This window comes from Meles meles, chromosome X (genome assembly GCF_922984935.1).
Source record: "Meles meles chromosome X, mMelMel3.1 paternal haplotype, whole genome shotgun sequence".
Classification (NCBI taxonomy): domain Eukaryota; kingdom Metazoa; phylum Chordata; class Mammalia; order Carnivora; family Mustelidae; genus Meles; species Meles meles.
The window spans coordinates 19,357,449-19,501,627 of NC_060087.1; the positions used below are offsets into that span (position 1 = coordinate 19,357,449).

Genomic DNA, 144,179 nt, shown 5'->3' on the forward strand with positions numbered 1-144,179 from the left:
CATCTCTGAACAGGACTGAGCCAAGAGACTTATTTCAAATGTAACAGATGATAAGAATCCTCTCCCAAGTGAGAATATTTCATTAATTTTATCAACAAATTTAATCCTGGTGAAGTAATGCCCTTGTCCCTTCCAATTTAACAATAATTATAAAGTCATCTGTAAGGAGCAGTCTACTTAAAAAGTGGTGGTGGATATTTGACCTTAAGAAAATAGAGATGTAGTCAGAGATTTATGTAAAGGATGTTCATCTCAGCCTTATTTATAACAGCAAAAATTTGTTTTTAGAGGGGCAGAGGGAGAAAGAGAATCTTAGGCAGGTTCCTCGTCCAGCACACAAGCCAGATGCAGGGCTAGAACTCAAAACCCTGCAATCATGACCTGAGCCAAAATCAAGAGTCAGACGCTTCACTAGCCGAGCTACCCAGGCCCCCCGGCAGTAAAAAAATTTTTAAATGCCCAAAAATAGAATATAACTTAAATAAATCCAGTTTTAGCCATTTGGTGGAATTCTATACAGCCATTAAAATGTTTTATAGCAATATTAATCAACATGAGAAAAAGCTTATGATCTATTTAACAGGAAAAAATGCTTACAAAACAGAACATTTACTATGATTTTCAGTTTCAGGAAAAGTGTATAAATATTTAATATACATTGCCTAAGCCCTCCTGCCAAAGACCACCAGGAACACACCAGTAGTTGAATGAGCTGGGTTTATCTTTCCTTGTAGCCAAGGAGAACATGCACCCTGGGGAACTGAAGCGCATCTCAGTAAGAAGGGGTTGGGTTTGTGCTAAGTAATTTGGGGGAAAGTTTAAGGCAGTGGGGCCTGCTGTGGACTGGATGCTGTCAGGAAGCAGGGGTAGTTTTGTGATTGGGTGTTTTAGCAAATCTGTATCTAAGAGAGAAGACTAGACCAAAGCTAAAGCTGAAATTAAAAAAAAAATTTTTTTAAGACAATAATCACTCCTATTAGCCAAGATAGGGGCTTGCTTGGTCATTTTTGAGATTTGGACAACGCTCATGCTTTATCCGTGTCCAGACATGATTATGGAGTGGTCCAAATTTTGTCTGGATCCATCACAGTCACTGAATGATCTTATCTGACATCAGTGTTTAGGAGGATAGTTTTTATTCAAAAGGAGAACACTGAAGCTTAGTTGTGAGTACCAGGACAGCTCCTAGCCACACCAAGTCCCAAGTGATAATACCAGGCCAACTTCGGAAGGGCAGGGAATGATTTTCTTTTCCACACACATATTCAAGAAAGACTAGAATTATGACAGATGTCATTAACTAGGTGCTTGTGATATTCCAGACACTGTTTGAAGTGCCTTACATTTTTTAACCAATTTACTCCCCACAGCAGCTCTACGAGATAGGTACTATGAATTATTCCCATTTTCCAGAACAGGGAAGTATGGCATAAGAAGTTACTACTTACCCAACCTATCACACTATCACACTAAGTAATGGAGCCTAGATTCCACTTAGTGGCTATGGAACCAAAAGCCCGAACCTCTGCGTCAGACTGTCTCTGTGTACCATAAATTATCACGGAGGCTACCTTTGGGAGGGCAGGACAGGGCTACGGAGTCGTTTTGATTCTTTCTGTTTCTAGCTCTTATTTTCTAAATTGTCTACAATTAAAATGTATTAATTCTTAATGAGAAAAAAGAATTAATTAACGAATGTACTAACGGAAGCTCTAGTCCCAAGGTCATTGTCCCAAATGCACCCAGGTCTTTGGTGGTGGCCACGCTCCCCTGAACTTCTGAATGGAGAGAAGAAAAATCATTTCGGGAGGAGGCGACGCCCCCACCCTCTGGCTCCAGCTCAAGTTAGGTAATACTAACTGAATTTCCCGCAATAAAAAGTGGCAGCAAGATCCACTCTGAGGCCGTTCGGTGTCTGTGAATTAAAGCAGGCGGGGTGGAAGTTGCCCCACATATACATCAAGAGGATTAGGAACAGAGTAAGAAAGACTAGAAGCAAACGCCTGGGTCTCAAAGGAAAGGCCTCTCGGTGCGGGAGAACAACATACCCGCCCTCCTTCGCCCTCCCAGGCCAGCTGAGCAACGCTGGGCTTCCCCCGCTCTAAGATTCAGCCCAGGCGCTGAGAAAGGGGATGCCTACTCTTCAGCCTGCGTGAGCGCTCACATTAAAAGGCCGGAAATTCTAGGGACCGGAGAGAACCAAGCTTAGGAGGGAACCATTTGGAGGGACAAAGACTTCAGAACCAAAAGAGCTTCGCCAAAATGTTAAAGGCTCCCAAGGAGACCTGTCGGTTGGTTTCCCTTCTCTTACTTTCGTCGCTGCGCTGGCATCAGGGCATATGAAACATCCCTGTTCGCTCCCCGCGCCAAGACCGACTTCAGGCCTCCAGAGAGGTGCCCACCCACCAGCTGCCGCCAGCTCAGCGGCAAAGAACTGGGCTCGCAGTATTTCCCACTGCTGCCGCACCCCCCACCCCCCGCGCCCTTTCCGCCTTTCCGCCTTTCCTTCTGCCCCAGCTGAGAGCCACGCAGGGCATTCACCCTGCCATTTAGCACCTCGGCTGCGCAGTGGTGGGTGGTTTCCCAAAGCGTGTGCCCTCGCAGCCACTTGCTCTTGCCTCGGCAGCTGCAGGGGCACAAGTCAAAGAGGCTTTTCCCTCCGCGATCATCGTGAATCAGCAAAGCGCTGCAGAGCAGCGGCGTCTCCTCAAGCAGAAATTACGGTGCCGGGGGAAGGGCACAAGGGTAGTGTTGCAGGGGGATTTCTAGCCCCTCCCAACGTGTCCCTCCCCGGGACGACGGTACTGGGGCGGGGGTGGGGGAGGTGTTGACTGGAAGCTGCTGTTTAAACCTAGGCGCCCGGGGGAGCCTCTGGAAACGGAGATCGGTGTGGGGAATACAAGGGTGAGCAGAGAAAGTGGACTAGAGTACAGATGGGTAGAAGGACCTAGGGAGCAGACAGAGCAGAGCGGGTGCGCCCCCGGGATGGGCAGCGCAGCAGTTGCAGGTGCTGATGAGGGAATGTAGGAAGGAGGGTCTGGTGTGGGGGAAGGGAGGAGAGAAACCAAAAACGGCGGCTTTCCCAGCCCAAGACTTCCTGTTTCTAACAGGCAAGTTCCCAAGTTCAGTTTGAGAAGTGAAGGGCCGTTTGGCATTGGGGAGTCTGGAATGGGAACGTTAGGGGAATACCTCCCTGAATCGCATTCTCCCACCCATTTCTCTCTCCCTCTCCTCTTCTCTCCTCCTCCTTCCAGTCCTCCTCCTCCTCTCCCTATTCCGTCTTCCTTCTTCTTCAGTATGCTTGTCCACGCTCCGTAGTGCGGACTACACTCCAGGGACCGCGCTTCCAGTCGCCACCGCCTCTTCTTTGACCCTTGGCACTGGAAAGCCAGGCGGGAGCGACTGGAGGCGTGGAGCGGAAAAACCGAGCGTTACGAGCGCAAACCTTGGGACCCCCCTCACCGCGCACCGGTCCCCACCCCCCTTAGCCGGACCGAGCGCCTCAGTGGCCCAGACTCCGAGATCCGGCTCGGTTTGAGTTGCAATGGATGCACCCCGGGGCTTAGAGCGCACAACGAAACGCGCTAAATTGTACCTGTGCGTGGCCGTTCCCGCCGCCGCCGCAGGTCTATCCCGGGCCCGAAGCTGGCGCCCGCCTTCCCGGGAAATTCTCTGGAGGGGGAGTGCGAGGAGAACCATAGTGGCTGCCTGGTAGCTCAAGGCTGGCGCGCACATGCACACGCCCAACTTTGCCGAGACGTCGGCGCCCCCCGGGGTCCCCCGCACCCCCTGCGGCTCGGCATGCTCGGAGACCAGTATCTCTCCAGGTCTGAGATAAGGTGTCCCCCACTCCCACGCTTGCGTCTTTGAGAATGAGAGGGCGGGGTGTTGGAGAGAAGGGGAGTAACGCTACGGATTCCCGGTTCACAAACACTCTACGCCCGCCCGCAGGGGCGCCTGCTCCAGCCCCGCCGCCACCAGGTCCCCCAGACCCGCCTGTGACGACAGAGGGAAGGAGGAGGAGGCAGGGCGGAGAGCCGGGAGTCCGGGAGCTCCGCCGACTGACCATAAGGACCCGCACTTTTGCTATTGGGGGACGGGGTGGACGCGCAGGTTGAGGGGCGCACAGCAGAACTGCCCAGCCCCAATACACTCTGGAGCGACCCTAAATAAGGGCGAGAAGAAAGAGTCTCCCCAGACGCCTTTTGGGTGGACGTGCCCCAGACGCACACTCGGACCCCGTGGTCCCGCGGCAGCTGCAGTGTTGGGGATAATTTAAATGGCTCTTACTTGAGAGGAGGCGTGATTTCCACGTTCGAGCGTCTTCGCTCCCCACCCCCTCTCCGCACCAGCCAGTGCGCGCCACCACCTGAGTCTGGCGAGAGCCCGGGCGCACGCAGTCTTCAGCCTCCTCCTTTCCGCCTCTGGGGGTACTTGGCTCTGAGCGGGTCCACCCGACGCCCCCGGGGAGAACTCTTTACTTTTTGTTTGGAAAATCGGGGCCATTTCTTTATTCATCTCTGGGTCTCCCCGGAGGAGGACAGGGGAGGGGAGGGCGTGCGAGGCGGGCCGGGCCGGGCCGGGGGAGGGGAGCGCGGGCAGGGGAGGGGACTGGGTGTAGCCTGGAATTCTCCGTCCTCGTGTTCCTAGGCTGGCGCGCAGAGTCTCCCCGAGATAGCGCCGCCGCCGCTCCCCGCGCCACCCCGTCGTTGGCCTTGGGGGTCGGGTGAGTGGGGTCATGACTCGCCGCGGGGGCTGCTCCGGGCCCCTCCCGCACTAAGCCGGGACGCGGCCCCGCCGCGCGGAGCCCCTCGGGCTGGGAGGCGGCGGGGGGTGGGGAGGGCGCACGGGGTAGGGCGGGGTGGGGGCGGCGCGGAGGCCGCCAGGCTGGGGGGCTCTCTGGGCCGGCGCGGCCGCGGGCAGGAGGGCGTGTCTCCGGCCCGAGGGGACCCTCCCGAGGCGCGGCGCGGGACTCCCCGATGGTGGTGCCGCTGCTCCGGGAGAGCTCCGGGTCTCGCCTCCGCCGCCGCCGCCGCCGCCGCCGTCGCCGCCGCGGGCGCCACCACCGCCGCCGCCGCCGCCGCCGCCGCCCGAGCCCGCGCCGAGCGTGCGCCTCGCCCTCCTCCCGCGCCCGCTCTGCTCTAGGATGCTGCGGCAGGTTCTGCACAGGGGCTTGAGGACGTGTTTCTCCCGGCTGGGCCACTTCATTGCCAGTCACCCGGTTTTCTTCGCCTCGGCGCCCGTGCTCATCTCCATCCTGCTCGGCGCCAGCTTCAGCCGCTACCAGGTCGAGGAGAGCGTGGAGCACCTGCTGGCGCCCCAGCACAGCCTCGCCAAGATCGAGCGCAACCTCGTCAACAGCCTCTTCCCGGTCAACCGCTCCAAGCACCGACTCTACTCGGACCTGCAGACCCCCGGGCGCTACGGCCGGGTCATCGTCACCTCCTTCCAGAAAGCCAACATGCTGGACCAGCATCACACCGACTTGATCTTAAAGGTGAGAGGGGGGCGGGCGCGGGCAGCCTCCGCTGCCGCGGCTGGGCTAGCTCTGCGCGGGGGTCCGGTCTGAGAGCGCCGCCTCTCCCATCCCAGGCGGCTGCCGCAGGGGCTCCCCTGCACCGCGCGCCCCTCGGAGGCCGCCCAGAGCATCCTAGCCTCCTGGGCGGGGAGCGTCCGGGTCGGGGCCCTGCCCTGCCCTCGCCGCTGTCGCCGCCACCCCGGCAGCTGCTGCAACAGTTGGGGCGGCGGCAGCCACGGTACTGTGGTCGGTGCGCTTGTTTTGGTCGCAGTGGTCTTGGGGGTAGGGAGGCTTGGGGGTAACCGGGCCAAGAAGGAGCAGAACAACAGAAGACATTCTAGAAAGTCCCGGTACTTGAAAACAAAATATTACGCTTGGGGGGGGGGGGCGGTATTCAGAGACCCCTCTCCCCTGTCCCCATTCTTTACTCTCTTCCTCTGACCTTTGGAGTGATTTCAGAAAGGCTGCCCGGAGGGGCCGGGAGGGGGCAAAGAAATGAGAGGCGGGATGGTGAGGAAAATTCCTCCTACCCACCCAGGAATAAGTGTGGTCCCTGGCGAGGACGCGGGGCTGCCCTGCTGCCCTCTCCCCAGAGCGAGGTGGCCATCTCTGTCTTCCTGGGTAGAAAATGATGTCTATCGTTCGCAGTTATTTTGTCTTGCACAGTAGCTCCCCTCTTCCGAAATGCAAAAACTTCTTTGAGAAAACAGGGATTCGATTAATCTACTTTTGTTTGGGTGCATTTGGGTGTGAGGGTGAGGGGCAGAGCCAAAAGGGTGAGGACAGAAGCCAGGTTGTGTGGCCCTGAGAAGAGCACAGGAAATCTAGCAGCTGGTTAGAGGGTGACACTTGTGGAAACAGGTTGTGCCGTCAACCCGAGGTGGAAATTTGATGTGAAAAGTGAGGTTAATAGTGGTAACTTTCAGGAAGTTCCTAAGAAAAGCAGAGGAGTGAGGACTAGAGATGGAAAAGTGGAGACCTTCAGAGAGAAAAGCAAAAATAGGTGAGAATGTTCCATCCAAGTCCCTGGTGGGAATGGTGGGGCTTGTTTACTTAAGGTGCCCCTGTGCGGAGGGTGACGACAACCAGTCCCAGCTGGAGCCCTGGGGCAGAGGCACCAAAGGGGCTGGTTTTGTGACTGTCTCTGGTCCAGAAGAGGGATTAGAAGAAGCCAGTTAGATTTCTAGTCCTATTATGCCACTGGTAGTCAGCCAGTGAACCTGGGGAACTCTCTCTTCTTTCTTTCTACAGGTAACCCTCTATATCCCTGGAGACCCACTAATTTTCCTATGTTATTTCCCTCCCTCTCTCTGTTGATGTGTTACCTATCGGCAATTAGTACTGAGGGGAATCCGACCAGGGACCCAGTAGAATTAGGACCTTCCCACGTTGGATGGCTTGTGATATTTTAAATGGCACACACATCATCACAGAACCTTAGTAACAGTGATCTGGAAATATTTTATTTTCTCACGATTGTGCTTCCAATATCAAAGTGAGGTTGTTTTGTTTTGTTTTGTTTTGTTTTTTTGGTCCCGATACTTCAGTGAACATATTCTGACACACAGAAAAATACTGCCCCAAATGCTTTCCCAAGAAAACACGTAGTAGTTTCATCGCTGGCTTAAGGAAACTATAATTTCACAATGAACACTGTTACGCTGAAAACAAACAAATAAAAAAAAAAGGAAACTATAATTTAGCCAGTCCTGACAGCTGGAAAGCTGCCCTATATTTTGATAGATGATCTACTAAATGATGTTTCTCTTTGTATTTTTTCCTCCAAGGTGATGTTTCCACTGGCTTTCCCCTCCCCCCTCAACAAACCCTCACGCCACTGTGACAGGCAGTCACCAGTTACATTCATTCTCAAGGTTAATGAGACATCAACAGGCACATCAGACCTCTTTTCAACAGGATTGTTTCTCTCCTATTTGATTTTGATCTGTTGAGGACACAAAACCGTATTATCAGAGAAAGTTGGTACTGGAGAGAAAGAGGGAGGCTGTCTTTGCCTCCATGGCTAAAGGGCAACTTTAAAGGACAGCGGTCTTGTCAGTAAATTGTTTTCAGATTTGAGATGGTTTTTCATGTGCTAGGTGTCTGGGGAAAATCAGAACCAAGTCAAATAGTGGTCAGAAGCCATTTCAAGCTGATGGCTCTCTGGTCAAATGAATTTATACAGTTTATAAAAACTGAAACCTAGAAAACTGAGGGAATTGCCTCAATTTTATATATCCATTTTTTTTCTTTCTACATCTAACTCCTATATCTGGACAGTTCGGAGGTGGGGGACAGAAAAATGGACCTCCAGTACTCATGGTATTATGAAGTGGGGAACAATCACTTCTTGTCATTTGTCTTTCTTTCCATGAGATGAAGATGTGTCCTTTACAAAAGGTGTTAAGAGTCAAAGAGTCACTGTTTCTGACCTTTCTTGTGTTATTCTGATACTTCGCTGCTGGCATGAAGGGTAGCCCTGACAGCTAACATCGCAAATAGCACCATCCAGCTCCTGCCTATTCGATGGCATCGCATTTGAAAGGAAGTGAACAAAACATATGCACGGTTTTATGAAGGCTTTCTCAGGCCCCATTATGAAACCAGAGGAAACCTTGCAGGGCTGTGTCCTTTGCTCCTCATGGTTCTCTGTGGTTGGACCCATTTTATGAAGGAGATCATTCTTGGGATATTAGTCCAGCTACTTTCTGAGCGAAAATAGAATGGCAAAGGATGAGGACAAAAAGTACAAGTCCAGGTTGATTTTTTTGAAATACAACTGAGAGTATCAGCAAGAAAAAAATCTACACTGAAAAAAAAAATCTACACTGATCTTATTTGGAGAAGCTTTCTTAAATTTGTGCAGGTGACATGATTGCCAGGCTCAGACTGTGCAGCATAGATTTCCACCCCAAACTATGAGAGGGGTGACTGTCCCTAGCTATGGTTTCCTCAGAGGTCTGTGCGGCAAAGAGGTAATGTGGGGTGAAGGGGGGTGGGACCTGATATTACTAGTAAAGGATTAACCATTAATTTCTGGACATTTCTAAAAGTCTTCATGTCACTAGAAGATTAAATTTAGCTCACTATTATATTTTAACAGAAAATCCAGGATGTTCATCTCAGAGCAAATTTCAGAGTAGCGCCTCATGAGCTTTTATAAATCTGTTTGTTCTTGATCACCGAAAATGGAGTGTAAGAAGGTCTTGTTGGTAACTGATCTAGGCTGTGACCAAGACACCTCTTGATTTATCCCAGAGTCATCTGGTAGAATGAAGAACGAGTTTAGCCCAGTCCTAACAATAATAATACCACCTTTATATCACTCTCTAGGTTAGAAACACACAGGACATTTAAATAGAGCAAAAGCCTCAGGGTAAAAGTGCTGTGATCCCATTTTACAGAGGAGAAATCTGCTCCTTACAAATTCACTGAATTGTCCACAGAAAGAAGACAAGGACAGAAACAGGACAGGACAGGGTTTTGACTCCCAATCTAGTACTCTAAACGACAATTTACTGCCTCCCACATGATAAACTACTTGAATGATTAAAATGTACATTTTTAAAATCCAAATGAAGTATACTTGACTAAAATCTCCTTCCCATCTCCCAGTGTCATCTTAGCAGTGGTAACTGGATGGTGAGGACATTTTCTTGACTGATTCTGTCTGGTGTCAGTGAAAATCCCCATAGAGAAACTCTGAATGCCCAAAGCAAAGCACAAGATACTTGGAAGTAACAATACACAAAGATAGAAAGATAAAATGTTTTACTGGCATAATCTCTGGATGACTGGATGAAGCTATTTCCTATCTGAGCACAGTTCACTGTCCTCACACAGTCCCTGGCACACTGGAAACCTTCAGTACTTGTCAAATGCACCTGCCTTAGTTTATTCAGACATTTATGTGACGGGTAAGAAGACTCCATAGAAATTACCTTGAAATGTATCTTCAAAATGACATGTTTTTATTTTTGCAGTTTCTAGGCTTTTCTTTTTCCATAATACCCTTCTTCTTTCCTCGATAACCTCTGTAGTCCTATTAAAACGTATGTTTTAATTGTGTGGGGGCATTTCCTTTGTACAACTTCTTCTTCGAAGGAACCTCCTAGGATAGTTAATTCCAAACCAATGGAAAGACACATCCTCACTATGCAGACATTCTTCCGCTTCCGGAGGAATTTTATTTAATTCAAATATTGAGTTTCAATTAAAAAAAAACCTTTTTACATTTAAATACATTAAATAGAACTAAGTCGCAAAATGAGATTAACAGCATTTAACTTGGAATTAATTAATTCAGGCTTTCTAAGAAGGGCAACAGAACTGCTTGTCGGGGTCATGAAGACCTGGAAGCTGGACCCAGATTCCAGTTTTCTTCAATACTGTCTCAGCACTAGTAGTCACTACGGGAAGAGTCATTGTTCCTCTCTCTATAGTCTAAGGATGGGCCAATTCCAGCTGACTTTTGAGTTCAGAAGGAGGGTTTTTTTTTTTTTAATTTAATTTTTTTTCAGTGTTCCAAAATTCATTGTTTATGCACCACACCCAGTGCTCTATGCAGTCCGTGCCCTCCTTAATACCCACCAGGCTCACCCAACACCCCCACCCCTCTCCCCTCCGAAACCCTCAGCTTGTTTCTCAGAGTCCACAGTCTCTAATGGTTCGTCTCCCCATCCAATTTCCCCAAACTCACTTCTCCTCCCTTTCTCCTATGCCCTCCGTGTTATTCCTTATGCTCCACAAGAAGGCGTTTTATATTTTTAAAGTATTGTAACAAAACAAAACAAAAACAAAGAATATGAGGCAGAGATGGCATATGGCTCTCAAAGCCTTAAACTATTTACTCTGTGGTTCTTTACATCGAGAAGTTCCTGTACTGTCTTCCAAACCCCTTTACTGGAGCAATTTCCAGAAGTGAATACTGTTAAGTCACGTGGAAGGCAGCGGTTCTCGCTCAGGGGTAGTTTTGCTCCCCAGGGAACACTTAACAACGGTTGGACACATTTTTCACTGTCACGATTGGTGGGGGGGCTGCTGTGGGCATCCGGTGGGTGGAAGTCAGGGATGCCGTTAAACATCCCGCACACACAAGGCTGCACCCCATAGCAGAGAATTATCCAGCCCCAAGCACTGCTTGAAGGGGTTCCTCCGTGTTTCTCTGGCTTTGTTAGGGTTTAAATTTTTTCTGCTGCACGGATTACGTCAAAGGAAAAAACTGCCAAAGAGAAGTTCACGTCTTACAAAACTTTGGCTGGAGACAAATACTAGGACCTCTTGAGAAGATGATTTCAGGGGCGGTTGGGCAGAGATTAGATTCTCCAGTGTTATCTTCCCCAGGATGCTATTTTCTTGCTCTCCCTCACACCTCTGTTCTTTATAGTCTAAAGCCAAGAGCCACCCGAATGGCAAAGCTGCTCCATTGACACTGGCCTTGAGACCTGTCTGAGTGGCCCTGGCTGGCAGGCCGGATGGGTGAGCTGTAGCAGGGCTACAGCTAGGCGGGGCTCCTCCTGACAGCGTGTAAGGCCCCCCCACCCGCCGGAGCAGTGACCTCCTAACGAGGCAGGAAGCAGTGCTTGGCTTTTCGGAACACAAAACGAGAAAAGAGCGAGCTTGCATCCAAGGAACAGTGGACCAAAGGCCCCTGGGTTTGGAGGCCACCTCAAAGGTCACCTCTGCCAATGCTGACACTGGAATCTGCTCTTAGCATCTCAAGGTGCTTTATCTGGTGACGGGTGCCATGGCCACTGGAGAACTCGGTGAGCTTTGTGAGTGGCAGGTGCTCTGAAAAAGGATGGAGTCCGAGCCTGAAGGGGCAGCGTGTGTGGAGCTCCTGGGCCAGCCACATGCCTTTGCCCTTTATTTGGGCACTAGGGGAAAATTAAGGAGAGACTGAAATGACTCTTCACTCTCCTTTCCTCTCACAGGAGGTGCATCCCAGTGATCCAAGCACTGTATCCTTCTAGGGCTGTCTGCCTTCTGAACACATTTCCATGGTGTGAGTAGTAGCCTTGAATGCTCGCCCGGCTTGTCTCCTTAGATTTGGGGAGCAATCTCTTACCTCCCCAGGCAGATGAGCACTGGGCGCAAATTTGGGTAAACCGTTCATTCACACTGAAATGTACAAATAAAGCCGTAGTGGGAGAGGAAGCCCACCTTTTTGATGCCACATAATATCTTGATATATGCCTATTAGAGTGAGAGAAGCGTGATCCTAAAAAATTCACACAAAAACAAACTCTCAGGAGTCACCAGACTTACAAACCTCACAGAAAGAACAGCTGAGCCTTTAAGGGGTGACTCCTTCCTTCCGCTAAGAGAAGGAAGAGGAAGAAGGAAGCTAAAAGAAGCTGGCCGTTTCCTGCCCGAGAGGGCACAGCATCCCCTCCTCTCCCTGCACGGGAGCCAGGAAGGCACAAGGGACCAGGGAATGTGATCAACTCTGACTTTCTGAGATGCGCCATCTGGTACCTGACTTTGGGGCTCAGTGTGAGCCCCAAGTGATACTTGAGATAGGCTCAAAGCAGCCCTTTGAAGTCAGCTGCTCGGTGGCATACCTCAGCAAGCAGGCCTGTCTGCTGTGCTGCCTGTGCGGCCACAGGCCCAGAAGGCCGCAGAACTTCCGAGGACTCCTGCCAGACTGATTTAATGACCAGCAGGGGAGGTGAGTAATCTCTAACCTTTAGAAGAGGAAAAAAAAAGAGGGGGGGAATCAACACCAGTTGTTATTTCATACGGGAAGGCCTGAATAATAGGTTGTGCCTTCAACTTCAGAATTCATATTTTGAACAAAAGGATGCAATGAGGGATGAGGGAAGCTATTTTTCTTCTTGCTCTCTAAGAAATCCTCCTGAGAATATTGTTTCTGGTATTTTGAAAGATACCCATTGTTAGGTCTTACACTTTAAGTTTGACTTGTGGGTTCCAAGTATAGTCGAGAGGAGGATTTCCATGCAAGCAGATAGCTTGGGAGGTGATACCCAAAAATCCCAGTAAGAAAGTGGGGACATGACACAAGGGAGTGGCGGGCAGCCAGTCAGGGGAGCCAGGGGTCCACTGTGGGCACCTGGGGCTCGGTGTGTCTGGGGATGCATGAGAGACACTGTAGAACACATGTCCAAGATACCCCACTGGTGGGTGAAGACGCCAGATATTTATTCCCCAATTCTCCAGCCATCATCATTTGGTCCAGCTGCATCTGGGGGCACTAAATGAGTCCGACAGTTCCAGATGCTATATGTGCCCCCTAGAATCAGAATTCTCCTTGTTGCTTTATGAAAGCCTCAGGCAAAGAGCTGCAGGTGTTTACAGTAAGAGGACTTGGCATGCAGAGGGAAGGGGCAGCTGAGAGCGTGCAAGCAGGGCCCTGACAGTGGCTGTCTGCCCCAGGGGTCTTAGCCCATCTAGGGTTACACGTCTCAGAGCTCAGGGCTCCCATTCCTAGGCCAGGTTCATCCTTTCACTCAACAAAATGGCCATGACCGCATCTCCATGAAGCTACAGGCAAGAATGATCCAGCAGGGCTGTTTCATTATTCTCGAATCTGAAAACCCATTTTCATTTCGGTTCTGCCACTGGATGGTGGTAAAGATGATTCCCAACAGGGCTTGGACACCACCAGGACTGGGGGGTTTCTATGCCAAACGAGTTGCTCTCCTCCCTAGAAACGCATTCACTCCTTACTTTGGGTCCAACTCGCATGCTTCCTACTTTGTGAGGCCTTCCCACATTCATGGCTCCTTCCCTCCCTTAAATCTATCTGGCTTTTAGTCATGTCCATATTCCTTAACGCTTAACTATACCGTTATTACATAATCTCTGTATTGTCACCTGATACTCTCTCTTAAATAAGATCATAAACTCGACGAGGGCAGGAACGATGTCTCCTATTCCCAAATTTCTCCTAGAACCTAGCATAATGTGGAGTATGCCACAGGTAGTTAATAAAATATTGTTGATGCTTTATAGGATGGAAAATGTGCTCTCCCTTCCATGTTGATTTATTTTGGTCACACTAGAACTGCTAATTTCTCAGCATTGAAAGTGAAATTCCTTTGCCCATTTTTCCATGGGCACCACAACTTTGCCAAATACCACAGCTGCCCCAAATCCTAATTGTCTCAAGGGAAAAAATGCATCTCTGCTATAGTATCATTATTATAAGTACTCAAAAAAAAATCTTTGTGACATTCAATACCTTACTTTTGTGAGGTTCGCATCATTGTCTCTTGTCTTTGTTCTTGTTTTGGTTTGGCATCTAGGCCAGTGGTCATTTTAAGTAAAAGATGAATTGCTCTTGGACCCTTTAAGAGGCCAGTCACCTGGATACCTTGGGAAAACACAGACTCCGCTTCAGCCCAGGGTGGGACCCGCAACTCTGGATTTCTAACAAGCTCTCAGGCAATGCTGCTGGGCGGTAGAGCATAGGCTGAGTAGCAAGGCTCAGGCTTAGTCCTTGTGAACAGAACACTGGATTTACAGTCAGGGAAACCAAGCTCAAGTACCAATTTCCCCAACTTTGTGACTTTGAATAAGCTGCTGACCCTCCCTGAAAAGCAGGTTCCTCATCCACAATAGCGTCCTCTGCACCCACTCACGGTAAGGACACACTGAGATAAGGTATATGACTGCACTGTGTAACCATAGCCTTCTGGAGGCTATGTTACCATTATGACTCTTGGCCTTGAAAATGTCTGTTATTCCTTCCTAAGTGCCAACTCCTCCAGAGCCATCGTCATCCACTGAGTAAATAACACACGTAAGCATTTTTTTCCCTTTGATCCAGCAGGCCATAATGGGTGCGCGGTCTCCTTTCTTAATACTCAGATTGGCAATTTGTTGGTTTTTAATGACTCCGTCTGAGTTGTAACAGAAGACTGGATTCATCCTACGCTGAACATGCAGCTCCTAAGTTCTTGGGCAGGCAGAGCTGTCAGTGGGGATGGGTGGATTGCATTTTGCCCCCTCGAGGTGCTTCCTTGGGGTTCAGAACCTCATCTTCATGCTTGACAGGGCTTCACACGCAAAGGAAGCCTTCACTTCCCGTCCAGGGAAACGTCTTTGGAATTAAAAGCTCTGGGAGGCTGTGGGCTCCCTCTTCAATGTTCCCTTCAGCACTCCTCACAGCATGCCAGACAGGGATTCTCCAGCTCTCTAGGTGAGACAGTTGATAACTCTCCTCTCTCACTTAATTTACATGACTACAGTGTTTCCCTGCGAAATCTTGCCCACATAAGTAGATCTGCAAGCACTTCAAAGGGAAAGGTGTCCTCAGAATTGCCAGAGATCAGGAGAACCAGGCAAAGTGATAATTGTAAAGCCCTTTGAAACTGTGAAATGTAAAATTTTGCTGACTGGGGTTTTTAATCATTTAGGTCAGGGTGTTTCCCTACCTTCCCCTTTCTAAAATTTCTTTTATGGGATTATAAAAGAAATCTATAATTATTTAGGATCAAAATCAAATCCACCAAAGAAAATTCCCTTGCCTACCTGGTTCTGTACAGCCTGAACTCTTCAAATGGAACTAACCTCAGTGTAAGTGAGGATTAGTACTTCTCAAATTTGAATATGCTTTATAATTCCCTGGGAATTTTATTAACATGTATATTCTGATGCAGTGTCTGTCTGAGACAGTAGGCCTAAGATCCTACACTTCTGACAAGCTCCCAGGGCTGCTGCTGCTGGTTTGAGAACTATGAGTCGTGGACCCAAGGAATCTTTGTGTATCCTGACTTATTACTCAGGGCCATTTGTGGGTTTTTTTTAGATTTTATTTATTTATGACAGAGCGAAAAAGGGAACACAAGCAGGGGAAGCAGCAGGCAGAGGGAGAAGCAGGCTTCCCGCTAAGCAGGGAGCCTGATAATGGGGTTTGATCCCAGGATGCTGGGATCATGACTTGAGCTGAAGGCAGATGCTTGATGGCTGAGCCACCCAGACTCTCCACTCAGTGCCATTTAACTGCCTCCATATTTATTTATTTATTTGACAGAGATCACAAGTAGGCAGAGAAGCAAGCAGAAGGGGAGGACGAAGCAGGCTCCCTGCTGAGGGAACTGATCAAGCCCGATGTGGGGCTCGATCCCAGGACCCTGGGATCATGACCTGAGCTGAATGCAGAAGCTTAACCCACTGAGCCGTCCAGACACCCCAACTGCCTCCTTATTCTAAGGGAGGGGCTCTCCAGCTTGAGCAGGGTATCCCCCTGGAGGGTCTGTCCCAACACAGATTCTGGGTCTCACCTGAGTTTCTGATTCTCTAGGTCTGAGCTAGGGACTGATAATTTGCATTCCTAACAGGTTCCCAAGGTGATGCTGTTCCCGCTGGTTCAGGGAACATACTCCAAGAGCTACTTCTATAAAGTTGCTTAGTAATTAGCTGCCAGGTCTAATTCCAAAAATACAGTCTCCCTGTCTGTAGAACCCAGCCCACAGGTATAAGCAGGTGCAAGCTGTATATGCTCAGCAGTTAATTTTGAATGATGCTGCAACAGCTATTGTGTAAAGGCTACTTCATAAGTGGGAACATGTTTTTGCAAATTAAGGCAAGTGTATTGGACAGAGAGGCTTGCTCTGTTGCCTGTCTGCAGGGGCTGGAGTCTGGGGGAAAAGGGCTGAGAATAAGAAAAGACAGTCTGAGATGGAGTGGGGGGGGGACACAAAAGCCCCCTACCTACGCATACACTGTAGATTGTATTGCTACCATCACTGTGTGATTGCCCAAGTTTTCTTTTTCCAGAGACTTCCCACACAGGGTCACCTGCCATTCGCTTTTGCAGAAACTTTCTTTTACATCAAACCAGAAGGCACAGTGGGTACAAATAGGAGCTGCATGTTGCGTTTCTGAGGCAAGGACCCAGCTCTGTGGTTGCCAGAGGCGAGGTATCCGCCGGGAGGGCCCTGACAGCTACTGTTCAGTTTCAGCTACTGTCTGATGTCAGTGCTGTTAAAGAGAGTTAAAGTAGAGCTGGAGTAACGTTCAGTAAGTACTGGTTTGGGCATAGTAGAATAACAACTTCAGAGCCCTCAAGTTCCACGTTTGAGGCTGGAACCGTTAACATGTCCTTGATCAAAGTCACTTAACCTCTCTTCAGTTTCTGCTTCAACATGTTAAGAGTTTGGAAGTTGTCACTCCCATCTTTACACTAAGAAAAACAGACAACCCGAAAATCAGTGACTTCTCTTGGACACAACAGAGAACAGGGAAACTGTCTTCCCAAAATCTGTAGAGGCAGGCACATCCATACAGACATAGTCACAATCTGCTTACCTGAAGCAGAAAGCTCCAGTATAAACACTTAAATGGTATTTTGATAAATTGATGGAGCCTGAGTATGAACTAGCTAGCATGAGAGTGAGAGACTCCTGGGAGCTGCAGCCACTGTCTTTATAGGGGCAGGAATCAGGAGGCTCATATTTTTGGGGGCCTCATCAGATTCCCAAGGTGAAGATCTGGCAGGGAGAGGTGGAAGAGTAATCACTGTGAAATCCACCTGATCTTCCCCATAACAAAGGCCTGCTCTGTAAAGAAGAGGATTTTGCTAGAGCACAATTCTGAAATTTTGTCCTAAGTTCCTTCCCACTGAAGCCCCCTTCAGCCTTTCTGTCTCACCTAAGTGGGGGAAAAAAGAGTCCATATGTGTCAAGACTGCAAGGAAATAGACTAGAAGTGCTACATCCAGGGAAGGAAACAGAGGACGATGTTGGGGGGTGGGTACTATACCACTGAAGAAATATTTGTGAAAGTCATGCCCAAAACACAGGCCCATTAAAGACTGAGAGTGCATCAGGAGATTATTATATAGCATTTCCCCTCCTGAAATCTTACCACCATATCAACAAGTTTCTAGTATAATAATAGTAGATTTCAGCTGCAAGACATAAACTCTCTCGAGAGGGAGTACTTAGGGAAGTCCAAAGTCAATAGTATAAACAAAAACAGTGACAACTGAGAAATTTGAAACTTCTGGTACATATATCCACAATAAACACTAAATACATCCTGACTCCTAGAGTAACGTAAGTCCTCACTGTAAAGGCCCGTTTACCTCCGTTAGTATTAATTGATAAAACATGAACAGCTTTGGAAAAAGAAAACTACAAGGATGCCAAAAGAAAAATATATAGTCTAAAGAGACAAAGGAAACACTGGTACCATACTCAGATATGACACAAATGTTAGAATTCTCAGATAGGAAATTTAAAATAACTATGATTAATACGTTATGGGCTTTAATGGAAAAAGTAGACATTAAGAACAACTAAGATGACATAAGTAGACAGATGGAAACTCTCAGGATGAATCAAAAGGAAATGCTAGAAATTGAAACTGTAGCAGGAATAAAGAATGGTTCTGATAGACACATCAGTAGACTCAACACAGCCAAGCAAGGAATCAGTGAGCCTGAGTACAAGGTAACAGAGACTTCACAAACTGAAGGACAGAGATACAAGAGTGAAAACGCCCCAGAACATAAAAGAATTGTAGGATAATATCAAAAGTTATACGTGAACAATTAGAATGTCAATAGGAGAAGAGAGAACACAGCCAAAAAAAGTATTTGAAGTAATAATGGCAAAGAACTCTCCAAAATTAATGGATACAAAATTATAGGTCCAGGTAGCTCAGAGAACCCTAAGGATAAATACCTATAAAGCCACACTTAAGCATATCATATTCAGGCTAGAAAAAAACAGAAACAAGGAGGAGATCTTGAAAGAAGCCTGGTGTGGGGGGCAAGGGAGGGAACACTGTGCATATAGTGTAACAAGGATAAAGATTATAGCAGACATCTCATCAGAAACCACACAAGTAGGAAGACAGTGGAGTGAAATATTTATAAAGAGCTGAAAGAAAAAAAATCTCACCAACCTAAAATTCTATATCCAGAAAAACTATTCTTCAAAGAGCAGGAGATATAAAAAATTTCTCAAACAAAAGCTGAAAGAACTCACTGCCTGCAGACCTGTCCTGCAGGCAGACCTGTCCTGCCTGTTCTTCAGGCAGAAGAAAAATTATATGGGTCAAAAACTCATATCTAGAGACACCTGGGTGGCTCAATGGGTTAAAGCCTCTGCCTTTGGCTCAGGTCATGATCTCACGGTCCTGGGATGGAGCCCCACATTGGGCTCTCTGCTCAGCGGGGAGTCTGCTACCTCCCCCCGATCCCGCCTGCCTCTCTGCCTACTTGTGATTTCTTTCAAATAAATAAATAAAATCTAAAAACTCATATCTACAAAAGAAGAGTGTTAGAGAAGGAATAAAAGGTGAAATAAGGTCTTTTAATCTTTTTCTTAATCTAAAGGGTAACTGTCTAAAGCAATAATAGTAACAATGTATTATGTGATTATAACATATAGGTTAAGTGGAATGAATGTCAGCCATGTCACCATGGACAGGAGGGAGGAATTGAAAATATTCTATTATAACACAACTGTACTACACATAAAGCATTACAGTATTATTTGAAGATGAACTTAGATATATATTGTAAGTACTAGAGCAACCATTAAATTTTTTTAAAAGAAGTAAAATTGATATACCAAGGGAAGAGATAATGTGGAATAACTTAAAATTCTCAATTAAAACCAGATGAGGCAGAAAAAGAAGGAGGAAAAAGAAACAAAGAACAAATGCAACAAATAGAGAATAGCTACAACTATGGTAGATATTAACCCAAGTGTATCAGTAGTTACTGTAAATGTGAATGGTGTCAAATATGCCAATTAAAAGACAGTGACTCAGAGGAGACCAAGAAAAAACAAGACCCAACTCTATCTTGTCTATAAGAAACCCACTTTAAATATAAAGACTGAGATGGGTTAAGAATAAATGGATAGAGGAAACTATACCATGTTAACACCATCAAAACAAAGCTGGAATAACTATATTAATTACAGATGTGGCTGACTTTGGAACAAGGAAAATTATTAGGAATAAAGAGGGCATTACATTAAAGATAAAGGGATCAATTCTCCAAGACATTAAATCCTAAACATGTATGCATCTAACAACAGGGCATTAAAATACATGAGGCAAGAAAATGATAGAATTGAAAGGAGAAAGAGACCCACTGTTATAGTTCGAGCCTTCAACATTCCTCTGTCAGTAACTGACAGGGCAAGCAGACAAAAAATCAGTAAGTATACAGATGACTTGGACAGAAGGAAGTGGCAGGATGTTTAATAATCTGGGGAGAGTCATGACTAATTTTTATAAGGACAGCTCTTATAGAAGTATAACGGTTAAGTTGGAAAAGCAAGATACTGGAGATAGGGAGATCCCCTCCTCCATCCAGAGAACTTTTGCTTCAAGTCTGTAAGCAAGAGGTTTTGAATAGGATCACTATAGGAGAAAAAAAGACCTAAACTAGACCACCATTTTCCAAAATGTGTTCCAGGAAATTTTCCTTTGATGTTGCAAAAACAACAACAACAACTGGATTCTGTGACAAAATAACATTGGGAAACAATGTTTATGGTATCTCCATATCAGATCCTCCATACTGAATGCAAATTAGCATATCAAATGCTTTCAGAGGAAATCTATTTAACTCTGTCCAGCTCAGCATTTCTCAAGTTTATTTGGTCATGGGTACTTTTTACTTTTTTGGTGACCATTACTAACATCCCAAGGAACTAATATGCTTCAAAACATGCTGAAAACACTGTCCCTAAAACAGGGAGATGGAATTAATAGGACTTGATGTTCATTGGATGTGTGAGTAAACAAAGGGGAAAAGGTGACATTGGCCTAGAGGTTTCCCACCTGGGTAAGTAGAAAGAGGATGCTGTTAACCATAACAGGAAGTAGGTGGGAGAAAAATCTGGAGGAAAAGATTCTGCTGTTGGATATATACCAGTTGAAATACTGCCATAATGTGGATTTGCAAATCTTTAGGAGGCAGCTGGAAATTCAGATCTGGAGTCTAGAAGAGAGGTGAGGTATTGATGTGAACCTGTGATTGGACAGCATAAAGGTGACACACCAAACCATGGCTGTGGAATTCATTGCCTAAGAAGAGTGCATTTGAATGAAAAAAAATCAGAAGTGCCAGAGACAGTGTCTTGAATAATACCAGATCTAAAAAGTAGGCAAAGGTAGAGAAGTCAGACAGACAGTGGAAACCCAGGTTAAGAGGTAGGAGGAGAGGGGCGCCTGGGTGGCTCAGTGGGTTAAAGCCTCTGCCTTCGGCTCAGGTCATGATCCCAAGGTCTTGGGATCGAGCCCCGCATCAGGCTCTCTGCTCAGCAGGGAGCCTGCTTCCCTTCCTCTCTCTCTGGCTGCCTCTCTGCCTATCTGTGATCTCTGTCTGGTCAAATAAACAAATTTAAAAAAAAAAGAGGTAGGAGGAGAGAAGAAAGTCATGTCACGAAATTCCTCATGGCAGAGAGGTAGGGTTCAGGTCAAACCACACGTATTTACTGAGCACCTTTGTTTGCCAGGCATATGGTAGAGGATGCAGCAGTGAAGAAAGCACACCCACGCTTTAATTCAAAGGATTCTCTTTGAAAAGGTGAAGATGCTTAATCATCTTAGATATTTTTAAAGTATTACTTTGACCCCATATTATTGCCTTAACTGTAAGTATCTGCTAGGAGTTAAGAAAGGGAGGACTGAAAAGTAGCCATTGGATGTACATGCTTAGAAGTCATTGTTGAGTTTTGGTTGGGTTCTGGGATAGAGTCTAGTCTGGAGTGGTTTGAGAAGTGAGTGGGAGGTGAGGAAATGAAGTTAGCAAGCATGAATCACTCTCTGAAGTGTAGTTGGAGACAGAAAATGTAAAGAGCTCCTTACAGAAGGGGAGATGTGGCAGAAGGTAGAAGTGATGTGGGGTCACTGAGACCTTTTTTTCTTTCTTAACATGAGAGAGACATGAGTGCATTTCAAAGCTCATGGAAAGGAACTATTAGAAACAGAGGATGTATTAGAGGAGATTAACAAGACTAGGAAGAGGAAAGGAAAGCCAGAATCCAGTGGAAGAAATAGATCTTAGAGGGAGGGTCATGGCCTTGATTTCCACAGGACAAGAGAACAGAAATGGATGTGGTGTCAGCAAGTTGAAGGTAATATCTAAGTGATGGCTTGGGTTTTCCCTGCAAGACAGAAAATAAGGTTGGTAGTGGAAAATGGATCTTGTCAAGCGCTAAGGAAAGTGAGTATTTGTCTAATATCTAGGTGCTTGGAAGCCAGTTGACAAGGCAATGAGGTAGTAACAGGTAGTAAATTGGAAGCCATCTCTTGAGCAGAATTTGGGTTTGAAAACCAAGAGTTTTACCTTCCCTTTTGTCTCAAGACGGGCAAAAAGTATAGAGAAGAAACTGAAGTGCAAGGCAAGTTAAGAAAATTCACATTGGATAGCTCTAAATTTCAGAAACACAACGCAGGTTATGTAGAAAGAAGGATTTCTTTTCTTTTTTTTAAGATTTTTATTTATTTGTTTGAGAGAGAGAGAGAGATTGAGAGAATGAGTGGGAGGAGGAGCAGAGGGAGAAGCAGACTCCCTGCAGAGCAGGGAGCCCAATGTGAGACTCCATCCCAGGACCCTGAGATCACGACCTGAGCGGAAGGCAGAAGCTTAACCGACCGAGCCACCCAGGTGCCTCAAAGAAGGATTTCTTAACTCTAAAAGTTGGTTGGTATTTGGATGACTCATCAGAGGAGACTGACAGGACCTGGACTGGTTCAAACAGAGGTTGGAGCTGTGACCTTCAAGGGTGACAGAGTCTTCAAATTCCATCACATACCTAAGTGGTTCTCAGCCCTGACTACATGGTAGAATCACTGGAGGGTTTCATATATACCAGGCCTCGGACTCACTCCCATAGATTCTCATTCTGTGTGTCTGGGAAGAGGGTGGCCTCCTCCACATCCAGACTGGCAGCAACAGCAGCGGCATCCCCAGCACGGTGTGAGAATGGCAGAATCCCAGGTTCCACCCAGACCTATTAGATCAGGGTCTGCATTTTTGCAGGATCCCCAGCTGATTTGTGTACACATGAAAATCTAATACATGCCAGACTAAAGCATAGTCTAGAGTGGGCCCAGACATGGGTACTTTATTAAAGGTCCCCGGGGAACTTCGGTGCAATCACAGTTGAGAACCACTGCTACACAGAAAAAGAGATACTTTTAAAGCTATATTTAGCCCATGTGATAAAATGTCAGCACATTCAATGAGCAAGCCCACCCATGCAAACCTAAAGAAATCCAAATAAGACCCATAGTTAATAGCATTCTAGCAAAGTCAGTTTCATGGTTTCGATCATGTGCTTTCATTACATAAGAAGTTATCATTGGGGGAAGCTGGGTGATGGATACATGGGAACTCTGATGTATAATGACATCTTCGTGTGAGCCTTAAATTATTTTAAAATAAAAAGTTAAGAAGAAAGCATTTTAAGCAAAGAGAGAGCCTGCTTGGGATAAGGAACAGCTGTTCTCCATCATCATCTAAGAAATAAACAGGCTCCGTCATTCATTCGGAAGGGAGCCATTGGAGGATTTAAAGCAGAGGGATGACAGGTTTGAAATTGTGTTTTGGAAAAATAAATCTGGTGGCAGTTTGGAGGACTGACTAAAAGAAAAAAAAAAGTGAGTTAGGAAGCGGTGTCTGTCGTCCAGATAGATTATCAGGGCCAGAACCAAATCAGGAGGAAAGGAAATGGAACACAAGAGGATGGATTTGTGAGATTTGGGAGGTGAAATCGATTTGTTGAGTGACTCAAAGACTGTCAATGCTGGCTGTGTGTATAGGCCCCCAGGAAGCTTTTTACAATACAGATGCCCAAGCCCTCGCCAAGAGATTCGGATTCCAAGGGGTGAGGCTGGGCCCAGGCAGCTGAGTTTGTAGCGTTCCACAGGTGGTCCAAATGAGCAGGGTTGAGAGCAGCTGGCTCCGGCTGAGGAGGCGGGAAGTGCAGGGTAAACCTCACAGGTTTTCAATCCAGTCCTGCCTCTAACCAGCAGAGGAGGAGGAGGAGGCAGCAAAGAGACAGCCAGGATAAATTAGGGAGGTAGCCCTTCCTCTTCCACTTGTTTTATGTTGAGTAAAATGTAAAACTTAGGAGTTAAAATGTATAAATCCATAATCCTTGCAATCTAGTTCTCTTCTTGTGCCTTACCTAAACAAATCTATTTTTACTGAAAATAAAACCTTAGTTCAATTGTGTCATCTAAATGTCACCTCAGCTTATTAAAAACAACTTTCTGTTAACCTGTTTTCTGTTCATTGTGAAACACTTATACAAAGAAATCTTCAGGAGGCTGGGCTAAATGCTTTGGGAAAGAGGTGAAATTCCTTGTTTTTTACTGCTCCTGGTCCCCCTGCAGACTCTGGAAAGCCCCTCCCGACCTCTCTCCTAAATCCACCCAGATACTCTTTCCATCTTCCTCCACCCAAGTCTTTCATGTCGGATGGGTTGGTTTTGCTCCTGCGAGGCTGTGTTTTGGAATCCATCCAAACTCTGCAACAGGTGCGGAGTGTGGGGTTGGTCCCATTCTCTTGGGGACTGCAGGCCCACAGAGCCTCTGAAGTCAGCACTCTGGGCTACTAAACCCCCAGAATGCACGGAAGGTGTTCTGCGAGCATGCACCAAACTTTCAGAGCCGCGAGTGGGAAGCAGCCGATGGCTAACGGACTGTCTTTTACAGGGTGACCTGCCAAAGCCACCAGTCTCTGCTCATTATAACAATCTGGGGTTTCCCTACTGAGAGTTGCTTGCTGCCTATTGGGAGCTGTCTTTATAAAGTTGTGTGCAAAGTGCCGTGAAATGCTTCCATTTCAAACTGGTCTGCTCTTTAGCATCTCAGTTTTCCCCTTTAAGAGCTTTTTTTGGCCCATTTTTTAACTTGAAAAGAGAAGTTGCAGAACCCACTCGTAACCATTATAAAAGCACAGAAGCACATCGCAGAGTTTAACTATTCTTTTAAATGGTTAATGTGAAAAAAAATGTTAAGGTACAGGGACACTTCTGTGTCCTTCTAGTCCATCTCAGCTTTCTACTAGCTTTGTTATTTACAAGGTAACAGAGTAACACCTAAGCTCATCCATTTCTTAAATGAATCTAAACCTAGTTTGCAATCTGCAGGCTTGTTTATATTGATTCTGATAAAGCTACTAAAGCTTGGGAAAAGAGTGGAAATGATAGACTGAGAGTTTAAAAAGCTCTTTATTCCTAACTCTAATGTCTTGTTCTTTCAGGAGCTGCATATATTAATATCTGCCTGTGTATTCCCCTGAGGGCTGGGCTGGAAAAGCACTGCTATGCTATTTAGTTTTCTGTGTAAATTGCCGCATCTTTACCATTCCACATACAAGGACATATGCTCATTGTACCTGGCATCTTTTTCAACCTGTTCCGTTTCCCCTTGTGTGTTTGCCTTTTTGTTTTGCTTCCTCCCCACCCCACCCCCAAGTCTTGGCGAACTAGCTAGTACTTCTGCTCAGTCCAGTCAGTCACAGTATTTAAGCAGGTTTCAGGACACAGACATGGCACCTGTTTAATGCATGCTGGTGACGGCAAGGCGACTGAACGAGAGTTCGTTGGCTTGTCCAAAATGTCTCTGCCTTGGGTACGGTGTGCCTGCACGGTGCTGGGAGGAGGAACGTAACAAAGAATAAGGCTCAAAGAGCTGAAAGACGTGGCAAGTGATGACCGATGTGTCCCCATGCAGAGGACTAGGGAGGACCTCATCTGCTTTTCCAGGGCAGACTTCCTGGAGGAGGTAATGCGTGAGTCAGGCCCATCACTCCTCCCAGTCCTAACAACTGGAAGGGAGAACTGGGGGTGGGGACTTGACTGCTCACTTGGCAGCCCTTTCCAACGCAGCCCTCTTCTTACAGCTGCTGGGCTGCAGCCGCTTCTCCCTCAAATAGAGGATGGGGCTCTGAAAGGTGCACTGCAGATCCTCCCTGCCTCACGTCAAATAAGGCACGGCAGAACATCATGACAACAAACCTTGCTGTCACGCCCCCCCCCCCAAAAAGACACATGCTGCTTCTCACAAAGAACAAAACCCTCACGTCAAGAAATAGGCAGTTGCTGTATGATGAGAACACCACTAGTCAGGCAGGAAGAATATGGGATTTCCAGACATTAAATGAAAACTATCACGTGTTTCATGAATAGTAACCCAGGGGCGAAAGTGCCAGCTGCTCTTTCTGACTGAGACGGGGAGAGGTTCCACCATTTACCAAGAACCCGTGATGTGCTCTTCTGCCAGGCACTCTCTCTCCACTGTCTCACTCAGAACTCACCAACTCTTCTAGATAGTAATGCCATTTTGATGATGAAGAAACGAGCTCAAGAAGGGGACTCTGCTCAGGGTTATCAGGTGGTCACTAACTTAGTTCGCTATGAACACAAGTCTGTAGGACCCCAGTGTCAGGTTCTTTCCAGCATACCGGGCTGCCTCTGGAGCTCTTCTTTCTGGAAGTCTTTCCTATCAGTCTTAATTGTCTTGATTTAGATCTTCTCCTGCAAATCAACAAGGAAAAACCAAAACAACCTGCTCTCTGAAGGGGCAAAAGGCTGGAACAGGCCCTTTGCAAAAGAGGACAGCCACGGGGCTCATGTGATTGTGCAAAGAGGCTTCGGTTCAGGCATTGTGGAAAGCAAATCAAAACTGAAATGACAAACCAGCACACACTCACCAGAACAGAAAACATTTCAAAGGCTGATATACAAAGCGTTGCTGAACATATGGGACAACTAGGACTTCCACCCATTGCTGGTGGGAATGTAAAATGGTACGATCCCTTTGGAAAACTTTAAATACAGGCTTTCTCTGATCCCTAAATTCCACTCCTGGGTCTATCTACCCACCCTGTGCTAGCCTGAGACTGTCAACCCCTACTGGCTCCTGAGAGCGGGGCTGGTGTTTCTCTTCCTTTTATTAAAAAAAAAGTATTTATTTATTTGATAGACAGAGATCACAAGTAGGGAGAGAGGCAGGCAGGGAGCAGGGTGCGGGGGGCAGGCTCCCCGCTGAGCAGAGAGCCGGATGTGGGGCTTGATCCAGGACCCTGAGCCCATGACCTGAGCTGAAGGCAGAGGTTCAACCCACTGAGCCACCCAGGTGCTCCTGGCATTTCTCTTCCTAATTCACTTCCCCTAGGGAGCTTGAAATTGGGCCCTCGGAGCTGTTTTTATGAGAGAATTCACTGTTCAACGTGTACAACGTGCCACTGTATATACCTGAAAGAAATGTCTGTGCATGTCCACCAAAGGATGTGCACAAGAATGTTCACAGCACTTTTATTTATAAAAACCCCAACCTGGAAACAACGCAAAAGGTCCTCGAACAGGAAAGAACAATAGCCTCTGGGATCCTTCAGGCAATGAAATACCAGATGGCAAAAAGTAACAAACTACTGATGAACACAACATGGATGAATCTCACAAGCTGTGGGTTGAGTCAAAGGCGGCAGACGCAAACAGCCCCGACGGCATGGCTGCACAGATCCGAAGCTCCAGAAAAAGCAAAGCGAATCGAAGTGGCTAGAACTCAGAACAATTGTGCCCTGGGGGGGTGGGAGTATTGACTGGGAAGGGAGCTGCAGCTGTCCCATCCTGATCTGAGTGATACTTATATAGGCATGCACATCTAAAATTCACTGAGCTGTACTCTTCCGATGTGTATACTCTGAGTGTACACACACACATTCTACTCAGTGATCCTGTGAATGAGGTCGAAGAGTTAGACTACCAGCCCAGCAGTGCAAAGCATCTAGCCATGGTGAGGAACGACAAAGAAGAGGGCCTGAATCTTGGTGGGCGGGTCAGCCCAGTTTTCCTGACAGGGGACACACTGCCATCATGAAGCCTGTCTGCACCTGTCCCACAGCAGGGCCGACGCGTGAAAAGCCGGCCGCCAGCAGCACGCACTCCCCAGGCACATCACTGCCTGGGAAGGAATCCAGTGAGCACATCAGATGTCTCTCCCACACAGACACCACCATAACAGCAGAAATCCAGAAATGTAAAGAGAGGGACTCTCATTCAACTTGGGCAACATTCCAGCATTTGCCGTCAACAGAGAACACTGAAGCCTGGGACCTTACCTGCTGACATACCCCAGAAGGATGCAGAGAGCCTGCTGTGTCGCAGAGTGGGGTTTTTTTTCCCAAATAAAGTAAAAGTCAAAGCAATGCCTACTTCTTTTCTCATCAGCAAGAAGAAAGAGGAGAGATCATGTCATCTCACACTTCCCTGCTCCCGGCAGGATGCAGGCCTAAGCCCTTCTTGAGGAGTTATGGTGCCTTCTTGTCATCAGTATACCCTGGACCCAACATGTGATTGGCTTCACCCTTGAATGAAAAGACTGGACTATATCCCAAAGGAGGGGGAAGTGCATCTACATTCATGAACTTTTCAGAGCCACCTGAGAAATACTTGTTGCGTACCTACTGGATCATCCCCCAAAATGTGTCCACCATCAGAGGAGCTCGAAAAAATCCTAACTTTACTCCCCATGGGTTGTTTTATTTTGACATAACCATATTTGGGTTTTGAGAAGTTTTTTGGGTGGGGGGCTCTAAACATTTTTTTAAATTTAGCTTCCTGTTAGTTATTAGCATACAGTGTACTGTTCACTTCAGGTGGACAATATAGCGATGCAACACTTCCGAACATCACCCAGCACTCACCAGGACCAGTGCCCTCCTTCATCCACCTCATCTTTCTCACACAGCCCGCCCACCCACCACCCCTCCGGCAACCATCAGTTTATTCTCTAGAGTTAAGAGTCTGTTTCTTTTGACATAACCTTATTTGAATACACAGGAAATTAGCAGTTGGTTTTAGAATGCTTTAGTGTTTTGAGAACAGTAGGAAACTCTAATTCTAGAGGCTTTAATCATTGTTAGACATTATCTTAGCTTGGGTTCCTGCAGAAGCTGACCTTGAAACAAGAAATCAGATAAAGGTAGTGTCTTGTGGAAGTGAAGGGCAACCAGAAGTGCGGGGAGTGTGAAACAGGGTAGCAAGACAGAAAGGGGAAGGAACCTAAAAGAGTATGTGATCAGGCAGGCCATGGCTGGAAGTAAATGGAGCATACCCCCACTGGGGAAGCTCTGGGAACCAATTTAAAACACACTCACCCATGAATTGTCCCACCCATAGGGAGGGAAACTGGGTATTTCCATGCCAATTCCCATCTGTCATTGGTTGAAGTCTGTTCCCAGGGGGTGTTAATGCCCCAGAACTTCTGGTCTGCCAAGCAGATGGCAAAGTGGGCTCTCTGACAAAGAAGCATGGGTGCTGGCATTTGCAGGCAGGCAGGTGTGCTCTCAAGAGGTAAGCGCTAGAGGATATGAGCACGATGTCAAGTGCATCTGCTCCAGAGGAACTTGAAGCAACTGGCCAAGAACTTCTGTACCTGTGTGGTCTATGACTGCATTTTAGAAGTGTATATACAGAAAAGTACAAGGCCACACATCAGCTGGCTCTGCACATTAATAAATCCACAGTTGACAGATGATACATTAATACCCAAACCTAGGAAATGGGAATCAAATGTTGAATCAGTATCATGGATCTAAACTCTGTCGTCAAATTTGAGTATGCTGGCTTATTCCCTGGGCTAAGGTGTCCAGATCTCTAAAAAGGCAGAGACATCAGTGTTCTGCCACTTCATGCCAATATGTACACTGTGGTTCAGACCTTTTTTTTTTTTTTTTTTTTTACATCTCCCTGCCTCTGCTTTCCAGCTTTCCCACTGGCTGTCTACCACACCGCAGAGAGAGTAATCTGCCCACAGTTCCGATCGTCTCATCCCCTGCTTGAAACACTTCATTGGTTCCCAGTTGCCTGTAGGACAAAATCTGTCTCTCAAGTTTAGCAGACAAGGCCCTGTGTGATTTGGACTTGATTTGCCTCCAGCTGTCCTGTGTTCTCCCACCAGCCTGAACCACTTCTCTTTCCCCTGACATCCATTATGTGCCTTTCAGACTTTGCCCAAACTGTCACTACTGGTACCATATCCCCATGCCAAGCCTCTGCCTGTAGTTAATTTCTCCTCATTCTTCAGGTGCTAATTTATAAGTCAGTTCCTCCAAGAAGTCTTCCCTGGTGCCAGCAAGGTTGCCATAGATGCCCTTTCCCACTTCTCCTGTCTTAGAATTCCATGCAAATCTTATAAATGTCTTGCTGGTGTCTGTATCTCTCAGAGTTTGAATGCTCTGTGAAGGCAGAGCCCTATCTGTCTTGTTCACACAGCTTGATAGAAGATTTACTAATAGCTACTAAGAAATATTCCTTGAATGGGTGAATGGGAAGATCTTCCCCCATCTGGCCCCATTTCCTCTCCAACTTTGTATTTCACCGCGCCCCTCCCACTGCTATACACATGCTGTGCGCATGCACTTGTACACACACACGCCAACATACTGGTCTCCCTAGAGCCCCGGCACACCCTTTAAAAGCTTCTATCATGGAACTGTAACATTTTACTTCATTTTGTGGTTTGTATGTGCTAATCAATTCTGAGACTCTGCCTGCAGTCCTTCCGCTACATTCTTAAGTTTCTTGAGGATAAAACTGTCTTGATGTTCTTAATCTTCCTAGGGCTTATATTAATATCCAACATAGTGCAGACACTTAATACATGTTGAGTAAATGGTTCGTTGCTATAATTGGTGATGAAATGGAAAAGACTTTCTCCCCACAAAACAAAAATGTTCCGGCCTCCCGCCTGCTGCCTAGCACGGACTTTACATGTGCAAGCCTTGAAAAATTTAATCAGCCAATCTGTGAGCCATTGCCAGCATTAAAGCCAGACAGAATCACCCAGAGTGACATCTTTGGACATGAAAGCAGTCTTCGCTCCTGGCTGGGTGAAACCATGTCACCGAGACAACTGAGTGGAAGCCATCTGTCAATTCCAGTACGGCTGGTGTGCTTAGGGCAGGTAGATGGGATGTTCTGAAGATGCTATAGATGCATTCCACCTCTGCATTAGAGAGCAGAACTGGGCTACATGAGAGCTGAATTCAGCAAAACATCAGAGCCTCACCATGGGAGGAAGTTGCAATGGTGGGAGGGTAGGAAGTAGTTAGAGGCGGAAGTAGTTTTCCCAGATTCCTTTCCTGGAAGACTGATGATAGGTTAGTGTTACCTGTAGTAAAGGTCCAGGTTCCATTAGCAGGGATGAATCTGCAAACCAAAGGACGGCCATCTCTGTGCACTGTGAGGCATCAGTGGATGACATCACATCAGAGCTCACATCCTCTGAGACACTCATAGATAAGGAGAGTATCCTGCTTTGCTTGTGGTGGTCCCACACTATGCCCAGTGTTTCTGTGAAATTAACAGTGGCCTCCTGCACTCTTAAAAGTGTTCCAGTCTGGATGATAAATTATATGATCACCCTACCCACCGAGAGCATTAACATCGGGGGGTAGGGGGTTGCAGAATCTTCAAATAGACATGACATTAGATGTAGGTACATGAGAGTTTTTATATTAGTCTCTAAAATTTCTTGTATTTAAAAAGAATGCCCGGGGTGCCTGGGTGGCTCAGTGGTTTAAGCCGCTGCCTTCGGCTCAGGTCATGATCTCAGGGTCCTGGGATCGAGTCCCGCATCGGGCTCTCTGCTCAGCAAGGAGCCTGCTTCCCTCTCACTCTCTCTGCCTGCCTCTCTGCCTACTTGTGATCTCTGTCTGTCAAATAAATAAAAAAAAAATCTTTAAAAAAAAATAAAAAAATAAAAAGAATGCCCTCCAAAAACAGAAATCCAACAACTATACAATAAAAATTCAAATTACTCTAGAATGAGGTATAATACATAATTATTTCAGTACCCAATCTCTTACCTAAAGTGATTCTCTGCTCTTATATTTTTTAGATTATAGTCTAACCATATCCACTTATCTAATGAGATCAGCCATTTGTCTGCAGTGTGTAAGCGACAGGGCTGAATTCAATGTCATCTGTTTATTTAAGATGGAAATGATATGCATGTAGCACAGTAGCCTTTGGGCTACAAATGAGGTATCATTCAGTGTCACCAGAGAAAATATAAATCAGCAAGAAGGAACAAACACAGAAAGTTCAGTCAGTACATCTTTGTTGGACTTCCCCTCTGTGCCAGGGCCATGGCATGGAGTGAAAGAGAGTCTGCCCTCATGGAACATATATATTCTGGTGTTAAACAGCCTTGGGGGAGGGGTGATTACTGCATCCTGTAGTTATCCACAACTTTAGTCTAGTGTTTTACAATAAATTCCCAAATTGCCAGCACTTTTCACTAGTATGTTCTGTAAAGTACTTTTTTCTCTTTTTCCTTCTGTGTGTGTGGGGCAGGAGGCAGGCAGTCACACAGGAAACATGCAAGACAGAAAGGATGCTTATTTGGACTGATGAAAGTCTCATCTCCTTAGACATCTGTCTTCATCTCCAGCCGGTCGTACATGCCTGTCATTGGTAATGGGGTTGTGGCTTCTCGCTGAGGTTTCTGTTGTACATATCCGGCATTGGCTGGGCCTCAGTGTTCAGTACTTGAGTCTCGCTGCTTCTGCTATGCTGCTTTGTCTTGTCTGACCCCTTGACTTTGCTACATCAGCACCCCTTTCAACTCATAACTGCTGCTAAACATCTACCACTGTGGCTGGACTGTGCCGAAGCCCAATACCCAAACACAGGTTCATCGCTATCCAAATGGCCAAGGCACAGAGATCAGGGTGTGAAGTCTTTACTCTGCCAAAGGAATGCTCATGAGGGAACAATGTTCCAAGCCCAAGATTTAAATGTGGGCTGATCCACATCCTACACCTTTGACCAGGAGCAAGTTATTTAAGCTCCTCATGGCTCAGTTTCCCCACCTGCGAATGTGGATGTACCATCTACCCCCCTGAGCGGCCACGAGGATTAAATGAAGTCATAGATGCAGCATTCTCTGCATAAAACCCAGCATGTAGTGGGCACTTCACACCTTTTAGTTTCCTCCTTCCCCACTCCCTCTGCCATAGTCCCCTGCCTGATCTGATGGGCATGGTGATCGAAGTAGGCAGCTCACCTGGAAAAGGTGGGATGGTGTCAGGCTGGAGCAGATGCTGGATTTGGGTGTGCCAGCTTTTAGACACATACAACCCAGCTGTTCTCTTCAAATCTGTGTATTGCGTGCATCTATCCCTTAGTCTCTCAGTGACGATGTGAGCAAAATACGTCTTTACATCCCACTGAATATGCTTTTCAAGAACAACTGAGAAACAGTTGTTCGGTAGTTGTTCAGTTAAAGAAAAAAGAAACATTGCGGGGGGGGGCGAAAAGGCAAAACGGGGGATAGAAATGGGGCATTTTGATTTTGCTAACAAACCTATACAGGGTGCCACTCGTGGGTCAGGGATGATATCAAGCAGTTCGCGTTCAGTTTTCCATTTATCCTCCAGCAATCCTACTAGACAGGTACTCATCGTAGTCCCTGTAGGCCCCACTTCCCAGATGAGGAAGGGGAGGCACAGAGAGCTGCTACAGCTTAGTGTCCAGGATGACACAATTACCAAGTGCTCAGGCCAGCATTTGAGCCCACGCAGATTATGTCCACCAACCCAAATTAGGCCACCAATGTTAGCACTTCCCAGAAGGGTCAAGGCCCAGGGAGACTGAATCACAGACACCATCACAGCCTTGACTCTTGGCTCCAAAAGGCCTCTTTGCAGATCCAGAAAAGGTGGGCAGTGGAATCACTCCTGTGATTCTTAAGGGCAGTAGTTTTGTTAGAGAAGCTTGATAACAACAACAATTTTATATATATATGCATATATATATAATTATATATATATATTATTTTTATTTATATTATATATATATGCATATATGCATATATGCATATATATATTATATATATGCATATATGCATATATAAATATATATATATTATATATATATATATTATATATATATATATAATAATTCGCAGTAAAAAAAAATGCAGTATCAGGTAATAGACTCGTTGATGAACTATCTCGCGTGATCAGTCTCAGAAAGCTCACAGTCCTTCATTCAGGAGTGCCATCACCATGACATCGGGTGGAACTTTTCTTCTTGTGTCTTCTTTTATAAGCCATAATTTACACTGTTCTCAAACTCCGTGCTCATGATAAACTTAGTAAATCGTTGGAAGGGGAAAAAAATCGCCAAAGAATTCATCCAACAGAGACATTTTTTCATAATTTTGTGGATTTAACATCATTTTTAATTATTTATAGGTTCAAATATTTCAGGGATGTAGGTTAAATGGTGTTTCACTTTTTTTTTTCTTAAGCCGAAACTGCTCTAAGTGTGACTTCTGGCTGCATGCGGGGACTCGTCATGCAGTCTTGTTTGTGGATGTGTGAGACCTTTCCCAGCCCAGAACTCCTGTCTTCTTCCTAAAAGCGTGTCCTGGTACCATGAAACTGTACCTTGGAATCTAAATAAGATTGTCTAGTGCGCCAATGAGGGGAGCCCTGGTTCCTTCAGGATTCTTGGAAAGGAAGAGGGGCCAAAGGGCCGGGAAGAACAGCCCCTCACTGAAGGTCAATTAGGCGAACTACATAAAATTGCCAACACACAACCACTTTGTTTCCTACACAAATGGCAATTCCATATGGCTTAATCCAATAATAAATGCCAGCGCAGTCACCTTTTCTATCCTCCCACACTTGATCCTCCTAATGACCCTATGACCCCACTTTACATATAATGAAATGGAATTAAATGCATAAAGTCATTGTCTGAGTTTGGGTTCCTCCAAAAGTTGACCCAGAGTCAAGGACTCGATACGAGGAATCTATCTGGAAGACGATCCCAGAAAGCACCAGTCAGAGAATGGCAACATACAACAGGGAAGGCAAGCAGTCAGTTATCATGCCCTTGTCAAGCTGGTTACCCTCTAGGCAATGGCAGCCTAATCCTGCTGGGAAACTCTGTGAACCGGTGAGGAACACATGCCACAGAGTCACTCCACCTTGGGGATCGGGAACTGGGGTATTTATACACAAATTGTTTTTAGTCATATCTCCAGGCTGCTTAGGACTAAGACAGTATGTTACTGCCCCAGTATTCCCGCATTGGCCTGGAAGGCGGGCCAGAAGGCGGGCCAGTGTGCACTGAAGTCATGAGAAGACAGGGGCAGGGCCCAGCCATGTCTGCTATGGTCCCAGAGGTAGCACCAACAGAGGCAGGATTTGTACCTGTGGCATTCTGACCTCATAACCCATGCCCTTCCCACGAATGCACAAGATATTGTCAAAACCCAGGAACGATCAGGGCCTGCAGGATGATCAGGAATCAGCTGTAGGTCAGATGTGGACAGCTGTAAGACGCTCACCAGCAGAAATACCACCCCGGGCTTCCCCTGCTGCGTAATCACTGCAGTCCCCTTTGCAGGGCCCTCTAAGAGTTTACAAAATGCATGGACTCTATGACTTCGTTTGGCTCGCCTCTTGCCCATGACAGACGAAAATCCAGTCACTCACAAGATTATTATATGCATATCCACTCCAGAGCTACTGAGCACCTGTGATAGGAACTGTTTTAGGTAGTGGAAATGATGTAGAAGTAGACCCAATATGCAGACATGCTCGTGTGGTTTAACTCGTTTTCTAGTGGGGACAGCAGACTAAAGGGACAAAAAGAGATGTGTAATGCAATGTCATGTCACAGTTAGTGCTGTGAAAAACTGTGAGAAAAAATGATGGTGATGATGAGGCATACTGGTTTTTAAAATGGGGGTGGGGTCAGGGAAGCCAATAACATCTGAGCAGGGAAGGGAAGGAAGTGAGGCCGTGTGGAGACAGGACAGAATTAAGAGAGAGACAGGCCATGTGACTAGCACATGGCAAGACACGTGAGTCCCAAGATGTCAGCAAAGACAGCGTACCATCTTGTTGGCTACAGTCAGGACTTAGGTGTTGGCTCTCACTGCCGGGAGGGACCACTGGAGGATTTAGAGCAGGGAAATGGCATGATGTATGTTCTTAAAGGCTCATTTTATAAAAATTTCTCTCTAACTCATGTGATCGGCAAGACATAAAACCAGGATTTAGATTCAAGTCTTCCGACTCCTGATCCTGGGCTCTTCCCACTCAGGTTCATGGTCATTTTCCAGACCTGGATGTCCTTGGTACATTGTTTTTCCTGTCCCTTGAAAAGTTATTTGTGCTCTCCTGACCAAATCTTAACACTGCTGTTACACATTCCCCAGGCATATGGCTCTTTGGGACTTCCCTTTATCTCTTGGCCAATCACCTTTAACGTTCTCCCATTTCTGAGAGCATCCTGTCCTCTTAGAGATATTCACCAAAACTCATGACACACAAATTTGTTCTACCAGAGCTTAATCCTGACCATGAAAGTCAAGTGAGAACATTGGGATTAAAAGATAACCACTCTAGGGAGGCCTGGGTGGCTCAGTTGGTTAAGCGGCTGCCTTCGGCTCAGGTCATGATCCCAGCGTCCTGGGATCGAGTCCCACATCGGGCTCCTTGTTCGGCAGGGAACCTGCTTCTCTCTCTGTCTCTGCCTGCCACTCTGTCTGCCTATGCTTGCTCTCACTCTCTCTCTCTCTGACAAATAAATAAATAAAATCTTAAAAAAAAAAAAAGATAACCACTCTAATCAGAAAGCTTAACACAACACATTTCCAGGGGTCTGCATGATACCAAGGAATTTTTTAAATTAAGACTGCCTGAAAATTTCCCCCAGACTCCGGAAATAGAGGGTACCAGACCTCTGCCTCACCACATTGTCTTTCTCCTCCAGACCAACATGGAATTGGGCCAAAGCTGCAAGGAGATATTATACTTGACTTTTCCTTCATCATTACTGGTTTTTGTTTCTAAAATCTCAGATTTATTTGCTGCAGATCAAAAGCTGCATTGCTTTTTCAGCCAAGGCTGCAAAGACAAACAGCCTGTTTGGGCAATTACAATGTGGGGCTCTCTTGGCTGCTTTAGTGTGAACACCAGCAACAAGAGTGTTTACCCCCTGGTGTTAGAGCAAGAAGAACAACAGACACATCCCACTCTCCCAGAGTTCCACTGGCACGATGGTATCCATAGAGGTACCCGTTTCTCTTTTGACACTAGAGCAGAGCAGGCCAGGCCAACAGCGGGCACACATGTATAGAAGAAGCGTGTAGACAGATAGTCACTTGTTTGGCTATATCCACAGCTTAAATTTGGTGTCCTCCAAACATGTAATGTTTCAAAGGCAGAATGATATTTCTGTTCACTTATTAAGGGATGACTAACTTGCTTTTGGCTGCACTACAAATGAATCACGGTAACAACCCCAACTTGCGACTTCTGGTGTTCTGATGTAATGCATTTCTATTAAAAGAAGAGGAAAGAGAGTGGGTGAGGGTGAGATCATGCAAAGACAGAACATAACACCAAGGGAGCTAGCGTAATTGATGAACTGCTGAGACCAAGTCCATCCACTCTGAGGTGCTTTCTCGTGTCCTGGGTGAGGATCCCTTGCCAGTCACTTCCTACCCATTTACAATTGCAGAATATAGACCCAGATTAAGACATGGAATTTGGAGGGATTCAACGAAGTAAAGATTTCATTGGGGGGTGAAAAGCAGATATTCCTTGAAAGCATTTTTAAAGCAATTTTGATTTAGTGTCACTTCGAAGGTAAGTACTTGGAGGCAAGTGATGTAAGTTAGAAAAGCTAACGACCTCCCTTTTTAAAGTGTTTTAATGGGGGTGCCCAGCTGGCTGGCTCAGCTGGCAGAGCAGGCGACTCTTGATCTCAGGGTTCTAAGTTCAAGCTCCAAGTTAGGTGTAGGGATTACTTAAAAATAAAATCTTTTAAAAAATTGTTTTAATGAGCACAGCTCATTTGTAACCATCAAAAGGGGGGGTAGGAAGGTGAGGCAAGGAAAGGAAGATGGCTGATAAAGGTGGACCATCAGACTGACTCCCCCTAGGGAGCTGGAGACCCTCACCACCTGCCAGTCTCTCCTTACAGGCAAGGATGCTGGGAACAGCTTGACCCAGCTCCTAGAGCCCGTTAATTGCCTTGTCTGGCAGAGTGGCTTTCTGGCCTTGATCCTCCCCCTTCTCAATAAAAAACAAATACAAAGGAGCTGAAAGGTATTGTAGAAGATCCTCTGAACCCACAGGTATTTTTCCTATGTTAATCACCACTCAGGACCAGACGCTTCCTTCCTCCCAGATCCCTTCTGTACTCTCTACAAGGTGCCCCTGCTGGCTTCTGAGGAAGATCTCAGTGTGCCAAGGAGAGGCAGAGAGGAAATTAGACTCTGGCCTGTGGTAACCGGTAGCCCACACTGGCTTTGTCCCAGTGTGGCTCAGTCCCCAGGCTCTGGCAGAAGGGGATTAGAAGAGCCAGTGCCTCCCCAGAACGGGAAATCACTCAGAGAAGGGAGGCTTGTTTTGCCTTTTTTTTTTTCCAGTAAACCTATTTTCCCTACCTTGTGGTTTTTTTTTTTTTTTCCCCTGGGTTTCATTTACTATGAGATCTGTCATTGACCTAAAAAGAATTTCGGTGTGTTGAAAAAACATACTTTGAGCAGCTACAATAAATCTCAAATTGATATTTATGAAGTTAACTTTCTCTCACCCCACATCTGATCGTATAGTATGTGGATGTCACTCATCCTAGAATTATGTCGTGTTGGAACCAAAAGGGTCTGTCCATAAAGATTAGCTAAACCAGCCTCCTGTTTTTTACTGATAAATCTGAGACCTGAAGGAATGACATTCCTAGGGTCCCTGGCACTCCCACAGAAGCAGCGGAAGCCAGACTTGAAGCCAAAACTTATTACTGGATTCCACTGTGTCCCTCAGCCTTTTTTCTTGTGAAAAGTTTTATCTGGCAACTACAGAATCTGGAAGGAAAATAAGAAAAGGCAGTAAGCTCCAAGCCCATCCCTTTCACTACCTGTTAATATTGCCACGTAATGCTGCCATCTACAGATGAGATTTGGCTGTTAGGATTATGTCTGGTCTCTCTTAATAGGCTTCAGATCCTCAAGCATGGCCATCCCACAGCTCAGTCACAGCCATGGCCAGTCATGTGAACCGGGTGAGCTCGCAGTGCTTCACCCCTCCCCAAATCCTCTTAGCTCTCATTCAAAGTTGTGCTGGGCTAAGGCCACGCATCTCGTTGCCCCCAAGATCCTACCTCTGCTCTTGACTCACTGGGTCAGCGTAGGTGACCTATTGACATCCTTGAGGCCTCAGCTGTTCCAGCTGTAAGATGAGGATAATCATTTAATTATTCCCATCCAGTCTTATATTGAATAAATTTTTTAAAACTGTAAAGAGGGGCGCCTGGGTGGCTCAGTGGGTTAAGCCGCTGCCTTCGGCTCAGGTCATGATCTAAGGGTCCTGGGATCGAGTCCCGCATCGGGCTTTCTGCTCAGCAGGGAGTCTGCTTCCCTCTCTCTCTCTGTCTGTCTCTGCCTATTTGTGGTCTCTGTTTGTCAAATAAATAAATAAAATCTTTTAAAAAAAACTATAAAGAAAGTACTTAGCAGACTAGTTATAATTACTGTTATCATTCTTAACCTGAGGGGTGATGAGAGCAAAGAAGCTAACAATTGAAATGGTATGGTCAGAGTCTGGGAATGAATCTCAATCTAACATTCAGTTCTGGCCTCTTTGGCAGCAAATACAGAATAGAAAATACTGTGATCAGGATTGACATTGGATTGGGCTTTACTAGCACAAAGTGTTTGGCATTGTCTACTGTTAGAATATTCCCTTTGTTTCAAAGGTTGTATCTCTTCAGTGATTTTCCATGTGTGAGCATGAGCACACTAAATTCAGGGAAATTATCCTATTATTGGCAACATGGCAGATTTGATGAGTATTTATTGAATGTGTGTTGAGTGAATAATCTAGAATCTATACATAGTTACGGAAACATGGATTATGTGTTGATTCACATGACAGATTCAGACTATATTAAGGTCAGGACTATTACTTTGTGTCACTTTCCCTTGTTTTTTGTTTTTTGTTTTCCCCTGAGGGTCTCCTACCGAACTAAATAATAATCTTGCATGGCTGGAGTTGTCCATTTCATGGACGGAGGTGTCTTAGTCCCCTTAGTCACCTAACGTTTTCCTGGCTCGCTTTCCCCTTTCTGGTCCCAAGAGAAAACATTAATTTAAAGGCAAAGATGAAGTCACTATAAACTAACCTGTCATCATTTTCACCTTCCTTTCCCAGTGCAGAAATTTAAAGTAAGTATACAGGGGACAAAAAAGAACATAGCTTCAATCTCTGGCTTCCTTTTTGCCCTGGGAATATATCTAAGGACACCTATTAATGTGTATGCTGTCCTCAGTGGGGCTCCCTTCGGAAAGTAAATCAGGGCATTCTAGAACCCTAACAGGGTGCTACCCAGGTAGCATGTGCAATGTGCCTGCGGACAGCTATGCACACGGCCAAGCACACACACATGGGTGTGCTTGATACGCAGTCATAAGAACCAGAGATCAGAACTGAGGAGTTTGGGTTCTTCTCCTTCCCTATTATCTTCTCACCTCTTATCTCAAAGTAGAATCCTACAGATGCCTCCAGCCAGGTGGGTGGCCTCAGCCAACACCCTCTCTCTGGCTGCTTTGTCATTCAGCAGCTCCCTGCCACTCAGAAGCAAGAGTGACACATACTCTACCCACCTCTCCATTGGAAATTCAAAGCAGCTGCATCTCACGGCAGCTCTGGTGCCTAGAATTCAGAAACGTTCCTTCTCAAAAACTTCATTAAGGTCTCCTTTCCCAAGTCTCCCTCCTACGATCTGGTGGTACAGGAGTTAAGAGTGTCTGCTTTCTTCAGTCTGTGGTCCCAGGGATCGGAGCAGCAGATCTGCCGAGTTGGCAGGTCACTAAATAGTTTCTAACTCCCCACCCAGCAGGGCACGGTTGCCTTAGAGAATAGATGGAAAATATCCCCCTTGCTATAACTGGGTCCAGCCCTGTGGCTTAACACCATCTTATTTGGCAATCTTTTCCTCTTGACATATTTAGTAATCACTCTAAGGGAGATTTATTAGACTGTTCGTAGGAACAAACAAAGCACTAAATATCACACATATGCATGCTTTCAATACCACTCCTTTTCTAGCCTATTCTGAATCTTTCCCCAAAGTCTTTCTTCAACACTTATCAAAACCCTCTTGTCTTTAAATTCCCCTTGGTTCTTCTCTCCCCTAAAATAACTTTGTATTTGGGATTTTTTTTTTTTTGTAGTTAGAAGTTCTTGTAATCAAAATTCAGTGAGCCATACTTAGAGAAGAATGGATAAGAAGACACATTCAAAGTTTAAAAATCACTGAAAACATTTTACTCATCATTAATTCCAAAACACCAAAGTAAAAATTTAGCAGATGGTAAGAGTTTTGTCTTAGGTATCTCTGGGAGATTGTGTGTGTGTGTGTGTGTGTGTGTGTGTGTGTGTATGAGGGAAAGAACTCAGAATTATTTCAGCCAAACATAATATGGTGAAGTGTTTCCTGAATGGGAGGGTTGGTGCCCATGAGGAGATGTGGGGGAGGGCACACCGAGAATTAGGATTAACAACTCTTTCTCTGTGCTAACTAAAAGACTTTGACAGCTGGTACCCCTCCGACATTTTCAAAAAGCATAATAAATATCCCACTCACCCTGGCACATACACAGCAAAATATCTTCACAAATAATCCATCTGGGCAGATTTAAGAGAAAATATATCAGAGTCATGGAGACTCTCAGAAGGTTATGACTTCCAATGCCATAGTCGCGGTGTGGCAACTAGGTGTTAAACTTTATTCCCTTTACATAAGAAATGTTTTTCTTTGTTCATTAGATACAGAGTGACTATCTCTGCTCCTGCAAGATCCCACTCAGTGCTAGGCACAGGCACACTCATTACTTAATACTCAATCACATGTCTACCACTGGCCTTGTGTTGCATACTGGGCTCATTTTACAGAGAAAAGGCCTAATTTTCTCACCTTAGACTGTAGAATACATATACTCCTACATATCTGAACTTGATCACTCGTGATTTTTTAGGCCACCTTAGCACCTGGGCAGTGCAAGCACCAATTCAACCATTAGTTGCTAGCAAGAACTTTGATTCAACTACCGGCATTGTTAACCTAGAGGTCTGAGGTCGTGGGCCAGGAGCACAAGTTCTGGAGCCAGGCTGTCTATGGTAGCCTGGCTCTCTCTTTTACTATGTGTGCGACCTTGGACTAGCAACCATCTCAGTTTCCTCATCTGTAAAATGAGCCTAGTACTTGTATCTACATCATAGTCTCTTGTAAGGGTGAAATGGGCTAATCTGCATAAAAGGCCTAGAACTGTGCCTGGCATATAGTAGGAGCTATTAAATGAGGGCTTGTAATACAAATGTAGTGATCCAAAGGGGCACGTGCACCCGAATGTTTATAGCAGCAATGTCCACAATAGCCAAACTATGGAAAGAGACTAGATGTCCATCAACAGATGAATGGATAAAGAAGAGGTGGTGTGTATATATATATATATATATATATATATACAATGGAATACTATGCAGCCATCAAAAATGAAATCTTGCCATTTGCAATGACGTGGATGGAGCTAGAGGGTATTAAGCTGAGCAAAATTAGTGAATCAGAGAAAGACAATTATCATATGATCTCCCTGATATGAGGAATTTGAGAGGCAGGACAGGGGGCTGTGGGGGGGCAGGGAAGGAAAAAATGAAACAAGATGGGATCAGTAGGGAGACAAACCATAAGAGACACTTAATCTCAGGAAACAAACTGAGGGTTGCTAGAGGGGAGGGGGTGGGAGGGACGGAGTGTTTGGGTGATGGACATTGGAGAGGGTATGTGCTATGGTGAGTGTTGTGACTTGTGTAAGACTGATGAATCACAGACCTGTATCCCTGAAACAAATAATACATAATATGTCAATTAAAAAATAAGGAATTTTTTAAAAATTTTTTTTTATTTATTTGACAGAGAAAGATCACAAGTAGGCAGAGAGTCAGGCAGAGAGAGGGAAGCAGGCTCCCTGTTGAGCAGGAATTTTTTTTTTTAATGAGCGCTTGTGTTCCCAGTGTCCACTTTCATCACAGGTGTATAGAGCTTGGACATGGCAAATGTGACTTGAGGTGAGGTGTGCAGAATAAATCCCACTGTGCTTCCTTAGCAAGACCGCCATATATCCCCCCCAGACTCTTGCCATTCTGTCTCCCCTCCCATATAAGCAGATGAGGAAAGCCAGAGAATATGAGGTCCCTCAAGGTGAGCCTCTTGTCTTTTATGGCACCAAGTGACTGAATTAGATGGGGAAGTCATTTAGGGGCCCTAGAGATCAGCAGCAAGGGATCAGCCTCCACGTGAAATTGTGCCTTAGTTCACTTGGTACATTACATCTTCAAGACGGTGGTCGTGGGGCGATTGGGTGGCTCAGTGGGTTAAAGCCTCTGCCTTTCACTCAGGTCGTGATCCCAGGGTCCTGGGATCGAGCCCCGCATCGGGCTCTCTGCTTGGCGGGGAGCCTGCTTCCTCCTCTCTCTCTCTCTGTCTGCCTCTCTCCCTACTTGTGATCTCTATCTGTCAAATAAATAAATAAATAATAATAAAAAATTAAAAAAAAAAAGACGGTGGTCGTATGTGAGATTTTCAGACACTTATAGACCAACTGAGTCACAAATAAAGAAGAGAACACGTGGAAATAATGCTGGTGCTTTACGCCAGTGCTTCTCAAACTGTACCTTTATCAGAATCTCTGGAGAGCTTGTGAAAACCCAGATTCCCGGGCCCTACCCCAGAGATTTCTGATTTACTGGGTCTGAGGTGGAACCAGAGAGTTTTCACCTCTGACAAGTTCCTGGGTTGTGCTAATGCTGGTTTTGCATCCTTGCTACCTGTTTCTATTGTAAGTTTATAACATTTCATTTGAACCGTTCAGCTTGAAGATGACACAAATGACTCCGCCACCCCAAATGGACATATTTGAATCCACAGAGCTAAGGTCATGCATCGAGGTCTTATTTTTGGTAATAAACTGACTTTCATTTTTTTCTCCCATAGTTGCATGCGGCTGTGACCAGAATCCAGGTCCCAAGGCCTGGTTTTAATTACACGTTCGCTCACATATGTATCCTGAATAATGATAAGACTTGCATCGTGGATGACATAGTGCATGTCCTGGAGGAGCTAAAGAATGCTCGGGCCACCAACCGGACCAATTTTGCTATCACATACCCGATCACTCACTTAAAGGACGGGAGGGCAGTGTACAATGGACACCAGCTTGGAGGCGTCACTGTGCACAGCAAGGACCGGGTAAAATCCGCAGAGGCCGTCCAGCTCACCTACTACCTGCAGTCAATCAACAGTCTCAACGACATGGTGGCTGAGAGGTGGGAGTCCAGCTTCTGCGACACTGTCCGACTATTCCAGAAATCCAACAGCAAAGTCAAAATGTACCCTTACACGTCCTCCTCACTGAGGGAAGATTTCCAGAAGACCAGCCGTGTATCAGAACGTTACCTGGTCACCAGCCTGATCCTGGTGGTCACCATGGCCATTCTGTGCTGCTCCATGCAGGACTGCGTCCGCAGCAAGCCCTGGCTGGGTCTGCTTGGGCTGGTGACCATAACCCTGGCCACGCTCACTGCGGCCGGGATCATCAATCTTACTGGTGGGAAATACAATTCCACCTTCCTGGGAGTCCCTTTCATCATGCTAGGTAATTACCGCCCTTCATTTTTTTATTTCCTCCTGCTACTGGTGGTGACTGGTTTCCTAAATGGCAAAGAGTAGCTACCTAACGACTTTGTTTTGTTTATCGTGTCTTCCTTTTGCCCAAAGTCCTGGGACCAATTCTGTAATATTCTGGCCATTGGCAAGGGGCAACATTATTGGATAAATGTGCCAGGAATCCTAAGCCATGGGTTCCAGCCCTGGTTCTCCAGTAAGTAGCAGTGTGGCAATTAGATGATATGAATCTTCTCTGGTGCCGCAGTGTCTTCGGTGGGGCTTCCCCAGAAGCAGACCCTGACACAAGGATTTAGATAGAAGTCGTTAATTTGGGAGGTGATCCCAGGAAGCCCCAGCGTCGGAGTGAGAACTCAAGTCAGGGAAGGAAGACAACTCAGGCTATGTTCATGGGCCGCTTACTGCTTTAGGCTCCAGTGGCCCAATCCCCCAGGGGGCCTTTGGGAGACTTAACAGAACACACCTCAGAGAGGCCCTCCTTGAGGGGTGAGGAAGCTGCAAGCTGGCCCATGTACCCAGAAACCTGTGTACAAGTCACTGACAGCTCTCCCCAGGGAAGACTAAGCACAATCCTGCAGCCACAAAAATCTCTCAGGTGGATGGTGTTTGTCATGAGAAGCCTTCCGTGAGCTCCGAAATAGTGAATCGGAGGGCACATGGGTTGGGCACTGACAGGGTCTGCTACCCTCAGTTTCTCCACCCTAGGGATGGAATGGATGTGAATATCACAAAAAGGGACAGGATAAATGTACAAGAACTTTGAAAGCAACAAGTGAGAAATAAATAAGAAGGTACCTTTTTTTCTTGTCCTTGCTATAAACTCAGGAGAATGTTTTAAAATGATGGTGTGAGAATCCCAGTATATTCTCTCTTAGGGGCTGCAAGAATTTCCTGATAGAGATCACAGTGAAAAAACAAAGCCAGAGTGGTTCTAGTACAACACCAGTTGCTCTGTTCATCTGGTATTGAAGATGACATACCCAGCAAGCCTGATGGCAGGGTACCTGCAGGCCAAGTGTTCCAGGGGCTCGCTTCTCCCTTTTTCTGTGGCCACTTCTCATCAATTCCTTTAGCAAAATTAGAGTGTCATATGGAATCAGATACTGACATGACAAATGAAGTGGCATTTTTCATTGAAAGAGAAAGAACTATGGTTGAGTTCATTAGAATCCCTTATGCCCAGTTCAGGGGTAGCAGAAGGAAAGAAAAGAATTTACTCAGGAGACCTCAGCTGCCTTACGGTTAAATGATAAGCAGGTGGCAGGGCTGCAAGGTCACAAAACAACATGCTGCCCTCCAGGCTCTGAGGCCTGTGGGAGTACAGACCTGGGCAGTAAAAACATATATGGTAGCTCCAGAGAAAGGGGGCACTGCAGAAACCGAGCAAGTTGCACATTCACCAGGTCGCTTTGCTCATCGCCGTCAAACACAACACAGAACAGGGCTGCCATACTTCCTCCTGAATTCAGTCCATTAAGAAGGCAGCATAACTAGCCTCTTGAACCCCAAGATGATGTGAGCCGATGGTGGGCTCCATGTTGGTTCCTTGAAGACTCGGTGTCACTGGGTAGTAGCTTCCATGGACGCTTGAGTCAAGGTTTCTTTAAATGAAGATGTTATACCCATGATTAGTCCCATGCTTGGATTTTATCTTTCAGCTTTTTGTTTGAAAAATGCAATGGTTTTTGTTGTTGGTGGTGTTTTTTTGTTGTTGGTGGTGGTGGTGGTGGGAGGAAGAAAAAACAAATAAGGAAAGAGCAGAGAAATGAAAGAAGACAGTGGGTTTTTAAGATCAAGAAGAAAGACTGTCAGAGCTAGAAAAAGGACTATTGGCCCAGGTTTGATGACACTTCAAGTTGTGATTGGTGAGGCCAAAGGATGATTCAATATTTAAAGCTTCCTAAAAACTAATTGCATTAAGTAAAATAAAACTTCAATATTTAGAGCTTCTTAAAATTATTTCTAAGTAAAACAACATAGCAATAGTCAAAACTTCTTAACATTAACCTCACAAAAAAAAAATCGATTTTGCCAAGTAAAATAAAATGGAACATCTGAAACTTCTATAAATTAACTTTATTAAGTAAACTAAGCTATGATATTTAAGATTTATTCAAACTTCTTTTTGTACTTGCTAAAGAAGTTTTAAACATGGTAAATCAAAGTCAGCACAAAAAGGAATAGACCAGCTAGGATCGGTGCAAGGAAGGATGTAAGAGATTGGATGCTGTTAGCCAAGAAGTGGCTTTAGAAAACAAATCCAGAAATAGCAGCACCGCAACTCCACAGAGACCAAGGATCACTGAACTTGACGTCAGAGTTCAATTCAGAAAAATCTGGCGTTCGTGGTGAAAGAGACCAAGCGCCGCAGGTACCCAACACTCTCTTGTTTTCAATTTGTGAGGAAAGTTAAATGCATTGATTTGATGGCAGTTTTCCCTGCTGACAATCAGTATGCAACCTTCCTGTACATTTTCAGCCTAAAGAGATACTTAGTCACAACAAAAGAAGCTATGCATTTTAGTAGCTGCGGCCCATCTGCAATAAATAGTTTGCACCATGTAATGGGTGCTTAATATGCTCATAAAGCCAACAGTGCCTGGATTTAGGATGGTCACCCTTCTGTGTTTCACAGATAAACTCTTCATTCTCAGAATTTGATTGTAAAGTGAAATACAAGCAAGAGCATGTTCATAAATGCTGCATTAAGAGCCCATGTTTAATTCTGGATTTTTGATGACCAGTCCCAAAACACCAATAAATATTTCAAATGACCAAGAAAAAATGCAGTGCTAAGGGTTTTGCATTATGAGTCAATAAACTGTTCATCCAGTTTTAAAATCTGCCTGTCTATAATATAAAATGGCTATGCCTAAGCTAAGACTTAAGCAAAACTTCTCGATTTTGCATGTTATATAAATACAATATCAAATTAAAATGTAAAACTATGTGGCCTCATTTAAAAGGAAAAGCATCTTAGAAAAAAGCCTCTATACAGATTTCCTTGGCCAACAACAGGTCTATAATGTAATAAACATTATATTTAAAATTCAACAAACTAAACATTCTCAGTGTGATGCCGGTCACATAAGGCCAGATCCAGCCAAATGCCAAAATGGCAGTAGACTGGCTTAGAATGGAAAATTTTAAGACCACGTGTGTCAAGCAGTATTAACCTGACAAAATTCCAGAATAGGAAAGAATTTGGATAAACTCTGAGAGTTCGCCATAATGGGATGTGACTCTGCGTTTCCAGCCAAGACGATACGTGACATCTCTGGCAATAAGAATATATCCTACACAGATGAATCATTTTGACAATGATGTAAGCATAGATACATCATGATTTAGAATGTTTTTAATCAGTGTCATGCATATTAGACAATCCCACTTCTGCCAAAACCCCTGTCCGTATGAGTCAGATCAGTTTATTCAGAGCTGAAATCCTTAAAGGTCTTCCTCATTATAAATGTCCATTGACATTTTTTAGTTACTATAAACTTGGAGAAGTGTTTGTCTCATCCATACCCATTATTCACAAAGTACTATCCTTTCTTTCCAAACTATATTAGTATCAGGTACTGAAGTATTTGAACTGCCATTTGTAAACATAGAACACTCATCATTTTAACCTGTTATGGAACTTCTTTTAAAGGATGAGGCTTTACACCATTGCCCTCCAGTTGGCTATGATTTAAGAAATTGGCAAAGATTTTGTGCATGCAAGCTCTCCACAGGCTTACTATTTCCACAGCTTTCCTGGTCAGATACAAATCAGGAAGGGAATGGAATGTTGGAGAATATAGGAGGGAACAGAAGGAAGGTTTCTTCCTTCTTCATGTGGAAGGTTTCTGACTTCATGTATATTCTGAACAGCTGAAAGGAGAGAACTGAAGTTGTGGTGAAAGAGAGTTTCGGTATTAGTTTGAACGTGGTAATCTAATTTATAAGGGTTGCTTTGCATTTGCCAAGATACAAAAGCCATGGAGAGCACATGAGATAAAAAAATATTCTTCAAAAAAATATTCCTCAAGCCCTTTCATAACAGATTGCTAACCACTATATGATCACAGTGAGCTACTGGGGATTCAAAGCTCTTTCAAGTGTTTGGGACTTTTGAGAAGGTCAAATGCCACATCCGGGGTGCCCTCTTCCTTCTGAATTTTCAAGTCTGGCCACTCAAATTCAAGGATGGGAAGGGAAGAAAGGATGTAATTAAGTGATAGGAGGAGAATAATAGCAGGGACATTTGGTTCTTTTCAAGTATATTCCAAGATTATCTGCATTTAACAGAAACCAGAAGATCGGTTCAGTTTTCTGAGAATTTCTTCTCATCTGATGCCACCTGGAATATGATGCAGTATAAGGAGTTTAGGCTTTGAAGAGGTGAAAGTTCTTGTGCAGGAAATTTAGTTCCGAGAAATCAGAATTCTTAATTATCTTTGCTCTAAACTCAAGCAGACCTGAAATGTTTTGCTTTCTGGTTGAGCATTCTGGCATATTTCTTTCTTCTTCTTCTTTTTTTTTAAAGTAATCCCTATGCCCAATATGGGGCTTGAAACTCAGGACCCCCAAGATCAAGAGTCACATGCTCTACTGACTGAGCCAGCCAGGCGCCCCATATTCTGGTATATTTCTAAAGCCGTGAGACATGTGGGGTGAGGAAATCAGCCAGATAATTATAAAGTTCGAGCCATAGGAAATTGCCAATATTTAACTATTTTTGACCTACAAAATTGGTACAAATAACCAGCCATTTTTGAACTAAAAAGAAGTAATTTCTTATGGTTCAACCTAATACATTATTGTAGAAGTCCATTATCTGCAACAATATGACAGTCTACATGACAGAGTAGAATGCTGTGGAAATACTCTGCTTGGAACATTAATCACTAATTGGTTCAGTAATTTCTGGAGGAAAAAAACCCTAGTTGATAAGGGTTTTATTATTCTCAGTTTTGTTTACATGTAATTTAAAATAAGACGGTAATTCCATATAATAGTTTCAAAGTATTTTCCCTGGATATCTTTTTTGTAATGTCCGGTGGTTATTTGGGAACTAATTTACAAGGAGATTGTGCAATCTAGTTTTGTGAGTAGTTCTCACCCTTTTATTATGCCTCACCAACCATATTCCATTAAAGGGTGAGTGGGGAGAAATAGTTCTGGGGAAATGGTACAAAACGTGTTCTATTGTTCTGTTCTTAACCATAAAGGAGGATGAGAACAGGACTGATGGGTCAGGTCCAGGAATGCAGAGCTCAGTAAGGCAGAGGAATGCAGTGACTCCTCCTCTTTGACCCTGGTCTTGGTACAGTCTAGGTGGTCTAGGCCCACCTAGTCTAGGGATTGGGGAAATGGCAGATTTTACAAAGGAGAGGCAATAGCAGGACATTGAGCTGGTAATAATAGGCTATGGTGAAAAAATACCTAGTTTGGTGTTGCAATGGGCCAGCATCTCAGAATGTCACTGCTGGGACCAAGTAGTAGTGACCAAATGGGTCTATAGGAGCTCACAATGCAAGAAGATACATAGTCATTGTCAAGGAAATTCTGAATTTCACCTAGGCTACTTCAGTAGCCAAGAACCAAAATGTAGATGGAACATGAGAGATTCTAGCCTCTTCTCTGTACTGATGGTATAGTAGCACTAGCATTTCTCTTCCTCACCAGCAAAATAACTTTCAAATCAGCCTACTATCCATCGTATGTGTGTATGTGTGTGTGCGTGTGTGTGTGTGTGTGCGCACGCATGGTATATATCACATCAGCTATATTATATGTCATATGTAATATGATACATTATGCAATAAGTTCACGTGCATACATATGCATTTCACATGTTTATAACATTATGTAGCATATATTTTTTGAATATTTGAATATAAATACTATATATTTCCCTATTATATAGTATATATTCACACATTTTATATGTAAATATATAAAACATATTTGAATAGGATATGACATATATGCATATATTTATATATTACATATGTCTCCTATATGTAAAGATATTACACAATGACCATAGCATATACTGCGGGTCCCATTTACAGACACTGATTTCATATAGTGCGCACACACACACACTCAGTATCTAAATACCTTTCTTTCAGCAAGGAAAAGCTATTTGCATATTCATTTCTTGGACTCTTATTTGCAGCTCTCTAATGAAGGAAATGCGTTTCTCAGATTAAAATCCAATGCTGTGATTAGAATTGCCAAACTGTGACAAGTCTCTGGTAGAAAGCATAGGATGTGTGTGTTTGCCCTGATGTGTACATCCTTCTTAACTTAAGCACAGTATACCTTCCTTAACTCTCACTCTTAACTGTGACACAAAACAGGCTGGGATAAACCAAACAATTCAGCATAGAAAGTAAATGTTTATCACTGGCAAAGTGTAAATGTAACCCAATTAATGAACTTCCCCCTGAAAATAGATGTTACTCAACCCTGACATTCATACATCTTAAATTTCTTCTCAAAAAACCCCCAAATCATGAATTTATGGGGATGTCACTGAAAGAAAAGTATTTTATGAACGTGAGCTACTTAGTGAGGCTCATCTAAGAGTAAAATATGTTTTAAGCAGATTCTGCTCACACAAAATCATCATACTCTGTGTCTTCTAGAAAAATGTAGTAATTTTATTTTCACATAAGAAATTTGGCACTGCCCAGGCATGCTATAAATGGCTTCATTGTCTCTTGATATTAAGTGTTTTTACACTGTAACTAAAAGATCATCCACCAGCAAACCATGCCATTTCACCTCCTCATCTTCTCAGCTACTCCTTGTGTTCTGGAACTCTAGATGAGGAAATCCTGCTAGTATGGAAAGGATGAAAATGTGAGTAGTGCCCAAAGGCATCAGCCTCTGTGCTATGTCTGTGTGTGTCGGGGAAGGCAGGAGAATCTGGGCCTGGAGAAAAATCTGCCCTACAGAATCCAGATGAACAAAATAGATCAATTTGCTTACAATTAGTCATTGGCAAAAAAATAAATAAATCATCCAGACTGCCTCTGATAGGAAAACCATTAAATACATTGAAAATATGATTTGTTTTATGAATAGCTTTCCCAAAGCACGTCTACTGGGTAAAGTTGGGTTAGCTCTCAACTATTTGTTGGTAAATTCCTGCATTAGTGGATTATAAACAACCCTGAAGGCTTTGGTCAGGCCCCAGAAAAGGGTCTGGGTAAGGATGAGATTTGATCTGTGAGTGTTCCTGAGCCTCACCCTAAGTGACTGGAAGATTAGCCAGTTGGGGTTTTTCCACCATTAGTGCTATTTATCACTTGTGTTGCTTTCTCTCCTCATGGCTCCAAAGCCTGAGAGTCATGTGTACATACAGATATAAAATCACTTGGAAAAGCAGAAAAATGATTAGCCCAAGTCCTCTAATATTTGATTTTACTGTATGACAGTCCCAAAGTCTACTGCTAATAAAACATAAATTGCACTCCTGGTACAAATTGTATCTGAATGTTGGCAAAGAACTCCACTGTCCTCACCCCAAGACCTGGCTAAAAGCCCCCACCGCTTCAAAGTGTTCACTCATGAATACTTAGAACTTGGGTCTGTACGTGTGACACACACTGACACCCGTGGAAGTATACAGAATTGCAGTGTACCAAAATAGAAATAAACATCTTGCATGTGCTTTTAAAAGACAAGTGAATACTTTAAAAGCTTCTTTATCTTAAGAATTTGATAGAATCAATATGTGCGGTTTAACAGTTCCCTTTGGCAACTCTTCAGCCTTAAACACTGTGACTGTAAGAGGGAATCCTTTGGGATATCGATTGGTTTCTGGCGTGCTCACCGGGATAGTCTTTACTTCCGGGTCTTGGGCCATGGACCTGCTATTGTGACGTTGAGCCCCAGCTCCTATAACCACCACAGGCCCTCTGGTCACCAAAGGCTAGGTCTGTTCAGAACTTCAGGTTTGGGTAGCTCCCTACGTGAGTGCTGCTACAAGGGAGTGCTCGTGAACAGACTTGCAACGTGGGAGATGGATAATGGTCCCTTGCTAGAACAATGCTTTGTACCAATGACATACACCCCTTGGTCAGATTTGATAGAAAGGCTTATAGAGTTCAGACTTCATAGGGAAAAATTTTAAAACTACAGTGCTAAGAAGACAGCAATATTTTTGCTTTCAAAGCACCTTTTAAAAATAGGGGAAATGACAGCCAAACCTCTGAAAAGTATCTTCAGTCCACATGCAGTATCTGTTTGCCTACATCTGTGTGAACTGGCCTCAGAGTCCTGCTTGCTGGACCCCAGCCCCAAAGCTAAGAGGGTGATAGGTGGTGGTGACACTGAAGAAGGGAGGCACCTGATGAGAGAGGAAAGTGAAGAGGAAAGGAACCTACCAAAACCTTCCTTCCCTGCCTTTCCTTGATTTCACCGGCCAGTTTCTGAAATGGGCTACAAAAGATAAGGCCAGGGCTGGCTGGAGGAAAAACTGCCAAGGATTTAGTCTCTGTGAGATCCACCTACCTCTAATTTCCTCTTTCCTGCCTCCCCACCCCCCAGACTGAAGGGAAGCTGCTTTAGTACACAGTACACTGTCTCCGAGCGGTCTGCGTTTGCAAGAACACCCTCAAAGGCCAAAACCAAAGGGAATTTGGCTATAATTATGGGCAGAGTAGGCATTCTGGGGGGTTGCGGGAGCAAGCAGGGTATTCATCATGTCCTAGGCCTCCTAGAATATGACTCCCCTTGAGTCCAGGCCAGGAAACAGATACCCCATCATTCAGCTTTCCTTTAGGGTCACACAGACTGACCTCTTCAACAGAATTACCTGCTGTGAATCAGGTCTAGGCACAGCGAGGTGCTCCAGGCTGGTAATCCCTGGGGGGGGGCACCTCCAGCTATGTTGGCACTCATCCTCCTCTTGACTGACTGAATTTCAGGAAGGAGGCCGAGTTATGGTGTCCACAGTTGTCCCTGAAATCGAAAGAGCCCTTCAAAGACACTGCACACTTCCAATTTGGAATTGAGGGTGTAAGCATCTGCCAGAAAGGTATGGCTTGAGAAACAAGAATCTGGCCTATCAGGAAGGATGGTGGGGGCCTTTAGTGGCAAGAACAACAATAACTAGCAGCAAATTCTGAGTGATCAAGTGGAACAGATTCTTTCTTGGGGCCTCCTCTTGCCTCTGCCAGTGTCTACATGCATACCCCTATAGCGAGAAGAAAAAAGGGAAGGTATAGTTTCCAAAAAGCCCCTAAGAATAAAAGGAAAATTCTCTCTGGAGCTGCCCTGAGAAACAACATCATATGCAAAGAGAGTCAGGACTCAATAAAAATGATCAAACTGTAGAAGGACAAGGCATTTAAAATGCAGCAACAGAACTCAGGAGACAAGCTCACAGTCTATTTCCAACTTTCCTTGAATCTGATTATTTTCATTCTGGACCCTCAAGCCTCACTCTTCACATAATAGCTTTGTTAATTCCAATTCCTTTCCTCACTTAGCCTCTAAGACTACTCAACAACATTGTAAGAAATGGGATTCCTATGGTATTTTTCAACAAGAGTCGGAATCAGATAATGTCATAAAACATCACGTTGACTTAGATTTAATTTAAATTCTACTATATGACTAATTCTAATCCTGCTGTATGCATTCTTATATTCTTAACATATTTAATGACTCAGTACTAAAGCCCTGTTTTAAAACATTTTTCTTGTTTCTAGCATGTAAACACTGTTTAAAAAAAACCCACTCCATTTGCCATTTTCAGTGAAACTTTAAAGTGTGTTTTAAGTCCAAGAGAACTTAGTCTACGTGGCCGCAGATGAAATGGTCAGTATTGTCTGTCCAGGATGCAGATAACTTGGAGGGATTAATCCTCTTTTTACTCTCATTGTCCTGGAACAAAGGTCCGTCAGTCCTTCCTGAGAACAATGTGGAAACAGATTTAATAATTAGTCTTCCCTTCTGAGACTAGACATTGACTTTCTAAAACATAATTAACAGGATGCCAGTCAATGAGTGCACTTTTGGCTGCATGTCTGGGGAGTTTAGGTGCCTCCAATTTAGGGGGGCCACAGTGCTAGTTATCGGGTTGACCGTCCCAACTTGCCCTCTCAAAGTGGCTGCAAAATGATGCCTAGTAAATTCAAATAAATGCCAAATCCTTCTGAGAAAACAGGCCTGTATCACAACTACAAAACGGGCATTCAGGTGTGAGAGCAAACAAGACTTCACAATAAGGATATAAATACCAGCCTGGGCATGAAGGAAGTTGTCCACCCAGTTACTGAACACACAAGATAACAGTGACTCACTTCACTCAGCATTACGCTTGGCCAGAGATTTTTAATTCCTCTTTTAAAACAAAACTATTGTACCAGCGGGTAAAGATTTTATTCTCCTCAATAATGGGATTGAATATGCCAAAGCACAGAAGCAGAAAATTAGATCTGCTGATCCTAGTGCCAAGATAGGGGTGACTGAAAGCTACAACAGGTCACTTCCCGTGGCTTTTCAGTGTCGCGAGGGCCTGGAAACCCAGGGAGAACCATCGGGAGAGTGTCTACCTCCAACCAGGAGAGGTGGGGGAAGGCAAGCTAGATCCAGCCTCAAGCGGGAGAATGGAATCAAAACATGGGCACTTCCCATACCTCTGCTATTCCCGTGCTTCTGGAGTACTAACCAAGGAGGCCAAGGCACTAAGTAGTTAAGGAAAAGGTTATTGATATGGGTCTCTTCCTCAGAGGCCATTGCCAAATAGTGCAGAGAAGGCAGCAGGGTCAGCCCCTGCTTAATACTTCATCTACGAACAAGCAAAATTGGTCAAACAGGTTCCTGAAGACAAAATGCAAGCTATACACCTACAAGCAGAAATTTAATTTTTATCAGTGGCAGGGAGAGTTCATGTGAATCGTGTTGCAGCTTCTATCTTTCCTATTCACTCAAACTCAGTGCTACTTACTGTGCTTCCCTCTGTGTCTCAGATTTATTGTTCCCTGGACTGATACTTAGGAGCGGGGGCAGGGGGAAGAGGCTGTGATTTAGGTTCCTGTCAAGACTCAAATTAAATACAGTGCCTATTTCTCTTCCTAATGCCCTCCATTTGGCCAAACATAGATGAGATGATGAGACATTAACTCAGAACCCTCTGCCCACAGCCTTCCTCTGTGCTGACCTCCAGCCAGACTTATGGGGATGCCAAGCCAACTGATGAGTGGCCAGGAACTTTCTCTGGAGTGTTCCACCAAGCAAGGGAAACAAAAACTCTGCAAGCTGCCCCAACAGCCCTAACCTCTCGCTGTATATAATCCCCAAGAGACAGATGCCAGTCTACTCAGCTTTCCATAGGCAAAAGTCTAGCCCACATTCTTGAGCCAGAAGGGACCAATGGAGATCTTAGCTCCTAGATCTTCGCTTTCACTTGCCATTAACATTTAGGATTCACTAAAATACAGGGCTCTCTTCCACGGGAGAAATTCTTGGCATTCACAATCTGTCACCACTAAGGCTGGTTGTATTCCCCTTGACCTGGTAGTTGCCAGGCCGGTTCCTCTCTTGAAAGAGGTTAGTCTTTTCAACTTTTTGATCTGGTCTTTTTCTGCCCCCTCAGGTCATGGATTGTATGGGACTTTTGAAATGTTATCCTCCTGGAGGAAAACTAGAGAAGACCAACATGTTAAAGAGAGAACTGCAGCGGTCTATGCAGACTCCATGCTCTCCTTTTCTCTCACCACTGCCATGTATCTGGTCACCTTTGGCATAGGGGCCAGCCCTTTCACGAACATTGAGGCAGCCAGGATTTTCTGCTGCAATTCCTGTATTGCAATCTTCTTCAACTACCTCTATGTACTCTCGTTTTATGGTTCCAGCCTGGTATTCACTGGCTACATAGAAAACAATTACCAGCATAGTATCTTCTGTAGGAAAGTCCCAAAGCCCGAGGCATTGCAGGAGAAGCCGGCATGGTACAGGTTTCTCCTGACAGCCAGATTCAGCGAGGACACAACCGACGGCGAGGAAGCGAACACTTACGAGAGTCACCTATTGGTATGTTTCCTCAAACGCTATTACTGTGACTGGATAACCAACACCTATGTCAAGCCTTTTGTAGTTCTCTTTTACCTTATTTATATTTCCTTTGCCTTAATGGGCTATCTGCAGGTCAGTGAAGGGTCAGACCTTAGTAACATCGTAGCAACTGCGACGCAAACCATTGAGTACACTACTGCCCAGCAAAAGTACTTCAGTAACTACAGTCCGGTGATTGGGTTTTACATATACGAGTCCATAGAATACTGGAACACTAGTGTCCAAGAAGATGTGCTAGAATACACCAAGGGGTTCGTGCGGATATCCTGGTTTGAGAGCTACTTAAATTACCTTCGGAAACTCAATGTGTCCACTGGTTTGCCTAAGAAAAACTTCACAGACATGTTGAGGAATTCCTTCCTGAAAGCTCCCCAATTTTCACATTTTCAAGAGGACATCATCTTCTCTAAAAAGTACAATGATGAGGTTGATGTAGTGGCCTCCAGAATGTTTCTGGTGGCCAAGACCATGGAAACTAACAGAGAAGAACTCTATGATCTCCTGGAGACCCTCAGGAGACTTTCTGTCACCTCTAAGGTGAAGTTCATTGTCTTCAACCCGTCCTTCGTGTATATGGATCGATATGCCTCCTCTCTGGGAGCCCCCCTGCACAACTCCTGCATCAGTGCTTTGTTCCTGCTCTTCTTCTCGGCATTCCTGGTGGCAGATTCTCTGATTAATGTCTGGCTCACTCTAACGGTTGTGTCCGTGGAGTTTGGAGTTATAGGTTTCATGACCTTATGGAAAGTAGAACTGGACTGCATTTCTGTGCTATGCTTAATTTATGGAATTAACTACACAATTGACAATTGTGCTCCACTGTTATCCACCTTTGTTCTGGGCAAGGATTTCACAAGAACTAAATGGGTAAAGAATGCCCTGGAAGTGCACGGGGTAGCGATTTTACAGAGCTACCTCTGTTATATCGTTGGTCTGATTCCTCTCGCAGCTGTGCCTTCAAATCTGACCTGTACACTGTTCAGGTGCTTGTTTTTAATAGCATTTGTCACCTTCTTTCACTGCTTTGCCATTTTACCTGTGATACTGACTTTCCTGCCACCCTCTAAGAAAAAAAGGAAAGAGAAGAAAAATCCTGAAAACCGGGAGGAAATCGAATGTGTGGAAATGGTGGATATTGACAGTACCCGAGTGGTTGACCAAATTACAACAGTGTGATAGAGTCTGCTTGTTATATTTTCACCCTAGGTCTTATCGAGAGCAAAGAGATTATGTTAATGAAACAAATTCAAAGTTGTTCTTTTTTAAGAAACAGACATTGCCAAAGTAAAGGACAAGGGGGAAAATGGGCACTGCATATTTTCAGTCTTTTAAACAAAAGGACTGCTACCAGAAAGAATTTACACACACATACACACACTGACACATCTTTTAAACTAAGATCAAATAGAAGAAAGCTTATTAGCAAGCAGAATCCTATTTTATTCACACTGCAGATGTTGCTGATATTGTGACAAAAACCTACTGATTGAAAGGTCAGCTGCCAAAGCAGAAATAGCTTTAAGCATTGTTCAAACAATAAAGCTTCCAGAACTTCTGCAGAGCATAGCTCCGGGCAGAGTCTGTGGTTTGAGGTCTTAGATGTCTCATCTAGCTCCCCAGCACCCCAAGGAGATGCTTTCAAAAGTTGTAGCCAGCAAAAGCAAGCCACAACCTTGGAAGTGACCCATGGTAGAGTGGCCATCATCCATGGAATGAAATTGAGTGATTCCCAAATTCGCCCAGGTGAGGCAGTTTTGTTGTGCAGAATGAAGAAATCATAGCCCCCCATCAGCATACTTTGACCATGTGTGTGATTTGGTGAATACACCTTTAAACCAATGACAGCTCCAGCACTGCAGAGTTGGAGTGATTCTATTTTGGAATATCTTGTTGCTTGTCACCAAATGGATCTGCTTTATTAGTTACAGCTCTTGGCAGAAGGTTCCGGGTACCCAAAGCTGCAGAGCCAAACCCAAATACCTGGCAGGATGAAGGAAAAGCAGGTGTCTACTTGAACCCAGAGGCAGTGTCTCCATTTTAAGAAAAAATATGGCCAACTGGTACAGCTGTTTGTGGTCTGACCCTACATGCAGTGTTTGTGTGGCTGCCCAGAAGCAACATCTGCCTGTGCATAGCTGAGGAAGGAGAAATGAACACTGAAACGGTCATCTGCCATAATATTTCAAGTGGCAGGGCCAGTCGCCTTTGCCATGAGACATGGCTGCTCAGAGACACAGTGGAGAAAAGGAAGTTCTTTGGTGAGTGCTAAGTCCTGAAACTGAGAAGCTTCATAGAAGTACAGGCAGGGAGATGAAGGACTGAAGGGAAGACAGATGGAAATGACTGGAAGACGTAATCACCAATACACGTTTATCAGTGATGGTGGTCAAACGTTTCTGCTAAGCTGGCTGCACTTGCATCTTCCTGGTGCCCCCTCCCGGCCCCCCCACACCTTTGCTGGTGCCCGTCTAATGCACCGCGCGGCCCTTCTGTACATTAACAAGCCTAGATGTTTATACTGTTGGTCGCAGTATTTACAGGCTCTAAACAGAAACAACTTTGACTGGAAGAGGCTGTGTATGTTGCCCCAGACCTTTGCATTTCTTTATGTCTATAAAAATGACGCTATTTCCTGGTCACATTTGAGGCAAATGTCTACAGTATTTTTCCCTTTTAGAGATGTAGCTTATTTAGACATCTATAGTGGGAAGCATTTCCCAAAAGCACCTTTGCTCTCTGTACTGTGCAACTTCCCTATCCTCCGCACAGGAGGAAACTGAGACCTAGGAGAGTAAAGCGACTCAGCCAGGGTCACACCACTAGAGGGTTTCCATCATTTTAGCATGCCTAAGTCAGGGCAAGCCACTTTAAGATTTTCCCTTAAGAGGGCTATTACTCCCTTCAAAGTACATTTCCAAGGAAAAGAACATAGGACTTTATTGGCCACATGGCAGATTTTTTTTTTAATGTCTGGGTAATGTTTGGGATTTTGGTTTGCCATTGTCTTTCCAAACAGCAAAAATGCCCAAATGATTCCAGTGTAAATGCACCAAGTGCAAACCTGTGCTTTCTATTTCCTGTACTGTTGTTCACTCAGTTCTCAATATGTAGCTAGTGCGTTACACATTTGTTCAGTCTCTCCTGCAGACACACTAAGCGATCATACCAACGTGTTATGCACTCAACTAGAAGATAATGAGCTTTAATCTGAGGACAAGTACAGTCCTCGAAAAAGGGCAAGTTCGCATAATAGATCTGCGATCAATTCTCTCTCCAAGGGGCCTGCAACTAGGCTATTATTTATAAAACACAGCCGAAGAGGGGATTGGTTTTATTCTTAAATCATATGTTGCTAAATCATTTGCTGAGCAGTGTGTTCTAAATCAGCCATTGATTTAGTGTCAGCCACGTGGAGCACATCGGGTTAAAGCGACTCCACAAACACTGATACAACACACATACCAATTAAATGGATTTTGTTGAGAATTTAATCATTCAATTTGATCAACCAGAATGACTTGCTATGGAACTTTGTTTTATGACAGATAGTAGTTTCCCAACTTGATTGAGTCTCTGTATACCTTGGAATATTGTATTTTTAGACGAAGGGCATTTTCAACGTTGTCAACTTCCCTTTTCAGCACTTGAAATCAAGGCTTATGGAATTCTGACTGTGGAATGATTTTTTTTTTCTACTAGGGGACTCTGCATGCCAATATTTATTGTTTATTGTTAGATCATTATTATTTACTCGTTAATTATTATTATTATTTACTCGTTAATGATTACTGCTCTGACAGCCTTGGGTTAGCCCCACCATGGAGAAGACACTTGAGAAGCAACTCCAAATCACATCCCCATAAAATTTAAGTCTTTATCTTTACTTCATGAAGTTTTTCTTTTTATTGGTATAAAGAGGGAAGGAACAAGCCTAGCAAACACTTGCAAAAGTTTTAGTTTCAATTAATTCCAACCAAGACATTAATGTTCACTTTACCAAAGAAACTTATTGGTTGGTTTTGAGTGGGTGTTTGTTTACCAAAGAAAATATTCCATTCATCAAAACCATTTCTCCTGGTCAACTAAAAAACTGTGATACTTGGGCGTTCTTGACCAGTCATAACGAAGAAAAGGAAAGTCAGGGTCAGGGTGATATTCTTTCATTGAACAGAGCTCTGCATAATATGTAAATTTACAGGAAGCTTAGGGTTTGCAAGAAAGAAAATGATACTGAAACATGGCATTATTGTTTAGCCCCATACCAATGGTCCAACAAGTACCACAAGGGCTACTTGTGCTAAAAGAAGGCCATTTTTTCCACAGAAAAAAATAAGACAAACCCTCATGAAACTCCCTCTTTATTGTTTCAGCTCCTAAGTTTTGGTTTGGTTTCATTTTGGAGTTTGGGGTTTTGTTCTGCTTTGGTTTGGTTTGTAGTGTTTGTGTTTCCTTGTTTTGCTCCCGTCTTTCCTACCATTTTCACCCTCCTCAATCTTCACTCAGAAGAGAGATAATCAGATGCCATCCTCCATGGCTATGGTTATTTATGCAAAATGCTGCTCTAAATGAGGCCCTTAATAACCCTGTTATTTTAACTAACCACCACCCAGTTGTTCTAAGTGGCACTCCGGGACCCCAGCACACTCTCCTCCAGCCCCAGCAGTGGAGCATGGCTGTGTCTATCTCAAGAACAGGTGGGTTGGACAGCCACACTGGGGGTGTGGCAGAGGCAGAGCCTCTTGAACACAAATGGTATCCTCCTCATAATGGCTTTATTCCTTTGGATCCTATTAAAGTAGCCCTGCAGCTTGTAGTAGTGTTTGAACTCTGTGAATCTGTTTTCTCATCTGTAAAATGGGGATAATAACAGGAACTGTCTCTAAATTTAACAGATACATACTGAGTGCCTAATACCACCCAGATACTATTCTAGAGACTGGGGATAGAGCAGTGAACAGATAAAGTAAACCTGCCCTCAGAGAGTCTACATTTGATTTACTGTGAGGGTCAAGGGAGATGATGTTCAGAAAGTGCTCATGGCAAGGACTGGTGTAGAGAAGAAACTCAAGACATTATTTATAATTTCTCTATCCCACACAGTAGCACTAGGGCCCATGATGTAAAGCTCAGAGAAGTAAATTTTTGCAGATTTGGGCACAGAATTAGGGCTATATGAAGATGCAATTAGTTCTCCCGGTCATTTCAGAACATTCAAAATTTGGCTGGATCACCATTTGGTGGGGCAACTGTCAAGAGGGCACAAGCTCTGGATGTTGGGGTTGGATTGTAATCCTTTAAAAAAATGGGATATAGGCACTTGGGGATGAGAGTCGGGAGGGTAGGCCACTTGCCATTTAATTACTATGCCTGACTTGATTGAGGATATTTGAACACTCCTGCTGGGAAATTTGCTTTTAAGTTTGTTCTCCACAAAAAGCACCAGGTATCTGAAGAAAAAGTTCCCACTTTTAAAAAGCATGGTAAAGCTGTGACATGGAAGAAAATATTAAATTAGTACTAGTGGATTCTCTGGCAAAGACCTGAGGATGGCTGCAGCCAGCACATGGCAGAGTTCCTCTCCGTGGTGGTTACAACTGTTGATTTCTGTTTCCTGCCAGTCCACGAGCAAGCAAATAGGAAAGTGAATGAGCTAGAATCCATTCACCTGAATAGGCAGTGTCAGGATGTCTTCCCCAGTCTTGCCCCTCCCCTGCCCCCCTTCTGCCCAGGTGATCTGTTTGAAGTCCTCTTTGCTATCTACAAGGGTACCATGCAAGGAAGAGGAAGTGAGGCAACCAGAGAGCTATGGCCTCTGTGCAGATTTTCAAGTTAGATTAAAATTAGCACAACAAGCAATCAGAGGAGCTTACTGGGTAGGTGAAGAAGGCTTTTTCTCAAAGTACAATGAAAGCAATGTATACCAAGGAGGCAGCCCACAGAGGAACCTTGGTGGAAGGAATGCTGTTCCTGTGGAATGTGCCAGCCTCTTCTCCCTCCAGAATATTGACACCAGTTGAATCTTTGGATAGAATTACGCTTACTCCCTCATTTTTCACCTGAGAAAACGAAACCCAGAGAAGTGAAATGACGTGCACAGAGCTAGTTAGAAGCAGATACAGGACTATAATTCAAGTCTCCTAGCCTCCGTCCTTTTTCCATTCTGCCACTTTACTGCCAAATTCTATGTATCTAAATTATGGGGTCTTAACCTGGGGGCCAGGAATGAGTTGGTGGGAGGGCAGGACTCTGAACTCCCTAAAATTAAATTATATGCAAAAATGTGTGTATATGTTTAATATGTGCATTTTCTTAAAAGGAGAGTTCATAGTTGTCATCAGATTCTAAATGATGTCCGTGACCCAAAAAGGGTGAAGAACCACTGTCCTAAATGAATAAAGACCTCAATGGGAGTGTGATTCTGGTGTCCTCATTTTGGCTAATGGGCAATAAAGAGTTCCTCAACCACTTTTTCTCCAAGAAGCCAAAACTGCTTCCAAATACTGGTGTATCTTCATGCCCATCCAAGTGCCTACTTCCATTCATTTATTCTTCATTCAGTCATCTGTTTATTTATTTTGCATATTTATGTTCCAGCAGCAGCTAAACATACTCTCCAGGGAAGAACTGGGGAAAGGACTACTCTGCCTGTGCTCTTCTTGACAGAAAGAATACCAGGTTGCTACTACATTCTCACTATTGCAACAAAGTATATGTAGCCCCCAAATTACAGTAAGCACAGCCCACACACATACATATACAGAGGGGGCATCCAACGAAGCCAACATATGAAAGTAGGTCCTGTTAATGAACCCGGGCCAGAAGAACCTACTTCCAAGTTATATAGGTACCAGTTGTGGGGCAGCAATATACCACATACTTAGAAGGGCTGCTCCCAGGCAATTTTGAGATGTCTACACGAGGCATGCATGCACACACTTGGAGCAGCTGCCTCACCAACAAACAGGGAGACCATGTGTCTCATCACAATATCTGCAGCAGGCAAATTGGAAATCATGGCCATGGACATATGGTTACATTTAAGGACAGGTGTGTCTTGGACACAGGCAAATAGAAGCCCAATTTTCTTGACTTCTAGCCATAAGCTAGATATAGTGTACATTAATGGAGAAAGCTGGAAAAGAAATGACTCTATTTGTACTTGTTGGTTGTGCTTTCTCTGGTATAACTTTGGGCACAATGGAACATACCTGGGTTGTCCTAATGGCATTGCTTGGGGAATCACCACTTGGTCTTCTCTGAAACACAAAGAAGGCAGCCAAACAGTCCATTTATATGACACCCTGCCCAGCCATGACAAGGGAAGTCTTCTAGGGAGATGGAAGAATATTCATTCCACTTTGTAGCATCTGACGTGAAGTTAGAAGACTTTATTCATTGAGATATCTAAAGTGCTTTGTTTACTTTCTACAAAATGGCAAAGACTCAGCCCATTTCCATTACCCATGCCATTTCATCATTGGGAAATCAGGATTCTCTTTGGCAAAACAATGTACTTAATTTCCAGGGTGAGCCCTCAACATGTTTAACTCGGAATTTCAGGTCTTTATTCTTTAACATCCTGCCAAAATTGACTTTGCATCCTGTCTAGAATCAACAAGTCAGATCCCAGGATGCCTCCTAGGACCATGGATGACTACTCAAAACTGGTAATCACCTGTTGGGTCTGCTTCGTACACACACGTGCGCATACACATGCACACACACATACACACACTGTGTGTGTACACTCAACACACCCATAACACATGTACAACACATAAACACATATATATATACATGCACACACATAATGCATGCACACTGCCTTTTACAACATACCTGACACATCTTAAGGCACATTAAAATGCTTTAGCAGCCGCAGCCCTGTGGTTCTGTAGGGCTTGGCAAGCCAAGGTCTTCAGCTATCTGCAGGAAACCATTAAAAAATTATCCTCCCATTCTAGTTGTTTCCTGTGCATGAGTATGTTTGAGACCAGCCATACAGTACACTTAAAAAAAGAAAACCAGGGAAGTGAATGTTTCTTAGAATTTACAACTTGCTAACTGTTCTATAGCAGGAAACTGCTGATGGAATTCCCTAAGTCATAGGTGAGAACAGCAGAGACCCAAAACCACAGAGATCACTCCCAAGGTCTGGAATTGTAGAAATTTATCTAAAATTTTTCTTTGTGATTGAGACAAGGGGGAAAGGACTGGAGAGGAAAGAGTAAGGACATACCAGGTGGTCACCCCATCTTAGCAATTCCCAAACTTAAGAAGGACTAGGAATTTTCCATTTATCCCTACCATTAGTTTGATAGGAAAGCCAGTACCTTTCATCCACTTCAAGGAAAGAAGGTGCCATCCAGGGAAACCTGGTAGTAGGAAACATCAGTTTGGGAGAAAAGTCACCAAAGTAACAAAACTATCCAAGACCAGACACTTACAGTGCACATATGCACACACTTGAGAAGTGGACATTAACAAGAGTTGGGGATCGGAACCCTAACAGAGTTCCAAAAATTTAGACAGAGTGTAGAAGGGAAAAAGTAGTGATTGGCAAGATGAAACAAATCAAAGAGAATATAAGCTGCAAATTATGGAGTTGTTCAGGAATCTCTGTAAGATAAAAATATGGAGCCTGAATCTGTACTTTTTGAATAAAGTCAAAGGACTCCACTTTTTCTTTTGCACACACAGCCCATAATTTCTCTTTAGTAACGTCGTAAGGACACATTCAGGTTCTATTTCTATTGTCTATGATCCCATGTTCAACCACCCACGCCTGCTTGTGTATTCACACTCCAGCTTAGAACCTGTGAGCAGAATTATTGAATGCCAGGCCCAAACAAGGAAAGTTACAGCTTTGGTTTAATAGCTCCTTGGTCAAATCTCTCTCACGTCTCTGAATGTGCAAATGTTTCAAAGCTGTAAAAAGTATGTCTAGATACCCAATGCATTTACCTTTTTTAACATCAAAGATATCCCTTCCCAATAATTATTAACAATGACATAGTCATAACAGTTAAATTTCCTTTAGTCCAATTTTAGTGAGTGACAAAAAGGAAGCGAGTTCCTATCAAATATCTAGTGATGTTGTAAAAGATCCTCACCTTAGATATAAAATAGTTTAAGTTGCAAAATGTGGTCCTTCTCTTATTGTCATCACTGATGAAAGAAGTTCCTGAAATTGCATATTATTTTGTACAGTTTTGAGCTAAATCACAATGAATTTTTAAGTTGTATCCACAGTGATTAGTCATAAGATCACATCTTGTCAGTCAGATTAATCACCAATACAGCATTTGGTAATCTGATCTTTTGCTCCAAAAGCAAGCCCCCAGAATTATGTTATGTTTCCCAGTTTTCTAGTTGTGTTTCTTAACACAGGGAAAGTAGGTGATTTGGGAAGTAATAACCTGTTTTTTAAAAAGATTTTATTTATTTGAGACAGAGAGTGAGAGAGAATACAAGAATAGGGTGAAGCGCACAGGGAGAAGCAGACTCCCCACTGAGCAGGGATCCCAATGTTGGGCTCTATCCCAGGACTCTGAGACCATGAGCTGAGCTGAAGGCAGCAGCTTAACCAACTGAGTCACCTAGGTGCTCCCTAGTAACCTGTTTTTAAACTAAGAAAGAATATCTAAATCCTAGAGTACATAATCAGTTCAGGTTGGTCAGTTTTGAGACAGATAAGCATTAAAACCTATTGGGAAAAATAGCACAGTGACATCCCCACCTTGACAAAACATGGGTCACACCACCTTGATCCATGATAGGCACACCTGCTTGGGTGGAATCAATTGAAAACTTGCCTAGAAAAATTTCCCACAAAGAGTTAAAACACTTGTCTAATAAGGAACATTAATAAACTATATTTTTTACTTAAAGTCAAGATATTCTGACGATGTTTAAGGAAAGTCAATGTAATAAGTGACCAGCTCTTCCAGGAATAAAAATGATATCCTGTATTTTGTACCACTTGAGTTTCTCTGACGCCTAAAATATGTATTTACATCATCCCACAGCTACACAAAAACAAAATCAGCAGGGAAAACTGTCCCAGTGATGATTGGCAATCCCACAGCTCCTCTCCATCTGACCAGCTTTCACCAGAGGGCAATATTTCAGGCTTACACATGGAAAGTATAGACTGCCAAAGCCCCCAAGCTACTTAGCATATTAAACCTTGAAAATGTCTCATGACAAATCATTGGAGTTCTTAGTGGACTGTCCTTTCATATTAAACTCCCATCTGCCAATGAAGCATCCTGTTTCTAATCTTGATCTCCAATTCCAAATGTAAAGAAGATTTCATATTTATTGCTTTCACTTTTTCATAAATATTTCTAATTCTCTGATAGACACACACCAAAGAGTGAAATGGCAATGAGCCAGGGGAATATTTTCACTTTTACTTTTTTCCTTTTCTTTCTTTTTTAGATCCTGATTATTTCAATACTCTTTAATAGCAACTAGTATGTGTTCTTTCTTGTTTTATCATTTTTTTCAAATGGACAGTCAAAAAGTTTATGTAACTTAATGTCTTACAGATAAAGGAGATAAGGGTTTGGTTTTGTTGTTTTGTTTAGCCAGCAGATGTCTTTTTTTTTTAAAGATTTTTTATTTATTTATTTGACAGAGAGAGATCACAAGTAGGCAGAGAGGCATGCAGAAAGAGTGAGAGGGAAGCAGGCTCCCCGCCGAGCAGAGAGCCTGATGTGGGACTTGATCCCAGGACCCTGAGATCATGACCTGAGCCGAAGGTAGGAGCTTAAACCACTGAGCCACCCAGGTACCCCCCAGCAGATGTCTTTTTATACAACTCTGCATATTGGCTTAAAGGTCACAATGTTACACCTCTGTCTCTAGAGAAAGAAAAGTCCATTTCCTGGTCTTAGTTTAATTGATGATCATAAACAGGACACAAAACTCATAGCAGGAAGCACCCTATATATCTACATGCCTGACCTTAAAGGATGTCAGTAGAGGCCTAAAAAAATATGTTCAGCCTTTCTCTTCTGTAGCATTCTGTTCTTCTACAGGCATTTGGGGTTGAGGAGAGAGGAAATGCTGTATGTAATAGTTGTACATCAACACTGGTGCATAGAGGGACGAGAAAAGCCTGAGACAGGGGTAACAAGCACTATATATGAACGGGGTGTCAAATCAATTGTTGGCGGGAGTAGCAAGTGGGTTTTCATTTTTTAGTTTATTTCACAGGGTTAACTAAATGGATGCATGTTTATCACTATGACAAAGTTTGAATACAAAATTACACGTCACAGGTACCAAATTATGCTACTGACTTCCTAATGTAAAGGATTGGAATGATTTCAGATTTTATCTCAATAGTTCTGAGCTGGGAATAGCAAAGAAGTTGCACTTATACTCCTGTCTGTTAAAATCCTTATTTAGCCCATTTCCATGGAAACTGAAATCAGATCTCTCTCTCTCTCGCTCACACACACACATACACACACACACAAGAGAGAGAGAGAGAGAGAGAGAGAAAACCTGTATATAGTTTGGTGTGTGCACACATGTGTCTGTGTCTGTGTGTGCCCATGTAAGCTCCACAGGAGAATTTCTATGGGGACACTCTCTCATCAGTGGTAACTTCTCCACAAATGGAAGAAATGCCAGCAGTGGAAGAAAGGCCAGACTGATTTCCTTTTTCAGAAACCAATCTGTAATGTAGATAAAAATCCCAGGTCAGAAAAATAAGCATATCACACCCAGGCCTTTCTTACCAGTTCCTTAGAGAATACCATTTCATAACTGCATGTTCATTTAATTTAGTTAACTAACTTGGGAATATTTTATGGTAGAAAGTCATCCACAGGAACTAAATTTAATCCCTTGGACTTTTGCCCATTTTGCTTTACTCTCAAGCATTTGACATTTCCCTAAATAGCCCAGAAAAATAAGGGCCAAGGGAAAAGAGAAAATGAATGGGTTCATTTTAATATTTCAACATATACTTGGTTAAGTTTCCAACCCAATGGCAAAATAATATGCGCACATTCCAGATTTATAGAGATATTTAGTCTATTATCCCATTATTATCCACAACTGCCTTGAAGATAGATCAGCATTCAAATTACTACCTATTAAAGGGCACTGCTAAAACCTATAGTAAGATTTGAAAAAGAATGAATACTGCCCCTTTCCATATTTCTTGAATGATGTCATCAGGCAACTTCCTTCCTTCTATACATGGACAGTTTTTGATGGGGGAAATATTTTACTTTCTATTTCTGTTCCTTTTTTCCATAAGAAAAGATAAGAAAAGATAAAATGAATTTCTTTTAAAAGAATTTCATTTTAGAATGAATTGTAGATGATGATTTTGGATCTTAAATTAGATTCTCTTACCATACCCTTCAGCAATGTTGGTGAGTTTTGCAACTCATGAAGTATTTAGCTTTTGCTAGAATCCAAAACAGAATGACGAGCTATACATTTCAGCTGGCAAAGATCAACAGGGCAACAGGACAAAACTCATGTTTGCTCCTAAACATGAGATTTTTGTTTTAAACATCGCTGCAACATATTCTCATTTGCGCTTCATACTTGGATGGGTAGGCTTACGAGGGTACAGTCTGCTATAAACACTGGGGTACAGATGACCCTTCTTTTCACTACATCTCTTTCTTTGGGGTAAATACCCAGCAGTGCAATTGAAGGGTCATAGGGAAGCTCTATTTTTAATTTCTTGAGGCATCTCCACACTGTTCTCCAAAGTGGCTGCACCAACTTGCATTCCCACCAACAGTGTAAGAGGGTTCCCGTTTCTCCACATCCTCTCCAACACACGTTGTTTCCTGTCTTGCTAATTTGGGCCATTCTAACTGGTGTAAGGTGATATCTCAATGTGGTTTTAATTTAAATCCCCCTGATGGCTAGTGATGATGAGCATTTTTTCATGTGTCTGATCGCCATTTGTATGTCTTCATTGGAGAAGTGTCTGTTCATATCTTCTGCCCATTTTTTGATATGATTATCTGTTTTATGTGTGTTGAGTTTGAGGAGTTCTTTACAGATCCTGGATATCAACCTTTTTTCTGTACTGTCATTTGCAAATATCTTCTCCCATTCCGTGGGTTGCCTTTTTGTTTTGTTGACTATTTCCTTTGCTGTGCAGAAGATTTTGATCTTGATGAAGTCCCAAAAGTTCATTTTCGCTTTTGTTTCCTTTGCCTTTGGAGACATGTCTTAAAAGAAGTTGCTGTGGCTGATATCGAAGAGGTTACTGCCTATGTTCTCCTCTAGGATTCTGACGGATTCCTGTCTCACGTTGAGGTCTTTTATCCATTTCGAGTTTATCTTTGTGTATGGTGTAAGAGAATGGTCGAGTTTCATTCTTCTACATATAGCTGTCCAGTTTTCCCAGCACCATTTATTGAAGAGACTGTCTTTTTTCCATTGTATATTTTTTCCTGTTTTGTCGAAGATTATTTGACCATAGAGTTGAGGGTCCATATCTGGGCTCTCTACTCTGTTCCACTAGTCTATGTGTCTGTTTTTATGCCAGTACCACGCTGTCTTGGTGATCACAGCTTTGGAGTAAAGCTTGAAATCAGGTAACGTGATGCCGCCAGTTTTGTTTTTGCTTTTCAACATTTCCTTAGCAATTCGGGGTCTCTTCTGATTCCATACAGATTTTAGGATTATTTGCTCCAGTTCTTTGAAAAATACTGGTGGAATTTTGATCGGAATGGCATTAAAAGTATAGATTGCTCTAGGCAGTATAGACATTTTAACAATGTTTATTCTTCTGATCCAAGAGCATGGAATGGTCTTCCATCTTTTTGTGTCTTCTTCAATTTCTTTCATGAGTGTTCTGTAGTTCCTCGAGTACAGATCCTTTACCTCTTTGGTTAGGTTTATTCCCAGGTAACTTATGGTTCTTGGTGCTATAGTAAATGGAATCGATTCTCTAATTTCCCTTTCTGTATTTTCATTGTTAGTGTATAAGAAAGCCACTGATTTCTGTACATTGACTTTGTATCCTGCCACATTACTGAATTGCTGTATGAGTTCTAGTAGTTTGGGGGTGGAGTCTCTGGGGTTTTCCATATATAGTCTGTACTCAACACCTGGGGAAGGGCAATAATTTTACTTGATAAAATAGAAAAGTCACTTCTTAGCATTAAAAAAATAAGCATGAAGAGTAAGGGGTGGAAAAACAAAAATTTCTTTTATTTAAATAAAATTTGCCAACATTTAGTACATCATTATTTTCAGGTGTGGAGTTCAACAATTCATCAGTTGCATACAACACTCAGTGCTCATCAAGAGCATGGAATGGGGGCGCCTGGGTGGCTCAGTGGTTTAAGCCGCTGCCTTCGGCTCAGGTCATGATCTCAGGGTCCTGGGATCGAGTCCCACGTCGGGCTCTCTGCACTGAAGGGAGCCTGCTTCCCTCTCACTCTCTCTGCCTGCCTCTCTGCCTACTTGTGATCTCTCTCTGTCAAAATTAATAAATAAAATCTTTAAAAAAAACATTAAAAAAAAGAGCATGGAATAGTCTTCCATCTCACGTGCTCTCCTTAATACCCATCATCCAATTACTCAGCCCCCACCTACTTCCCCTCCAGCAACCCTCAGTTTGTTTCTTATAGTTAAGTTACCCTCATGGTTTGTCTCCCTTCTAATGACATCCCATTCAGTTTTCCCTCCCTTCCCTTATGATCCTCTGCACCGTTTCTTTTAGTCCACATATGAGTGAAACCATATGATAATTGTCTTTCTTTGACTGACTTATTTCACTCAGCATAGTACCCTCCAGTTTCATCCAGACTGATGTATTCCTCCTTTCTGATAGCTGAGTAATATTCCATCATACATATATACCACATCTTCTTTATCCATTCACCTATTAATGGACATCTCAGCTCTTACCACAGTTTGGCTACTGTGGACAATGCTGCTATAAACATTGGGGTGCAGGTGGCCCTTTAGATCATAACATTTGTATCTCTGGGGTGAATACCTACTAATGCAATTGCTGGGTGGTAGTGTAGCACTATTTTTAACATCTTGAAGAACCTCCATACTGTTTTCCAGAGTAGCTGCACCGGCTTGCATTTCCACCAACAGGGTAAGAGGATTCCACTTTCTCTGCATCTTTGCCAACATCTGTTGTTTCCTGACTTCCTAATTTTAGCCATTCTGACTGGTGTGAGGTGCTATCACATCATGATTTGTATTTCCCTGATGCCAAGTGATGTGGCGCATTTCTTCATGTGTCTGTTTGCCATTTAGATGTCTTCTTTGAAGAAATGTTCTGTTTATGTCTTCTGCCCATTTCTTGATTGGATTATTTGAGTTTTGGGTGCTGAGTTTGAGAAGTTCTTTATAGATCTTGGATACTAGCCCTTTATCTGAGAAGTCATGTGCAAGTATCTTCTCCCATTCTGTATGTTGCCTTTTAGTTTTGTTGACTGTGTCCTTCACTGTGCAGAAGTTTTTATCTTGATGAGGTCCCAACAGTTCATTTTTGCCCTTGCTTCCCTTGCCTTTGGAGACATGTCTAGCAAGAAGTTGCTGCAGCCAAGGTCAGAGGTTGCTGCCTATGTTCTCCTCTAGGATTTTGATGAATTCCTCTCAAATGGAGGTTGTTCATCCATTTTGAGTTTATCTTTGTATGGGGTGTAAGAGAATGATCCAGTTTCATTCCTCTACATGTGGCTGTCCAATTCCCCCAGCACCATTTATTGAAGATACTGTCCTTTTCCCATTGGATATTCTTTCCTGCTTTGTTGAAGACTAGTTGACCATAGACTTGAAGGACCATTTCTGGGTTCTCTATTCTGTTCCATTGATCAGTGTGCCTGTTTTTGTGCCATTACTGTATTGTCTTGATGATTACAGTTTTGTAATAGAAATTGAAGTCCGGCATTGTAATATAACCAGTTTAGGTTTTCTTTTTCAACATTTCTCTGGCCATTCAGGGTCTTTTCGGGTTCCATACAAATTTTAGGGTTATTTATTCTAGCTCTGTGAAAAATGTCCATGGTACTTTGATAAGGGTTGCACTGAATGTGTAGATTGCTCTGGGTAGCACAGACATTTTAACAATATTCATTCTTCCAATCCATAAGCATAGAATAATTTTCCTTTTCTTTATGTCTTCCTCAATTTCTTTCATAAGCTTTCTGTAGTTTTCAGAGTACAGATCCTTTACCTTTTTGGTTGGGTTTATTCCTAGGAATCTTATGGTTTTGGTTCAATTGCAAATGGGGTTGACTCTTTAGTTTCTCTTTCTTTTGTCTCATTTTTAGTGTATATAAATGGAACTGATTTCTGTGTGTTGATTTTATACCATGTTGCTGAATTCCAGTATGAGTTCTAGCAATTTTGGGGTGGATTCTTTTGGGTTTTCCAGAAAAGGTACCATGTCATCTGCAAAGAGTGAGAGTTTCACTTCTTCTTTCTCATTTTGAATGCCCTTTATTTCTTTCTGTGGTCTGACTGCTGAGGCTAGGAATTCTAGTACTATGTTGAACAACATTAGTGAGAGTGGGCATCTCTGTCGTGTTCCTTACCTTAGGGGAAAAGTTCTCAGTATTTCCCCATAGAGAAAGATATTCACTGTGGACTTTTCAAAACCAAAATTTCTTATCACAAAGGCATGGTTCAAGATGCCAGGCTTCTCCCTCTCGGGTGCAAGTGTTATTTTATCTTCCCAAGATGACATTTCATCTACATGGAAATCCTCATTTCTGCAGGGAGCATCATTGGTTCACAAGAACATAAAAACAAGAAATTCCCTTGAGTCACAGGACTTAAATCACCAAATCAAAAACATCATTTAGGAGAGGGAACCCTAAAAATGTGTAATAAATACCCACCACAACAGCTTGAACAGGAATACAGATATTGAATCTGTAAGAATGTTGAGTCTAACGAACTTGAGGCCATCAAACAAAAGATCCTATCCTGTCCGCACTTACATGAATTAAAAAATGTTAGGTTGTAAAGTGTGTACCTTTTTTCACTTTAATTGACCTTGTATTGTAGAAAGTGATTAAAAAAGAACACCCCAAAACCCTAGAAGTAGTACTGAATGTTGTCAGGCCATGGCAAATGATATTCCATGTTTAAAAAGTAAATTTTAGAATCAGTGCTGTTGAATAATTTTTATAAATATACATACTGAGTCCAATGCTTAAACTTGAAATAACTATAGTTATGGCATTCTGAGATTTGTATCCCTGCATGCCTTTTATGAATGTGAAAAAGAAAATTCTCTTCATCCCTTATACTTTTACTATTTTAGATGTTTCCAAAAATATCCCTAGACTTCAGACAGAGTGGCTCAGAAGCTCTCCAAACAAACTTTTTCAAGTGTAAGCATGCAGGGGTTCTACAAAAGGGTGGCTGATACAGCTTCCTGATGATCTGTATCTTAAAAGTTATTGAAATAAGTACGAACAACTAAAGGACACAGTTACAAACTAAAATACTGTGACACATTGTGTGATGTCATACAATCAAATGCAATGTTTAGTAAACATATATTTTTTGTCATTTTGTATTTGTTTATACAGAATTAAAAATAAAGCACAGGACTAAAAACAAATATATATGTGTCCCTTTTGCATTACTCTTATGATGGTAAAGGGAAAACACAACAAGCACCAATACAAAATGTCTGCATTAAAAATAAAGTAGATGCCAAGCTGAACATTTATTAGTACGCGGTCTGCCAACCAAGAATCTTATTCAGGTTTTAGAATTCAAGTGTTTTTCAGAATATGGCTCATGTCTTCCAGTTTGTTACTGGCATAAAAATGAAACTGATGAATATCTTTGGCTGGGTCTCCCCCAGAATCAGACCCAGAGACAAGGATTACATGTGTAAGTAGTTTATTTAGGAGGTGACGCCAGGAGCACAGGAAAAGTGAACATGGACAAGAAGGAAGACAAGGGAGTGGGTGTTGATAAACAGGTTATGTCTGGACAACCAGGGCCCGATCCCCCTGGAGACTTCTGGGAAATAACTGTCGGAAATGCTTCAGAGTTGGTCCACATGAAGAATGAGAAATTTGGGGTATTTAACTTCCAACTGCCATCAGACATTGGATAAGGGTTTCTTGTGGGGCATTAACTTACTAGGCCCCTCCTCCAGCTTGCTCCATCTGTGACCTGAGGAATAAACAGCCTTTAGGAGCAAACTGCAGGTTTTCTGTAGGTGCTGTTGGCATATGCTAAAATGGTGAGTGTCAAAGGATATGGACAGAGCACCAGCAGTGTCTGCTGTAATTAGAAATATTCTTCAAGATATGTACAGATAATGAACAGAATCTTATTTAATTCTCTGAGAGATCATGGATGTTGGAGTTTCAGGACCATGCTAGAACTGAAGACAATTAAGGTGAAGGTCTCTAGTAGAGGAACACCACCAAGGGAAAACTAAAAACTGATGAAGGATACAGAAGAATGAAGATTCTAGGTGTGCTCAGCACAGATAAAGATGATGGCCAATCAGGTGCTCTGGAAACTAGGTCTTTCTGAGATATGAACAGGATTAAGAAACCAAATGATTCCAGAAAAATCAGGTCTAGTATGAGAACCAAGAAGAGTTCCAATTCTAGGTTTATCTTTGTGGGTTTGGGGGTTTTTTTTAAAGATTTTATTTACTTTGTTAGAGAGAGAGAGAGAACGGGGGAGGAGACAGAGGGAGAGAGAGAATCTCAAGCAGACTCTGCACTGAGCATGGAGCCCAAAACAGGGCTCCATCTCATGACCTCGAGATCATGACCTGAGCTAAAACCAAGAGTCAGATACTTAACCAACTGAGCCACCCAGGTTTATCTTCATATAGAGAAGAAGCTTGGTATCCAGTGCTGTGCTTATAAACTTTAACAACTGGCTTTCTTGGGAACAGGGGGCACAGCCAATTTCAAACTGTTCACAGTTTAATAACTGGCTCACAGAATTCCTAAAAAATTAATAATTGTCTCTCACAAAATGGCATGAGCAAGACTCCAGCATACCACTGCCAGTAGCTCTCCACCCAACATCCAGTCACGTTTTTGAGGTTCGAAGGGCTAACGGCTAACTACTCAAATATATCTAGTTCTTGATATTGGGGGTTATGCGTGAAATGATCTCAGTACCTGTATGGGTAGATGATGTTGTTGATTTGGGTCTTGGGGATACTCAGTAGAGGCTATGGCCTTTTGACACCCTCTGATTCTCCTTCATTGTCATCTTCTTTAGAGCCTTTGACGCCTTTGTGTCTGGACTGGAGATTCTGGCAGAAGTGCCTCTGTGTCAGACTTTGTCGGTCCTTTACTTGTACTTGCACATTGGCATACCTCTATAATGTGTCTATTCCATTCCATGTCTTATCCAACTAATATTCACATCATGTGCATACAAGTAAAATCAAAGTATACTCGTACCCCAAGGCAGAACCTGGAACTGTCATGAGTACTAAAGTTAATGAACATTCATTGTAGCAAAGCCCTGTGGCTCAAGCTTCTAGATACTGTATTTAACGCAGACTTTGTCTGCCTCAACCATGAACAAAAAGTTACACATGCAATTAAATAGAGAAGCATGTTCAGTTCATACAATATCTAGCTTCCTCCCACCCAGAGTTCAGGGATCCCTTTCTTTCTCCATCACATCCTAACAGAAGTCACTGTCAACCAAACCTATCAGAAGCCACCTCTTTTCTGTAAGAAATGGCTCAAATAGCTGCACCCAACTACCTGGTATTCACCATAACCTTCCTATTTTTAAAATAATTACTGCCTTCCAAGTGATTTATATCATCTAAACCCTGTGTGTCTTTAACTATTAACTATTAACTATTGAACTATTAAGTTCAACATTTTTATAAACTCCCTGATTGCTACACAAGTTCTACTCTGGATTCATGCTGAATTGTGTCCCAATTTCTTGGTTGTTTCTTCTGTGTTCAAAAAGAAATACAGATCTATTTTCAAAGTAAATATTCCCCTTCCCTCTCTTTCTCTGGTCTTACATAAGTTCAAAGTTACTAAGACACCTCTCATGTACTCTTTAGATTTCCCTGCACCTCAGTAAATTCTCCCTACGCCTCTTTGCTGCTAATGTGACAAACTGAAGTTGAATTCTTTTGTTCCCATGTTTTATGGCATAAAAAAACCCCTTAATTATGTCCATCGGAGTATCAGAGGATAAAAGAATACAAAGTTCCAATTATTTGTACCTGGCTGCTCTGCATGTTCTAGTGTCCAAAAGGCATCTAAAGGAAGGAAATAACCAGAAGTTCACAATTCTCTCTTTCTAGGGTTTCTTTTCATGGTAGCTGCCCCTAGGATCTAAACAAGGCTATGATTTTCAAGCCCCTTTTATAATTTTCTGCTCCCATCTGATGCCTAGCTGCAGAAAATAGCAACATGAGTAACAAAGTTTTCCAATATAGTTCAAATATTTCCAGTATTTCTATTCAAATAGAGACATTTCTTTACTATTCTCTGGCAGATTTTCCTTTGGAGAAATTGCGATCTACAAAATATTTCATTTTCTACCACATCTCTCCCATCCTTCTATCTATAGCAGCCAGATGGTATTTCTTATTAGTGGAAGAAATAATCAGACAAGCACAACTGGCCATTGAACAATTAGGAATACTGCCTGATACATGTTTTTCCAAGTACTTAATCTTCATTCCTGGTAGCAAGAATGTGTCAGCTTTAACCTATACCAGCATCTTAAGTCCCAAGGCAACATTTCTAAATTCTCAGCTTCATCTCAAAACTAAACTGAGCTCCAGTGACAGTGACGGGATACAAGATGGCAGGCTGTCACTTAGGAAGCACTACTGGCTTAAAGACCTAGATATGCAAAGTACTATGACATACAGGGTGGAAGTGGCAAGAGGGAGAGTGGAGAGCCTCATCTGTATTTAAATAAAATTCATTTCCTTAACACAGTATTTTTTAGAGTATTTCTTCTTATCAGGTGCTTGGCTATTTGAAGCTGTCATTTCTTGCTATCCTAGAACTGGTCAATGCTGGAAGCATACCTTTTTAAAAAAAAATCATAGTATTATAAAAAGATATCTAAATGGATTTTTCTTTTGAGACCCTGCTGATTTATATTATCATTCCAGAAATTTTTTTCTTAATTACAAATGAATTTTCAATTAAGTTTCTCTTGGGTTTGAATTGTTCTGCCTACCAGCCTTTCAAGTAATAAGTGTCAAATTCCTTAATGAACTAAGGAAACTGCTATATCAAAGAACCCCTTGGTTAAATGAAACCAGTATGTAACACCATAAGCGAGGTCATATAGAGTAAGGTTATTTCCCCCAATCAGAGCTTGATTGAATAAACAAGTAAATAAAAAATTTGTTGATCTCATTATAAGTTTTATATACTTAAATGGTCCATGTGAAAAATGACATCTCTGGCAAAGTGGTCCACTGTTAGGAATGAAATTAATTACTAGCTGTTACACATGAACCAAAATTTTCTACTACTATTATTTAAAACTCTTCTTAAACTCTTTGCATCCACTCACCCATCAAATATTCCTACCTCCTACATAATAGTCACCTAAATTTCCCTCAAATCACCTACCAAAGAAAACACAGAGCATGCTCAGAATCTATGACATAGGTGGAGAAATGCAACAGGGGATTTAAATACTTCTCTTGCCGATACTAGCTTCTAATTCACTACTAAGATAATAAGTTACTTCAGATGATGAAAAGTGAGAAGTAATTCTCTGAAATCAAAGGAATTTCGATATCTCCTGAAAATAGATATTTGTAAATTTTTGCCACTGCTGGAAAACTTGAGACTTAGCTCATTTAATTGCAATAGGTTAGCTTTCATGTCTCCCATCATTTTTTAAAAAGATTTTATTTATTTGACAGAGAGATCACAAGCAGGCAGAGAGGCAGGCAGAGAGAGGGGGAAACAGGTTCCCTGCTGAGCAGAGAGCCCGACGTGGCTCCCAGGACCTGAGCCAAAGGCAGAGGCTTAACCTGCTGAGCCACCCAGGCACCCCTCTGCCATCATTTTTAACCCATTTGTATATACCTATGAATCTAACATAAGAAATCAAAATAAATGTTAAGACAAATGAATCATTAACAATTTTATTTAAGACCTATGTAAACCCTTTCTGTTACATTTTGAAAATCATTTGTCTTATATAAAAGTAAATATATTAAATTTTTTAAGATTTTATTTATTTGACAGACAGAGATCACAAGTAGGCAGAGAGGCAGGCAGAGAGCAAGAGAGGGTAGCAGGCTCCCTGCGGAGTAGAGACCCAATGTGGAGCTCGATCCCAGGACCCTGGGATCATGACCTGAGCCAAAGGCAGAGGCTTTAACCCACTGAGCCACCCAGGTGCCCCAGAAGAAAATATATTAAAAATTTAAACCACAAAGAGATTTTTTTTGGATACCTATATAATGAAAGTCAAAATTATTGCTTACCTCTAACCTGATGATTCCATAAAACAGATTACATTCATTCCAACATTAAATTGGAGGCCTACTGTAGTATCTGTTTTGGAAACGGATACTACATAGAGTATTTTATTTTTTTTAGATTTTATTTATTTATTTGACAGAGATCACAAGTAGGCAGAGAGGCAGGCAGAGAGAGGATGAAGCAGGCTTCCCACTGAGCAGAGAGCCTGATGCGGGGCTCGATCCCAGGACCCTGAGATCATGATCTGAGCCGAAGGCAGAGGCTTAACCCACTGAGCCACCCAGGTGCCCCTACAGAGAGTATTTTAATAGGCAAGTGTTCTAAGATCAACTGATGGCCTTCCCTTGTGATGGGCATGAATTTTGATGGGACCCATGCTGAGAACAAGAGGGCATAAAGGATAACATAGGACCACCTTCACCATGATAAACACATCTCAGTCCCCTTCACAGCAGCAAGTATGTACTTCCAGCATATAGGACTGAACAGTATGTCTTTGGTTCTTGAGTGCTTTTACAGAAAGTCAAAGTTCCCTGACACACACTCATTCAGGAATAATGAGTATATACTACAAGTGACACTGAAAGATGCAGGGATCAGTATAGCTTAGAAAAGAATTAAAGAGGGCAAGAGAGTGACAAAATATTTTGGAGGCAACTGCAGCAAGAATGAAGGCTTAATTTGTGCTGCCTGCCCTTCCTCTGCTCTATGGCACTATCTGTTTTCTGTGTCCTGCGAGGGGTCATCACCCATAATCCCAAAGATCCACTCTTCACCAAAAAGCCCAAATGACTCAGGAGCTGATGGACTGTGGAACTATGACCTCCTTATGGCCCTACTAAATTAACCAAGAAGTGAATGGAGGAGGTGTACTCGCTTTCTCAGCAGCACAGCACTGGTTTACTTTCATTGTATCTAATAGTCATTGAACATCTGCTCAATTATAGGCAGCTTTGGGAGAAGCTTAGCCTTCAGGGGAACCTATACCTAGAGAGAAAAAGAAGATATGCAAATCAATTCTAACACCCAAGAGATTTATTCTTTCTCTGAGGTATCTTACACCCACCTCTGAATTCTACCACTCTGACTCACATCTGCTAATTGGGAAACATAGTGGAAATTTAACTTAATTTAACCACACTCCTCAAATATTATTTCCATTCATGGTATTATTAGGATGAATTAGGCTGCAAGTAATTGAAAAGCCAACTCAAAATAGCTGAAACAACAAAAGACTTACATCATTTGAAAGTCCACTGTCCGGGTATGCAGGTTTCAGAGCATGTCTGATTCAGCAGTTCAGCAGTGAGATTGAAGCCCTAGATTCATTCCTTTATGTATCAACATTATCCTCAGGCTGTGTCCCCTACGTGTTCTCAAAATAGCTCTAATGACTTCCAGAGCTACATCCTTTTTAAGACAGGGAGACAACTGATCTAGCTCTAAAGAACCTAGAAGCTTCTTACCCAGGAATTTGTAGTACCGTGTCACAAATCCATCCCTGAACCAGTATCTGTGGCCAAGGAATGGAATTACTCTGAAGGGTCCAGGCCTAAGTGAGAGATCTCACCTCTAGTGCCAAGGGTAGAGTGTTTCCCCCAAAGCAATTGAAGTAAATGAACCAAAATTCTCCAGGTTGAGGAAAAGCTATGCAGAAATGATCTTACTAGGTTACTAGGCTAGAGAGGACTAAAAAGAAGTAATCTTTCCCTACAAGGATAAGCTGCCATCCATATTCTGTCCTTCCTCATTGCTTTCTTCATACCCTAAGCATCAGGGAAGCCCAGACTAGGTGTTCTCTGTTTAGAGAGATAAGAAATACATGAGGACATGGCACATCTATGCCCAAGTTCAGAAATGCTCTTTTCCTCTTAAAAAAATGAGCCACTTTTTTAAAAGATTTTTTTTATTTATTTTCAGTGTAACAGTGTTCATTGTTTTGGCATCACACCCAGTGCTCCATGCAGTACGTGCCCTCCCTATTACCCACCACCTGGTTCTTCAACCTCCCACCCCCCCCGCCCCTTCAAAACCCTCAGGTTGTTTCCCTGAGTCCACAGTCTCTCATGGTTCATCTCCCCCTCCAATTTCCCCCAACTCTCTTCTTCTCTCCATCTCCCCATATCCTCCATGTTATTCCCTATGCTCCACAAATAGGTGAAACCATATGATAATTAACTCTCTCTGACCTATTTCACTCAGCATAATCTCTTCCAGTCCCGTCCATGTTGCTACAAAAGTTGGGTATTCATCCTTTCTGATGGAGGCATGATACTCCATAGTGTATATGGACCACATCTTCCTTATCCATTCATCCGTTGAAGGGCATCTTGGTTCTTTCCACAGTTTGGCGACCGTGGCCATCGCTGCAATAAACATTGGGGTACAGATGGCTCTTCTTTTCACTACATCTGTATCTTTGGGGTAAATACCCAGCAGTGCAATTGCAGGGTCATAGGGAAGCTCTATTTTTAATTTCTTGAGGCATCTCCACACTGTTCTCCAAAGTGGCTGCACCAACTTGCATTCCCACCAACAGTGTAAGAGGGTTCCTCTTTCTCCACATCCTCTCCAACACACGTTGTTTCCTGTCTTGCTAATTTTGGCCATTCTAACTGGTGTAAGGTGGTATCTCAATGTGGTTTTAATTTGAATCTCCCTGATGGCTAGTGATGATGAACATTTTTTCATGTGTCTGATAGCCATTTGTATGTAAAAAATGAGCCACTTTTAAAGCTGGATGATTCTAGCCAACAGTGGGCCACAGACCAGACAGTGTCAGCAGAGCCTGTAACTACAACAGGAGTACAACTGACACATCCCACACACCAGACAATTCTACACACCAGTGATTTGGGGAGTATCAGTACACAGAAAGGGGCTGACCAATAGAATGGGCTGTCAAAGGACTCAAACATAGGATAGATAGTTCTCTTTTTTTTTATTATTATGTTCAGTTAGCCAACATATAATAGTTCTATATCATAGTCAAGGACAGAAAAGAACACCCTTGAGAATTAACTGGCAAAATGCATTGCTTGTCTAGGAACCCCACACTTTCCTCTGTGACCTTGATCTATTCTCCATTTCCCTTTCATCCTCACTTCTTCCCGCTCCTTGGGCTTTACCTTCCAGCAGCAAGGAGGAAAAGAACACCCACATCAACAGAATATACATCTTCCTACTGTTCCTCTGCTCCCTCATCAGGCATGGCTCTACCCTAGATTTTTATTCCTAGTACTTATTTTCAAGCAAAAATGAAGGACGTCCAGATGTCCTACTTTACTGACAGATAAAGTGACTAAGGAGAAAGAAGCTATAAGTCCAGTCATAGGAGTATCTCATTAGCAAGAGGGGTGAATCTCTGGTGGTTTCTGCCCTGTCATTTTTTCCAGGTCTCACAATACATACCAGGACTTGCTTCTGAAACACTTCCCTCCTAAAGGTGTTAAGCCAGTTGGTAGTGAGCCATATTTGTGCCTTTAACTCTGTGCCCTAACACTGTGAAAACTACTCATATAGCCTGTCCTAGGGCACTGAGTGGATCATCAAGAGTATATCTCTATGTGGAGGACAACATGTTACAAGGCCATAAAAGATTACTTCCTTCAGGGAATTTTCCCCCCTATGTTTACTTGTCTGTGTGACTCCAGATCCGAGCTCTCCTTTCAAGTTTGATAAATGGAGGGGCTCAGGATCAAAATAGTTATTGCTATCAGCAAAATATAATAGCAAACAGTTAATTTATAGGAAACAACAGGCTTCATTAAATGCTGAAGTCTGCCTGAATCATTCACCTCTGCAACAGAGGTGTGCTTGGCAGCTGATGTGTTGTTTTTTTTGGCTGCATTATGGAAGCCTGCCGTGACATTACATATTCCACCAAAGGAGTGAAAGCTAATTCAAAAGGGATATGTAACTTGGAAGTCCAGCATACTGTGTATTCATTTGGTACCACTTGAACTTATTTATCATTTCCAGTATATGAGGAAACATTTTTACATGAAGAACTATAATTTCCAGATTATAACTAAACATGGATTTAAAGAGAAAACAACAGCACAAGTTATGTTTATTAGTACAATTAGTGATATAATCATAAAATACATCTGGCCAATATTAAGGAGAGTGTTTCTCAGGGTTACAAAGAGATGGAATCCTTTTGTCTGTTTCTTATGGCTCCATATTCTGTCCGAGAGTGTTTTTTTTTTATTATATTAAAATTTATTTTGTTTTGAGGGTTTTATCTTCTTTAGAATCCCATGACAATCTTCAAGGTCACTGAAAGATAGTTCCAGGACTGTAATAAAGTCTCAAGTAAAGAATCAGTGATCCAGGGTTTCAAGATTAAACAATACAAAGTTAGACTAAGCCAACATTCTTTAAGTTTCCATGGCTAAAAACAGTGCTTTCCTCTTTTCTTAAAGCTTTTTTTAAATAAGTCATCCTTTGACAAGATTCTAGAGGATTGGGCCTCTCAAACTTTGCCACAAGAATCACCCAGAGGGTTTGTGAAAACACAGATGAGTGGGCCTTAACCCCAGATATTCTTTAGTAGGTCTGGGGTAGAGAGCAGGAATCTGCATTTCTTTTCTTTTTTTTTTAATTTTATTTTTTTATTTATTTGACAGAGAGAGATCACAAGTAGACAGAGAGGCAGGCAGAGAGAGAGAGAGAGAAGCAGGCTCACTGCTGAGCAGAGAGACCGATGCGGGACTCGATCCCAGGACCCTGAGATCATGACCTGAGCCGAAGGCAGCGGCTTAACCCACTGAGCCACCCAGGCGCCCCAGGAATCTGCATTTCTAATAACCTCCCAGTTGATGCTGATGCAGACAGCCCATGGATCACAGACTTTCAGCAAAGGATTGTTCATAAACCTGAGGTCTACATAATGAGGCAAAGATAAATATCCAAACTCCTTACCTTTTTTCATGGGGTATAATAAGGACTAAAAAAGCAATCGCGGTATTTGGACTCGGCGTAATCATTATCATGAGATTTATTGGGATGCAGCTAGACAAAATGACCACACCACACTGAAGATGAAAGAACCAAGACAAAACTAAAAACCAGGTTCCATAATCAGCCATTTAGGTTAATGCCATAGCACCAAGAAATAGTTGATCATTTCGTTCTGGTCAGTTTTGACTACCTACTTTTCTGCCTCCAATTCACAAACACCTGTTCTTTTCATTTTACTTTAAAGACGTATTTATTTATTTTAGAGAGAGAGAGAGCACGAGCAGGGGGCAGGGCAGAGGGAGAGGGAGAAGGAAAAACTCCCCATTGAGCACAGAGCCAGGCATAGGGCTCAATTCCAGGGCCCTGAGATCATGACCTGAGCCAAAATCAAGAGTTGGGATGCTCAACCAACTGAGCCACCTAGGTGTCCCACAAACGCCTACTCTTTAAATTAGGGCAGAAAATTCTGTAGGCACTGGAATGTTACCTGAGAATGTGAATGGTCCCTAGGAAGAAGTAAACAAATTTAGACAATAATGCAAGCAAAGTGAACCCAGGTGGTTACAGCATGAAAAATTCTACCAGCTATGTGTTCACTCTCCAAGATACTGAATACACAAGTTGATGAATTTTTTTCTTTAGCTAAGTTCCACTAAATTAACTGATTAGCAGCAGTAAGAAGGTGATAAGGAAATATGGTATTAACTTGATTAAAATAAGCAATACCTGTTTTTTGCTGAGAAGTTAGGGAGGAAGGAGGCAAACTTTTGTCAACAACTCCAAGTACCAGCCTTGTATTCCTTCCATAAGCAGTTCATCCTAAAAGTTGGTATATTTATTATCTCTCCCTCCATTTACTATAAGGAAATTAAGGCTCAAAAAGTTTAAGCAATATGCCCAAGGTCATTATGCTACCAAATTACAGATCTGGTTGCAACAAAATCATGTCTTTTCTTATACACATACTAGTTCTGATAACAAGGCTTATCTTACTACCAGTAACTAACATTTACTGAATATTTTCTGAGCACTTGATATATATTGTCTTCTAATACTCACAAAAACCTTGTAAGGTAGGCACTAATATTATTCTCATCTTACAGATGAAAAAACTGAGAACTGAAACACTCAGAAGTTAACTAACTCACTCACTCACACAGCAAATGAGAGGTAGAGCTGGGATTTGATCCTGAGCCATCAGATTCAGGCCCATGGATTATACTGCCACACTGGACAACAGAAAAGGCATGGCTTGGGAAATGTTACAAATAACCACTTATCAATAATATACCATCAACTAAAGATGTGAGACTTAGGACGACTCTAGGTTTGGCAGTGATAGAAGAGAGAAGGGATTAATCCTGGTAGACTTTCTGAAGAGGCAAGTTTTTTGGCAGGTTGTGAGAGAACAGAAAGACATGGTGGGATGGGACAAGGCCCAAAAGCAGAGGATGGAGTACATCATATTTGGAGGAATATTGACAAAGTAAGAAACCATGATTATAGAGGGAAGACAATTCTGAAGGGCATCTTTGCTACATCAGAACGGTACAGAGTGAACTAAAATACATTATTGCAATATCTAGGAAGGAAATATTTGAGGACTACCAATTCACCTGGGGGGAGGGATATTTTGCATCCATTCCATTGAGATACTTCCACTTTCTACACTGAAAATTACTGTCCAACGCAAGCATTACTGGGAAAAATAACACTCAACTTGTCTTTTTAGAGACTCTTTTTCTCTCTTTTCCTAAGGGGGCTTAGATGAATCTGCACGTTAAGAATGTGCCACATTCTGTGTATGACTTGACAAAAGTAGACTCACACTAAATGTTCAAACCTGCAAAGCAATTTATCAGAAAGAGCACCAAGAGTCATTGTCTATGTTTGGGACCTGTGTTTTGACTGTTGAGGAACATTGATTTCTAAATTTCCCTAAGTCATTTTACTCCAGTTTGCCATCAGTGTCCAATTTACACCTCAGGAAGGTGGTCTCTAATTTCATTTGGGTCCTCGTGGGAAAATTATCTTTTACCTTCACCTGCAATATTTGCATCTTTTCACCTGGAATGTCCAGCTTTGAAAAACTAGAGACTTAATTACCAAGTGGTTAAGGCAGAAAATCAACACTTAATATAGCAGAAGAAAGGGTGAAAACATGATGCACTAAATACTCACAAAATAGGGGCCCCTGGGTGGCTCAGTGGGTTAAAGCCTCTGCCTTTGGCTCAGGTCCTGATACCAGGGTTCTGGGATCGAGCCCTGCATCGGGCTCTCTGCTCAGCGAGGAGCCTCCTTCCTCCTCTCTCTCTCTGCCTGCCTCTCTGTCTACTTGTGATCTCTGTCTGTCAAATAAATAAATAAAATCTTTAAAAATAAATAAATAAATAAATACTAATAAAATAAAGATAGAGTGGGTAAGGCAGGTCAAACATGGAGGAAAGATACCTTGTTCAATGACAAGCCATTAACACAAGTATTCCAAGCTTCCTCCAGTCTCACTCAGGGTTCTTCTGCCATGCTAATTAACTCACCTGGTTTTCTCCTGCAGAACCTCATTTGGTTTGCCCTAAAACTGGCTTTTTCCCTTAAGAAAGAACATACAGGTTTCCGGCCAGGGCAAAATATGCCTTCGTTTTACAATCTCCTTACTATAGTTTGAAGTTTCAGTCTTGACACCTTGCTTGCTTCCTTCTCTGGATCCTGTTCATTCTCCATTCCCTGATTGCTATTCTAAGTCACTGTTAAATTTTTCTTTACTTTTTTGGTAAGAACTATTTATAAATTCCTGTGTTTCAATTATTTTGCCTTCTTAGTCAGTTTTTGATTCTCTTTTCAAAAACCTCTCATGTGGTTATCGATCCATCCATATTTTCTATATTTTCTTCTCTTTAACCTTGTTCTGCTATTTTCCCAACCCAATTTTAGTCATATTAAATAAGTAATTTCGAATTTAACTTTTTAAAATAATTTTTTATTATGTTATGTTAGTCACCATACAGTACCTCATTCATTTTTGATGTAGTGTTCTATGATTCATTGTTTGCATATAACACCCAGTTCCAGTTTTTCACTCAGATTTATACTGTAAGCATTTTGCCATTATGATGGTTTTAAAGTATGTGCACAAATTCTTTGATGATAATTCATTCAAAGGGTACAGCCTAACCACCCACCCTTCTAGAGCAGAGGCTATACTTATGGACTTGCCTCCAAGGAATAAACCATGGTCCTCCCCCACCAAAAAGGCACATGACTTCTGAGACTAGGTCAATAAAAGGCATTGTGACATCCTCTTTGCTCATTCTTTTACATTACTTGCTCTGGAGAGAGTCAAGTGCCATGTCTTAAAGCCACCGAAGTAACGCAATGGAGAAGTCTACTGACAATAACCATCACTAACTTACAACCTACAACATGAGAGAACGTATTTGCATATGGTACATCCAATAAGGGGTTAATATCCAAAATATATAAAGAACTTATACAACTCAACATCAAAAAACCCCCCAAATAATCCAATTAAAATGGGGAGAAGACATGAATAGACATTTTTCCAAAGAAGACATCCAGATGGTCAGCAGACATGTGAAAAGATGCTCATCATCACTAATCATCAGGGAAATGCAAATCAAAACCACAATGAGATGTCACCTCACACCTGTCGGAAAAGCTGAACTAAAAAACACAAGAAATAGCAAATGTTGTGAAGGATGTGGGAAAAAAGGAACCCTTGGTGTATACTGGTGGAAATGTAAATTTGTGTAGCCATTGTAGAAAACACTAAGTATTTACCCAAAGAAAATAAGAACACTAATTTAAAAAGATACATGCCCTTACATATATTTTGCAGCATTAATTACAATATCCAAAATATGGACGCAACCTGTCCATCAATAGATGAATGGATAAAGAAGGTGTGGTACATATATATGTATATTTATACATGCACACACACAATGGAATACTGTTCTGCCGTAATTCAAGAATGAAATCTTGCCATTTGCTACAACATACATGGATCTAGAGGGTATAACGCTAAGTAAAATACATCAGAGAAAGATAAATACCATATGACTTCATCTACATGTGAAAATTAAGAAACAAAACAAATGAATAAAGTAAAAAAAAGAGGCAAAAAACCAGACTCTTAAAAATAGAGAATAAACTGGTGGTTGCTGGGGTAGGGGGATAGTGAAATAGATAAAGGGGAATAAGAGGGTACTTAAGACAAGCACTGAGTAATGTATAGAAGTGTTGGATAACTACTCACTTTTGGGTCACCCCCGTGTGGTCTCGTGGCGGAGTCGCTGCCGGACGCAGTCCCTACCTACCATGGTCTGTAGTGCTTTCAGTTCTTCTCTTTTAAGATGCCTAAGGAAGTGCACCATGAAGAGGAGGAGGTGGAGACTTTTGCCTTCCAGGCAGAAATTGCCCAACTTATGTCCCTCATCATCAATACTTTCTATTCTAACAAGGAAATTTTCCTTCGGGAGTTGATCAGTAATGCGTCTGATGCCTTGGACAAGATTCGCTATGAGAGCATGACAGACCCTTCCAAGTTGGACAGGGGTAAAGAGCTGAAAATTGACATCATCCCCAACCCCCAGGAACGCACCCTGACTCTGGTGGACACAGGCATTGGCATGACCAAAGCCGATCTCATAAATAATTTGGGGACAATTGCCAAGTCCGGAACTAAAGCATTCATGGAGGCTCTTCAGGCTGGTGCAGACATCTCCAAGATTGGACAGTTTGGCGTTGGCTTTTATTCTGCCTACCTGGTGGCAGAGAAGGTGGTGGTTATCACAAAGCACAATGATGATGAGCAGTATGCCTGGGAATCTTCTGCTGGGGGCTCCTTCACTGTGCGTGCAGACCACGGTGAGCCCATTGACCGGGGTACCAAAGTGATTCTCCGTCTTAAAGAAGACCAGACAGAATATTTAGAGGAGAGACGTGTCAAAGAAGTGGTGAAGAAGCACTTGCAGTTCATAGGTTACCCCATCACCCTTTATTTGGAGAAGGAACGAGAGAAAGAAATCAGTAATGATGAGGCAGAGGAGGAGAAAAGGGAGAAGGAGGAAGAAGATAAAGATGATGAGGAGAAGCCCAAGATTGAAGATGTGGGCTCAGATGAGGAGGATGATAGTGGGAAAGACAAGAAGAAGAAAACAAAGAAGATTAAAGAGAAATACATTGATCAGGAAGAACTGAACAAGACCAAGCCCATTTGGACCAGAAACCCTGATGACATTACTCAGGAGGAATATGAAGAGTTTTACAAGAGCCTTACTAATAACTGGGAAGTCCACTTGGCAGTCAAGCACTTCTCTGTAGAAGGTCAGCTGGAATTCAGGGCATTGTTCTTCATCCCCCGTCGGGCTCCTTTTGACCTCTTTGAGAACAAGAAGAAAAAGAACAACATCAAACTCTATGTTCGCCGTGTGTTCATCATGGAAAGCTGTGATGAATTGATACCAGAGTATCTCAACTTCATCCGCGGTGTGGTTGACTCTGAGGATCTGCCCTTGAACATCTCCCGAGAAATGCTCCAGCAGAGCAAAATCTTGAAGGTCATTCGCAAAAATATTGTGAAGAAGTGCCTTGAGCTCTTCTCTGAATTGGCAGAAGACAAGGAGAACTATAAGAAATTCTATGAGGCGTTCTCTAAAAACCTAAAGCTTGGAATCCATGAGGACTCTACTAACTGGCGCCGCCTTTCTGAGCTGCTGCGTTACCATACCTCCCAGTCTGGGGATGAGATGACTTCTCTTTGAGAATATGTGTCACACATGAAGGAGACCCAGAAGTCCATCTATTACATCACTGGTGAGAGCAAAGAGCAGGTTGCCAACTCCGCTTTTGTAGAGCGAGTGCAAAAGCGGAGCTTCGAGGTAGTGTATATGACGGAGCCTTATTGACGAGTACTGCGTGCAGCAACTCAAGGAGTTTGATGGGAAGAGTCTGGTCTCAGTTACCAAGGAGGGCCTGGAGCTGCCTGAGGATGAAGAGGAGAAGAAGAAAATGGAGGAGAGCAAGGCCAAGTTCGAAAACCTCTGCAAACTCATGAAAGAAATCTTGGATAAGAAGGTTGAGAAGGTGACCATCTCTTACAGGCTAGTGTCTTCACCCTGCTGCATTGTGACTAGCACCTATGGCTGGACGGCCAACATGGAGCAGATCATGAAAGCCCAGGCCCTTCGGGACAACTCCACAATGGGCTATATGATGGTCAAGAAGCACCTGGAGATCAACCCTGACCACTCCATTGTGGAGACGCTGCGGCAGAAAGCAGAGGCGGACAAGAATGACAAGGCTGTCAAGGACCTGGTGGTGCTGCTGTTTGAAACAGCTCTGCTCTCTTCTGGGTTCTCACTCGAGGAGCCCCAGACGCACTCCAACCGCATCTACCGCATGATCAAGCTAGGCCTGGGCATTGATGAATATGAAGTGATAGCAGAGGAACCCAGTGCTGCTGTTCCTGATGAGATCCCCCCCTTGAGGGTGATGAGGATGCCTCTCGCATGGAAGAAGTAGATTAGTTCTACCTGCAGACTTGAGCCCTCTGTATAGTGTCCCCATGGCTCCCTAGCAGCCTGGAGTGGCCCTGTTCACCTGGTTCCCTCTGCTGATGTCTAGTGTTTTTTTTTTCTTCCTCCTGTCTCTGAGGCAGGAAAGAAGGCCCTCAAGCCCTATCCCTTCTGATATTTGACAAGGGGTTTGGATGTGTATTGTGTTTTTTTTCTGTTTATTTTGTTCTGAGATTAAAGTATGCAAAATAAAGAATGATGCAGTTTTATACAAAAAAAAGAAGTGTTGGATAACTATACTGTACACTTGCAACTAACATAACACGGTATATTGATTATACTTGAATTCAATATATGAATTTTAAAAACAACCAGCATTAACTTGCCAGGCATGCAAGTGAACTATTTTCAAATCACATCCTCTAGCACCTTTCAGGTCTTCAGATGATGGTAGCCCAGGCCAGTATATTGACTTCAACCTCAAGACAGACTGTAAGTCAGAAGCACCCAGGTATGATGCTGCCAGATTTCTGGCCCAAAGAAACTGGATCCAACAATAAATGTGCACTGCTTAAGTCTTAAGCCACTAAGTTTTGGAGCGTTCTGTTATTCAGCAGTAGATAATGAACACAGCTGTGTTATGGATTTTTTTTTAAGATTTTATTCATTTATTTGAAAGAGAGAGATCACAAGCAGTCAGAGGCAGGCAGAGAGAGAGAGGAGGAAACAGGCTCCCCACTGAGCAGAGAGCCAGATGCGGGGCTCAATCCCAGGACTCTGGGATCATGACCTGAGCCGAAGGCAGAGGCTTTAACCCACTGAGTCACCCAGGTGTCCTGTGTTATTAATTTTTCACAGACACTATTTTAATAACTGTGCCTTATATATGTTTTACAGGTGAATGTAGGTATACATATCAATTTGTACAGGAAGTTATCTATTTTGATAGGTGTCATGTCAACAACATAAAAAAGTTAAAGTCTCATTTTCCCCTCATACCTTTTGTTTCTTCTTTTTTTTTGAAAGATTTTATTTATTTATTTGACAGACAAAGATCACAAGTAGAGAGGCAGGCAGAGAGAGGAAGGGAAGCAGGCCCCGCTGAGCAGAGAGCCCGATGCGGGGCTTGATCCCAGGATCCTGGGACCATGACCCAAGCTGAAGGCAGAGGCTTTAACCCACTGAGCCACCCAGGTGCCCCCCTTTTGTTTCTTCTTTAAATCAAAATACTGAAAAGGTACTTTCCAGCTATTATAAGATGCTGGCTTAGTCTCTTTCCTCTCATGCTACACTTAAAATGAAAAGAAAATTGCAGTCTTTACATCGGCAAGGAGGAAAAATTAAAACAAAACAAGAAATAATTTCTTAAAATATTTCTTTTATGTTATGATCACAGAAATTATCTATTCTTTCTATTCTCTTTTAAGAGCTGAGGATATACAGCTTTCTGATAATTGCATTATAATTTTGATTCAATTTATCCTAAAGAATAAAAAGTACAATCCCCATACATATATTACTTCTGGAATTCTAGCAGAAATATATCTGCCACACAAACTACTGGAATAAAACATTATTCATTCACACAGTCATTAAATATCTTTCAACACTTATTTATATGGTAAGCATGGATACAGCTGTGAACATGGCAGACACATTGCTGCTTACAACTCAGCATGATATGCAAACAAGTAAACACATTTTTAAAATACAGAGTGTTGAGTATTGTAATGTGGACAGGATAGGATTCTATGAAAACACACAGAGGATGAACCTTATCCAGGCATGGCAATAAGGTAAGGCATTCTAGGTGAAATGATGTTCAAACTAAGGTAAATGCATTGATGTGTTGGTAAAATACCTTTGCAGGAAACAAACAAATTAGCAAACGCTAATTTTTTAGTATAAGTACTCCCACTATGGTCAATTTTAAAGTACTAATGTGACATCACTGAGCATGGAGTTGGGAAGCAAGGTATAGAATCAGCTCTCACAAACTGGTAAAAGCCAGCTCCAGCAAACCACTGGAAATGCCTCATGAATTATTTTATCCTCTCTTCCTTATCCCTCCACCAAAGGCTGTGTTTAGGCCTATACCATCTAGATTATTTCAATAAATCCCAATTGGCCAACAATGGCTGATTCCTGGCTCTTCTCCTAACACCCTGCCAGCTACACTCCCATCATGCTCATTCTATGCATAAAATTTTGAGTGTTTCACTGTTTTAGTCTGTTTGGCTAGTCATAACAAAATGCCATAGAAGGGGTAGCTTATAAACAACAGAAATTTATTTGTAATAGTACTGGAGGCTAGAAGTCTGAGATCAGAGTGCCAGCATGATTGGGTTCCAGTGAAGGCCCCATTCCAATTTGTTCACTTCTCACTGTCTGCTCACAGTTCTGGAAGGGGGCAAGTGATTTCTCTCGGGTCTTTTTTATAAGGGAACTAACCCCATTTGTGACAGTTCTGCCCTCATGACCTAATCACCTCCCACAGACTCCACCTCCTGAAACCACTACTTTGGGCATCAGGTTTTAAACATATGAATTTTGGCAGGGACACAAACATTCAAACCATAGCATTCACCATCATATATAAAATCAAACTCCTCAGTATAGCTCCTAAGCTCTTCATGGTCAGGCCTTGCCTGCCTGTTGAACCTCAACTCCCACCTCTTCCTCCCATGCCTGCTATGTACTAACCATCTTGAATAGTCATCACTGACCTGTAAGTCCCAGAACACATACCAAGTGTCCCTCCCTCTACTCCCTCAAGGACAAGAGCATAAACACATATTCATTGAGTGCTAACTAAATGCCAGGGAAGGTGCTAAGCACTAGGAACACAAATATAAATAAGACACAATTCCTGAGCTCAGCAATAGTGGGCTGGGCAGACAGACATGTAAATTCCTTATTACAATGGCTTGAGATGAACCCAGTACCTACAGGGATGAATACAACACATAATCAGAAACAGTAAATACCAACCAAACCCTATAATAGAACCTGGAATGTGGTAGATGCTAAATAAATATTCGTTAAATACATGAATTAGTGACATAATGCCTGATTAGGTTTACCATTTGGGTAATGTAGTACATACAAGAATTGCAAGTATTTTGAGAAGGCAGAGCCCAATGCTTATTGGAGAAAAGACCAAAAACATACTTTCATAAGATAATTTATAAAGAAATGAGTCCTGAAAGGCACCTCTACAGGCCTACTGAGTCCCCAGGTCTTCAAAGATTTGCAGATTTATGCAAATGATCTCCAATGTCGGCTGATCATGAGAATCACTGAAGGAACATATAAAAGGAAATGGATTTTGGCCACAAAACCACATCAGTTAGAGGTACTTCCAAGGCATTTTTATTTATAAAAATCTTCCCAAAGTTCTGATACACAGCTCTGACTTAGAAATGCACAGAACTTATTATATCTGCAAGCAAAAGCAGCGTTGTGATTACTTATTGAGAAGAGAAGGAAAGAAAGACAGAGGGACTTGGCAAAACCAACATTTTGGTGACTCCTTTCTCTAAGGGCAGCTATTTGCAGATCCTCCCTGAAGCTAACTTGCTAAAGGCCTCTGCCCACTAATATTTTTGGCGAGGCCTGCTATCATTACAGCTGTCTTAAACTAAAGTTGGTGTGGGTAGTCAATTTGGGTCCTCTGAATACACAAAACAGGTATTGTCCAGAGGTCCTTGAAAGGAAGGTATCAAGGATCTGTTCTTGTTATAATGTTACTGTTTAACAGGGGACAAAGAAAGAAGTGGAAAAAGGGGGCGGGGCGGGGGGGTAGGGAGGGTAGGGAGGAAGTAAGGAAGGAAGAATTAAATTACACTCCCTCTCCCCAAAATGGCCACTGTTGAGGTGTTTTGTACAACATTCCAATCTGATCTGGAGAAAAGCTATGAATGTCTTTCAAAAGACAGGTTTTTATCTTCCCCATTTTTGCTCTCTGTGAAGACTCTTTAGGTCAAAGATTTCTTATCTACCTTAGTTATTGGGCGGTAATTTAAACAAATGCCAAGGCATCGGAGATGACTATATGAAATTCTGATACTCCATGGAAAAGTTACCATTAATTTTAAATTTTATTCAAAATGCAAACCTTTGGTCTTTTCATAGTTCAAAGTAATACAAATTCACTGTGAAAAAAATTAAACAACACAAAGTATTTTTTAACAAATGAAAGCTAAGTCCCACCCACCTCCAAGAGAAACCTCTGTGCTATTTATCTGGTGTTAGTCTTACTAACTTTAATATGCATGTAAACTAAATGTGCTTGCTCCATACATACCATTCTGTAGCCTTCTAAAAAAGTTTTTAGACTGTGGTAGGATGCCTGTGTCAATGACTCTAAATATAGCCTGCCCTTTTTTAAGTTTTTATTTGAATTCTACTTAACATATAGTGTAATATTAGTTTCAGGAGTACAATGTAGTGATTCAACACTTTCATACTTTTATATTTTATATTTTTTCATATTTTTAATCTTTTATTTTTTAATAAAACTGAATTTATTTAAGGTACACAATGTGATGGTTTGATGTATATACACAGTGAAATAATTACTACAGTCAAGCTAATTAACATATAATCTCCCTGCACTGTTTCCCATTTTGTATATGTATGAGAGCACCTGAAACCTCTCTTAGCCAATCTCTAGTCTTCAATGTAGTATTATCAACTATAGTCATCATGCCATACATCAGATCTCTAGACTTACTCATCCTATATAACTGTAGCTTTGTAGCCTTTAACCAACATCTCTCCATTTCCTCCACCTCTCAACTCCTGGTGACCACCTTTCTACTCTCTCGTTCTGTGTATTTGACTTTTTTTTAGATTCCACATATCAGTGATATCATGTAGTATTTTCTACCTGTATCTGGTTTATTTCACTTAGTATGATGTCCTGCCAGCTCATCCATATTGTCATAAATGGGACTACTTTTAAAAGGCTGAATAAGGGACGCCTGGGTGGCTCGGACTACTTTTAAAAGGCTGAATAAGGGACGCCTGGGTGGCTCAGTTGGTTAAGCGGCTGCCTTCGGCTCAGGTCATGATCCCAGCGTCCTGGGATCAAGTCCCACATCAGACTCCTTGCTCGGTGGGGATCCTGCTTTGCCCTCTGACTCTGCCTGCTACTCTGTCTGCCTGTGCTCACTCTCTCTCTCTCTCTCTGACTAATAAATAAATAAAATCTTAAAAAAAAAGACACAGTGTGGGAATAAATTTAAAAAAAAAGAAAGAAAAGGCTGAATAATAATCCCTTGTATGTATATAACACAATTTTTTTTATTAAAGATTTCATTTTTATTTATTTGACAGAGAGAGAGAGAGAGATCACAAGCAGGCAGAGAGGCAGGGAGAGAAAGAGGGGGAAGCAGGCTCCCCATCAAGCAGAGAGCCCGATGCGGGCCTCGATCCCAGGATGCTAGGATCATGACCTGAGTCGAAGGCAGAGGCTTAACCCACTGAGCCACCCAGGCGCCCTATACCACAGTTTCTTTATGCACTCATCCATTATTGGATATTTAGTCTTTTGAAAATAAATACCTATTTTTTTCTACTGTATGGATGGACTTCTGGGTTCATGCTAGTTTTGCCATTATATACAACACTGAAATAAAACACCCTTCAGATACTTACATTATTACTTCTTTAGACTAATTAACTAGAAGTAAATTCTTGGATTAAAAATGGTAAACACATTTTAATCTAACTTTGCTTTCCAGAAAGGTAAGTCAATTTAGACTGCAGAGATCAACTGATTTAAACAGCACAGGAGACCGCCTATTTCTTGAATCCCCTCTGGCTATTAGCTATCTTTTTCATCTTTGACAGTATAGTAGCTAAAAAAATAATCACCATGTTATCATTTTAATTTATACTTCTCTAATTATTGCAAAGTTATGCATCTTCTCTTGTTTACTGGAATTTATATGAATTTCCTCTTCTGAAAATTGTCTTAAATTTTCTGTCCATTTTTCTGCTTAAGTGTTTATCTGCTTTATTAATTTTTTAAAAAGTATCTTTACATTATAAGGCTATGTTCCTACCCTCTGGCACCTTTATTTGTTATATGCTTTTAAAATTTGTTTGAGTTTTGTCATGCCAATGATGATGATGATTTCTGTATAGTCAAACTGATCCAGTTTTTCTTTAATGTGATAAAACCTTAAGGCCAAGCTAAGAAATCCTTTCACCTTCTCCAAAAATTCGAAATGGTTTTTCTACTTTTCTTTTAATAATTGTATGATTATTACTTTTCACATTTAAATATTTATCCTTCTGGAACTTATTTTTGTTAGTAGTACGAAAAAGAAACCAACTTTTTTCTTTCCATATAAATATTCATATGTACCAACATTATTTTATGAATTATCCTTTTAGTTTCAGATAGGTTCATATGTTTAGCTACATTCATCATATAAGTAAATATTCAACATTCAACATCAGTGGATTTAATCTCAGATATTTTTGGGGGGTTGTTTGGGGTTTTGGGGGGGTTTTTTGTTTGTTTTTGTTTTTAAAGATTTTTATTTATTTATTTATTTGACAGACAGAAATCACAAGTAGGCAGAGAGGCAGACAGAGAGAGAGGAAGGGAAGCAGGCTTCCCGCTGAGCAGAGAGCCCAATGCGGGGCTCAATCCCAAGACCCTGGGATCATGACCTGAGCTGAAGGCAGAGGCTTTAACCCACTGAGCCACCCAGGTGCCCCTGTTGGGGTTTTTTTTTTTTTTTTTTTGCTAGTTTTAAGCTTATACCCTTCAGGCTGTGGGAGGTCAGGAGTAAATTTAGTACATCTGAATGAATTCCATAGTGTTCCACCAAATTCCATAGGTAGATGGTCTTATTATATAATCCATTTGTACCAGGTAATGTGGGCGGGCCCTAATACTCAGGAGAAAAAACACTTACATAGTCTATTCAATTGGTTCTCAAACTACTCTGAAAATATACCAGGCACATAATACCAAGTAATATGAAAGAAATTACACTGATACTGGATGCAATTGCAATGTTGAACTAGTTTAAAATCAGACATTCTACCTTTAAGGGGGAAAAAAATCTAATATCTTTCCCTTACCTACTTTTCTAGAGAAGGCTTTCCATTCTCCAGGATAAAACATTTAAAGAAAGATTGGATCAGAGCAAGTGTCAAAGGCCAGATGAAACTACAAGAACCTATACATACCTATCATGTATTCAGTGGTCAAGTAGGATATTTTAGAAAATAATTCCCAAAAATATACAAAAATGAAAATGATCACAATACTAATTTTTGACCACCATGAAATATTTGTAAGAGGGAGAGAGAGAGAATCTTAAGAAGCCTCCACACCCAACACAGAGCCAGAAAGGAATCTCAATGTCACAACCCTGAGATCATAACCTAAGACAAAATCGAGAGTTGGACACTTAACCAATTGAACCACCCTAGCGACCCTAAATACCAATCTTCAGTCAGTTTATGAACTCAGGCCTACAAAGAAATTCTTTCAATGACAAATCATTAAGGGGTTTCAGAGAAGTGGTTTCACTAGGGTCCTGAATCATATTGAAATTTTTTTAGATCTATTACTACAAATAAGATTATTTTGGTCTCTAAGAACAATGGGCCATAGATCTCTGATGTTCTGGGGAATAAGTATGAGGCTTCACAAATCCAAATACTTTCATATATCTCATATACATAGATACTACTATTTTTTCAGATATATCTAGATGCTGTTTCATTAATAAAATACATATTCATTTTAGAGCAATTGTGAAGTTGTGGTAGTTTTGAGCATTAGACATTTTTTAATTAATAGCTTAAAATGGTTTTTTAATGTTGAAAGTGTTTTTATATATATATTTTTTTAAAGATTTTATTTATTTATTTGACAGACAGAGATCACAAGTAGGCAGAGAGGCAGGCAGAGAGAGAGAGGGAAAAGTAGACTCCCCACTGAGTGCAGAGCCCCATGCGGGGCTTGATCCCAGGACCTGAGCCGAAGGCAGAGGTTTTAACCCACTGAGCCACCCAGGCGCCCCGTGTTAATATATTTTAAAAATGAGTTTCATTCATTGTAATTTTGGTTTACACATCCCTGATGGTAAGTGATGATGAGCATCTTTCCATGTGTCTTTTGGCCACCTGGGTGCCTTCTTTGGAGAACCATCTCTTCATATCTTCTCCCCATTTTAAAAATTGGATTCTTTGAGTTATTTTGTGTTGAGTTGTGTAAGTTTTTTGTATATTTTGGATACTAACCCTTTAACAGATATGTCATTTGTAAACATCCTCTCCCATTCAGTAGGTTGTCTTTTAGCTTTGTTGGTTGTTTCCCTTGTTGTGCAGAAGCTTTTTATTTTGATGTAGTCCCAATACTTTATCTTTAATGTTGCTTCCCTTGTCTCAGGAGACATACCTTCATTAATATATATGGAATTTAAGAAACAGACAAATGAGCAAAGGGAAAAAAAGAGACAAACCAAAAAATAGACTCTTAACTCCAGAAAACAAACTGATGGTTACCAGAGGAGAGATGCATGGGGGAATGGGTGAAATAGGTGATGAGAATTAGAAGTACACTCATTTTGATGAGCACTAAGTAATATACAAAAACTTTTCAATCACTATATGGTATACCCAAAACTAATATAGCACTGTATGTTAACTATACTAGAATTAAAATTTTGAAAAAAGAGTTTCACCAAAGTCTGATACCCAGTATTTCAGTCGACTGTTTTCTATTGTTATATGACAAATTACCTAAAAATTTAGCTGTCTAAAACAGTAACATTTTTTCATGTCTCCAAATTTTCTGGGTCTCCAAATTTTCAATCCAGGTTCACCTGGAAATCTTCTGCATTACTCGATGTCATCTTAGGTCACATGGTGATATGCAACTGGCAAATGTGCTGGTCTACAGAGTCCAAGCTACCTTCACTCACATATATGGCACTCTGGCAGGGATGCCCTGAAGGCTGGGTTCAGTAGGAGCTGTCAACTAGAGTGCCCACATGCAACTTTTCTAGCCTGGCAGTCACATGGTGAGTAGACTTCATACAAGGAGGCTCAGTGCTCCCAGGGAGAGTGCTCCAAAAGATAGAAATTGGAAATTTCCAGGCTTCTAAAGCCTGGATCTTAAACTAGCACAGTGTCATTGCCGCCATATCCTATTTGTCTATCAATCAAAAAACTGCCCAGATTCAAGATTCACAGACCCCCAACTCTTGACTGGAAAAGTTTCGAAGAATTTAGAGACCACTTTAATCTACCCACATACACTAACTTCTGGATAAGAGCTGTCATGTCTCTTCATTTCAATAAGATTTTAAACTTATTAAATAATACCTTACCCACCCCATTCCTGCTTCATTCACTTCCTCCCCAAGTTTAGGTCAAACACACTAAAACAATAAAGGTCTCGATCAGAAAAGCCACAGATCTACCCAGTACTAATGTTCATATTCATTTGCAGAGGACCAAACTTCCTGATTAAAAACTAGATTATATGCTTTTTCTGCATCAATTGAGAGGACCATGTGGTTCTTCTCTCTTCTCTTATTGATTTGTTCTATCACATTGATTGATTTGCGAATGTTGAACCATCCTTGCAACGGAGGGATGAATCCCACCTGGTCATGATGGATAATCTTTTTAATGTGCTGCTGGATCCTGTTTGCTAGGATCTTGTTGAGAATCTTAGCATCCATATTCATCAGTAATATTGGTCTGAAATTCTCCTTTTTGGTAGGGTTTTTGCCTGGTTTGGGGATCAGGGTAATGCTGGCTTCATAAAAAGAGTCTGGAAGTTTTCCTTCTGCTTCAATTTTTTGAAACAGCTTAGGACAATTGGTGTTATTTCTTCTTTGAAAGTTTGGTAGAATTCCCCAGGGAATCCTTCAGGTCCTGGGCTCTTGTTTTTTGGGAGGTTTTTGATCACTGCTTCAATCTTGTTACTAGATATCTGTCTATTCAGGTTGTCAATTTCTTCCTGGTTCAAAATTTGCTTATTGGCAAATAACTGTTGGTAATAATTTCTTTTTTTTTAGAGATTTTATTTTTATTTGACAGACAGAGATCACAAGTAGGCAGAGAAGCAGGCAGAGAGAGAGAGGAGAGAGGAGGAAGCAGGCTCCCCACTGAGCAGAGAGCCCGATGCAGGGCTCGATCCCAGGACCCTGGGATCATGACCTGAGCCGAAGGCAGAGGCTTTAACCCACTGAGCCACCCAGGCGCCCCATAATTTCTGATGATTGTTTCTATTTCCTTGGTGTTAGTTGTGATCTCTCCCTTTTCATTCATAATTTTATTAATTTGGGCTTTCTCTCTTTTCTTTTGGATTAGTGTGGCCAATGGTTTATCGATCTTATTGATTCTTCCAAAAAAACCAGCTTCTAGTTTCATTGATACGTTCTACTGTATCTCTGGTTTCTACCTCATTGACCTCTGCTCTAATCTTGATTATTTCCCTTCTTGCATGTGGAGTTGGATTGATTTGTTGTTGATTCTCCAGTTCCTTAAGGTGTAGAGACAGCTGGTGTATTATGGATTTTTCAATTTTTTTGAGGGAGGCTCGGATGGCTATGTATTTCCCCCTTAGAACCGCCTTTGCTGTAGCCCATAGGTTTTGGACCGAAGTGTCTTCATTCTCATTGGTTTCCATGAATTGTTTAAGTTCATCTTTGATCTCCTGGTTGATCCAAGCATTCTTAAGCAAGGTGGTCTTTAGCTTCCAGGTGTTTGAGTTCCTTCCGAACTTTTCCTTGTGATTGAGCTCCAGTTTCAAAGCATTGTGATCTGAGAATATGCAGGGAATAATGTCAGTCTTTTGGTATCGGTTGAGTCCTGCTTTGTGACCGAGTATGTGGTCTATTCTGGAGAAGGTTCCATGTGCACATGAGAAGAATGAGTATTCTGTTGTTTTAGGGGGGAATGTTCTGTATATGTCTATGAGGTTCATCTGGTCCAATGTTTCATTCAATGCTCTTATTTCTTTATTAATTTTCTGCTTCGATGATCTGTCTATTACTGAGAGAGGCATATTAAGATCTCATACTATTAATGTATTCATATCAATATGACTCTTGACAAAATCCAGCATCCATTCCTGATTAAAACACTTCAAAGTATAGGGATAGAGGGAACATTCCTGAACTTCATAAAATCTATCTATGAAAGACCCACAGCAAATATCATCCTCAATGGGAAAAAGCTTGCAGCCTTCCCGTTGAGATCAGGAACATGACAAGTATGCCCACTCTCACCACTCTTGTTCAACATAGTATTAGAAGTCCTAGCAATGGCAATCAGAAAACAAAGAGAAATAAAATGTATCCAAATTGGCAATGAAGAAGTCAAACTCTCTCTCTTCACAGATGACATGATTCTTTATATGGAAAACCCCAAAGACTCCACCCCCAAACTACTAGAACTCATACAGCAATTCAGTAACGTGGCAGGACACAAAGTCAATGTACAGAAATCAGTGGCTGTCTTATACACTAACAATGAAAATACAGAAAGGGAAATTAGAGAATCGATTCCATTTACTATAGCACCAAGAACCATAAGATACCTGGGAATAAACCTAACCAAAGAGGTAAAGGATCTGTACTCGAGGAACTACAGAACACTCATGAAAGAAATTGAAGAAGACACAAAAAGATGGAAGACCATTCCATGCTCTTGGATCAGAAGAATAAACATTGTTAAAATGTCTATACTGCCTAGAGCAATCTATACTTTTAATGCCATTCTGATCAAAATTCCACCAGTATTTTTCAAAGAGCTGGAGCAAATAATCCTAAAATTTGTATGGAATCAGAAGAGACCCCGAATTGCTAAGGAAATGTTGAAAAACAAAAACAAAACTGGCGGCATCACGTTACCTGATTTCAAGCTTTACTCCAAAGCTGTGATCACCAAGACAGCGTGGTACTGGCATAAAAACAGACACATAGACCAGAGTAGAGAGCCCAGATATGGACCCTCAACTCTATGGTCAAATAATCTTCGACAAAACAGGAAAAAATATACAGTGGAAAAAAGACAGTCTCTTCAATAAATGATGCTGGGAAAACTGGACAGCTATATGTAGAAGAATGAAACTCAACCATTCTCTTACACCATACACAAAGATAAACTCGAAATGGATAAAAGACCTCAACGTGAGACAGGAATCTATCAGAATCCTAGAGGAGAACATAGGCAGTAACCTCTTCAACATCAGCCACAGCAACTTCTTTCAAGACATGTCTCCAAAGGCAAAGGAAACAAAAGCGAAAATGAACTTTTGGGACTTCCTCAAGATCAAAAGCTTCTGCACAGCAAAGGAAACAGTCAACAAAACAAAAAGGCAACCCACAGAATGGGAGAAGATATTTGCAAATGACAGTACAGACAAAAGGTTGATATCCAGGATCTATAAAGAACTCCTCAAACTCAACACACATAAAACAGATAATCATATCAAAGAATGGGCAGAAGATATGAACAGACACTTCTCCAATAAAGACATACAAATGGCTATCAGACACATGAAAAAATGCTCATCATCACTAGCCATCAGGGAGATTCAAATTAAAACCACATTGAGATATCACCTTACACCAGTTAGAATGGCCCAAATTAGCAAGACAGGAAACAACGTGTGTTGGAGAGGATGTGGAGAAAGGGGAACCCTCTTACACTGTTGGTGGGAATGCAAGTTGGTGCAGCCACTTTGGAGAACAGTGTGGAGATGCCTCAAGAAATTAAAAATAGAGCTTGCCTATGACCCTTCAATTGCACTGCTGGGTATTTACCCCAAAGATACAGATGTAGTGAAAAGAAGGGCCATCTGTACCCCAATGTTTATAGCAGCAATGGCCATGGTTGCCAAACTGTGGAAAGAACCAAGATGCCTTCAACGGATGAATGGATAAGGAAGATGTGGTACATATACATGATGGAGTATTATGCCTCCATCAGAAAGGATGAATACCCAACTTTTGTAGCAACATGGACGGGACTGGAAGAGATTATGCTGAGCGAAATAAGTCAAGCAGAGAGAGTCAAATATCATATGGTTACACTTATTTGTGGAGCATAACAAATAACATGGAGGACATGGGGAGATGGAGAGGAGAAGCGAGTTGAAGGAAAATGGAAGGGGAGATGAACCATGAGAGACTATGGACTCTGAAAAACAACCTGAGTGTTTTGAAGGGGCGGGGGGTGGGAGGTTGGGGAACCACGTGGTGGGTAATAGAGAGGGCATGTACTGCATGGAGCACTGGGTGTGGTGCAAAAACAATGAATACTGTTACGCTGAAAATAAATAAATAAATAAATAATATTAAATTTTTAAAAAATCTATAGGAGCGCCTGAGTGGCTCAGTGGGTTAAAGCCTCTGCCTTCAACTCAGGTCATGATCCTAGAGTCCTGGGATCAAGCCCCACATCGGGCTCTCTGCTCAGAAGCGAGCCTGCTTCCCTTCCTCTCTCTCTGCCTGCCGCTCCGCCTACTTATGATCTCTGTCAAATAAATAATAAGTAAAATCTTTTAAATAAAAACAACTAGATTATAAAGCTGTGGTGATCAAAACAGTATGGTAGGAACATAGAAATAGACACGGAAACCAATGGAACAGAATAGAGAGCCCAGAAATAAACCCATGCATATACTGTCAATTGATTTTGACAAGGGCACCAAGAATATACAGTAGGAAAAGGACAGTCTCTTTAATAAATGGTACTGGGAAAATGGGATATTTATATGTTAAAAGAATAAAATGGAATACCTATCTCATACTACTCACAAAAGTTAATCCAAAATGGGTTGAAAACTTAATGTGAGACTGAATAAACATTTTTCCAAAGAAGATATGCAGATGGCAAACATACACATGAAGAGATGCTCAACTCCACTAATACTGTGGGAAATGCAAATCAAAACCACAATGAGATAACACTTTACACCTGTCAGAATGGCTAGTACCAAAACACATGAAATAATAAATTTTGATGAGAATGTGGAAGAAAAGGAACCCGTATGCACAGTTGGTGGGAATGTAAATTGGTGAATCCATTTTGAAAACAGCATGAAGTTTCTTTAAAAAAATTAAAAAATAGAAATACCATATGATCTAGTAATTCCACTACTGAGTATTTATCCAAAGAAAATAAAAACTCTAATTCAAAAGATCCATGCACTCCTAGGTTTATTATAACATTATTTCCAATAGCCAAGACATGGAAGCAATTCAAATGCCCATTGATGGACAAATGTATAAAAAGATGTGGTCAATATATACAATGGAATATTATTCAGCTATAAGAAAGAATGAGATCTTGCCATTAGCAACAATATGATGGACCCTGAGAGTATTATGCTAAGAGAAGTAAGTCAATCACAGAAAGACAAATACCATATGATTTCATTCATTATGTGAAATTTAAGAAACAAAAGAAATGAACTAACCAAGAAAAATAGGGACAAACAAAAAAAACACACTCTTAAATACAGAGAACAAACTGGTGGTTGCCAGAGGGGAGGTAGGTGGTGGGAGGTGGGAAATAGATAAAGGGGATCAAAAGTACACTTGTCTTGATAAGCAAAAAGCAAAGTACAGAATTGCTGAATCATTATATTATACATCTGAAATGAATATAACGTTGTCTATTAACAATACTTCAACTAAAAATAGAAAAGGAAAAGTGGTCTCTCTATATGCCTCTAACTTAAATGCTGATTTTTCTAAGAGTCCTACCCTTGAACATTGAGGTCATAGTTGTCATTCTTTATGGCTAAACTTTCTCCCCTATCATTCGAACATAGCCTGTTTTCCAGTATGCATTCTGAAAATGCCAGTGGCTTGCTTCCCCAAGTTATCTGGAAACCAAGCCATGGTCACATACTCTAGGCTCTGCTAAATATGATTTAAATTGGAAGTTGTGCTGGATATTTCCATTTACCCCTTCTGGATCCATTTTCTACCCTTTCCCACAGTGCTCTGTAACCAAGAACCTGACCTCTTGACAGCACATCTCCTGGGCTTCCTTTACCAGATGCCTTCGCATTGTGTTTGACCAATGGCAGACACAAGCAGAAGATCAGAGAACCAGGAGAGAGTGAGGCTGATGTTATTTATTCTCCTTGCTTCTTCCTTGCTAGGGTGCAACTTGGCAATGGTTATATCCCTTTAGATAAGGCCACAGCCTCTCTCCTATGGTACTAGATCTTGATGTGTTCTTGTAATTGCTCCTTTCCCTGCCCATTCAGACCTAGGGGTGGTAAAGTCTCCCCTCTGTAGCTGACTTCTGAATGATTCATCATCCTCTTTTGTTCCTTTGAAAAGTCTCTTATTTAAGGGCATTGGGTGGCTCAGTGTGTTAAACCTCTGCCTTTGGCTTGGGTCATGGTCTCAGAGTCCTGGGATCGAGCCCCACATCGGGGGTCTCTGTTCGGTGGGAAGCCTGCTTCCCCCTCTTTCTCTGCCTGCCTCTCTGCCTACTTGTGATCTCTGTGTGTCAAATAAATAAATAAATTCTTTTTAAAAAAATTTAAAAAAAGAAAAGTCTTATTTAAATTCACTTTGGTGACCCATTTGAGGGTGCCATCTATTTCTTGTCAGAACCATGCCTAATACAGAAATGATTAACAGATAGAAGCAGGAACCTTGCTAAATCCATCCTGGTTTAAAAAAAAAAGGTAGCACAGGATTGGTGCAATCTATAGTACCACCAGCAATGGGATCTGCAGAACTCCAGGACTTGGCATGATTGGGAGCACTTACCCTAACTGTATAATCTCCATGCTTGGTTCTCCTGCCTTCCTGGAGATTAAATCAACCAGTGTTCAGTCTCAATTTCTATTATTTGGAACTAAAGCCCTGACTGATACAGCTCTCTTGTTTTCTTTTCTCAGATCATAGTTTTATTCATATCCCCCCTCCCCACCTCCACTGAATGTAACTGAAATCTATGCACTGATATTTACCAAATCGTTTTCTTTATTATAAGTTTCCTGTTAGCTCAATTACCTATTAGACATCATCATATCACCATTTAAGTGTCATATGAGCTCCTTAAATCCAGTATTTTAAAACCTGTCTTTTCATCTCCCATCTTAATTTCCCTTCCTCTTCAGCTCCTTAACCGGGTACTCTGCTTTATCTGGATAGATGATACTACTGTCTAGTTACTTATCCAAATACAAAACTTGCTAAGTTTCCTACACTCTGGTATTTCCTTCCTTCCATTCAGCCCCCCCCCACCACATGCTTGCAGTCACATCCTACTATTTCTACTTCTTCCTATTATACTGACTTCTAATTGTTAATTGTTAAGGTTATAGTCCTCATCATTTTCACCATTAGAGATGCCCTCTGCCCACTTACATCCATTCTTTCACTCTTCTACCTGAAATAAACACACTAAAACTCAAATCTAAAACCCCAGTGCCTCCAATAATGTCTTAAACAAGGCCCTCCATGAACTGGCCCCACTCACCTCTCCAGTATTATTTTCTAGAATCATCACCCTAGGCTCCAGCCAGCTCATGAAAGGTTCAAGTAATTTTCCTCACCTCCATGCTACATATCACATGGAGATACCTGGTGTTTCTTCAGTCTCAAATATATATTGCCTTCAGGGGTGGGAGGTTGGGGGAACAGGTGGTGGGTGATGGGGAGGGCACGTTTTGCATGGAGCACTGGGTGTTGTGCAAAAAGAATGAATACTGTTACGCTGAAAAAATTAATAAAAAGGGAAAAAAATATATATTGCCAAGTTACACAATATCCATTTATCCTTTAAAACTCATACGTTATCATCTTCTGACCACTCTACCTTATAGATGGTCTGTTTCTGTGCACTCCAGGAGACCTCTGTCATAACATTTATCACACCACATCTTAATTTTTGGTTTACTCATCTATCATCCCCTCTATACTGTGGACTTATTAGAAGAAGGCACAATGCCGACCCAGTACACACTTGATACATTTTTGTTGCATAGATTACATTTTGCAGCCAAAATTAAATTATAAAAATGGAAGATGTCTGCATTTCATAATGGCAAAAAAGAGCCAACCAGTAACTGCTGCCTTTAAGTAGGGGCACAGAGAAAGAAGCAGAAGCAAGGTGGACCTACAGAACACTGAATCAAATAGGGTAGTAGTTCTTATGGAGAAATTCAGGGCCCTCATATACTGTAGGAAAGATCATTTGGGAGTAGGGAAAACTTTTTGGAATCACTTGAAGCAACATCATTTACACAGTCACTTGTGTGAGGCTAGCTCTGTCCTATGGATAAATTTGATTTAGTACTCCAAGGTTCATTTGTATAAGACTGCTCCTCTGCAAGAGAGCAGGCCAACATTGATCATGCTTGAATGATTTAGTCTGCAGCCAAAATCAAGCCAAAGTCAATTGAATGTTACAAAGGAAACATCTATAAAGGGGTTTTTGTTCCCTTAAAATTAGAACCTCTTAAACTGAAAAAGGGATAAATGGCATACCTATAGAATAATGGAGGTGGAAATGGAGCCCAAAAAGACTTGCAGGACACTTAACTCAGGTCAAAAGAGAACAACAGTTGAGGATAACAATATTAAGTGGCCAGTGTTATACCATTTCCGGAGAGAAGAGCTCCAGGGTACACAGTGATCTTTCAAAACATCCAGACTTAGCTCTGAATGCAGAGCAGAGGAAGAAAATAAATACAGGGCAGGATGGCAAGAGAGTAAAGTGGCTGACGGGCTCAGTAAAAAGAAGCTTGTTCTGCATGCCAGGCCTTAGCCTTGGTAACAGTTCTTTCTTTTCTTGTTCTATTTTATTTCTTAAAAAAAAAAAACCAATCTGAGTCTTTAAAACTGTCAACTTCTCACCAAGTTTTGCCCACTGAATTGAGACAGCTTGTTGGTTTTTCTTGGCATATTAGATAGTAATTATATTTGAAAAGCTGAAATTTTCTTAAAATGTCTATCCACACTACTTAAAAGCCAGTATCTTGGTGAGAGAAAGATACTACAAACCATGTTAGAAGGCACATTACATAGGCTTTCTGTGTAATAGCAAGAGAGGACTTCAACTTGGCTGCCCAGAATCAATACAGACTATAATAAAGTTCAACCACAGGCTAATTACCACTTGTACTAGAGAATTCTTCCCTCTTTAGAACAATGCTCACCATGTATCAACTTTGCCATCATTCTTTCCACATTCTTCTAAATATGTTACTGGCTGTGCCTTGGCCAAAGCAAACAAATTTTGTGTCCTCCTCTGAGTCCCCAACACTGCCAACTGACATTTAAGAGAGTGTTTTACAAGGATCACAATAAAGTTTTAGAGGTTTAACACTAGAGTGAGTAGCTATTCAGCATAAGGTTTTCAGAGTCACCGCATTCTCTGGAAAAAAACACAGGATACTACAAGACTGAAAAACTTCACCCTATTCTTTCCCTATCTAATTTTTATTCATTTTCCAAGGCCAGGACAACTCTAAGCCATCTTTGAGACAGCTTTTCTGGCCTAAACAACTTACAATTATTTTTCCCTACCAACAGTGCATATATTAAACATTTTTTCTGATACTTGCATCATCTCTTCTATGATTCAACATAGAATCATAACTCTGAAATGATAGCTAACCTAGATGGAAAAGTCTTATCTCACAAATGTATTAACAATTATTTTGTGTTCCGTTATAACTCTCTTTTTCTCTCTCAGTAGAAAGATACAGAGAAATATATATGTGATAGATAAAGAGATAGATCTTTGTAGATATATATGATATATAGAGAGATGTAATATAGTTTTCTATCTCTACATCTCTCTATATATAGAGGGGCACGAGAGATAAATAAACATGAAGGCTACAGAATATGTTTAAAGCATTCAAGAACCTTAAGTAACTTGATAATGACATTCATGTTCAACTTGAAACTTAGTAATTTTGTTATCCTATTTAGTGACGTTATTTATTTATTTAAATTTTATTTATTTATTTCAATTTAATGTTTTCAGTGTCCCAAGTTTCACTGTTTATACACCATACCGAGTGTGCCATACAATACATGCCCTCCTTAATACCCACTACCAGGCTCTCCCAAACCCCCACCACCCTCCCCTCCAAAATCCTCAGTTTGTTTCCCAGAGTCCACAGTCTCTCATGGTTTGTCTCCCCCTCCGAATTCTCCCAACTCACTTCAAAGGATTCCCTATTCTCCACATCCTCAGCATATCTGTTGTTTCCTGACTTCCTAATTTTAGCCATTCTGACTGGTGTGAGGTGCTATCACATCATGATTTGTATTTCCCTAATGCCAAGTGATATGGCGCATTTCTTCACGTGTCTATTCACCGTTTAGATGTCTTCTTTGGAGAAATGTTCTGTTCATGTCTTCTGCCTGTTTCTTGATTGGATTATTTGAGTTTTGGGTGCTGAGTTTGAGAAGTTCTTTATAGATCTTGGATACTGGTCCTTTATCTGAGAAGTCATGTGCAAGTATCTTCTCCCATTCCGTACGTTGCTTTTTAGTTTTGTTTACTGTGTCCCTTGCTGTGCAGAAGCTTTTATCTTGATGAAGTCTCAATGGTTCATTATTGCTTTTGTTTCCCTTCCTTTTGGAGACGTGTGTAGCAAAATGTTGCTGTGGCCAAGGTCAGAGTTTGCTGCTGTGTTCTTCTCTAGGCTTTTGATGAATTCTTGTCTCAAATTGCAGTCTTTCATCCATTCTGACTTTATCTTTGTATATGGTGTAAGAGAATGGTCCAGTTTCATTCCTCTACATGTGGCTGTCCAATTCCCCCAGCACCATTTATTGAAGACACTGTCTTTTTTCCATTGGATATTCTTTCCTGCTTTGTCGAAGACTAGTTGACCATAAAGTTGAGGGTCCATTTCTGGGTTCCCTATTCTGTCATTGATCAGTGTGTCTGTTTTTGTGCCATTACCGTATTGTCTTGATGATTACAGTTTTGTAACAGAAATTAAGTCTGGCATTGTGATACAACTAGCTTTGGTTTTCTTTTTCAACATTCCTCTGGCTATTCAGGGTCTTTTCTGGTTCCATACAAATTTTAGGGTTATTTATTCTAGCTCTGTGAAAAATGTCCATGGTACTTTGATAAGGATTGCAATGAATGTGTAGATTGCTCTGGGCAGCACAGACATTTTAACAATATTCATTCTTCCAATCCATGAACATAGAATGTTTTTCCATTTCTTTGTACCTTCCTCAATTTCTTTCATTAGTGTTCTGTAATTTTTAGATTACAGATCCTTTACCTCTTTGGTTAGGTTTATTCCTAGGTATCTTATGGTTTTCAGTTTAATTGCTAATGGGATTGATTCCTTAATTTCTCTTTCTTCTCTCTCATTGTTGGTGTACAGAAATGCAATTGATTTCTGTGCCTTGATGTTATATCCTGCCATGTTGCTGAATTCCTAGATGAATTCTAGCAATTTTGGGGTGGAGTCTTTTGGGTTTTCCAGAAGAAGTACCATGTCATCTGCAAAGAGTGAGAGTTTGACTTCTTTTTCAATTTGAATGTCCTTTATTTCTTTTTGTGGTCTGACTGCTGAGGCTAGGACTTCTAGTACTATGTTGAACAACAGTGGTGAGAGTGGGCATCCCTGTCGTGTTCCTGACCTTTGAGGAAAAGCTCTCAGTGTTTCCTCACTGAGAATGATATTCCTTGTGGACTTTTTATAGATGGCTTTCATGATATTCAAGTATGTTCCCTCTATCCATACACTGTGGAGAGTTTTACTCAAGAAAGAATGCTGTATATGGTCAAATGTTTTTTCTGCATCAATTGAGTTTAAAGAAAAGACCAGCCCTTCAGGAAATACTGAAAGGGGTCCTCTAAGCAAAGAGAGAAGCCTAAAAGTAGTAGACCAGAAAGGAAGAGAGACAATACACAGTAACAGTCACCTTACAGGCAATACAATGGCACAAAATTAGTATCTTTCAATAGTTACCCTGAATGTAAATGGGCTAAATGCCCCAATCAAAAGACGGGGTGGGAGGTTGGGGGAACAGGTGGTGGGTAATAGGGAGGGCACGTTTTGCATGGAGCACTGGGTGTTGTGCAAAAACAATGAATACTGTTATGCTGAAAAAAATAAATAAAATGGGGAAAAAAATGGAAAAAAAAAAGACACAGAGTGTCAGAATGGATAAAAAACCAAAACCCATTAATATACTGTCTGCAAGAAACTCATTTTAGACCCAAAGACACCTCCAGATTTAAAGTGAGAGGGTGGAAAACAATTTACCATGCTAATGGACAACAAAAGAAAGCTGGGCTGGCAATCTGTATACCAGATAAACTAGATTTTAAGCCAAAGACTATAATAAGAGATGAAGAAGGATACTATATCACACTTAAAGGGTCTATCCAACAAGAAGATCTAACAATTCTAAATATTTATGCTCCTAACTTAGGAGCAGCCAGTTACGTAAACCAATTAATAACAAAATTAAAGAATCACACTGATAATAATACAATAATAGTAGGGGACCTCAACACTACTTACAGCAATGAACAGATCATCCAAGCAGAAGACCAGCAAGGAAACAAAGGCTTTGCATGATACAGTGGATCAGATGGATTTCACAGATATATACAGGACATTCCATCCTAAAGCAACAGAATACACATTCTTCTCAAGTGCACATGGAACATTTCCCAGAAGAGATCACATATTGGGTCACAAATCAGGTCTCAACAGGTACCAAAAGATTGGGATTATTCCCTACATATGTTCAGACCAGAATGCTTTGAAACTTGAACTGAATCACAAGAAGAAATTTAGGAGGAGTTATTTAGTAACATTAAAAGGATTAGTCCATAGTTTGAAATAAATTAGTCCTTTATGTCATTACACTGATCAAGTTTAAATAACATTTTAATTTATTTAGAAATTTCAAATAACATTAATGAAAAACATGAGATTTTTGTGCTTGTTTAAAAGTGAAATGGGTTGGAAAAAATGATTGAGAAATACTACTCTATGTTATTTACCTATACTTGTATTTCTAGTAATAAGACAAGAGCAATATGCCACTTGGGTCCCTTCACCTTGATTAAAACATTGGCCCCAGAGGTGCCTGCCAATGGACTCAAAAGGCATTTGTCCCAATGAGAACATGCCACCTGACACTTGTCACTTTTCAATCAGTAGCACTTCCGTTAGAACCAACCGAGTGCTCAAATCTCCCTAAGGGATTTTCCATTTTTTTGACTCAGCATGGAAGCAGGCAGACTAGATCTAGTGTCTCATTCACTTTAGAAGCTTCTTATAACAGCACTAGCAGAGGCTTTGTAGACAGTATAATTACTCACTCTCAGTATTACACAGCTGCTCTAAACACATTTCCCTCTTATACTCAAAAAACAAACAGAACAATTGTCTGACTTACCACCTATTTTGCCTTCTGTCTCTGCTATCCTATGAGGAGGCAGTTGTCTTCCTTCATATGTGCTTTTGCATGCTTCCTTTGAGTAAATACAGTTGTAACTCTTTTTGGAACAAGCTCACCTAAGATGCACCTAATATCATGTCATACAGAGCCCTTCCACTGATATTCCAATATAAGGAAAGGAGGGATATACGTGTTCTAAAGATATGTTCAAATTTCTACCAGTCTTTGAATTTGGCCAAATGAAAACCACAGAAGGTAACTGCTTATTTTTTAAGGATGAATGACTCCAGTCATATCTGGTGTCTTGGACGATTTTTCACATGAGTTGATTTCATTGGAGACATTTAATCTGATGTTTTCCTTTCTATTATGATTAGTGGCCTTGTAAGAGAAATATAATCCATGTTAGGAAGGTGATTCATACACATTTTCTAAACATCTGAGTAGTTATGGAGGCCTCTGGATGGTTCAAGTTTCCAACTGAGCTCCACAGATTATGAGAAACAGAAAGTTATACAGGGAACCTTGAGAACTGGAGTTTGTCGTAAGCATACACAGACACTAGGATTAGAAAGACTTTGGGGGATGCCTAGGGGGTTCAGTTGGTTAAGCCACTGCCTTCGGCTCAGGTCATGATCCCAGGGCCTTGGGATCGAGTCGCACATCAGGCTCCTTGCTCAGCAGGGAGCCTGCTTCTCTTTCTGCCTGCCACTCTGCCTGCTTGTGCTCTCTCTTTCTGACAAATACATAAATAAATAAAATCTCTTTAGAAAACACTTACTTATCTCTAAAAAAAAAAGACTTTGGAAAACAAGGGAAATATGGGTACTGGCTATAATCTATCTCTTTTCTCACAGGCCACATGATCTCTTGTTTATGACTTCTCTGTAGCTCTATGAATATCTGCTTACTCAAAATATGATCTACCATTAAGCTTCCCAGTTGCTGACTCTAAATTATGAGGCCTCTCCATATACATACCTTCAGTCTCAGTTCTTGAGACTATTTGCCTCATTTTCTCAGTTCAGATTTCCAGAAAAGATAATTTGATTCACCAACAAAAGATTTTTAAAGCCAAGCTATGAATTAGGTACACATTCCATGGTCCCAACAGCTAAGGTCAATGAGGTAGAGTCACTGGACCCATGTAAGATTATCCCTTCTGTAGGGTAATTAGTGGGAAGTTTCTCCTAAAAGCAGCTTCCCGTAGTACAGTTTAAAGAAAAATGGCAGAATGGGCAGCTCTAAGATCACCAACTGAAATATCAAAAAAACAAGCAGAAATTATGGAAATGAACTGTCTCAGAACTATGAAAACAGTAAACCATTTATAGTAATCAAGCAGACACTGAATAAAGAAAAAGGCAACTTCAAAACAGTAGGAAAGCTTTCAGAAGGTTGTACTTGTCCTTTATCCAAACCCTCTCTGTCATGGCAGGAGTCTTAGTCCATGTTCACTACGGGACTCTAGTCCCTGGTCTCAGAGAAAACAAAGCAGACCTTACTTGCAAAGTATTATGAATGTCTGTTACAACTTTTCCAGAGATTATCTGAAAGATTTACCCAAAGTATTTAGGTATTTATCTAAGTATTTATCAGACTCAAGCCAGAAAACCAGGAGGCCTTGCTTTAAAACACTACAAGCCCAACTAACAACCCATTGACATCTGAAACAAAAAATTAATGTTGAAACTTACAGTAGACTCCTTAAGGACAAGGAACAAAAGTTGGGGAGAATTTCTTTGGGAAATTAGGATACTCAATAGCACCTGTGTATATGGCAGAATTTAGAAAGGTGTGCACATGCTCAAAACAAGATTCATGCTCAGAAAATAACTGAGAAGACTCTGAGCTTTCATCTTGGGCTCATCCCTAGGCTAGGTGCAAGCCAGTTCAAGTATGGAAAGAGAACCCCAAAATAAAGCCAACAGAAAAGCTGAGATTAATGTTTTTCATTTGTGTTGTTTTGGTTTGGTATTATTGTGGTTTTGTTTATTTTCTTATTTATGTGTTTTTAGCTCCAGGCATTCAAAAAATCTCTCAATACTCTAGCTGAACTCAAGCTAAGTAATAGAGATTTCAGAGAACATACACACCAAGGAAAACTGTCTTCTCAAGAGTAATTTGGGTAAGTCACTAAAAAAATGGAGTACTACAACCTTGAACAATTTTGAAAATCCAGCAAATGCTGGAGAAAGAAGAGCATCTAATTTCCAGAGTTGCATCATTAAAATATTCAAATGTTCAGTTCTGTACACACATGCACACAAAATCACAAGCCATAGAAAGAATCAGCAAACTACAGTCCATTCAAAGGAGAAAATAAACCTCTAGAAATCATCCATGAAGAAACACAGACATCATACTTACTAGAAAAATAGTTTAAAACAACTGTCTTAAATATGCTTGAAGAGCTGAAGGAAATCATAGGAAAATAAATAATCAGGAAAACTAGGTATGAACAAAGTGAGAATATAAATAAAGAGATTATAAAAAGGAACCAAACAAATTCTGAAGCTGAAAAGTACAATAAATAAAATGAAAAATTCACTAAAAGGGTTAAATAATAAATTTAAAAGGTTAGAAGGAAAAGGCAGCAAACTTGAAGACAGGGCAATTGAAAGTGAGTCAGGAAAACAAAGAAAAAAGAGCGAGGAAAAGTGAACGAAACACAATGACCTATGAATACCAGCAAGCAGACCAACAAGTGCACTATAGGCGTTCCAGAAGAAAAAGAGAAAAGGGGGCAGAAAGAGGTGAGTGGGGGATGGGTGAAATAGGTGATAAAGATTAAGGACTGCACTTATCATGAGGACCACTGGATGATGTTTGTACTTGTTGAATCACTCTACTATATACCTGAAACTAATATAAGACTGCATGTTAGTGATACAGGAAAAAAATTAAAAAACAAAATAGAAATAATGGTCAAATACTTGCCAGATTTGAAAAAACATGAATCTATACATGTAAGAAACTCAGCAAACTTCAAATAAGATGAACTCAAACACAGCAAACTGAGACAGATAATAATCAAACTGTGGAAAACCAAAGACAGAGAACGTTGAAAGAAGCAAGAGAGAAGCAACTAGTCACACATAAAGGATCCTCAATAAGATCAACAGCTAATTTGTCATCCGAACTATGGAGACCAGGAGGCAGTAAGATGACATATTTAAAATACCGAAAGTTTTTTTTTAAAGACTTTATTTATTTCACAGACAGAGATCACAAGTATGCAGAGAGGCAGGCAGGGAGAGAGAGGGAAGCAGGCTCCCTACTGAGCAGAGAGGACCTTGCTCCATCCCATCATGACCTGAGCTGAAGGCAGAGACTTAGCCAACTGAGCCATCCAGGCTTTTACATGAGGTTAAGCTGGTGTCAATTCAAGCTAGTTTGTTATAAATTGGGGATATTAAATGTAATGTTCATATAACCACTAAGAAAATACATAAAAACTATACATAAAAGGAAATAAGAAGGAAAACAAAAAGGTTCAGTACAAAAAAAATCAACTAAACACAAAAGAAGGCAATAATGGAGAAAATAAGGAATTTTAAAAAGGTATAAGAGGGGCACCTGGGGGACTCAGTCATTAAGAGTCTGCCTCCATCTCAGGTCATGATTCCAGGGTGCTGAGATTAAGCCCCACATTGGGCCCCCTTCTCAGCTTTCCCACTCCCCCTGTTTGTATTCTCTCTCTCACTTTCTCTCTGTGTCAAGTAAATAAAGTCTTTAAAAAATAAAAATAAAAATGTATAGGAAATGCAGGAAATATCAAAATGGCAAAAATAATTCCTTCTTTATCATTAATTACTTCAAATGTAAATAAACTAAATTTTATGTTTTAAAGGCAGAGACAGGCAGAATGGATTTTTAAAATATAATCAAACTATATGTTGAGTGGGTTAAGAGACCCACTTCAGATCCAAAGACTCAAATAGATTGAAAGCAATATGATGGAAAAACTCCATGCAAATCATAACCAAGAGAGTTGAGGTGGTTATATTAATATGATACAAAACAGTCCAAGTAAAAAACTGTTACAAGAGGCAAAGAACATTATGTATTGATAAGAGGGTCAATCGAGGAAGAAAATATAAAAATTACAAATTTAAGTGCCAAACCACAGAGCCCTAAAATATATAAAGAAACATTGACAGATTTGAAGAGAAAAATCGTTCTACAATAATCTCACAAAACAAACTGGGGGTTGCTGGGGGGAGGTGGGATTGGGAGAGGGGGAGCGGGCTATGGACATTGGGGAGGGGAGGCGAACCATAAGAGACTATGTACTCTGAAAAACAACATGAGGGTTTTGAAGGGTCAGGGGTGGGAGGTTGGGGCAATCTGAGGGTTTTGAAGGGTTAGGGGTGGGAGGTTGGGGGAACAGGTGGAGGGTAATGGGGAGGGCACGTTTTGCATGGAGCACTGGGTGTTGTGCAAAAAGAATGAATACTGTTGCACTGAAAAAATAAATAAAATGGAAAAAAAATAAATTAAAAAATAAAAATAAAACAGAAAAAAAAAAGATAAAATCTTTTTTTTAAAAAGTCACTTGAACTAGTACTTTAAAAAATAAAAAAAATTTAAAAAACTTTTAAAGACAACTGGGGAAACTTGATTATGGACTAGGCATTAGATAATATTAAGAAATTTTCACTAAGTCTGTTAGATATAATAATTGTATGGTGGTCATGTAAAAAAATTACCTTCTCAATGAACCATACCAAAATATATATAACTGAAATTAACTGATGTCAAAGATTTTTTTTTAATTTGACAGAGAGAGACATAGTGAGAGAGGGAATATAAGCAGAGGGAGTGGGAGAGGGAGAAGCAGACTTCCCGCCAAGCAGGGAGCCTGATGCAGGACTCGATCTCAGGACCGTGGGATCAGGACCTGAGCCGAAGGCAGACAATGACTGAGCCACCCAGGTGCCCCTCAAAGATTTTCTTTAAAATAGTCTAGCAAAAAAGAAAAAAGGAGGGGAATAGATAAAAGCAGATTGACAAAAAGTTGGCAATGAGCATTCATCATAATGTACAGTGTACTATACTATATAATGCACTATATATAAATATATAGTATAGTATACTGTACATTATGACGAATTTTTCAAATTTTTCACAGTAAAAAAGGGTTTTTTACCAAATTATATATTATATTATATTATATTATAATTATATTATATAGATTTTAAAAAGCTTGAGGCAGGTACACTGTTATTCATTATGTTTTCTTCTACTCTTTTCCATATGTGTGAAATATTGTTTAATTAAAAAAAATATTCAGAGGTGTCTGGGTGGCTCAGCGGGTTAAAGCCTCTACCTTCGGCTCAGGTCATGATCCCAGGGTACTGGGATCGAGCCCCGTATCAGGCTCTCTGCTCAGCAGGGAGCCTACGTCCTCCTCTCTCTCTCTCTACCTGCCTCTCTGCCTACTTGTGATCTCTGTCAAATAAATAAATAAAATCTTTTTAAAAAGTATTCATTAGAAAGAAAATTCCACATATTCCCCATGTAACCCTTACTAGTCTCACAAATATTTCTGCAATACCACTCTTTAAAATCTCATCAGAGGCCTAGAAGTCCTGCAAAGTTGAGTGTTTTGACTTTTATCTTAGAAATAAATCATATTGTCCAGAAAACCCCCAAGAACTCAGAATTCATTTCTGAACTAAAATGTACAAGATTTAGGAGGCTCCTAAACTTGTTTTCTCTTTGTATTTCCAAAGAGCTGTCATGCCCTCTTAATACAATACCTTCTTTATCCCCTAAAGAAACAAATGTGTCTTTTTTTTTTCTTTTTTTTTTTTCATCTTTTAGATGTGCTAAACATCTCTGTGGAACCCCATGATGCTGTAAAGTAGGGCAAGGAAAATATGCTCCCCTTGGAGAAAAAGTGCTTACCTATAAGAAGTAATTTACCTTTTGGAGCCAAACACACCATTTCACTACCAGAAGACTATTTACCTTGTCAAGTCAAATGGGAGGATTGTGAATGAGGGTGGAGGGTAAGAGAGACAGAGAATTTGCCAAAGTAATGAAGCAGGAAAGGATGGGTAATAGAAAAAGCACTAGGCCTAGTACCAGCATCACCACTTATTAGCTGCATACCCTTAGAGAATCCATTTTAGGGGTGCCTGGGTGGCTCAGTGGGTTAAGCCTCTGCCTCAGCTCAGGTCATGATCTCAGGGTCCTGGGATCGAGCCCTGCATCGGGCTCTCTGCTCAGCAGGGAGCCTGCTTCCCTGTCCCCCACGTCCCACCTGCCTGCCTCTCTGCCTATTTGTGATCTTTCTCTGTCAAACAAATAAATAAAAAAAATTTTTTTAAAAGGAAATCTATCTTAACAACTCTACATTTCAGAAAAGTTATAGTTGGTTTCTGTTAGTGCTCTTCACTCCTAGCTACACACCAGAATTCCTGGAGAGCTTTTTAAAAATTCCATTGCCCAGGCCCCAACACAATCAAGTATCTCTGGCATAGATCTTAGGCAAGGACTATTCCTAACACTCCTCAGGTGATTTTTTTTAAAGATTTTATTTATTTGACAGAGTGAGACACAGCAAGAGAGGGAACACAAGCAGGGGGAGTGGGAGAGGGAGACGCAGGCTTCCCTCTGAGCAGGGAGCCCAGTGAGGGGTTTGATCCCGCCCTCCTCAGATGATTCTAATGTGTAGCACACAAGCAGGGGGAGCAGAGGCAGAAGGAGAGGGAGAGACAGGCTCTCCACTGAGCAAGGAGCCCAACACAGGGCTCAAACCCAGGACCCCAGGATTACGACCTGAACAGAAGGCAAATGCTTAACCGACTGAGCCACCCAGGTGCCCCTGGGAGTCTACAACTCTAACTACAAACCTGTATCATCCCAGAATAAGTAACAGGGCATGGTATTTACTTCATTGTCTTATGATTAGTAAGTGCTGGCGGGGGAAATAACACTTTGAGGATTGTCACTGGTAATGCAAAAACTTTAGCTGTTCTCCTGAGTTTAACATGTTATATTTCATATTGTTGTTTTAAAAAATCCATGTTGTGGGGTGCCTGGGTGGCTCAGTCAGTTGAGTGTCCAACTCTTGGTTTCTTCTCAGGTCGTGATCTCAGGGTAATGGGATAGAGCCAAAGTCAGGCTCCATGCTCAGTGGAGAGTCTGTTTGAGGTTCTCTCTCTCCCTTTCCCTCTCCTTTTGCCCCTCCCCACTTGCACACGCTCTCTCTCTCTCTCTCTCAAATAAATCTTTTAAAATATCCATTTTGCTATTTGGATAGTCCTTTAATTTTTTTTTAAATATTTTATTTATTTGACAGAGAGAAGTCACAACTAGGCAGAGAGGCAGGCAGAGAGAGAGGAGGAAGCAGGCTCCCCGCGGAGCAGAGAGCCCAATGCGGGGCTTGATCCCAGGACCCTGAGATCATGACCTGAGCCGAAGGCAGAGGCTTTAACTCACTGAGCCACCCAGGCGCCCCAGTCTTTTAATTTTTTTAAAAGATTTTTTATTTATTCATTTGAAAGACAGAGATCACAATTAGAGAGGCAGGCAGAGAGAGGAGGAAGCAGGCTCCCTGCCGAGCAGAGAGCCCGATGCAGCACTCGGTCCCAGGACCGCGGGATTATGACCTAAGCCTAAAACAGAGGCTTTAACCCACTGGGCCACTCAGGCACCCCTGGATAGTCCTTTAATTTAACAAGTAGGGTAAGTTCATGTTTAAGTGGCTAAAGTCAATTGTTTCCAAGCTAGATCTATCTAAAAGGCTTAATCTATTTGCCACCAATCTATCTCCCAAATCTAAACAACTATTGAGCACTCTAATGACTCAGTTTCTCACTTTCCCTCTGAAAAACTGGGTAAACACTTGAGACAAGGAGATAAGAACTACACCAGATGATGTAACTACCATGCTCCGAAGATGCTGAAAAACCAGACCAGAGCTACATTTTTAATTTAAAATTGAAAGCTGTCTGAAAGGTACATAAAACTATGCATAACTAGACATGTTTTTACTGACTACTTATATGTGAGGAGACTGGAGGGAACTGTTACTTCAGAATTGGTCTGTAATAGATGATTCTCTACACTGTTTTCCACATTTGTTTCCCCTACAGGTTCAATATTATCTATTTCCTTCCATGTGTACATTATAACTTTAGATGAAGAAAGAAAACGTTAGAGAAATACTGGTGAAGGGGTTAGAATACACCACCCCAGAATATGCCACTTTGGGAGAATTATTTCGAGCTGACAATAACTAAGACACATCAGACACCGGAGGAACTCTCTGCCCTCTCCCTTTCTGCCTAAAAGCAGGGCACAAATTTCTCCTTGTAAAGGTGAAATAAATCCCATTTGTAAAGGTATTCCCCTCTCCTGCACCAAAAAGAAGCCAATAAATCTTACCTGCAAAGCAAACCTTACTAAATAACCCTTATCCACCAAACATTTCCTGATTGTCTTACCACAACTTACCACACCTAGGAGCCCAAATCCCCCTTTCCTTTGTCTAGTCACTTCTCTGCAATTTGGTGTCCTTTCTAACATGGTATATAAGTTCCAAATTATAACCACCCCTTTGAGTTATTCACCAGAGTTCTCCCACATATATGCACATCGCATGCATAAATAAACTTCGGCGGGGGGGGGGGGGTCTTGTTAATCTGTCTTTTGTCAGTTTAATTTGCAGACCTCTATTATCTATACTTAAGAAGGCAGGTGAAAATTTTTTTCCTCTTGTACACTGAATTCAGATACATTGAAGTTAAGACAAAAATATCCCAAGAAGACTAGCAGAAAGATGGGAGCACAAGGAAGGAAAAAATAAGTCAATGCACTTAATTCCAAAGTTCAGGAAAGAAAACGGTCCTCAATTCCTCTCTCCTTCCTAGCCCTCAATGAACTCATCCTGCCTAAAATTCTCCATAACATTGTAGCCAAGTTTAACATGCCTAATAGTTTTCATTTCCTGCTTACTGCTATGAAAAGATGTTCCCTTAATTAAAAAAAAAATCAGCAAATCTCCGAATCTCTGTTTGCTATAAAGGGTAAAAAGAATATGTAAGGTTTTCCCAGACTGGAAGCTGTCTGTACAAAACAAACTTTAAAAGAAAAATAGGGCATATAAATAAGGAATGGTCTCATCCTTGAACTATAGATAATGGCATAAACTACATCAACCTTAAAATTAAATTTAAAAATTAAATTTATTCAAAGAAAAATTTAAGAGTACTCTCTTCTTATTTAAAAAAAATCCCCAACTTTATTGAGATAAAATTGACATATAACACTGTGTGACTTTAAGGTATACATGTGATGATTTGATACTCATATATATTGCAAAATGTTTAGCATGTTAGTTAACTTAACCTTCACCTCACATAACTATCATTTTGTTGTTATTATTATGGTGATATCACTTAAGATTTACTCTCATAGCTTTCAAGTATACAATACAGAATTGTTAATTACAGTCACCAAGTTGTACATTAGATTTCCAGAACTCATTCATCTTCTAAAAGTTTGAACCCGATGACTAGTATCTCCACACATCCTCAACTGCTACCCCCTCATAACTATTAATCTACTCTTTCTATGAGTTTGAAGTTTTTAGATTCCACATATGAGTGAGATCATTTAGCATCTGCCTTTCCCTGTCTGTTTCACTCAGCAAAAAGCCCTCCAGTTTCATTCATGTTGTCACAAATGGCACAGTTTTCTTCTTTTGTTCAGCTGAATAATATTTCATTGTATACATATAAACCATATTTTCTTAATCCATTCTTCCCTCAAACATTTATATTGTTTCCATGTCTTTGCTACTATAAAATATATGGCTTACAAATATTTTCTCCCATTCCATAGGCAGCGTTTTCATTTTGTTGATTCAGTTTGTTGTGCAAAGGATTTTTACTTTGGTGTAGTCTCACTTGCTGATTTTTGCTTTTGTTGCTTATGTTTTTGGTATCATATCCAAAAAATTATTGCCAAAACCAATGCCAAGGATCTTCTTCCCTATGTTCTATTCTAGGAGTTTTACAGTTTCAGGTCTTACTTTTAGGTCCTTAATTCTTAATCTTTAATTTCAGATTAACTTCTGTGAGTGGTGTAAAACAGGGGTCTAATTTCATTCTCTTGAATGTGAATATCCAGTTTTCCCAGCATCATTTATTGAAGAGACTAACTTTCCTCAATGTGTATTCTTAGCTATCTTATCAAATATTAGTTTACTTTATATGTAAGGGTTTATTTCTGGACTCTCAAATCTGTTCCATTAGTCTTTGTATCTGTTTTAATGCCAAGACCATACTATTTTCATTGAATAGCCTCATAATATACTTTGACTTCAGGAGTGTAATGCCTATAACTTTGTTCTTTCTCAAGATTGCTTTGGCTATGTTGTGCTCTATGGTTCCATACAAAGTTTAGAATGTTTTTTTCTATTTCCTTGAAAAATACCATTGGAATTTTGATAGAAATTTTATTGAATCTATAGATGGCATTGGGCTGTATGGGTATTTTTGCATATTAACTATTGTGATGCACAAACACAAGATATCTTTCCATTTATTTGTGTCTTCTCCAATTTCTGTCATCAATGTCTTACAGTTTTAGTGTACAGATCTCTCATTAACGTGGATAAACTTTTTCCTAAGTATTTGTTTTTGATGCTTTGCAAATGAAATTGTTTACTTTTTCAGAGAGTTCATTGTGTTTAGAAAATAAACTAATTTTTAAATGTCAATTTTGCTTCCTGAAATATTACTGAATTTGCTTATTAGTTCTAACAGTTTTTTGGTGAAGTCCAGAATTTTCTACATACAAAATCATGTCATCAGCAAACAGTTTTACTGATTCCTTTCTGATGTTGGTACCTTTACTTTTTTTGTTTTCTTTCCTAATTGCTCTGGCTAGGACTTCCAGTACCGTAATGAATGGAGCTGGTAAGAGTGGACACCCTACTCTTTTTCCTGATCTTAGAGGAAGTGCTTTTAACCTTTCACCATTGAGTATGAAATTAACTGTGAGTTTGTCATATATGGCTTTTTTTAAGTTGAGGTATTTTCCTTTTATATCCAATTTGTTGAATGTTTTTTATCATGAAAGGATGTTGTATTTTGTCAAGTGCATTTTCTGTATCTATTGAAATGATCATATGATTTTTACCTTTCATTATATTAATGTGGGGTATCACATTTATTGATTTGCATATGTTGAACCATCCTTGTATGCCAGGAATAAACCTCACTTAATCATGGCATAAGATCTTTTATTATGCTTCTAAATTCAATTTGCTAATACTTTGTTGAGAATTTTTACATCTATATTCATCAGGGATACTGGTCTGTAGTTTTTTTCTTTTGCACAATCTTTATCCGACTTTGGTATCAGGCTAATGTTGACCTAGCAAAATGAGTTTGAAATGGCTCTCTCCTCTTTAATTTTTTGGAAGAGTCTGAGAAAGATGGCATTAATTCTTCTTTAAATATCTGGTTGAATTCATCCATAAAGCCATCAGAGCCTTAGTTTCATTTCTTTTCAATTATTTTTCCATTCTCTATTTCATTTATTTCTGCTCTGATCTTTGCTATTTCCTTCATTCTGCTTACTTTGTTTGGTCTTAATTTGTTCTTTTATAATTCCTTGAGATTTAAAGTTAGGTTGTTTATTAGAGATTTTCTTTTTTAACATAACCATATATTGCTATAATCCTCCCTCTTAGAAGTGCTTTTGCTGCATCCCATGAGTTTGGGTATGTTTCCATTTTCTTTTGTTTCAAATATTTTTTATTTTCTTTTTTATTTCTTCTTTGACCCATTGGTTGTTTAAGATGTGCTGTTTAATTTCTACATAATTATGAAATTTCTACTTTTCCTCCTGTTATTTCTTGTTTCATACCATTATGATCAGAAAAGATACTTGATATGACTAAATCTTTTAAAATTAGTTAAGAAACACTGGGCACAATGAGGATTCAAAGTAGATATCATCTTGCTTTGCAAAAAAAATAAAGTTCTTATACATCTGAAAAAAATAAATAAATAAATAAAATTCATTAATATTTATTTTGTGAACTAACATATGATCTATCCTGAAGAATGTTCTATGTGCGAAGTTGAGAAGAATATTTAGTCTGCTACTGTTGAATAGAATGTGTATGTGTACCTGTGCATGTCTGTATATTCATATTGATATATGTCTGTCAGGACCGTTAGACCTAAGTATAATTCCCCAATGTTAGATGCATATATTTTTACAATTGTTATATCCTATAGATTAATTCACTCCTTTATAATTATATAATTACCTTCTTTGTCTCTTGTTACAGTTTCAACTTAAATTCTATTTTGTGCGATATAACTACTCTTGCTGTCTTTTGGTTTCCATTTGTATGGAATGTGTTTCCACATAGATTCACTCTGAATCTATGTGTGTCCTTGAAGATGAATTGAGTCTCTTGTAGGCAGCAAATAGTTGAGTCCTGTGTTGTAATCCATTCCATCATTGTATGTCATTGGACTGGAGAATTTAACCCATTTATATTTAAAGATTTTTTTTTTTTTATTTGACAGAGAGAGACCACAAGTAGACAGAAAGGCAGGCAGAGAGAGAGAGGGAAGCAGGCCCCTGCTGAGCAGAGAGCCCGATGCGGGATTCGATCCCAGGACCCTGAGATCATGACCTGAGCCGAAGGCAGCGGCTTAACCCACTGAGCCACCCAGGCTCCCCCATTAACCCATTTATATTTAATGTAATTATTGATCGGTATGAACTTCCTATTACCATACTGTTAATTGTTTTCTGGCTGTTATGTAGTGCGTTTCTTCCACTCTTCCTCTCTTGCTATAGTCCTTTGAGAAATAATGATTTTCTGGAGTGGTATACTTTGATTCCTTTCTTTTTATCTTGGGTATATTTAAGATAGGTTTTTGTTTTGTTGCTTCCCTGAGGCTTACTTGAAAAATCTTATAGATAAAGAAATCTTTTAAAACACGATTTCAACTTAATTCTAATTGCATATGAAATTCTATCCCTTTACTCCTATTCCCATAATTTGTTTTTTTTTTTTTTAAGATTTATTTATTTATTTATTTGTCAGGGAGAGTGAGCACAGGCAGACAGAGTGGCAGGCAGAGGCAGAGGGAGAAGCAGGCTCCCTGCTGAGCTAGGAGCCCGATGTGGGACTCAATCCCAGGACGCTGGGATCATGACCTAAACTGAAGGCAGCTGCTTAACCAACTGAGCCACCCTGGTGTCCCCCATAATTTGTTTTTGATGTCACAATTCACACATTTTTGTATTGTGTATCCATTATGAAATTATTATAGCTGTATCTATTTTAATACTCTTGTTTTTTAATCTTTATAATAGAGTTAAGTGGTTAACATGCCACCATATTACAATATTAGAATGTTCTAAATTTAGCTATTAACCTTTTACTATTGTGGGGTTTTTTTTAATGTTTTTATGTTACTAAGTAGCATCCTTTCATTTCAGCTTGAGGAACTCCTTCTACCATTTCTTATAAGGCAAGTGTAGGAGTCAATTTTTCTCCTTCAATTTTTGTTTGGGAAAGTCTATTTTACCCAGTAAAGTTGTCTCTCAAAGATGAAGGTGAGGGGACACCTGAGGGGTGCAGTCAGTTGAGAGTCCAACTCTTGGTTTGGGTTCAGTGTCATGGGATTGAGCCTCATGTTAGGTTCTGTGCTCAGCCAGGAGTCTTCTTTAGATTCTCTCTCCTTCTCCCTCTACCCCTCATGCTTGTGTGCATGCTCTCTCTCTCTCTCTCTCTCTCTCTCTCTAAAAGAAATAAATAGATATTTTTTTAAAAGATTTTATTTGTCAGAGAGAGCACACGCACAAGCAGGGGGAGAGGCAGGCAGAGGGAGAAGCATCCTCCTTGCCAAGCAAGGAGGCTGATGTGGGATTCAATCTCTGGACCGTGGGATCATGACCTAAGCCAGAGGCAGGCACTTAACCAACTAAGCCACCCAGGTATCCCCAAATAGATCTTTTTTTTAAAAAGGAAATGAAGGGAGAAATCCTTGTTTGGCATTTTTTTTCCTTCAGTGCTTTGAATATGTTGTCTCATTCTCTCCTCACCTGCAAGGTTTCTACTTAGAAATCTAGTGACTGCCTTATAAAGGTTCCCTCCTACGGGAATCTTTTTCTCATTGCATTTAAATTTCTCTTTTCTTTGATTTTAGATAGTTGCACTATAAAGTGTCTTGCAGGAGATTTTTTTGCACTGAAATTTTGGGGTGACCTACTAACTTAATGAACCTGTGTATCCAAATTTCTCCCCATATTTGGGAAGTTCTCAGTCATAACTTCTTTAAATAAGCTTTCTGCTGCCTTTTCCCTTTCTTCTTCTTCTGGGACTCCAGTAATGGTATAGTTTATTTTCTCAATGCTGTGTCTAAGTCACATAAGTTTTCTTCATTCCTTTTCATTCTTTTTTTCTTTTTGAATCTCTGAGTGGATTACTTCAAATGATATGTCTTCAAATTCACTGACTCTTTCTTCTGCATGGTCTGGTCTGTTGTTTAATTCTTCAATTATTTAACTGTTGTTTAACTCTTTAATTCAATTCAAATCACAGCCCAGCTCTAGTCAAGCAGCAGTTGCTAACAGTTCCTTCCTGGCCTGATAAAGTCTTCCAGGCCCAGAAAGCTAGGGAAAGTCCTGGTCAAAATCTCCCCAACAGTATCCCCATCTGTTTGCTTCATGATACTTGAGACACTCAACCAGGAAGTGCACTGAGACCCTCACTCACAAGCCCAGAGCATGGTCTTGCTTAGATGCCCTCTGTCTCGGCTCCTTAGGAAAGACACTTGGTGATTGTTGATGGGATTATTTCCTGGCCTCTTATATTAATCCATGATATTGGGGTAACAGAAAAAAGCTTTAAGGTACACCTACTATCTATTTTATTTTTCATCTTTCTACTTCCCCCATTATGTAGATTTAAACAGCTCCTCTGCTCTAGGTAATGCAAAGAACAGAAGTGTCAGAGAAAAGAGGAGATACAAAATATTCAGCCTCTTTGAGGTTAGTAATCCTGCTTCTAAAAATTTAAAAAAAGGAAATATTTCAATAGAAAAAAAAGCTGTCAGCAGATTTTCAATGAAGTATTATACATAATAGTAAAAATTTATAAATAATCTAAATGATATACAATATAAAAATATTTGGTAATTTATGATACATCAGGTCAGTACAGTACTCTTAAGTTATTCACAATAATTATGAAGATTGTCTTAAAATGGAAATGTACATAGTAGAGTGATAAAAGCAGAATTCAAAATTGTATCTCTGCTGTTTGCCATCTGTTATAATATTATGAATATAAGGATCAGAAAAAACATGAGATAAAGTGATATTTGATGCTTTAGCAATATAGATTATGAGGATTTTTTAATTCAGAAGATCACCTAGTACTGTTAAGACTGAAGCATCAACAATGTGTCACTCCTGAATCTCAGTGTTACTGTAACATCACTTCTTTTGTTTCAGTTAGAACACCAATTAAAAACAAAGATAAAAGAACTGCAAAGAAATCCTGGGATTGCTATTTTGAAATCCATTTTCATGCTATAATTACCAGAGGTCAAGAACAATTTATGGAAACCAATGAGAATGAAGACACATTGGTCCAAATCCTATGGGATATGGCAAAGGCAGTCCTAAGGGGGAAATACATAGCCAGCCAACCCTCCCTCAAAAAAACTGAAAAATCCAGAGTACACCAGATCTCTTTACACCTTAAAGAACTGGAGAATCAATAACAAATTAAGCCAACCCCACTCACGAGAAGGGAAATAATCACAATTAGAGCAGAGATCGATGAGATAGAAACTAGAGATACAATAGAGCACATCAACGAAACTAGAATCAATAAGATCGATAAAACTTTGGCCAAACTAATAAAAAAAAGAGAGGACCCAAATTAATAAATTTATGATTGAAAAGGGAGAGATCATGACTAACACCAAGGAAATAGAAACAATCATCAGAAATTATTATCAACAGTTATATGCCAATAAGTTAAGCAACCTAGATGAAATGGATGCATTCCTAGAAACCTATAAACTTCTAAAACTGAATCAGGAAGAAATTGACAATCTGAATAGACACATATCTAGTAACAAGATTGAAACAGTGATCCAAAAACTCCCAAAAAATAAGAGCCCAGGACCTGACAGATTCCCTGGAGAAGTATACCAAACATTCAAAGAAAAAAATACCAATTCTCCTGAAGCTGTTTCAAAAGACAGAAACAGAAGGAAAACTTCCAGACTCTTTCTATGAAGCCAGCATTACCCTGATCCCCAAACCAGGAAAGACCCCACCAAAAGGGAGAATTTCAGACCGATATCCCTGATGAATATGGATGCCAAGATTCTCAACAAGATCCTAGCTAATAGGATCCAACAGTATATTAAAAAGACTATCTATCGGGGCGCCTGGGTAGCTCAGTGGGTTAAAGCTGTTGCCTTCGCCTCAGGTCATGATCCCAGGGTCCTGGGATCCAGCCCCGCATCGGGCTCTCTGCTTCCTCCTCTCTCTCTCTGCCTGCCTCTCTGCCTACTTGTAATCTGTCTGTCAAATAAATAAATAAAATCTTTAAAAAAAAAAGACTATCTACCATGACCAGGTGGGATTGATCCATGGGATGCAAGGGTGGTTCAACATTCACAAATCAATCAATGTGATAGAACAAATCAATAAGGGAAGAGAGAAGAACCACATGACCCTCTCAACTGATGCAGAAAAAGCACTTGACAAGACACAGTATCCATTCCTGATTAAAACTGGTCAAAGTATAGGGACAGAGGGAACATTCTTGAACTTCATAAAATCTATCTATGAAAAACCCACAGCAAATATCATCTTCAATAGGGAAAAGCTGACAGCCTTTCCTTTGAGATCAGGAATATGACAATGATGCCCACTCTCGCCACTCTTGTTCAACATAGTATTAGAAGTCCTAGCAACAGCAATCATACAACAAAGAGATATAAAATGTATTCAAATTGGCAAAGAAGAAGTCAAACTCTCTTTCTTCACAGAAGACATGATACTTTATATGGAAAACCCCAAAGACTCTACCCCTAAACTACTAGAACTCATACAGCAATTCAGTAATGAGTCAGGATACAAAATCAATGTATAGAAATCAGTGGCTTTCTTATACACTAACAATGAAAATACAGAAAGGGAAATTAGAGAATCGATTCCATTTACTATAGCACCAAGAACCATAAGATACCTGGGAATAAACCTAACCAAAGAGGTAAAGGGTCTGTACTTGAGGAAATACAGAACACTCATGAAAGAAATTGAAGAAGACACAAAAAGATGGAAGACCATTCCATGCTCTTGGATAGGAAGAATAAACATTGTTAAAATGTCTATACTGCCTAGAGCCATCTATACTTCCAATGTCATCCCGATCAAAATTCCACTGGCATTTTTCAAAGAGCTGGAAGAAACAATCCTAAAATCTGTATGGAACCAGAAGAGACCCCAAATTGTTAAGGAAATGTTGAAAAAGAAAAGCAAAACTGGGGGCATCACATTGCCTGATTTCAAGCTTTACTACAAAGCTATGATCACCAAGAAGCATGGTACTGCCACAAAAACAAACACTTAGGGGGCGCCTGGGTAGATCAGTGGATTAAGCCGCTGCCTTCGGCTCAGGTCATGATCTCAGGGTCCTGGGATCGAGCCCCGCATCGGGCTCTCTGCTCCACGGGGAGCCTGTTTCCTCCTCTCTCTCTGCCTGCCTCTCTGCCTACTTGTGATCTCTCTCTCTGTCAAATAAATAAATAAAATCTTAAAAAAAAAAAAAAAAAACCACTTAGACCAGTGGAACAGAGTAGAGAGTCCAGATATGAACCCTCAACTCTATGGTCAAATAATCTTTGACAAAGCAGTAAAAAATATACAGTGGAAAAAAGAAAGTCTTCAATAAATGGTGCTGGGAAAACTGGACAGCGATATGTAGAAGAATGAAACTCGACCATTCTCTTACACTGTACACAAAGATAAACTCAAAATGGATAAAAGACCTCAACGTGAGGCAGGAATAGATCAAAATCCTAGAGGAGAACATAAGCAGTAACCTCTTCGACATTGGTGACAGCAACTTCTTTCAAGATATGTCTCCAAAGGCAAAGGAAACAAAAGCAAAAATGAACTTTTGGGACTTCATCAAGATCAAAACTTCTGCATAGGAAAGGAAACAGTCAACAAAACAAAGAGGCAACCCACAGAATGTGAGATGTTTGCAAATGACACTACAGACAAAGGACTGATATGCAATATCTATAAAGAACTCCTCAAACTCCATACACACAAAACAGATAATCATGTCAAAAAATGGGCAGAAAACATGAACAGATACTTCTCCAAAGAAGACATACAAATGGCTAACAGACACATGAAAAAATGTTCATCATCATTAGCTATCAGGGAGATTCAAATCAAAACCACATTGAATTCTGGTACTCTGAAAAGAAATTTTAAAAATTAAAAAAAATATTTTTAAAAACCACCACCTTGAGAGATTGAGATACCACCTTACACCAGTTAGAATGGCCAAAATTAACAAGACAGTAAACAAAAAGTGTTGGAGAGGATATGGAGAAAGGGGAAACACTCTTACAGTGTTGGTGGGAATGCAAGTTGGTGCAGCCACTTTGGAAAACAGTGTGGAGATTACTTAAGAAATTAAAAATAGAGCTACCCTATGACCCTGCAATTGAACTACTGGGTATTTACCCCAAAGATACAGATGTCATGAAAAGAAGGGCCATCTGTACCCCAATGTTCATAGCAGCAATGGCCACAGTCACTAAACTGTGGAAAGAACCAAGGTGCCCTTCAATGAATGAATGGATAAAGAAGATATGGTCCATATAGACAATGGACTATTATGCTTCCATCAGAAAGGATGAATACATGGACAGGACTGGACTGGAGGAGATTATGCTGAATGAAATAAGTCAAGCAGAGAGAGTCAATTATCATATGGTTTCACTTACTTGTGGGGCATAAGGAATAACACAGAAGACATTGGGAGATTCAGAGGAGAAGTGAGTTGGGGGAAATTGGAGGGGGAGACAAACCATGAGAGACTGTGGACTCTGAGAAACAAACTGAGGGTTTTGGAGGGGAGGAGAGTGGGGGTTGGTGAGCCTGGTGGTGGGTATTATGGAGGGCATGTATTGCATGGAGCACTGGGTGTGGTGCATAAACAATGACTTTTGGAACACTGAAAAAAATTAACTTAAAAAAAGTCATCCAATGTTTAATCCTTTGTATAATTCAGCCAGTGTCTTACACACATTAACTGTTCTATAAATATTATTGAATCAAGAGGAAAAGAAAAACCGGGATGTCCGGGTGTCTCATTCAGTTGGGTGTCTGCCTTCAGCCTGGATCATGATCCCAGGGTCCTTGGACTGAGACCCCTTCAGGCTCTTTGCTCAGCGGGAAGCCTGCTCCCCCTTCTGCTTGCGACTGCTGTGCTTGTGCTTTCTCTGTCTGACGAATAAATAAATAAAATCTTTTTAAAAAGAGAGAGAGAGAGAGAAAATCAGTTCCCCACCCCAGTCCACAAAAATTGCAACAAAGTTGTGGAAAACAATCATATCAAAAGACTTAATCTAAAGGATCTGTCTGGATTGGCCTCTTCTAAAGATTCAGATATAAGTAGGTTACTTTGGAGATGATCCCAGGAAGCTCCAGTAAGGGTGATAGAAAGTAAGACAGGGAAGGGAAAGAAGATAGAAGGTTCATTATTGAGCGGGTTACTGCTGTGCACAACTGAGGCTCAAGCCTGCTGGGAAGCTTTGAAATACACTGTAGAACATGTTCCAGAATTATCCTAACAAAGGGTGAAGAAGCTATGGAATTTTTCCACCAACTTCTCATCTATCATTTGTTGAGGGCTGCTTCTGAGACATTAACTTGTCCTGCACATGGGCTGAGCATTATCCCACCAGAAACAAAACCCATGGGCAGGGAATAGCACGTTTCCCTATTGGGAAGCCGATATTTGTGTTTTTAGAAATCAGCAATGTGTGTTGAGGGGTTATAGAATATAGGTGATGGCCATGTCTGCCATATGGGCAATATGACAGATGCTCAGAGAGATGACTTCAGTTGCAGAGAAAATGGAGTTTGAACTAATCCTTAAAGGAAAAACAGGATGTGGGTGGGAATAATCTCCACATCGGAAGGCTCCTGGGATATGTGAATTTACCAACACCACATCTAGCCCTTGATAGGTACTCAGAAAACTAGTTTCAATCCTCTCCCCAGTCAAGAATATGGAGAGCCTTGAAATTGCTGTTCTAGGAGTGTCCTAACACTGTAAGTGGTAGAATGAAGAGGTAGTGCATAAGTCAAGTCCTAGGGCTGGGTATGTACAAGTGGCACTCACTAGATGAGAAGTAAAGAAAGTTAGTTGAAGCACGTCTTTTTATGGCATCAAATTTCCAGTGAAAGAGAGGTGAAGAAAGGACTATGGCAAAGAGGAGTAATGGAGATGTGGGGGCTGACTGTAATGTCAAAACAAACTCCATCAGAAACATTTGAAGAGGTTTGTGTTAACCTAGCTTATAAACTGTGTTCCCTTTACATGTGAAGGAAAAACAACCCTTGCTCACCAAGAAGAGAACAAATGGGATAAAGGGGCCATGGTAGTATCAAGTGACAACACGATCCTTAGTTTACCTACTGAGAAGCTTGGAAAGTGCTCCTGCCCCACCCTCAGCCACCTACTCACACTTCAACCAACAGTCAGAAGGGAGTTGGTGGTTACTAGGGCCATCTTCTCCAAAGCTCTGACAACCCAGAAACTAATATGAGGATCAGTTCAATAAGGAAACCCAAATCATGGTCACTTCACAGTGATCAGACCCTTGCTGCATCTATAGCAATCCTGGCGCTTGTGTTGGGCAGGAAGAAAGAGGATGGAGGCTACAGTGAGTCAGAATTCCAGGGGAAAATACTGAGTGAGGAAGCTGTAAAGGCCTCCTTAATAGCCAGCTTTCTGAGACAGAACTGAAAATCAGAGCCCTCTGGTTATGGATACTGGATTTTACATACTTGTGACAGTAGCTGTTGCATGCATTTCTCTGTGTGTGTGTGTGTGTGTGTGTGTGTGTGTGCGCGTGCGTGCATGCGTGCAGGTGCACGCACATGTGCACACAAAAAGACCAAGGCAAATGTTTCAGGGACTCAGGAGAGTACATTATGTCCTCCCTAATTCTAATTCTTGGTGACTCTTGATAATAATTTTTACTTGAGATACAGTGAAAAGAGCCCTGGACATATCATCAGGTTGGATTCAAACCCCATTTCAACTGTGCTACTCCATTCTAGATACACCATTCTAGGCAAGTTAGTCTTTCACCTGTAAAACAGTATTATCATGAGGCTTAATGAAAAACACTAACCTGTTCACCACCATGTGTCAGGCATTGCTCTAGTTGCTCTTTCTAGATTCACCAAAACCCTGTTGGATAGATACTAATATTACTACCCTTTACGCAGATGAAGAAATGAGGTACAGAGAGGGCATGCAATTTGCCCAAGGTCATACAGCTACTAAGTAGCAGAAACGAAGCTCCAGGGCCTGCCCTTTTAACCATCATGCTCTATCACCTCCAGGAGGTGAAAGTGCCTGGCAAACATGGAGGTGGGACTCAATAATTTACATTCACATTTAATATCTTAAAAAATAAAGTGGTACAGTGATGAGAATTTGGGCTTTAGAATTAGACTAACTGGAATTCCATTTAATTGCTGTGTGATCTTGGGGCAATAGCTCATCTGTTTGAACCTCAGTTTCCTAAAAGTGAAACTGGAATCATAATCCCTATGTCAGAAGATGGCTAGGTTATGGATTCTCAGATAAATGCTAGTTTTAATCCTCTCCCTAATTGGGTATATGTGTAGACCCTTAAAATTTCTTCTCTATGTGGCCTAACACTCCTCTATGAGGTCCTAATAAAACTTTGCCCCTTCTAATAAGCCAAAGGGGCAAACAAACAGGACAAACAGAAGTCATCAGTGTAGTATCTTGGGATTTTTCCTGATAGAACAAAAATTAGACACAAAAGATATTGAAGGAGACCTCCATCCCTAAATGTAAGAAATGACACCAAATAAGACAGACAGAGCAGCCACAGGGTGATAGGCATCTTGTTCATATAATCAGCTGGTGGTCTGCCAAATTCCCCTTTCTCTGACTAAACCTACTACACAATTTACTTAACTTCTGAAAAACGATGGGACACTTTACTAAGAGCATTTTTTTTTATTTTCAGCGTAACAGTATTCATTGCTTTTGCACCACACCCAGTGCTCCATGCAATACATGCCCTCCTTATTACCCACCACATGGTTCCTCAACCTCCCACCCCCTGCCCCTTCAAAACACTCAGGTTGGGGCGCCTGGATGGCTCAGTGGGTTAAAGCCTCTGCCTTCCGCTCGGGTCATGATCCCAGAGTTCTGGGATCGAGCCCCGCATCGGGATCTCTGCTCCGCAGAGAGCCTGCTTCCTCCTCTCTCTCTGCCTGTCTCTCTGCCTAGTTGTGATTTCTCTCTGTCAAATACATAAAATATTTAAAAAAAAAAAACACTCAGGTTGTTTTTCAGAGTCCATAGTCTCTCATGGTTCATCTCCCCTTCCAGTTTCCCTCAATTCCCTCTCCTCTCCATCTCCCCATGTCCTCCGTGTTCTTTGTTATGCTCCACAAATAAGTGTAACCATATGCTACTGGACTCTCTCTGCTTGACTTATTTCACTCAGCATAATCTCTTCCAGTCCTGTCCATGTTGCTACAAAAGTTGGGTATTCATCTTTTCGGATGGAGGCATAATACTCCACCGTGTATATGGACCACATCTTCCTTATCCATTCGTCCGATAAAGGGCATCATGGTTCTTTCCACAGTTTGGTGACCATGGCCATCGCTGCAATACACATTGGGGTACAGATGGCCCTTCTTTTCACTACATCTGTATCTTTGGGGTAAATACTCATCAGTGCAATTGCAGGGTCATAGGGAAGCTCTATTTTTAATTTCTTGAGGCATCTCCACACTGTTCTCCAAAGTGGCTGCACCAACTTGCATTCCCACCAACAGTGTAAGAGGGTTCCTCTTTCTCCACATCCTCTCCAACACACGTTGTTTCCTGTCTTGCTAATTTTGGCCATTCTAACTGGTGTAAGGTGATATCTCAATGTGGTTTTAATTTGAATCTCCCTGATGGCTAGTGATGATGAGCATTTTTTCATGTGTCTGATAGCCATTTGTATGTCCTCATTGGAGAAGTGTCTGTTCATATCTTCTGCCCATTCTTTGATATGATTATCTGTTTTATGTGTGTTGAGTTTGAGGAGTTCTTTATAGATCCTGGATATCAACCTTTTGTCTGTACTGTCATTTGCAAATATCTTCTCCCATTCTGTGGGTTGCCTTTTTGTTTTGTTGACTGTTTCCTTTGCTGTGCAGAAGCTTTTGATCTTGAGGAAGTCCCAAAAGTTCATTTTCGCTTTTGTTTCCTTTGCCTTTGGAGACATGTCTTGAAAGAAGTTGCTGTGGCTGATGTTGAAGAGGTTACTGCCTATGTTCTCCTCTAGGATTCTGATGGATTCCTGTCTCACGTTGAGGTCTTTTATCCATTTCGAGTTTATCTTTGTGTACGGTGTAAGAGAATGGTCGAGTTTTATTCTTCTACATATAGCTGTCCAGTTTTCCCAGCACCATTTCTTGAAGAGATGGATTCCCTGGGGAATTCTACCAAACTTTCAAAGAAGAAATAACACCAATTGTCCTGAAGCTGTTTCAAAAAATTGAAGCAGAAGGAAAACTTTCAGGCTCTTTTTATGAAGCCAGCATTACCCTGATCCCCAAACCAGGCAAAGACCCTACCAAAAAGGAGAATTTAAGACCAATATCACTGATGAATATGGATGCTAAGATTCTCAACAAGATCCTAGCAAACAGGATCCAGCAGCACATTAAAAAGATTATCCACCATGACCAGGTGGGATTCATCCCTGGGTTACAGGGATGGTTCAACATTCGCAAATCAATCAGTGTGATAGAACACATCAATAAGAGAAGAGAGAAGAACCACATGGTCCTCTCAACGGATGCAGAAAAAGCATTTGACAAAATCCAGCATCCGTTCCTGATTAAGTTGGGGGAACAGGTGGTGGGTAATGGGGAGGGCACGTTTTGCATGGAGCACTGGGTGTTGTGCAAAAACAATGAATACTGTTACACTGAAAAAATAAATAAAATGGGGAAAAAAATAAAACGCTTCAAAGTATAGGGATAGAGGGAATATTCCTCAACTTCATAAAATTTATCTATGAAAGACCCACAGCAAATATCATCCTCAATGGAAAAAAGCTCACAGCCTTCCCATTGAGATCAGGAACACGACAAGAATGCCCACTCTCACCACTCTTGTTCAACATAGTATTAGAAGTCCTAGCAATGGCAATCAGACCACAAAGAGAAATAAAACGTATCCAAATTGGCAATGAAGAAGTCAAACTCTCTCTCTTCACAGATGACATGATTCTTTATATGGAAAACCCCAAAGACTCCACCCCCAAACTACTAGAACTCATACAGCAATTCAGTAACGTGGCAGGATACAAAGTCAATGTACAGAAATCAGTGGCTTTCTTATACACTAACAATGAAAATACAGAAAGGGAAATTAGAGAATCGATTCCATTTACTATAGCACCAAGAACCATAAGATACCTGGGAATAAACCTAACCAAAGAGGTAAAGGATCTGTACTCGAGGAAATACAGAACACTCATGAAAGAAATTGAAGAAGACACAAAAAGATGGAAGACCATTCCATGCTCTTGGATCAGAAGAATAAACATTGTTAAAATGTCTATACTGCCTAGAGCAATCTATACTTTTAATGCCATTCTGATCAAAATTCCACCAGTATTTTTCAAAGAGCTGGAGCAAATAATCCTAAAATCTGTATGGAATCAAAAGAGACCCCGAATTGCTAAGGAAATGTTGAAAAACAAAAACAAAACTGGCGGCATCACGTTACCTGATTTCAAGCTTTACTCCAAAGCTGTGATCACCAAGACAGCGTGGTACTGGCATAAAAACAGACACATAGGGGCACCTGGGTGGCTCAGTGGGTTAAGCCTCTGCCTTCAGCTCAGGTCATGATCCCAGGGTCCTGGGATCAAGCCCCACATCGGGCTCTCTGCTCAGCGGGGAGTCTGCCTCCCCCTCTCTCTCTATCTGCCTCTCTGCCTACTTGTGATCTCTGTCTGTCAAATAAATAAATTAAAAAAAAAAACCAGACACATAGACCAGTGGAACAGAGTAGAGAGCCCAGATATGGACCCTCAACTCTATGGTCAAATAATCTTCGACAAAACAGGAAAAAATATACAATGGAAAAAAGACAGTCTCTTCAATAAATGGTACTAAGAGCATTTTTGAAAAATTTTATCTTAAATCCCAAATACTTTAAGATAAATTCACTTCCTTCTCTCATTTTAGGGTAGTAAAATTATTATTTAATTCCTGGAAAAGCCTGAGTTTCTCCTCCTTGCCTCTACCAACACATTTTTACCAATTAGTATTTACTGTAGAGTGGGCCTATTGTAGCACTGCATCCAGTAAGGCTTTTTACTAAACTATTTTCTTGAGAGCACAGCATCTCACCAGGAAGTAAGTAACTCCCAAGCCCTTTTCTTCTTTAGAATGTAAATCATAAGAGCAAATTTGCACTAACAGAAATACCCTACAGGTTAAGTTGCTTATACCTTGCTAGAAATCATTATAAAACCCAGATCAAATCTGTCAGATTTGGGGTACAATTCTAAGACTTAAGAGAAATTAATGGGTAATATTTTCAATGTCTCCCTGAACTCCCAAAGCAATATCTCAGCAACTATAAAAATCCATGGAATTAATTTCATCATCAAAATCAAAGCTGCTGCATTAATAATTAACTTAGCAAATTTCAAAGCCATCTCAACTGTGCTTACAAATCTAGCACAGACTGAGATCTAACCTGAGACACAATTCAATATTCCAAACTGTGAACCAAATGCTGATGGAGCATGAAAGTGGTGACCTACATATACCTAGTTATATTAAATATCATTCTCCTCCTCATCATCACATCATATTGTCCTTTGCATGAGAAGATGACACCTACTGACCTACTTTAAGTAAACTGTACTCTTGAAATACTTTATCAGAGTGATGAACTTGCTCCACATAGCTTCACTTAATTCCAATTCTGATCAACATTTTCAAGGACACTATCCAGGGTTAAGTGAGCAGTCTATGGCCAAGAACTAAAAGAAAACCAACAGTTTCACCTGGGAATTAAACCCATGACCCTAATTCCATAAGCATCTAAGCAGTTATGGCAAATCAGTCAGAAATCAGCAACACAACTATTACAGAGCTCCTCAAGCATAACCTAAGGATGCTGAAGAAAGCTGGATGAAAGATATACTACTTATTACTCATTATTATTTCATAGCTGTGATTGGAACCATGTATTTAATCACAAGCTACTAAAAAAATAACGTGACAAGAGATGATCCTTGAATTTATTGATGGATTTAAATTTATGGCTTAAGGGAATGAAAAGCACATACTTCCCCTAGGAAACAAAGTGCTTGTCTATCTCAAGTAAAGATGAGCATATTTTCTCCAACCTGATAAGACTAGGCTTCAGGATAGCTCACTATGTTATAGTGGGTATATTAGTTTCTTAGGGCTGCTGTAATAAATTGCCACAAACTTGATGGCTTAAAACAACAGAAATTTATTATCTCATAGATCTGAAGACAAGGAGCCTGAAAGCAAGATGTCAGTAGGACCATGCCTCTTATGAAGTCTCTAGAGAATTCTTGCTTGCCTCTTCTTAGTTTCTGGTGGTTCTCAGCAACCCCTGGAGTTCTTTTCGATTGTAGTTGCATCACTCCACCCACTATCTCCACTGTTACATGGCCTCTTCTCCCCGTGTCTATGGGTGTTCACTTTCTATCTTATAAGGATACCAGCCGTTGCATTTAGGGCTCACCCTAATCCAAGATGACTTCATCTTGACTAGTTATATCTACAAAAACCCCATTCCCAAATAAGGTCACATTATGAGGTTCTGGGTAAGTGTGCATTTCTGGAGGACACTATTCAACCCACTACAGTAGGCGTTCTCAATTTGCCAAAGAGCCATAGCTCTTACCAAATTGATCTCCCGTAAGGCTTCTTGGTTCTGCTTAAGGTTGGAAACGGCAAACTGTTTTCCTTCTAAGTCTCTAAACTCCACTATAATCTGACAATTTGCAAACAATGTCCAATTCAAAATAATGTAAATGTATGTGTAGTTTTTACCTTCTTTTATTTGCTACGATATCTTAACTCTAGATAAAAGTTAAAACTGACACAGAAATCGGCAAAAGCAGCAATTTAAAAGTATGAATCATTTTGAAAAATTTAATAGAACATTAACTAACTCATTTTAGTCAAAGAAGAAGGTAATTCTTATGTTCACCAACAACTCTAGAAGAGTGGTTTTCCAAGTATGATCCCCAAACCATTAGCATCAGTACCAGCTGGGAGCTCCTTAGAAATGGAGAATCTCACTCCCCACCCTAGACCCACTGAATGAAGATCTTCATTCTAACATTATTTTCCAGATGATTCATACGCTCTGTTCTAAAACTCTGATGCCAAAAGTAAAAGAAGTCTAACCCTCCCATGTAATTCCATACTATCTGGCAGGAATGAGTATTTGTTTTGCTGAGGGTTGATAGGGAATATTAAACACATACACATACACATACACACTCTGGTCCTTTGCTTTCCCACAGAGCGTCAGCAGCTTTTCAAATGAGCAAGCTGTTTCCATAACATCAAACCAATAATTTGAAGCAGAGATACCAACCATCCAGGAGTGTGATAGCCCAATGCACCATTTCATATATATTTTATTTGCATTCTGGGTCTCAAACATCTCCTCCTTGAAAAAAGAAATCCTTGTGAAAAAACTAATATTTACAGCAACACTATAATTGACAAATGTGTCACCCTTTCTTCTGTAAGTAGGGCACTCTGAATGATTCCTGTTAAATCTCCTGTCATGGTTAATCAATCTGAGATAATAATATGAATGACTAGTAAAATAATTATACTATTATGAGTAGATGTTCTCTCTGTCTAGTGAATGTTTTCCTTCTCCCCCCCCCCCCACAGTTCCAGGCCATTTTATTCTTAATATATTCTTAAAATCAATTTCTTCTTTGCTGTGCACATACATTTTTCTCTCACTCCTCTGAACAAATAATGGAAAAATCCTCCCTTTTGCAGCATTTTTTACTTAACAATATCCTGACATGAGAGAGACAAATTCAGGAATATGACTATAAGAAATCCATCTGCACTAACAGCAGCCTGGAAAGATAATGAATCAAGCCCTGGCCTCTCCCTAAAAATCCTCCCTTAACTGTTTATCTCCACACTTTTTCTAAGGTAATTTAACCAACCAACAAATTTCAAGGGGAACCCACATTGTGTTTAATGCCAACCAGTTTCAAAATAGCCAAGTTGCTTTGTACAGGGAACAGACCAAATTCAAATGTGCAGAAAGGAACCATGTGTAACGAGGGCGATTAAATAAGCACATACTCAATACAGCTTGCAGCCGCAGAACTACAGGCTCAGATGCAAACCAGTTTCACTGTGGAAGGTTCAGGCAGGATCTGTTAGGAATTCTTCACAGCATTTTCTAGCCCATGACACCTACTAGGCTTTCGCCCACCTGCTCACATACCAAGTAAAATGCGAGAAAAAGAGCGCTGCTTGAATGCATAATGCCCAAATGCTTAAGGCAACGAGATGTCTGAATTGGAACGGTTCAGCCCATTTCATGCTCCTATGCTCCTGGGACTCAGCCATTCAATCCCAGGACTACAGGGTATGAATCATTGCCATAAATCACCTTTGATTTCAAAATATATAAGGAGAGTTTAGGGGGAAAAAAACAAGGTGACATTCTCTCCACAACCTTCAAGAACTGGCTTTGTGACAAGAACCAGCGCCAGGGGAACCTAGCCATTGGAAGGAAGAAGCAGCCCAGAAAATCCCTTTGAGACAGACGGAGGTATAACAGACAACAGGAGAAAGGAGCCTGGAGTGAAGTGAGGACTGACAAAATTGAGCTGAGCTTAGAGCTCAACCAGCTGCCTCTCCAGTGTTGAAGTTTCTCAAGGAGGCACATAGGCCACATTTTCCATACAGTATTACAGACACCTCCCATCCTGCCTCTCCAAGAAGTTGTGGCCTGTGTCTGTTTTGCTCACTTCAGCACTGGGCATAGTGATAGACACACAGTAAAGGCAAATATATAACTGTTGATACAAGGAACAAATCAATCAAATTATTGATTAATTAATGGGACAAAAATTTATCAGCACCGTTTATCAAATATTTTTAGAGAATTATTATGAAGTAATACCAGTGGTCATCTGGGAGGTATGGGGAAGGATTTGTTTCCCTAGATAAAATAAAATCACATATTGAAATGTAAGAAAAATATAAAGTCTCATTAAAGGAAATGACTGTGTTTTCCTAACAAGTAATAAATAAAATACTATATACAATGTAAGTTGAAACATCTGTAAGGAATTCAGTCAGGATTGGTTTTGAGTTTTCCTCAATAATTTATCCTTCTATAGTGCAGATGAACAGAAAAGCTAGGTCAGAGTTATTGAGCTTTTATCAAAGTCCCTACTCTGCACTTTGACTCTGTATTACACAACAATGTTCAGCTTTTCCTGGTTCCTCAGATTCAAGCACATCATGGAAGTTGAAGTGGTGAGGAGTGAATTTCCCTGGATGGATGAACCAAGCGGGTTTATGAACCAGCACGCAGTAACAATCAGCAAATGTACAAAAAGAAAATACTGACTAGAATATATCAAAGAGTCTGGGGCATGTTTTTGGCATGAGCACACACAGTAGACATCTAAGGAGGAATAATCTTGACAATGTAATAGGTCTGATTGTCTTACTATGTAAGAAATCTTAAGCTCTTGGGCTATCTTGACTCCATGGCCCCGTCCCAGACCCTGTCAGCATTTATAACAGAATAGATGGACCTAAATAACTCATACCCCACCCCCAGCAGAGGGAGGAAAAGCAGGACATTGTATGGGGGTAGGTGGATGCCTTGATGCTTCTTCCAGCACTAAAATTCTTTTGGAACCTGGATTGCCCAGGCCACAAAAGCCTTTAGACACAAAAATGCACTATATTAAAGTGCCGTGCTTTTCCAATCCCTCCCTAATGCCTTCCCAAAGTTTGGGACACTTCCAAGGGGTACCCCACATGGGCTCTGCATTTGTCTTCTCTGCTACTCTCCCTATGGGAGCTCAGCCATGGGGACCATAAGAACTCATGTCTTTGGCTCTTCTGCCCACTACAAATCAAAGAGTTCACCTCCTCCCCCTGCCACAGGGACAACAGTCATAACTCTTGCCCAAGCCAAAATGTTGTAGCAGAAAGCAGCCAGTGCCTTGACAGTAGAGTCTCTTGCTCTCACCATTCCTCCCACTCCAGCACCTGAGGGCTTTCACTTAGCCTATGGGAGAGGCAGGAGGGAAATGCCCAGGAGTTTCCCCAGGAGCAATTCTCAGCCAGCATTGATTCAATAAATAACCTAGCTTCCTTGCCCCTTGGGTGGGATAACTTGGAGGTGTGCTTTTTTTTTTTTTTTTTAGTCTCTCAAAGACACCCAGCAAGATTGAGCTTCAGTTAGCCACGTGGTGACCTGCCTGATGGTGTACCCTTTATCGGCATCTGTTACCAAATATGCTTTTGCATTTGTAGCACAGGCTTGTTTCCAAGCAAAGAAACAATTGCTTTTGCTCCATGTGCTATTACACCGTGAATGAAGGGGGAAGAGCGGCAGATATAGGAGAGCCTGCCTGTATCACCTCAGGTCTTACCATTGTACTGCACTCCTAGCCCACTGCTGACTACCAACAGCTGCAACTCTCCACCTGCAAGTTTTCACTGACACCCAGAGCCCACTTTGCTACCTGAAGTATTCTGGAAATGGCAGGGAATGGATGCCCCCAGGAGCAGCCCTCAGCCAATGACTGGATGAGATAGCTCTGAAGCCCCTCCTCCCTTACTGGTTCCCACTGCTTGCAGGGCAATTACACAAGATGTTAACTCATTTGATACACACACCCTCCTTCTTCACTTCCCTACTTCTCCTGCCAGGACTTCCCAGGATCACCTCCCAGATTAATGTCTTGTACTAGAATCCTTGCCTCAGAGTCTGCTTCCAGGGCAAGCTCAGCTAAGATAGGGAAGAGACACAATTCCCAATGTCTGGATCTCTAAGTGGCAAATAAGGAACCAGAGGACAT

The 144,179-nt window shown here is 41.4% G+C and overlaps 1 protein-coding gene and 1 pseudogene across 1 annotated transcript; both read left to right on the forward strand.

The window, feature by feature from the left end:
• The first annotated feature begins 5,013 nt into the window (after positions 1 to 5,013).
• Positions 5,014 to 62,894, forward strand: PTCHD1 (patched domain containing 1). The gene is made up of 3 exons (XM_045996534.1): positions 5,014 to 5,497; positions 43,552 to 44,212; positions 55,847 to 62,894. The coding sequence occupies exons 1-3, from the start codon at positions 5,147 to 5,149 to the stop codon at positions 57,499 to 57,501; spliced, it is 2,667 nt and encodes an 888-aa protein (XP_045852490.1). The 5' UTR covers positions 5,014 to 5,146; the 3' UTR covers positions 57,502 to 62,894.
• Positions 62,895 to 88,117: 25,223 nt separating this feature from the next.
• Positions 88,118 to 90,307, forward strand: LOC123934350 (annotated as a pseudogene).
• The last annotated feature ends 53,872 nt before the right edge of the window (positions 90,308 to 144,179 follow it).

Excerpts from the sequence above, each read along its gene's own strand:
- PTCHD1 (XM_045996534.1), top strand. The coding sequence starts at position 5,147 with ATGCTGCGGCAGGTTCTGCACAGGGGCTTGAGGACGTGTTTCTCCCGG. Across the intron at positions 5,498-43,551 it reads ACACCGACTTGATCTTAAAG|TTGCATGCGGCTGTGACCAG; the intron begins GTGAGAGGGGGG and ends TTTCTCCCATAG. Across the intron at positions 44,213-55,846 it reads AGTCCCTTTCATCATGCTAG|GTCATGGATTGTATGGGACT; the intron begins GTAATTACCGCC and ends CTGCCCCCTCAG.